The sequence below is a fragment of the Rhamphochromis longiceps genome, linkage group LG20 (assembly GCF_057381845.1).
Source record: "Rhamphochromis longiceps isolate RC_006_pf linkage group LG20, R_longiceps_female_GT1.1, whole genome shotgun sequence".
NCBI classification, from domain to species: domain Eukaryota; kingdom Metazoa; phylum Chordata; class Actinopteri; order Cichliformes; family Cichlidae; genus Rhamphochromis; species Rhamphochromis longiceps.
The window spans coordinates 8,684,821-8,828,999 of record NC_140576.1 but is presented as its reverse complement, the minus strand read 5'-3'; the positions used below and the strand labels follow the sequence as shown (position 1 = coordinate 8,828,999).

Here is a 144,179-nt window from a genome sequence, read left to right as displayed (position 1 = left end):
TTGCAATAAAGAAAACAAAGGGACTCCCTTTAAGGAAAGAGACTGACATGAGTGCAGCTTCCTTTTTCATTAAGAACACTGCTTTGTCACTTTATGTGAGTCAACACATTTCGCCGCTACCGATCATAGACGGCATTTAGATTACAGCTTCTTAATGACAATTAATGTGAGCAGGCTGTTCTGTTTTGCAGCTGCAGTTCTTGATACAAGCAGTGAAATGCGTGTACTGTTGCAATGTGGAGGAGGCACAAACTGATCAGGAGCATGCTCATCAGGTTTTTATTTTTTTGTGAGACATTTACTGGGCTTTACATGACAAGGTTTTTCTCCAGAATAAGTCGAATTCATGCTTATGTATTTTTTTCTGGTCCTGTTGCTCTTTGGCTATGCTGAAGGATTATAGGCATTCAAACAGTGTGGAGGTTACAGAGAATCCTTCACGTACAATAAGCTGATTGGCTTAAAAGTTGGCTTGAATGGGAAACTGAACCACTTTGGAGTTCATCGCAAAGTAGAAGAAGTGTAAAAAAAAAATTGTTATATCTTCACTCCGGGTTACTAGTATAACAATGATACTCGGACCACGACGTAACTTGCGGTATTTATTATAACGGAGCAACTTAACATGGAGCTAGCCCGAGCAACAGCCGAAAAGCATCATTTCCCCTAATGCATCGGGGCAAGCCCACTACGGATCCTGTTATAACCCAAAATACACAACATCTCCTCCCCTCTTACAAAGGATGTACTATGAAATAAACAGGTGATCTACTCACAAACTTCAGTCTTCACTGGCACATGACAGTAATAGCCTCACAAACATTTCACCTCTTATTAACTGTAAGGTTACAACACCAACTCTTTTAATTGCTATCTTGGGGAGTGAGGGTGGACTACCTCAACCTCCCCCATGACCCATGGGGATTATTCTGCCCCGTTCATTTGGGTCAGGTGCCATCTAATAACTCAGACGAACAGGAGGCCGCCGCTCTCTATTGGGGTATCGGCGGTCTGTGTGCTCTCTTGTGGAGCCTTTGTTCCTGACACCGAAGATGTCTCAGTCTCTCTTATAGTCTCCTTTACAGGTGGAACCACTGTTCCTGATGTGGTGGAGTTCTCTACTTGTGTGTGTGAAGGGGCTGACGAGTCGATGAGTGCATTTTCAAGATCTCCGCAAGACCCTTCTGCAGACACTGGTGCGGACCGGAGTAGCTGATCCACGTGTCTTCTCCAGACTCCATCGGCCACCTGAACTGTATATGAAACTGGACCAGTTTGAGCAATGACAGTTGCAGGAACCCACTTGTGTACTCCTCGGTAGTTCCTGGCCTGCACTGACTCGCCGGTGCTGAAGACTCTGCCCTTGACCTTTTGACCCCTGTACATGATTTGTTTCTCTTGTTGTTTTTGTACAGTGTCCTTCACAGTTGAGGGTTTCAAAAGATCAAAGGTAGTGCGCAGATCTCTTTTGAACATTGCGTTGGCAGGAGATGTCCTTGTGGTCGCATGTGGACTATTCCGGTAGTTAAGCAGAAACTTGTGCAGTCTCTGATGCAGTGTTCCTTGGCCTTGTGATGTTTTCAGTGCATGTTTCATTGTCTGAACAAACCTTTCTGCAAGACCATTCGTTGCAGGATGGTATGGAGCTGACGTAATGTGCTGCACTCCATTAGCCTGTAGGAAAGCCTCCATTTCCTGTGAAACCAGTTGAGGTCCATTGTCAGAGACTATCTGAGTAGGAGATCCAAACCTACTGCACATTTCTCCTAGAGCTTCTATGGTCTTTTCAGTGGTGGCTGATTTCATGATGGTCACTTCAGGCCATTTACTGTGTGCATCAACAGCTACAAGAAACATTTTGTCCTCGTATGGACCTGCAAAGTCAATGTGTACCCGATGCCATGGCTCCTGTGGGAACTCCCAGGGATGAAGAGGAGCAAGTGGTGGGTTGTTCTGGACCATCTGACACGAAGAGCAGTTCTTAGCAATCTCCTCGATCTGTTTGTCCATATTTGGCCACCAAAAATAGCTTCTCGCTATTTCCTTCATTCTCACTATTCCACTATGTCCTGCATGCAGTTGCTTCAACAGTTTTGGTCGCAGTGACATGGGAATGATGACTCTCCTCCCCCACAGCAAACATCCCGCCTGAACAGAAAGCTCCGCCCGCTTTCCCAGGAAAGCCTTCAGGTCTACACCCTTACTTGCAGGCAGACCCTTAATGATCCAGTCCAGCACTGCTGCCAACACAGGGTCATTTCTGGACGCCTTTTTCACCTGCACAGCCGAAACAGGTGCTGTCTCTACCTCCCTGAAGTAGAGGATCTCAACTGTGTCAGAGACGGGTTTTTTAACAGGAAGGGGTAACCTGGACAACCCATCTGCATTGCAATGAGACTCCGATTTGCGATACTTGATGTCATAAGAATGTCCTGACAATATCAACGCCCACCTCTGGAGACGTGAAGCAGCAAGAGATGGAATCCCTGTATAGGGTCCCAGGATGGTTGTGAGAGGCCTATGGTCAGTAAACAGTGTAAACTTCCTACCGTACAGGTACTGGTGGAATTTCCGAACACCGAATACAATGCTCAGCGCCTCTCGTTCCAGCTGAGCATAGTTGGACTCTGCTGTGTTTAATGTCCTTGATGCGAATGCAATTGGCCTTTCTTCGCCATTTGGGAGAATGTGGGAAATCACTGCCCCCACCCCATAGGGAGAAGCATCACAAGCAAGCTGAATTGGGAACTTGGGATTGAAGTGGGTTAGCACCTCAGATGCAGTCAGTGAATCCTTTGCCTTTTGAAAGGCGTCTTGGCCGCTTGCTGTCCACTCCCATGCTTCTTCCTTGCGTAGCAGGTTGTGCAGTGGTTTCAGGAGTGATGCCAAGTTGGGTATGAACCGTCCGTAGTAGTTCAACAGCCCTAAGAAAGACTTTAACTGACTGACATTTCGTGGTGGGGGTGCATCCACGATTGCTGTGATTTTCGAAGGTGCAGTGTGAAGTCCATTTGCATCAATCACGTGCCCTAGATATTCCACAGATGACTGGAAAAAGTCACATTTCTCCTTACGGACTCTCAATCCGTATTCCTTCAGCCTCTGAAGGGTCGCATCCAAGTTGCGCAGATGCTCTTCATCATCTGCTCCTGTACACAGGATATCATCCAGATAGCATTGCACACCAGGTAATCCGCTCAGGATTTGATCAATCGCTCGTTGAAACAATGCTGGAGCTGATGTGATGCCAAAAGGCAACCTGCAAAATCTGAAAAGTCCCTTATGTGTGTTAATAGTCAACATGTCACGTGACTGCTCTTCAACGTGCATTTGCAGGTAAGCTTGGTTGAGATCTATTTTGCTGAACTTTTGTCCTCCACTCAGACCAGCAAATAAGTCATCAATCAGTGGAAGGGGATACTGCTCTGCTGTTAATACAGGATTCACGGATACCTTGAAGTCTCCGCAGATCCGGATTCCGCCGTCCTTTTTGGGAACTGGAACGATGGGCGTGGCCCACTCGCTGGTCGTAACCGGCTCCAGAACACCATTCTTGACCAATGCGTCTAAATTAGACTCCACCTTGGGCCGAATGGCGTACGGCACAGGTCTAGCCTTCATAAAGACTGGCTTGGAGTCAGGCTTGAGATGCAGCTTCACTGTAATTTTTTTCATGCTGCCCAGCTCCTCACGAAAAACCTCCTGGTGTTTTCCCAGTATGGCCTGTAGCTGAGAGGAACCATGCAACAGCTTTCTCACCTCTTGCCAGTTGAGTCTGATTGTTTTTAGCCACACACGTCCCATTATAGCAGGGCAGTTCTTCTGCGTAACATACACAGGCAGCTTAGCAGTTTGGCCATTGTATTGAACAGTCACCTCTGCCATTCCTTTCATAGGCACTCGATGTCCAGTATATCCTTTAAATACTGTGTCGGAGGGTTTGAGTGGAAGGTGCTTCAGACATGTCCTATAGACATTATATGACACTAGTGATGCTTTTGACCCAGTGTCAATCTGCATTTTTACAACATGTCCCTCCAGTTTGGGCGTGACCCAAAAGCCGTCTGAGGTTTCGTCCACCTTCAGTATTCGCACAGTATTTATTGCAGACAACACTTCTTCATCTGAGGAGTCATTTGCTCTATCCTCATGAAGCTTAACTGTGTGAACATGTCTTTCTTTTTTGAATCTTGCAGTGCCTCTTTTATTCCCAGGCTTTGAGCCCTTATCCTTGCACCTTTTGTTCCTGCATGCCCGTGCTACATGACCTTTTTTTCCACAGTTGTTGCAATCCATTTCTTTGCACCAGCAATCACTAGCAAGGTGTCCTAACTTGCCACAGCGGAAGCATGGTCCCTGTGCATTTGCTTTACCATTGTCTAGTTTGTGTACTCTGTCTGTAGCATGTAGCGCATGGGCTTCTTTTGATGCCATTTCCATGGTCACACTGATATTAATTGCCTTCTCAAGAGTCAAATCACTTTCCGTGAGCAATTTCTTCTGTGCAGCTTCATTTCTTAAACCACACACGAGTCTGTCTCTTAATGTGTCATTTAAAACATCTTTAAACTCACAGTGTTCAGCTAATTTGCGTAACGATGCAACGAACATTGTGACAGACTCACCCTCTTCTTGGTTTCGCTTGTGAAACTTGAACCGTTCAGCGATCACGAGGGGCTTGGGCGAGAAGTGTTTGGTCAGTGTGTCCACGATCTCTGTGAAACTTTTACTGCCTGGCTTTGCTGGCTGTAGCAGGGTAAAAGTCTTTGGGCCTATCACACTCAAAAAAATGGGCACCAGTTTAGCATCCTGTATGTCGTTAGCCGCAACGAAATATCCAAAACGCTCCGTATATGAGCTCCATTGCTCCGTGCTTTCGTCGAAGGGACCGATAGGGCCAGTAACTCCAGCCATTACTCGGCTCCTGGTTGAATGGCACTCTTCCCCTCACAACTGTTCCTTTTCGTAACGTCTCTTTTATCCGTTTATGTTTTGGTTAACGTCACTTACGGAGTCTGCCTTCGTCATCCTGTCCGCTGTACATTCCTCCCCGTTTCGCTGAGAAAAAAAACAAAAAAAACCGGCATCTACCTTCGCACACCGGTAGCGTCGTCCTACCTCCGGCGCCGTCTAACACCAGGTTAGCGCGAGGCATCAGCAGGAAAAAAAAATGTAAAACTCCAAAGCGGACTGCAGCGTCGGTCCAGACGTCCTCGTCGCCACTTTTGTTATATCTTCACTCCGGGTTACTAGTATAACAATGATACTCGGACCACGACGTAACTTGCGGTATTTATTATAACGGAGCAACTTAACATGGAGCTAGCCCGAGCAACAGCCGAAAAGCATCATTTCCCCTAATGCATCGGGGCAAGCCCACTACGGATCCTGTTATAACCCAAAATACACAACAAAAATACCAAAGAAAGATTTTTTTTAAAAAGTCATGGCTTGCAAGTAGCGGCACCGGCTGCAGTAGACTGCAGAAACAATTTTCTCTACAGAGTGGGCTAAACTGACTGAATAATAAGACGACAGCATTAAAGGCTGGGTTACATATTTTAATACCACCTCCCCCAAGTAACGCAATCTTCAGATATCTGAGGAAAGGTATCTTGCACAAATAACAACTATGGCACATGCTACTGTGCACACTATCAAAGCACACTGACAACATAGAAAGGGTTTCTGTTTTTTTGTCCACACTAACATAAACGTTGCTCATTGTCTCGTGACTTTGTTGTCGTCCATAAAAATGTAGCTCAAGTTGAAGGAAAGGATCGGAGATCCACTGGGAGTGATCCAAACATAGCAGGAGCCACAAAGCGTTATAGCACACAGGTGTAGAGATCAGCTGGTGACCACCTGGAAACCCTTGGTCACCAGGGAAAAATGTATACTACCCTGCGGGTTGCAGACAGTTGCTGACTGTCGCTAGGTAAGGAGGGTGTTGCCGGGTGCGGCGGTAGTTTGCATGGAAGATGCCAAGTTGCGTGCAAACACTCACTAGCTAACCACAGAGTCATCTGAATGTTGAAAACATGCAACACAAACAATGAAAACCATTTACCTTTGAAGTAAAAGCCTTTACCACTGAAAGCAGTGCGATTCAAACTATGGGGCTTTCACTTCAGAGGCAACCAGTCTCTATTTGCAGTTTAAACAGTTTCTCCACCACTTAGCAAGTGTTTGTAGACTAGCTGGGTCTTACAACTATGAGCAACCAAAGCATGAGCATCATCTCATGGAAGATTTTGGTGCTGCTTTATCCTCATCTTTGCAACCACCTTCAGCAAGAGACAGCAAACAACCTACCGCAACTGCTGGCCAACCAGGTGGGAAAGACATTTTTCCCTAGTGACTGGTGGTTACTAGCAGCTCACAGACCCATCTCGAGGCCTGTGTGATTGGGGCTTTAATAACTGATTTAACAGCTGCCAACAACCACTAAAAACTGCTTGACATTGATTTGGGAAAGCTCATTTTTCTGCCGTGACTGCTGGTTGCCAGGCACTCACCAATTGGTCTATAGGCCCCTGTGACCGAGATCTATGGATATAATCTCAATAGGGGGCACATTTAAATCAGTTTTTCATTTTAAAGGCACAATAACAGACCTGTTTTGTACTTCACCTTGTACGTGGGACTTGAAGCTAGACGAGGCAGTGAGGATGTTTGAGAAATAGTAGATAAACTGTTGCAGCGGATGAAGCGATTAGCAGTAGTTGGAAAAATAGTTACTGGATGTTATAATAGATTTGAAAGCTAACCCGAACCACTTCCAAGAGTGCTTAATGAGCTTAATCTGCTACTTAAAGTAACACATGACTAATTTTACAATATTTAGGGCCCGAGCACTGAGAGTGCGAAGGCCCTATTGTATCGGCTCCGTTTCTTCTTCTTTTCCTTCTTCTTCCTCTTCTTCTTCTTCTTCCTCTTCATCATCATCATCATTCAGGCAAAACAAGGGCCTTTTTGAAGGCCTAAACATGCTCAAAAACTTATGAAATTATGCACACATGCCAGGTCTGGTGAAAAATTTTGTATTTTAATAGTTTTACATATGAGCACTGGGAAATGGCGCCACCTATGCGTTGTTAAATGCAGCCCTACGAACACATCGTGTGAGCTACATGTATGAAATCTGGCACAAATGTGTACCATGCCAAGACGAACAAAAAAGTCATTCAATTTAGAAGAGAAGGTTACATTTTGGCTCCAATTTTGCCATTTCATTGCCTCGAACTTTTGCGAACTCCTCCTTGGGTTTTGATTTCATAACCTTCATATTTGGTCAGTGTCAGCTAGTGTCAACTACACACTTGGGCCATGTTAAATTGCGGAACTTTTGAGTTTTTGGGATACGGTGAGGCTGTGGGGCCACGACGAATTTCGAAAAAAAAATTTATTGCCTCTCATTCTGTCATACATTGTCCGACCTGAACCAAAGACCACACGTATGATCAGGCTCCAGCCCTGAACAAATTTCAACTGCCACAATTGACATCAGGGAGAGTGCCACCTAGTGGGAACAGGAAATGTCATGTTTTACACTTTGGGGTACAGTATTGTGATGGGTGACATCTGCAACCTCAAATTTCTCCAGGAAAGCCTTAAGGACTTGGTCTTGTTTTACAGTGAAAACTGTGACTTTTCGCGAAAGGGTGTGACCCCAGCAGCATGGCGAACTTTGATGTCTCTCCATGAAGAAACAAATTAGTATAACTCAAAGAAATCCAGACTGATCAGTACGAAACTTTACAGGCATGATGTCAGACCCGCCCTGAACAGATTGATATGCCCATTGTCAGGAATAAGCACAGCGCCACCTAGTGGGAACAGGAAATGCCATGTCTTTCACTTTGATATACTGATTTTCACAGGTTCATCATGGCCACCTCAAAAGCGATGAATATCACCATCAGTCCCTCATGATGCTTCCGTGCAAAAATTTGTGACTTTAAACTGAACGGCGCACCCTGGTGGCAACGCGGTTCACCATGAAAGATGAAGTAGCTTTTGAGGGGCCTGGAAAGTTTAAAATGTCTTGAAATTTGGCCCACACCTCCAATGTGATGAAGGCTTTCTTGTTATGTGATTATTTTCATTGAACAGCGCAAAATGACTCCACAGCGCCCCCTACAAAACATCAGCCCCTGCTCTGTGTTTTATCTATGAGTCTGAAACCTGGTAAGCTTATAGAAGATATCAAGATGTACAAAAAAGTCTCTTGGAGCAATATCCCAAATCCAACAGGAAGTCAGCCATTTTAAAATTAATGTGTAATTTTGACGACATTTTCCCCTCTTTTCAGGCACCGTACTTTGACGAACTCCTCCAAAGGATTTCATCAGATTGACACGATCTCCAGTGCAGGGAATCTAAAGACCTTTGTGATGTTAAATTGCGAAGCTTTTTACGTTCAGGGAAACAGGGTGATCATGGCGGCACGTGGAGTTTCAATCACTCGCCAAAAAGCAGTAATCTGCTGTCACTCAAAAACACAACGTTCAATCTCTCCCAAAGGTCGCAGGCGCGATGAGACTCGAGCTCAGAAATGTTATTTATGCCATTTGTCAGTAATGGTTAGAGCGCCACCTAGTGGGACGACTATAATCATGATTGAATGAGATGAAATGTTGGCTGGTGGTTAAATGCATGAATTCCATCAATGTGACATCAGATCGGACGTGCTGGTTTTAGGTGTTGGGCGTGGCTCGACGCGCCGGGGGTGCGAGGGCCCTCATAACGCTGCTTGCAGCTTTAATTATTTTTATTATTCAGGAACAGGCTCATTTTTGTGTAATCCAGCTGTTCGTGAGATAATGAGAAAACTCAACGAAATCCCTTCAACTATTCCTTCATCTTAGCAAACTGTTGTGCGGCACATTCCCAGAGTTCCCAGCAGTAATCTATAAACAAGTTTTTGAGATGTCCTTATAACTGACAGGCAAACAACACTGTAAACATTAACTCGATGTCAGCGGCAAATATCAGGCACGCTGCTAAAGGGCATTTGGGGGATTTATGTTACTATTTTGCCTGAGCTCGTACACAGCTCTTCCGCCCACACAGCTGTCAGCACTTCTTGAGTCACTACTTCCTGGCTTCAACACATTAACGTGACTGAGCCGAGTTTTGTGGGTTGTAATATGTGACCTTCACTCAGTACCTTCAGACAGGATGTCCTGGAGGTCTGTTACTGCGCAGACAGTCCAGACTGTCAGGAGTGGCTCATAATCATATAGTTATCAGCAGAAATCGTCCTCAGCAAATGTTAAATAAATGGGAAGTAAGAGAAGTCTTTCCTCAGCTGTCCTCTAAATTTAATCTGCAAGAAAAGTGATGAACCACTCCTTTGTGTGTCTGCAGAGGTGAACACCTTCTCTCTTCACCTGCTGTTCGCTGCACTTTCAAAAAGTCAATTTTTCTAAAATTTATAAAGGCAGGCTCATTTTAAGATTGATGACCATAGATCTTTGAAATCTTATTAAGGATACTGAATGGATTTTGCAGGCCTCCGGGTCAGAAAACTTGCCTCCTATAAAACACCACATAAAAAAGTAAAACCTCTGGATCGAAGAAAATCCGGAAAAATCTCAAATTGTACATTTTATAACAGGAAACCCTTTTTTCCTCTAAAGGCAGACAAACTAATCAGCACTAAACTTCCTGTTGGTTATTTATGTATAAAATGCTGCCATTAACAGAAGCCAGATATGAACCACAGAGGATTTATGCTCCCTAATAAATATGAATATCCATTTTGCCTGGGCTTTTCAGCTTTTGCAAACATGTGTTGATATCTGCTGGTATTGGCATATTCTTCACACCTTCACGATGGTGTGAAAGGAATGTGTCAAAGACTCGGCCACTGCCATGTCAACGCATATGTAATTCCAGCTGACTTACTTTGTTACATTTTTTTCTTCTCCTAAAAATCAAAATTATGCAAAGAGTACATGCATTCCTAAGTTAAGTTACTATATGTTAAAGAGTATGGGACGCTAAATAGTGTAAAACTAATTGTTATCCAGTATCTACAGGACCAAATAAACATTAGATTTCTGACAAAATAGGCAGTAATAGCAGATATTTGTCACATTTTGTAATCATTGTGCCAAAATGTTACTTCCAATTTTATTTATTTGTATCTATTCCATTTAAGCAAACATCCCTGCTGTAGATCCTCAGTCATCAGATCATGGTCTGGATCCGGACTCAGACCACAGGAAACACACATTGCGTTGTAATTCATCCCATGTGACTGTACTTTGCCAATCAAATCATTTTTTCAGAGCACGTGTGAAAACAGAAGACTCAGCAAGCAGTCGAGATGTAGGGCTTCAAAGAAGTCAGGGAAAAGGCAGAGAGAAAAGAGGCGTACACGTGATAGGTAGTTAAGAAGGTTGCTGCTGTGATGCAGTGTTTAGCACTGTCACCTCACAGTAAGGTTCTGGGTTTGAATCCTGAGGCTGCACCGCCCTCTCCGCGTGGGCCTTTCTGTGGAGTTTGCCCATGTCTGTGTGGGTTCTCCGGTTTCCTGCCACAGTCCATACACATGAATGAGGTTTACTTTAATTGGTGATTCTAAATGAAGCGTAATTGTGAATGCAAATGGTTTTCTGTCTCTGTGTTACTGCTTCGACAGACCTGTCCAGGGTGCACTATGTCTCCCTCACCCTATGACAGCTATGATGGGCTCCAGCCTGCACAAGGACATTCCAGACCTTTCTTTTAGGACATTTTCTCTAACTAGACCTCCTTAAATTTTAATTGAACAGCCGTGTTGTAGATTGAGTGAGGTGCCTCAGCCATACTCTCTGTGGTAGCTGCTTGATTCTTTCTCTTCAGTTTTGCCAAGTCTTACTCTGTAGTACCCAGAATGCAGATGCTCTGCCTCCAAACATTTGATATGGTAATCCAAACTTCACACAAAAAATGTCCTGTTGGTTGAAACGGATGTTCTCCAGGCACTCTGGCTTCCTCCCACGGCCCAAAGACACAAAACGTTAGTTTAATTTAATTGGCGACCCTGAACTGGCCGCAAGAGTGAGGATGTGAGCAAGGATGGTTGTCTGTCTCTGAGAAGATTTCGACTGAGTTGTTTAAAGTTTTATCACAGATTTATGGCCCATAAATTTGTTATATAAGGTGAAAAATTTTGCCTCCGCTCAGTCCTGAGTAGTGTAAGCTTTCTTGCGCATCTCACTTTGTGTCCTGCACGGCATAGCTGAGCTTTTAATGAAGCTGAAATGCTGTTAAAAACAAAACATCGTGCAGCTATATATAGTACAGGTGAAATCTGGGGATTTGAATCAGCCTGCTCTGTCTCCAATCATATTATTGCAGAGAGGTGGCGTCATGCACGAACAAAGGTGACACCACAGGTACTTAAGTCTTCCATCGCTGCCCCCCCCATCCCGTCTTTCTTTTATCTCATCATCTTTACTTCTCGCCTGCAGTCATCTTCCCCGTCTGTTCATCTGCGCCGTTTCGCTCCTCATCACCTACTTTTTTGATCTCCCGTCAAATGATCTCTGAGACCGGTTTTATCCCCAGACCATCTTCCCTCCCGTCGATCTGTCAGTCTCGCCTTATTCCTGATTGTCTGCCTAGTATTTCACTCCCTCTCTCTCTCTATCTACCTCCTGTTCTTGTGCTCATCTGGCTGCCTTTTCTCACACCGTCTTTCTGTTTTGTCCTCTTGTCACCTTCCCACACGTTTCTCTTCTTTTTTGACCCTCCTCGTGTTTTCCTCGCCTTTCACCATCCTCTCCCTTTTCTCCCTCATCGTTTCTCCATTAAGCGACCGGTTTTGCTTTCGTCCGCTCCATTTAGCTGTGGCTCATCCTCTTCATCTGATGCAATTATATCAGATTTGATCTCCATTATGCCGTTTTACATTTTACATTTCTATTCAGAGATGACAGAAACTTGACTTCTTAACATAACCAGTGTGAAAGAAAGGCTACAAAGGCCGTTTATGGTCAATCTATTTTTAGGATTTCTGCCCAAACAACCAGCACTGTTGGAGAACATCATTGCTAATTTAATAAGTTGTTTTGAGGTGTATTAATCATTCCGTCTATTTTTTTAGCGTCTAATTCTTTCTCCTAATTCTCCCTTCTCTTTAATGTCACTCTTTCTTTACTTCTTATCTATAATTTCCTTATTGTCTTCTGTGATTAGCTTAGCAGTCTCTCCCTACTTCCATCAGGATGTTTTTTTCCTTTCAGGCTCTTTACCTCTTCGTCTTCTTTTTTCCCCCCTCACCATGTTTTTTTTCTCCTCGCTCTCTTACTCACTGACATTTCTCTCTCAGCGTCTCCTCCTTTCACTCTCTGAGTCTCTCTACCACCACTGGCTCTGCTTGCCTCCCCGCTCCTCGCACACACTTACGTGCGCACACCTTTACACACAGTCGCTCATTCATATTCCACCTGTGTCAGTCTCCTTGGAGTTGTCTGAGGGAATCAAATCCACCTTCAAAATTCATCTTTTTATTCTTTCTTATTCTCTCTCTGACTCAAGGTCTTATTCTTTTCTCTATTCTTCTCCTATGCCGCGCCTGCCGTGTGAGTAAATGTAATGATCTGTGCATATATATACACTTGAGATTTTTGTTGATTGCACACACGCGCACACACACACAAAAGCGCAACAGAAATAGTGTTTATAGAGCACCGTCATTTGCATTCACAATCACACTGAGCTGCTTATGTGACCATCTCACCAAACTAAAGGCAAGGACAGTGAAAAATCAAAGAGAAAAGCAGGATGGAAAAAAATCTGTCTTGTCGCTGTCGAGGACAGTCAAGGATGCTTTGAGCTTTAAAAGATAACAGCAGTGTTTTTTGATTGTTTGTGTCCTATTAAAAGGCGCTGTCACATATTACTTCTAGAAGCAAGAAAACAAAACTTAAAGTGGAGATAATATATGACTTGGAAAATGTTTTTTAACCTCACGGTGATAGTGAAGCATAACAACTGTCTCGGTCCATGGGTGATGCTTTTTGGTGCCATTATTCTTTTATAGGCCTCTTTTTCCTTTTACCCTCTGCAGTTACAAAAACGCATTTCCACGTTCAAAGCAGTAGTTAAGAGAAGTGTAATGAAAATGTCTCATTTTGTTTCATATCAACAATTTTTTGGTTATTGGTTGATTGATTTGTCACAATAAACCAAAACAGCTAAAAAGAATGAGCTGAGAATTATGATGCTTGATAAAGCTGCGGGTTTCTTAAATATGCAGATGTCAATTCTCTGTATGAGCCTTTGATTGTACTCTACACGGAGGAGGAAAATGTAGTTACTGTAGCCGATAACTACGGTTTTCTGTAGAGAAAGTTTGCTATTTGACACTTTTTTAAAGTGTTTTCAAGCAAAACTATGGTGCCACATGTCTCGCTTTCATTTAACTTGTTTTGCATAAAATTAGTGGGTGTATCACTGCTTTCTCCTGCTTTGTTTTCTTTGGTGCTTACCAGTTACAGCGTGACACCCAGCAGATTGTCTCAGATTTTAAAATGGAGCTGGGAAAGTGCCACATATGAGTCACCCCTTAAATCAGTGAGGACTAACACGCATCAAAGTTTTTGCATGCGGTAAGTATGAAAATTGTTAAAAATGCTTTAACAGTGTTAAGCATGGGACATAATGAACCTTTGGTTTGAGTGGATTAGCCTGAATAGCAAAGGCGCAACATCGCAGCAAACATGGTTGACCCTGACATCACTTCCTGGTAATGGCAAAACAGCAAAAAGTGACTCGTAGATGGACAAGCATTGGCTTTGGTCCCTTGCAGAATATCAACTACATTATTGCAACGAAGGAACCTAATGAGTCTGTCGTTGTTCTTTTAAAAAATAACTAATTGGGTTAGCAGGTGGTCGTTATGTATACATTTGTGGTCGGATCTTTAACTCTTCTTTTTTCAGGGTGCACACACCTTTAGTGACTTTACAAAACAAGGATTGGGTGCGTAAGTTTAATATGTATACATGCACTTTTATGCTATTTAATTTTATATGCATTTAAATTCTGTGTCATTTGGTGCTAGGTGAACACGGTGCCTCTCTTCTCTCTTAAACCCAACTCAATAGGGTTGAGGAATGCCCTCAAAAGCATCAAATCACAAGAATGTGAGTTTCAGTTACTTTTGAAGTGCAAGCTTGTTTTGCTTGTTATTTTCTCTATCAAGAAGGTTTTAGATTCCTTTTATTGCAATCCTTCAGTGAATAGTAAAAAGCAATCCTTGAACACAAACTTTCTCTTGCTAGAAAGTCTAACAGAGATGTTCAGGCGATGCTCGAGATGCACATTGAATTGACGTCTAGGTACGTCGTGGTATTTTTGACTGTGGCTACACGTCAAGAAAAAAATGCCAGCTAACAGTCATCCAACGTCAGAACATTAGCTCGGATATGGAACCACAAAGTCAAGCTTAGCCACAATCCCAGCAGATCAGTCTGTCTCTACCAGCGCTGATAGCTCAGCTGATACCCTGCTTTGAATCCACTTGCCCATCCTCACATACTGCAGGGCACAATATTTGAGTTAGAGTTGCTTTACATCAAGCTGCTTTGCAAACCACCTCCAGCCCAGTTCCTCCTTTACATCATTTGTCAGACTTAATTAATGTCATGCCAGTTGTCACTGATGCCTGTTCTATGATGTTATTGGGAGTCTGGCTGGTTCTCTCCCTGCTTCTGCCTTTCCACGTATGCACATGAAAGGGATGAACTCATAGTGCCAAATATCCCCTTTATGCGTAGTGTATCATATTTGATGGATACTGTTTTTGTGAGCTTTTAAGACTTCTACATCATCAGTGTGATGTTGATGTTCTGCCTGAAATATGTTAATAAATTGCACAACATGTTTTTAAGCAATAAAAAAGCGAGATGTTGCAAATAGGATAGAAATTAAAAGTCATATATGGAAATTAAAATGAATTCATTTTTTAAACAAATTTGTCAGATGCGTAAGTAAACTCTCCATTTTCATAAAATTTGACTTTAAATTTGGCTTTAAAGGATATAAATCACATCAAAATTGAGCTCCTCTGTGTTGTATTTCTTTATCGTTGCTCAGATATATATTGGATGCAGAGAGTGACACATTTTTCTGAGCAACTATACAGTTATGAGAAGGGCAGTTAATAACAATTGTATGTAGGATGGCAACTCTATACCCGGGCATTTGTTTGGGATTTATTTTTGCATTCACTGCTAGATAGAAAGGCTTGATGCTCTGAGCTCTCGTTCTGTGACTAACACACCACACCAGTTAAATTTACCACTATAGCGAGTCATTTTTACACCCCAAAGCTGATGTTTTCTGGAAAATATATTTGAAACAACTGCTTCACACCTTTCATCCAAGCTGAATGATGTGACAAAAAAATTACACAGAAGAAGCAGATTCCCAGTTTGTCTCAAATGTCTAAACCATTCCCGTCTAAACCAGTTCACGTCCTATATGAAATGCCAGACTGCCACATAACTATGTATAAACCTTGTAAAAATCCCTACATGGATCGAAGAATGTAAATAAACTTAGAAAAATTTGAAAATGAACTGAAATAACCAAAAGTGACCTGCGGCCATTGTATAGTCGCAAGCACTGAAACGTCAGCAGTCTATTTCCAACTCTGTTGTCCTTCCGTTTTTCAAAAACAACAACTCGATCCAGCGAGAGACCAGCCTAAGATAAAAACAACCATTACAGCCACAGCAGAGGAGGCTCAAGGAAAAAAAAAGCATTTAATGCATGCAATGAAAAAAACGTTACAGCAAGATGAAAACATTGCATCTCCTCTCGCATCCTCTGTGATCAAGCAGGATGCTTGCTTGATTAACCTGCTTTTATGTTCATTTTATTTAACCAATCATCTTCATACAGGAGCCATTAGGTTGATGTGCAGCAGCACCTTGCGTTTGCCTGTTTAATAAGTAATATCCATGACTCACCATGATCAAAACAAACGCAAAAGTGAGAACTACTTAATTGCGAATTCAGGCATATGTGAAAAAACGACAACAACAAACAAACCAGCATGCAGACCCGAGGTTTTTCTAGCGGAGGTGTGGTAGAGTGGTTTGGCTCTGATGCACACTTTTTGATGCTTTGCAATCGAATATATGAAAGAGGAGATCGGGCCATTTTCCCCATTGTTTAGCTGTTGCACGTCATTCGCTTCATTCGCTTATACATTCAGTCGTCTGAGCATGAATTGTGTTCCATCATTTCTGTCTCTCTCTGTCTGACAGGCTGGTCTCCCAGTGAGGAGGGAAATGAAGCGAGAGAAGGAGTGATGTGTAGAAATGAGTGAATAATCATTCACTGGGATCCAAAGATTATTGTGTATCGTAGGACAGAGTGTGTTGGGATGGCTGCTGAAGCGAACGGTGAATTTGTGTATGTGCCAAAGTCCTTTACGTGTTTATATGTGCTGTTACATGTTTCGCGTGTGACACTAGCAAAATGTGAGAGTGAGGAAGAAAGGAGGGGGGTTGTGCGTGTGGCTGCATACATCAACATTTGTCCACGTGTGTGTGTGTGTGTGTGTGTGTGTGTGCTGAACTGATGGTAAATAGAGATATTTACAGCATTTGTCTTCATGTGGTAACCATGACGACATCACAGTGGGAAAGGCTATCTGTCTCAATGCATTATGACATCAATGTTTAACCCTCAAAACAGCCACACATGTACACGCACATACACATTTGCTACAAACACGGCATTGAATACAGATGGTAAACACACACACCATGCATTTACATAAAAATGCACACATGATGCCAGTCTGCACGTGTAGTCCCCTTCAGCCTGAGTTAGAGACACACACACACACAGCCATGAAGCATGCACATTCAAGTGGAAGAAAACCTGTTAACACTCAGAGGAATGCTAGTGTCTGAAGTACACTGAAAGTGTATCATAGAGTGGTAATGCTGTATATGAGTGTGTGTGTGTTTTTGTGTGTTGTATTTATTTAAGTAGATGTGGTGTGGGGAATGTTTAATGTCAGCTCTCAGGTTTGGTTTGATTACAAAAAATGTTCAATTGATCTGCATCTGAATATATTCAGATTTCTGCTTATCATTTAACAGGCATGAAATGCAAACGTCTTTTTTTCATATTTGCTTTGTTAACCCCCCTCCCCCCGCATAAGTGTATCACATTTGATACATGAGCTCATCACCCATAAATAAATAATTTTTAATGGATTGTACGATACATTATTAAGCTATAAATTGCAAAAAAGAAGAAAAAGAAGCCAGATATAGCAAATACAATACAAATACAAAAAAATTAATTAAAAAAAAAAAGAAAGAAAGAAGAGGCTCAAGAGCTTTAAGGGGTTAATTTCATACACTAATGCTGAGATAAAGGAATAGTGTATTTGTCTTAATCACAAAATAGATACCAGTGGAATTTTCAGGGCATCTAATCTTTTCTCAGATGCTAAAATACTGAAAATTAAGGCTGCCTGTGTTATAAAGTCTTGGGATCAACAAAGTCACTAAGATTCATCTTCTTCAGGCAATAGCTACCTGTAGGAAATGTTATGCTAATCTGTCTAGTAATAATGTGGTATTTTGTGTAAAGTGATGGTCCACTGCACTAAATCACAAAATTATAGTGCTGATTTTTTAGGGCCTGATTTGATTAATTCTACTAATTCTTGGTCAAATATTGTTTACAGTCAGTGCATCTCAGTTTTTTCTTTTGCATTTGGAGTATAGTCTTTGTACCGACTGGTAGGAGAGGTGTGAGAAAGCTCTACAGAACACAGCATGGGAATTGCTTAGTCTAAGAGGTCAACAACCATTAAATACATTTACCTTGAATCAAGCACATTGTCCTAACCTTAACACCATAATGTTTAACAGTTAATACCCTCAACTTGAAGGATAACCACCCAACACTAGAAGTACCCACTGATGTTTTCTAGAGACCTTTGAAAGATAGACTCTCAGAAAAGATGTGTCTTACCCACTTTTTGTGTTCATGTATTTTAAAACACACACACACAAATAATTGAGCACATTATTCTCCAATCACGTTGCAATCTGTGTGCACCATTATTCTATTTTTAACTGTCATAAAATGATCATTGGTTTCTTTTGGTGTGAGAGCTGAGGCGAGGAAAGAAACAAAAGAAAAAGACAGGAAAGTCAGTCATTCGGTTAAAGACATTCAGCAAAATAATATTCAGGTCACAATTTCTAAAAATGTATTCAATAGAAAACAGTAACTAGCGCATCCTAATGTGAGACTTTCCCATCCCCTTATTGAAAGATAAAAATGATTTACTGATGTTTTCCCGCTTTATATAGATGTGTGTTAATCTTAGCAGAGTTGTGTTTTTTCTACTGATGATTTTTTTACAGTTAGAACTGCAGTAAATTATTTTAATTTACTCAGTTTTCATGCAACCTTTGGAAGCTTTCCATGCCACATCACCCTGTTTGAGTCTTTCTGTTGGAGCTATTTTATTTTTTCAAGAGGTGCAGTAGTGAAGGGAGTGGAGTCGGATGCTGGGGGTCTGGGAGGATTTGTGGCTCCCAGAGTGGAGGAAGAGAGGAGGTAGGTCTGTGGGCAGGCTGGGTTCTGGAGCAGGGTAAAGAGCATGGTGGTTCAACATTGCAAGTGACCAATCACATTGTTGTGACGTTATTCTTTTGCGCGCCAAGCCATTCGTGCATTTATGAAATTCCAATGTTGCAAGGACAATATCAATTCTGCTTACTGTTTATTAAAGGGTTACGGTTAGGGTTAGGGTCAGGGTCCGTTGATCGGCGGACAGAGGCGGTTTCACGCAGCTTTAGTACAGTTTTTTGTTTTACGCCGGTTTTTCCCGAAGTCGCAAAAATATGACGTCACAACATTCTGATTGGTCACTTGCAATGTTGATCCTGGAACAACATTTAGTATGATGATCTGGGAACAACACCAACACGAGGATATCAGATCAACCGAGAAATAAAAGCATTTCTGATCGTTTGATCTCAGTGACTAATTGAGCACAACCTTATTCTTATAGATAGGAATACTGGACAGAGCTATTAGTGCTATCGTTAGCTTTTTTAGTCCAGCACCAACATTCATTACAAACACTTCTGCAAGCCATACTTGCTTTTGCTTTTCCTCTGTAATATCTCCGCAATTTCAACCTGTTGGCAACACAGTCGGGAGCATTGTCACTGCTTTTTGTGAAATGTAGAAAATTGCTAAGTGAATTACAGTTAGACAAATCAAGTTTAGGAGGGAGGGGGGGAAAATGAATCGCAACACCTGATGTGAAAATATCTTTTGGCATGCTGTAAACATTTCAGGCTGATGATATCTAACAGCGTAAAAGAATCTGAGGGAGGGCTTTTCCCCTGATAATACACAGGTGAAGTCATTTTTCCAAACACTATCCATCTTGCTGTGTGTAAGAGAGAGAAAGAGACAGATTGTGTGAGATAGTGCAGGTGTGTGGGTGACGGAGACAAGAATTGGACAGCGAGATAGGGAATGAGAAAGTGAACAAGAGAGAAGGAGAAAAGAAAAAGAGAGGGAGAGAGAGTGAATCATTCCCTGAACAGACCACCTCGACAGCGTGATATCAGATGCATTATTTGATGATTGGATCGCTGGCTACAAAAGCTGATAGATCTCCGCCTGAAATTGATTTCTGTCTGGATGTGACTCACACACACACACACACACACATGCGCGTGCACACACACACAGAAGCTATGGGACTGAACGCCAGGAGAAACTAATTACCAGTTCACAGAGTGTCTAAGAAACCTGAACCTCAATGAAAACAAATGAAGGACTGGCAGGCTGGCAACTAGAGACAAAATAAATTGGGAAATTAATGTTCTATTATTGGAGTGAAAGCATGTGTGGGCTGGGATTTTCACAGAGTCTGATGATTTGCTCCTCTTTATCGTCACTTTTGATCCTTTTCAGAGGGCAGTTTTATTGAACTATGAAAATTAATACAGTTAACACTGTTACTGTACAGCAAGCTGTAAACAACACTGTGCAAATGATTATTCTGGCACTTCAGGCAGTGCGGGAACATTTTTTAACTCATTTAAGAGTTTCTTAACTTTAAACTCAATTGTGCCATCACTTTGATTTTCATTTTTACTTTAACAATATTTCTGAGTTATACAAGCTACAGCTTGTGCTACTTTTGCAGTAGTCGAAGCAAAACTTAGGCGTGGGAGGAGTTCCATGAGGCCGTGAAGCAAGGATTTCGGACAGCAGTGAAGTGAATCGGGAGAACCACCCTTGCTCATGCTGTATACAGTAGGGATGGAGTGCTACTGACCTCAGCTGAGGATAACGTCATGCAGTGGAAGGAATTCTTCGAGGGTCTCCTGAACCCCACTGACACATCCTCTGTGGAGGAAGCAGAGTCTGAAGACTAGTGGGAGGACTTATCCATAACTATGGCTGAGCTCACTGCAGGTAGTTAAAAAAACTTCAATAGCCAGGGCTCTGGTGTGGGGTGGACGGGGTGCCCCTGAGTCACTTAAGACTTTAATTGTTGTGAGGCTGTCCCGGATGATGTACCTCTGCAATATTGTGTTAACGTTGGGGTGACCACCTTTTTAGGACAGGAGGGTGTGTTCCACCTTCACAGGGAAAGTCAACACCGGAGTACTGGAGAGGAAATCCTCTCCATTAGTCAGACATCAGATCCAATAGAATAACGTCCTCATCTTGTTTTGGTTGTGGAACACAAGACCAGCTCTTTATCTTCTTGAGGGTATTTGAGGATGCATGAGAGTTTTCCAGACCAGACATCCCTTGTTGGAAGTTTTTTTTTAGAATATGGGGGATAGGGTCTGTTGTTGAGGACTATTCGATCCTTATCCAACTGAAGCGAGAACTTGGCAAGTACTGCTAACAATAACTCAGGTTATTACTGATTAAGTCATAATCAGTTACCTAGGTGCAGCCAAGATGCGGAGCTCGTTTAGGTCTCGAGTTCCTATCTCTGCCTTTCTTTACAGTACAATTAAAGAGTGCAGAGCTATGTGCATGTGTATATCTGCTTGTATATGTGTATGAGAAACTGTATATGCGGTGAGTAGGGTTTCTGAGCTGTTGAAAGAAAGGTCGGTTAAGCCAGAGTGGTGATAGGTGTGATTAGAGATGAAGATTTTGGTGGTGCCATCCGAATGTACATGTTACACATCAGTTGTGTTTTACTGGGTTCATCGAGCGATGACCTCCAGCATGCAATGGGGCGGTTTGCAGCTGAGTGTGAAACAACTGGGATGACAATTAGCACCTCCAAGTACGAGGCCAAGGCTCTCAGCAAAGGACGTGTCAATACGTGCGATGTCTGCAGAACTGCAGATGCTGTAGCTGAGTATGAAAGCAAGCCTTTCGATTTACTGATCAATTTATGTTCCTACCCAAATAAGATCTGAAATGAGCTTCCTTTTAAGTGTCTGGACTCTTCTTTAGAGACTGGTTAGAGAGCTCAGTCATCTGGGAAGGACTCAGAGTAGAGTTATTACTCTTCCACACTTAAAAAGAGGCTAGTAGAGCGAATTTGGTGCATCTGACTAGGTTGCCTCCTAGACACCTATGAGGTGTTTCAGGCATGTCCAACTGGGTGGAGTCCCTCAGGTAGAACCAGAAGAGCTGGAGGAGGTTGCTAGAAAGAGAGAAGTCTGGGCATTTTGTTTTTTACATAGCGTATTGTTGTACAAGTGTGTGCAACATGGGTACGTTACTGTCCAGCCTCATGCATGTGTGTGTGTTTGTGAATTACATCTGACAAAGTATATTAACAGAGATAATAACTGTAATGATGTATAAGCATGAAATATGGATATCATGCTGAAATTATATAACAGAAAAAATAGAGTTATGCTCACAGACGCTCTCTCCACCTGCCTGTTTTTATGCTGAGTGTGTTTTATATTCCAAAAAAAGAGAGAGAGAGCACACATGAATTTGATTAATAGTTTTTTTTTTTATTGGACAGAAGCCTCGCTCTGTAGCAGCTGGGATAGGCTGCAGTTTCACCCTATGACCCTGATCTGGACAAGTGGAAGAAGGCAATCCTGTGTTTATTAGTGACCCACTATTAGCAAAAGTCCCTTTAGGCCCTACGGCATTACATAGTGTGGCCATAGCACTACACCCCAGTGTTGCTGATGTTGCTTGGCCCCACACACAGGAGCTTTTCTGTTTAACAGGGATAATGGATACAAAATTAGTGCTCTAGATAAAGCCGAAAACCAATTTAGTGGGCTGTTGGTAATTAGAGAAGAAGTGAAAATGACTCCATCATTACCTTTTAGGATGACTGCCCTCTCCTTTAAGCCAAAATTTGCTAAAGTTCACTGGGCAAACTTTATAATAAAATTAATTATGAGGGGCTGCAGTTTGGATAAACCAAAGTTGAAAGTCTAACAGGAAGAAAATGGGACTCACTGTCCAATCTAGAAACAGCAGCTGTGCTGGAAGTTTGCAGGATTGGCAAAGGCTTATTTTCCCAATCAGGTAAGTTGTTTGACATTTTTGAGGTTAACTTTATGGTCACATCTCGTCGCTCATAGTTTGTAAGCAGTATGTGTTCAAATGTTTTCGTCTATAAAAGCAAAGCCATTGTTACACTTGACTGTGCAGACAGATCAAAGAAAATTAGTACATTTCTTTAATGATTTTAGTTCTAATGAAAAAGCTTGTACTTTATTAACTGAGCGCATTTTCAAAGAGCAGGATTAACAATCAGCGAAAAGGGTGATAAACTCAGTTTAGGTTCACCGCAGCATCTCTGCTCATGTATAGGAGTAACATTAGTGGTGGTCATGGTGATGCTGTTACTGGTAGTGCGTGCGTGTGTGTGTGTGTGTGATGGGTTGGGGGGTTACCTCTCTGTCAGAACACTTCTGTCACACTCGGTAATGATCAAAGCTCTCCCTGGGACCCCCTGCCGTACACACTCACACAACCAGTCAACTGGACAAAAATTGCTCAGCCATGCAGCCGACACTCCACACGGCTCATGCAGGATCTCACACACACACATGCACTCATACATGCACACATACATGCACGCATTCAGCTTCGCGTCTTTCATGCCTCCAATTTTTAACCTTTTTTTTCTTTACACTGCGCTGCGTAGGCTCCTTCGGTTTCCAGTTAAAAGCTCCATGTGTAATGTATCACCACTTGTTGTCTCCCTCTCCTCAGCGGCATGCACATCTCTCTGCTACACTTGATTTTTTTTTTCTTCTGCGTCTCGTGCTGCTTCACAGTGTCTTTCTTTAAATTCATTCCTACCACACTCACTTTGAGATTCACTGTTTGAGACTTTTTTGTTCAGCCTGTTTGCTTTCCTGTTCATTGAATTTCATCGATTCTGTCTCTCTAACTTGTGGGCTTTTCACTCCTTATTTGTATTAACTTCACTATTTTCATGCTTTTGACATCTTATAGATAATTCATGTTGTTACTTTGCTGCTTTTCTCTGCTGCGTTATACTCACACTTTTATTTCCTACTTTGTTTTGCATGTCTGCTTTAAACAAGCTATGTTATCACCTGCTAACACCCACTCTCCCTATACTATAGATGGTCTTATTGTACATATTTGGTCATTAAAACTGGAGAACTGCTCTAATCCCACAGTCACATAAATTTGCTAAAGTGATTTCTAATCTCACTCTGCACCTTCTCTCCTTTTGTCCTTACCTCCCTCCTTCAGTCTTGCTGGGCTCACTTAAACTTAAACTGCCTCTATTTTGTCAGTTGATTGCAACATCACCTAAAGACTGCACTCATGGACCTTAATCTCCACAATTACTAATTGCCCCTCCCTCTCCTCATCATGGTGAACCACCGCTTCACTTTTACGTCTCTTTTACTTTTTTAGGCAGAATGGGCATCCATCGCACCTCCCTTCACGTCCGCATCCCCCCTCCTCTGGGCCGGTGAAAGGCCGCAGAGCAGCAAGGCAGGAAATGGAGCAGAGCGACGCGACAGCCCAGCACGAGACTGGAACCAAACCCGCACGCGCAAGCACACACATCTGCACCGATGTGACAAAACCACCGAGAAGCCCCATTTGTTTTCTAACTCGTTGCCCCCGGAGATGCTTTCCTCGATTACTAACAACTGATTATTCCCCACATGTCTGTCATGCAGAGCCAGAAATGCTTTGAGTCCCACATGAGTAAATATTTTGACCTCTGACTGCACAAACTCTATTATCTTTGCACAAGCTACAAGCTTTTAAGTGTTAAACTTAAACTCCACTTGAAGTGAACCTAAACGATAGACTTGTCATCTGCTTGTTTTCGACTTGAGCGCAAGTCTTTTTCTAATTTTAGCATAATTATTTACTCAATTGACTAAAGTGTATGTATGCTTATATAGATGTGCTTCTGATGCATTAGGCAGTTGCACAATTGGCTGTTGTCAATCCGTGAGAGTGATTTGATAAATCAGTGGGTACAATCTAGACTGATAAATAATGAAATTACTTTTGCTTTTCTTGAGTTATTTAAACACGAGTTATAGAAAGTGTGTGGAAAATCAGGTTGTATGACGTGTAGCACGCAGTGGTAGTCTCCGTCACCTGCTCCTGACTTCTTAAAGTACTCTGAATGGTGATGTGAGGGTGCTGCCTGCACTGAGCAGGCAGGAAGGGGGGAGCCCGCATGATGCCTACTCCAGGCGAATTAAAGACTGTTTCATGTCGGATCTGACCTGTTATTTATGGTCAGCTTTTTTTTTTTTTTTTTACAAAGAAAACAATTTATAGATGGATGTAGCCACAGACTGTATACAAAAGATGGATGTAGCCACCTTGCCATCATCTTCTGGTTTTTAACTCCTCATTTTCGATACTCCTACCCATTGTGGGCACTGCCAGGTATGTTTTTGGAACCAAGATGTGGATGATTTGAGAATGTGGAGTCCTAAAACACACCAAAACTAAAGCACTTCTTTGCCTCGGGAGCAAAACATATTGCTCCAAAGTTCCAGCAACACCACAAACACAGGCTGTGTAGACTGAAGCAAATCCAGATGGGTAAGTTATTTAAAAACTAGAAGGTAATTCTGGCTGCTCCTTTATTTCCCAAGTGGTCACTCCAACTGTCACGGACCCAGCTCTGGAGGACTCGGGGTCCGTGAGCAGTTTTGACTGTTGATATTGTTGTTATTATTATTTTGGTGATGTGTGTGTTTTTCTGCACTGTGCTGTGTTAGTCTGTGTCCCACTCATATGTATAGGCAGGGTATGGGTGTGTATGTCTGCGGGTGTGGCTGGAGGATGGAGCTCAGCCACCTGCAGGCCTGAGGGGTGTGGCCCTGTGGAAGGACTGGCCACACCTGAAGTTCATGCCACACCTGTTGGTGATCAGGGCTCGTCGGGGGAGCTACTTAGGAGAGAGTTGGAGCTCCCACCGGCGCGGGATCATTAAGCTAAGACTCCAAGTCAGTGTGTAGCATTAGGAAGTGCGGATCGTGTGTGTGTGTGTGTGTGTGTGTGTGTGTGTGTGTGTGTGTGTGTGTGTGTGTGTGTGTGTGTGTGCGTGCGTGCGTGTGCGCGCGCGCGCGCGCGAGCGCGCGGGTTCAGTGTTTAACGGCTGCTTCTGTATTGTCCTGCAGGTGAAACGAGGGACCAGAAGGGCAGCACGCACAGGGTGTGCAGTAACACAACAGCGGGGAGCACGAGCACGAGCACAGACGTCGGAGGGAAGCACGCACACGGGGTCCGAGGGAGCATCGGGGAGTTATTGTGTTTACAGCTTTCCACTGTAAATAAAGAGCACTGTTTGCATCGCAGAGTCTGCGTTTTGGGTCCTCCTTTCCCCACATCCCCACGGTCTGCCCTCCAGACCGTGACACCAGCAGATTGATCTGCATGTTTGGTTTGGCACAGATTTACACCAGATGCCCTCCCTGATGTAACCCTCCTATTTATACAGACGTGGGGCATTCATAAACATCCTCTAAGAAATATAAAGATAAGGGATTAATAAATAGATATTCTTGAATTTACAGTATAGATGGGGTAAGGGGGATGTGTGTGACATTATTGTACATGACAAATCTAACAGTTGTGGCAGCAGTCAGGTGTCAGGTGGAGGGCTTACACAGGCTCTGCTGGAGGTGGAGATTCTTAATGGCAGGAAAGCTCTTGGTAATGATGCTCTCTGCCGCCTCTACCACACTCTGTAGTGATTTTCTGCTGCTGGCAACTCCCATATCAGACTATCATGCAGACCATCAACTGGCTCATTAGGAGTGCAATAGCTTGTGACCCTCCCCGACATTTTAAAATAAAGATCAGAGCTTTCAAATATTGTTAAGGAGGTATAAAAATTGGAATTTAGAAATTAATTTACATATGTATAATATATATTCTTAGCGAAGGCCTCTATTCTTCTATATGATCACCCTAAAGAACTTTATTTATATTGTTTTGAGCTGCGACACGCCTTACATCTGACACTCACAGTGTTTTAGAGGCTTCTCCATGCTGAATTTTGGGGAGAAGAATGCTGTGCAGGTACTAAGAGGATGAGCCTGGATTTTTTTACACAATAAAAATAGCCTGGTCTAAATGCACACAGGCTGTTTCTGTGTTGCTGGTTAAACAGGGGCAAATGTAAAAACATGGCACTATACTGCCTGGCATAAACTATCACCAAATAATGCACCAAAAACCTAAATTACGCTGAAAAACCCAGATCACTAACCTCAGTCACTCACAGATTATACTTTAGCTGGCTGGGGCTGACTATGCACTGTATCCAGAACAAAGCAGGCAGACAGTTAAAAAAAAAAAAAAGAAAGAAAAAGAAGGGCAGAGAGGATAAAAGAGCAAGTGAGAAACCCACAGAGGATGATTAAAAAAAAAAAAAAAAAAAAAAGCCTGCTAGTCATCGGCTCTGTGGAGCTGAAATCCCCACTCTCAGCTTTCTGGCTGGTGAACAAGCAGAGAGCCACAATGGCTAGCAGATTTCCCCGGATTTGGAGCACAAAGGGTGGGCAGTCGTCCACCCAATAACCCTCCATAACCCTCCCCACCATCACTCAGTCACATGCATCCCTCCTTGCATTGCCCCCCTCACTCCATCCACATGGCCGTTCATCCAATCTACTATCACTGGTCGCATTTCAGCTTGCAGAATCAGTGGCCGTCCGGCTGACACGGGGAAAACATGCATTAATGTATGTGCACACTCTCATCTGTGACATCTGTCACTGTCCTGCCAAGCAACAATGTCACAGCTGTAGTAATTGGAGTTTTGCTCCAGGCACACATGGTCACATGTCTTTGTGTTACTGTGGCTGTGAGGAAAATTACAGCAGTTTTATAGTTTCATTAATCCTACTCCTAATTCTGATTTTAGCCAAGTTGAGCTCAAGTTTTAAATCTCAACTGGGTTTAAATGACCAGAACTTTGCACGAGTGTCATCTGTATCAAATTTGAGGACCGTAGCACACTCTCACTAACCTTCCATTAACTATGAATATGTGTTTGTAAAGTTTTAAACTGCGAATTCAACTTCAGCCTTGTCGCTGGCTCATTAAAAGTTACCTGCTCTCACCACACATGGACCAGGCAGAGGAGAGCCTGTGACCCATTTCTAGTCCCCTCCCTTAGATTAAGAAACTCTTGGCTTCAGGTTTATAGCAGCCAGGTGTTTAGTGCTCTTGAGCTTGGCATAATCATTAGGTTGGTTTCAGACAATTTAACAATGAGACGATTAAGCTCAATTAATGACTAATGTCTAATGTCTCCGGCACTGTTATCTTCCAGCCTGAAACGAAGGTACGGAGACGGCAGCAGGTGGCTGAGTGGAGCACATCGATGGAGCGTCCGCTAAGCCAAGTACTGCTACCAACTGTGTGTGTGTATCTGCATTTCCATGAGAGTGTGTGAAAACCTGACTCTAATCACCAGGATTGTGCCACTTGTGTTAGCCATGACAGCGATAGTAATTGCAGCAACATTTGGCTGCGGTGGTAATAGAAGTGTGATGAGCAGCGGGCAGACTGTGGGACTGATCGCCTCTTCAGAAGCCGACTTTAATAAGACATCTTTAATAAGGCTGAGCAGAGTGTTTTTTTTTAAAAAGTAGTTTTGATCTTTGATTTTTCTTGTTTGAGTGAAAGTTGTGCATGAAAGAAGCAGAGAAGTACAAGGAGACTACAAAGCTGAGTTGTGAAGTGTATACAGTACAGACTCATCCATAGACTTACTTATTTACTTACTTTGAGCTTTAACTGATCATAAGGATGAGATGATGAACTACAAGCGTAACTGAAAAGAAACATTTACTGTTTAATTATTGATCAGATCTGATGTGCGAACCTCTGAGAATCCTTTGAGGAAAAGATGGCGAAACTCTTTGGAGAGATGGATGTCTGCAGTAGTTTGCTCTGTTTCCTGATATTGTGGCCTAGTCTATGTTAATGACAGGAAATGGAGTAGGTGTAATGCAGGGTGATTCCTGTGGTTTTGCATCTTTTAGCTCATTAACTAGAAGTCAGGTATTAACCACATCGCTGACAACAATTTCTCAAAGCACAGGTGCTGATCTACTTTGGAGGTAGTCATTTGTTTTAATTAATTTCATTACACTCTCAGAATCACAATCTGATGCCAACACACAGACACGTAGACCTGCACTGATACTAAACAACCTGCAGGAAGCCCCATTGCTTTTCTAACTTGACGTCCTCGGGGATGATTGAAGTTTTGTATAAACTAAAAGTGCTCAGAATACCTCCTCAGTAAATGTTTTGACCTCTCTTTGCACGCTCTGTGGCTGCAGAGTTTTTCCCGATTATAAATCTTCGATATTTTCAGGACTGCCTCCAACTTCTACAGGCTTGTCAGAGTTAAATTTAAAATTACTCAGCTTGAAGTGAAGCTGGACACTCAAAGGCACTCAAACTGAAATGTGCTCAGACTTGGGCATCAATCAAAGAAAACAGTAGGCTGCTAAGAACCCAAATTTTGATGTAAAGCATTTCAATGAATCTCAAACTTTTATGTCTAGCAAATGTGTTAATGCACATTCTTCTGTGGAGAGATTTTGGCTCTTCTAACTCCAGGTTCAGGTCGGCTTTGTGCGTGAAAGTCTTGATAATAGCAGCTTGAACAGCATAACAAAGCATTGTGAAGTTGCACTGAGAGTAATTTAGTGCCTTGATCTCCGTTTCATGGTCAGCTCTTGGTTTGCTAAGGTGGAATGTCATCAAATGTGCTACAAAAGGTTCCTTTATGCTTTTATACCACAGTAAGACTACAGAAAAGAGTGCTCGGAGGCCACTACATAACCAAAGTTATTGCGACCGTGTGTAGTGAACTTGTGATCTTGTTCCATTTGATAGGTCTGCAACTACCCACAGTCAGATGTCACCTTCAGACCAACTTTAAAACTGGATCAACTTATAAACTGGATAGAGCAAAGTCTGTTACCAGTCTGAACAAGGTCAAGGTGGTAATTGTGTCCAATCTGTCTGTCATTATATGGCGATTAATCAGTGGAAACCAAAAATTTGTTCTGAATCTTGAATCTTTGGATGTGTCAGCAGTTTTCAGTAAACTGAAATTCACATTTAACAGAAATCCACATGAACTACTTACATTCAAAGTCCATGCAGATGCTCACGGATTTGAAAAAGAAATTTAATCTAGAAACTGCTGAAGCCTTATTACAGTTACACCCCAGCTGCAAGGCCCTTTGCAACCCACTTTCACCCCCACTCCTCTTATTTATTTGATGTAATTGTGTCATATCTGTTGTCACTGATGCCCTGTGTGTTCTCCAGGGAGGGTCTTTCTTCTGCTCGCTGTCTTTAGCTTTTCGTATATGCAAGGAAATAACAGTTTTGCACTGACTGTAGTGGCTTTACTGAGCTGCACATAAATTCCCATCACTCTTTGTTGTTACAACTAACCGTTATCTTATTGCAGATCTAGATCATTCAGGACATCCATCCAGCATTCATTAGCTATTTCAGTCAGAACCACATTGGTGGACTGACGGACAGATATTGTCACCCCCTAGAGCGATGCCGCTGGGTTACAGAAAACGAGACAGGCTACATGTTCAGAGTGATGTCTCAAGGACATTTGGAAGTCTGTGGAAGTTGATTTTCTTGCCGTACTGAGCATTTAACCCAATATCTTTCTTTAATCAAAAATGTGATGTTACGTGTCAGTGAGATTAATTTCATGAGTCTTTGGACCCCCAAATCCTGATAAAACGTTTCAAAAAATGATTATTTTTTTTCCTGGGAATGACACAGCACAAGTTCGGGAAATGGTTCCACTGTGCAGTATTTCCTCACAGATTTTATATACATAATTTTCATGCAGTTCCAAACATTCTATCAATCCTAAACCCACAGGTTAACTTAGAAATGTCACACAATTTGTTATTACTGCAGTATTATCAATCAAAACGCCGAAGGGTAGAAGCTGTTTATGGACATTTTTTACAGTCAATCCCAACTTTCTTTTTTTACGGATGTTCTTTTCAAGGCTGTGTAAGCAGAGATGAGACTTCCTGGCATCTGATTCTCTGCTGTTGAGACAGCGACGAGAGGATCACCGGCTCAGCTGACCCACAAAAGGTTAAAAATCTGATTTTCTGCTCTCTTGTAAATGTAACCAATGACTCATACCCCACTGCCTTCAAAGCCGGCTCCCACTTCCAAACAGTTTCTGGGCAAATGACCAATGCTATCAAAGAAAAAAGCTTTGATTCCCATGGCATGTTTATTGATCATAACACTGCCTTTTGATATGTGCTGCTAGAAGGGGAGCTCTCCCCTGAATATCAATGAAGTCCCACTGACAGGCAGATAGAGTGGGAATATCATCAAGGGCCTATTCATATTTCATGTTTTTCTATTGCAGTTTATTCTCTTCTGTTGTGTTCAATTCTGCCTTGCACTATTCATTTTCTGTCCTGTTTCCCCCCCTCTATTACCTATTTCAGTCTTTTCTCACTTCTCCTCCTCTCCGCCTTACCTTCTTTTACCCCACTAATGTTTTGTGTATAATTACAGAGCACGCAGTCACGCAGAAGCACCCAGAGTTTGTGAGGAACATTAAAACCTAATTCTCCAAGTTCTTTTTTTTCTCTCTCCAAAGGATCAAAAGCCTAAAGCTGTGATCAAAGGATGCATCCTTTTATTTTTTCTTCACTGTGTTTTTTTCTTTGCATTATTCTGCTCTTCCACTAATGATCTTTTGCAACAGTAGATGTGAAAGTAATATATGAAAGCACGCAGCCTCACCACCTAAAGGTGTTTATTCTCAGTTCATAACCTCACCTGTTAGATAAGGGCATTGAGGGGAAGGTTAAAATAACACCATCTTAGTTAGCGTCTTCAAAATACACCCTTCTAATGAGGTGAGCAGACTCTCGCTAGGAAGACTTTTGCAGGACTACTTACCGAGAAAAATCTATACTCCATAAAATATTATTGTTCAACTCTGGTAAGACAAGAGGGTGTTTTCCTTTGCAGACGCTGAGAAACTGAAACTCTGAAATTCCCCAGTTGATGGCTTTGTGTTTGATCACAGCTGTAGAGCCCAGCTATGTTTTGTTGCTGCTTGTCGCATCATCTGCAAATGCATATTAACAATGAAACACAGCCCTCAGGCTAGTATAGTTGTTTTTTATGTTTTATGTTTCCTTCATGGATGTGTGTGTCCAACTTTTGTTTAGAGACATATACATGCAATATACATTATATTAGCAAAAATATTCACTCATCTATCCAAATCTTTGAATTCTGGAGTTCCAACTACTTCCGTGGCCTCAGGTGTATCAAATCGAGCAACTAGGCATGCAAAAAGAATGAGTCACTCTCAGGAGCTCAGTGAACTCCAGAGTGGTGCCATGATAGGATGCCACCAATTTCGTCACTTCTAAATATGCCAAAGTCAACTGTTAGTGGTATTATAACAAAGTGGAAGCGATTGGAAATGACAGCAAATCAGCCATGAAGTGGTTGAGTTGCTGACCATCACATACGTGAGTGGTTTTTAGTTTTGAGTGGAATGTCTCGGTAAATTTTAAGCAGATGTAAAATCATCTTTTGATTCAGTAATATAATTGATCAGCATTATGATTTGTTGGTAGTACTTTGGTTTGTGACCAAGTCCTGCATCATCCTCAGTTTCACTTGAGCATCCTCATGTTAGCACTGCTGCTAAACCCCAGAATTTTCACGTGTCTCCTTTAGATTTAGGCAGCTTGTGTTGTGATGTGTATCTGTGACCTACTTCCTGGGATTTTCCCTGTTTCTGTTTTTTTTTTCCGTCCCCCAGTCAGACTTATGTGCTGGTGTTGCTAACAACCCAGTCTGTTAGTGGAAAGGCTGCTCCGTCTTGGTTTCTATGACAAAATAATGCCCAGAAACTCACACAACACACACACACACACACACACACACACACACACACACACACACACACACACACACACACACACACACACACACACACACACACAAAGGACACTAGATGCCTCGACTACAAAGGAAAAATTTGAGGCTGTTTAAATACTTTGACTTTTCTTTACCGTCTAAAAATGAGAGATGGAGGAGACTCTTTTTCTTTGTCAACTGCTAAAAGTTTCTGTTGATACCATAAGATGATGCTTACCTAATGGTTAAAATTGTGCTTTTAGAGTTCCTTGCAAAAATCGTGAGTGACCCCTCTTTTCTTCTTCAGCGACAGTTCGCCAGACTTTATGAAGGTCTTTCAAATAATTTTTTATAAAATTAATTAAAGGCACAAACTAATGTTATGTGTACACATAAGAGGCAGCTCAATCAGTTTTAAATTGTGTCTTCAGGCACTTTGTTACTAACAGCCTATTACAAAATGTAGAATTTTTTCCTCATTTCTTTTGTTGAATCTATTTTAAAAAAAGCCAAACATAACGCAGTTTAACAAGCATAGAATTATATTTTTGCACCAAAAAAGTGATTCATAAAGAGCAATATCTCAGTGTGGTGTGCAGTGTGTCTTCAAAAAATTTGAGGACAAAGAAGAAGTGGCAGGTCCTGAGAGAAGCATCTAGCCCTTCAGTTGACCAATTATAGACTGTAAAACTTGTTAGAATTGAACAAACTCTGTTTTTGTCTTTGCACATGAGGGAGGGGTCAGGATCTTTGCACAGTACTGTATACTTGTTCTCTACCTGCTAACACTACCATGCATGCAGCAAGATGAATGAAATTAAAACCACGTCAGAAAAACTGTGACATCAGAACACATCCAAGCACAGGAATTTAATGGAAACACAGCTGTAATTATATTCACATGTACTTGTATCTTAGTGACGGAGCAGTTTTTGACAGCTTTACTTCCTGACTTTTTTCCTACCTTTTTTTCTTTGCTTTGGGCCTGGATTATGCATTTCATTTGTGACATATGCTGCTCTAAAGCTAGACGTGCAGTTTGTGATTGGTCACATGCAGCAAACATAGCCCTTTTTCACATGAATTCCCTCTTAGTTATTTCAGAAAACCTGAGTTGACTCATTGAGTTGATATCTACTGCCAAGAGCCATTGCAGTTATTAGGCTTAGTGAAGCCAGACAACAAAAAGATACCTGGGGTATCCTGAACTACAGGCCTTAGGACTTCAGCTGTGAAAGCTTAAATTAGTGATGCTGTGAATAGCCCGTAGCAAAACGGTAAATGTTATCACTACAAACTGCCTGTTTGACGCTACAAATGATCATAATGGACTCCCCTGAATATCAGTGGACTGTTATAGTCCCTCATCTCTTATCTCTGACGGTTTCTTCAATTTGCACTTGATCTATGAAGGGGCGACTGAGCTATTTGTTGTGATGAATCCAAGCAGAGGCCACTTTAAGGTGTCCATTACTGCTCTGAAAAGATGGTCAAAATGTGAGAGAAGTCTGTCTGTGGCCTTTCAGTGATACAGAATACACTCTTGGTGAAGCATGCATGAATATTTCTGAGCAGCTGTGAAGTTTAAAAAGCGTGCTCACCAATTCAGGTCTGCATACGTCTGAAGTTATCATTTTATTTGAGATAACGTTGGTATTTACACGGCTCCTTAAGATGCACGAACCAATGCAAGTGTTTGAGGTTTAAAATGAGAACTGGATAGTGACATCATTTGACATTTGGAGCTGACTGGTTGTCGTCAACAGGAGGAATCTGATTCTCCTGTCACACCTGCTTCCCCGGGTTTTTTTTTTTTTTACTCTGCTCCTTTTTCTCTGAGGATTTACTCTTTTGTAATTTCTCTGCTCTTTTTTTTTAAAGCTTTTAAGCTGAGAAAAGAAACGATTTCTAGCAAATGCCTGAATACCCGTCACTGTTTGTGGCGTAATCACGATAAAGATAAATGAGTGAAAAGCCAGATGAGTTGCCCTTTAACCTTAGTCCACCCCTTGTATAATCCACACCCCCCCCCCCCCCCCCCCACACACACACACACACACACACACACACGCCCGTGGATCAATAATACCATTTGCAATAATCCTGTTTGCTATAACCCTTCCTGGCGTGTTGGATAGATGGTTTACTATTTTAGGATCCTCGGAAGAAGCACGCAGCAGCCATTACTGCTGAATAGTCTGCCCATTGTGGCCATTGTGCAGCCCAAAATTGGTCTCATTATGGTTCACATCTACTTATGTGCAGAGTGTTTCACTGCAGATGGACACTTTCACACAATCTCGTATTTACTTCCACCAAAAACAACTGGTCTACCTGAATGCATGAGATTAGTTGCTTTTGATTCCTGCTTAACGTGTAATCAGGGCACATCTTTGGGGACATTTTCATGTTGTCATGTCTTTGTGCCAGATTATTAACCATTAAAGCAGACTTACTTCCATGTAATGCTATTTTTAAGAGACCTATATGTTTTCGTGTTTGGGGCACAGCAGGTCAAACGTACCGCCAATCTTCACATTTTCATCTGCGGGTGATTTTCCTGCTTGCTTCTTCTGCCCTGCTTAAAGGATTGTTGGCAGTCTTTGGACAGAAAAAAAGACTAACTCTCTGTGACACGTGGCGAGCCAACCCATAGACCCCTACGAGCAAGCCCTTGCTTCTTAGACTGCCATGTGGAAATTGGTATTTCTATGAAGTCTGTTTTTAAAGCCGCTGCAGTCTGTATTGTTATTTTAAAGATGCCGCCTTAAAAGAAACAACAGGTGTCTTTACTCCCACCAAAACACATCCTTGGTGTGTATCCTTGAGCTCTAGCAAAAGTGTGCATTTCTGGTCCTTTCCTCCTAAAGGCTTTGACACTTGCTTTGTTTACCTCAGAGCTTTCTAGCTCACAGTTGTCTTTCCCACCCTTCTCAGAGAACTGTTGCATGTCTTGATGTGTTACTGCTACGTTCAGGTCACTGTAATAGCATGGCGTCTTGCTGGTCTGCTTCACAGGTTACGGCTCCACAGCTATGAGAGGGTCAGAGCCTCCATGGGTTGACATTAATAATCACTCGACTGCTTGTGTCCAACTGGGCTAAATACTGCCCCTTTAGCTCTGTGGAACTTTTAGTGTCTTTCAGCTAGTTGTTTTGTTTTGGTTTAGGTCATGTTTTTGTGGATTTAGTTTTCAGGGTTGCCAAACTGCACTGCAGCGTTCCCATTTTTTAGACCAGCCTTCCTGGTAAATGAGATGGATGAAAGACGATGTTCCTCCCCATTTGCCGGATGTGCAACCAGCAACTGTTTGCAACGAGTCCACATTTTTAAAAAGTGATTAACTGTCAGTGTTGCACGCAGAGCTTATTTCCACTGCCGTCCAGTGGCCACAAACCCTATTCTAGAGCTCGTTTATTAAATGATACTGTATATATTAGCACGCTTTTAGCTGTCGGGCAGCTGTGCTGTGATCTATGTGCTTCAAAACATTTTCAAAGTGGTTTAAAAAGCGATTAAGTCATCTTTTCGTCTTGGGTATTCAACCAAAGCACAATATTCTGCCAGACAGTGTCCAAAAAAGTTTAAAAAATAAAAGGATTAGAGCTGCCTTGAACCGTGTGAACTTTACATGTGATTTTGATGGGGCAGGATCCCACCTGTCTGCTGGTGCAAGCATTTTAAAACTAACGCCACAACTTTCCAGATGTTACGTCAGCCATGTGCGCTCGTGTCACCGCTCCGTCTTCTTTATTACTCTACCCTTGTCTCCACTTTTCGCTTCTCCTTAACACGAGTTTATTGAACCTTAATAAAGCAGGCAGCCCAGAGCAAACCCATCTGACTTTAATGGCCTCAAGAGGAGCAAATGAGCCTTAACAGTGATTGTCCTTTTTAATTTCAGAATTAGGAAGGAATGCCATGGGGAGGGTGGTAATGTTTCTTTTTTACTTGCTCCTATTTTTTCTCACCTGTCCGACTGACTCCTCTCACCAGCTCCCATTTCGCTTTAATTTTTGATCTTATCTCTACTTCTTTTTTTCTTCTGTCCTCTTCTCATATCCTCTGCCACCTCTTTTGCTTCCTCACACCTTTTCCTTCATCTGTGACTATCCCTAACACCCCCAGCCCCTTCATTTGTTTCCTTCTTCTCCTTCTTTTCTTCCTTTACCTTCTCCTCTCTTTGCTTTTCTCTTGTGTCTTTCTTCATCTTCCTCCTTTTCTTCCTCCCATTGCGTACACTCATTTTCTCATCCATCCTGTCTTACCCTCCCTCTCTGAGGCACCCACCTTCACGTCCTACTCCCTCTTCCTCCTCCTCCTCCTCCTCCTCTGCCCGGCATGACGTGGGACCAGATCAAGGAACTGTGTTGCCGGGAGTAACAGGGATTGAGAGCGACGCGTTGGAATGCGACTCCAGCCGAGTCCCTGAGAACAGGAGGAGGAGGAGGAGGGAAGAGGTCGAGAGCAAGTATTTCTACTTTATCCCCGCACAGTGTTCCCCCAGTTCTTTTTTCTTTCTTTTTCGTTTCTTCTTGACCTTTATTGCCCTGTTTTTTTGTTTTTTATTCTCTAAATGTGTCTCGTCTGTAGACATACTAATTTTCTTCCCTTTCGCTTCCCACTTAATTTAAGGAAAGCAGGTGCCAAGGACTCCTTCTTTGCTGATCGGTCTCTCCCTGTCTGCTCAGTAATGTGTCTCTTCCCTCATCTTTTGCCTTACAGATAGATAGATATAGATATATAGATATAGATATATATAGATATAGATATATATAGATAGATAGAGATATATCTTCCATGTGAAGTCTGACTTTGGGGGGCTTGTGTTTATCAGGCGTCAGTTGGGCTGTACACTCATCTGTCTGTTTGTCTGGCTGTTCGCAGTGTAAATGGCAGTGAAAGAGGTAGAGGGAGAGAGAGAGGGCAAACACACGGAGATGCAAACCCACATATTCACACATTCTCTTGCTCCAGCACACACGCACGCACACACACACACTCTACTTTATCAGCAGAATGAAAGTGCTTTCTGGCAGTATTTGAATGAGACAGAAAAGAGCCCTATTCAGCCCCTCTGCCTGGCTTTTATTAACACTGCGCGTCACTGAGGCGACATAAGCCTCCCCTCCCTCGCACCCTCTCTGTTGCAGACAGACACACTCACACACACAGACATGCGCACACACACACACACATAAACAGAGGGAGGTCTCCTGTTCAGGTATGATGATGCCTCCTCCTCGCTTTCCCCCCACAATCCCTCTTTTTTTTGTTAGCTCCTCCTCACTTGTGGGCTTTTGTTACCTCACCCCCTCCTCCTACTACTGTCCTTTTCCACCACACCTCCCTCCCTCCCCTCTCACTCTCTCTCTCCCTGCTCTCTCTCCGTCTGTTTGCCTCTGCCGCTGAATGAAAATACGCACAGATGCGTAAAGGGGCGGTCAAACTCCACATATCCACCGGTGGCAGCGGCAGCATCACTGACCCTATCTCTTTGAGGACGAGAGGACGGGAGCAGGGAACAACTATTCTTTTGGACAATTCTTCAGGCCCTCGAAGAGAAGCCCAAGCGCGACCCCGGAGCCCACCTGTTTGAAGCCGGACACTGTTTGCTCGAATCACAGCTCAGAAGACGCCACAGCAGCAGCAGCAGCCCGAGAGGACACAGGGAACGCGGGTACTGAGTCAGAAGAAGAACCTGCAGGGTCCCGGCTCGGATGCACGGATGCTCGCTTCTTCATCTTCTTCTACCCCCCCACCTTCCCCTTTCTCCTCCTCCTCCTCCTCCCTCAAGCTGCTGTTGCTCGTCTGTGGCGATCCAGAAATAGCAGCAGCTTGTCTGGAGGTTGTATGAGAAAGCGTCTGAGATGTGGGGTTTATTTGCGGTAGTTATGTTTTCAGCTAAGAATTGCTTGTTTTGTGAATTTGTGTTTGTGTGTGTGTCTCTCCCTCTTGTCGCCTCTATTTTGAGTTTCCAGCTTTGATACCACTTAGTGTGCTGGAGTCGTACTAATTAGCGGCCTGATTGACAGCTCGGTAATTGGATTTATTTCATATCCGCTCCTTGAAGTTGCGAAGCCTCTTAAGGCACGAGAGGAATGGTTTCTGGGGCTTTATTTCTTTAGAAATCAATAATAACATACCTACTCCAGACTTGTAGGGATTTTTTTAAGAGGGAGAAGAAGGGATTCTAATTTTATTACAGTTTCTTGCCAAATTCTCAATCCTTTTGCTAAATCCTTCCTGGGGCTTAGGAGGATATATCAGACAGCAGATATTTCAGCATTAAAACATAAACTCCACCGTAAAAATATGTCTGTTACTGAGACAGATCTCAGTCTTACATGTGCTAGCAGACATTTGTTTATGGGGATAATCCAGAAATGACCATATGTGGTAGAAAAAGTGGGGGATTCAAAAACTATCAAGTAATACATTGTGTTAAGTGGACTTAAAAAGTACCAAGCTGCTTCAAAACCAAAAGTGTCCAAGCGGACAACAGGTGCTCAATGGAAGAAAATCTGCCCCCTTTATAACTTACTCAAAAAAAAAATCCACATGTAAGAAGCAGCACAGATTAGAGCGTGTGAAGAGAGATCATATGGAGAACGTATGCTCCAATTACATAACACCAAACGACCAAAATCTATTAGCAGGTGATGTCGATTTTTATGTTTTTAAACCTATATAAGTTAACAAGAAGGTAACTGCCTCATTTAATCAAAGAAAAAATTTCAAATGAACATGCATTGTAAGAATTTTCAAACACTTTCCTGTACTTGTGTTGCAAATTCACATGAATTGCCTTTGGGAAAGCTTTAAGGGGTGAAACGGATGTCCTTGTAATATATACATATATATGGATACATACAGGGTAAGGTAAAGCAAAGACCCCGTGTGGTTACTCAGAATCCAAAAAGAAGGTCTTTGCTTTCGAACATGGCGTTTACTACTACTACTACTGTTGTTATAAAAATCTTGTACACCATACACCGGGACAGCTCGCTCTGATCATCATCAATACAGATCCAGCTGCCGTGGAGACAACACCGTGGGCATAAAATAGCCCGTGTCCTTGCATTGTGGATGTCAGACCTGTTGCCACACCTCACCACCACTTGCCTTTGACGAGGCTTCATGTACTCCCCATCTGACTTGCAGGCTGTTTTCTGATTAGTCTCGGTGTGATCTTCAGCATACCTGGAGTGCCGTGCAGAGTCATCTCCTATAAGCTCGTTTTTCTCTCTTGGTTTCTGTGTCCTTCACCTGCTCTTATCCTTTTTCGAGTTTTTCTCGCTCAAGGGGGTTTCAATTGAATCTCTTTCCATCTATCATCCGACTCCATGCGTGTTTGTCAGTGTGTGTGTGTGTGTCCTTGTTCATAGAACTCAGTCTTCTCAATGCCCCGTGCATTGTATGGCTTTTTATTCCTATCTGACTGTACTTATGGTTCATATAGGGATGGAAGCCATGCACTGCGCTGGGAGCAAAGCGCGCACGACCATGGACTCCTGCCATGTCACCTCACCCATCCACATGCTAAAGACTATATGTATAAGCACACTCTTAGCCTAGCCTGCATGCTCACATATGCATGCACACATCCACATGATGGTCAAGGCAAAGCCTCTAACAGAAGTATGGACGCACACGCGCTCCACACATAAACACGCATTCATTTATGCGTATGCATGCAGTATGTATGCATATGTATGGTGTATGCAGTACCTATGGAAAGGGCCCCCTGGTTTCAGGAGGCTCATACTGCAGTGAGTCAGTCTGAAGCTGTCTGACTGTATCAGCTGACAGATGGCTCTCTGAAGTGAAACACACACACATCTGCCACAGAACCTCAATGGGATCGATACAGATCACAACGGGGCTAAATGAAAATTAAATTGAACTGAAATGAGCCAAATTGATTCAGAATCAAGAGGCAGAACTTGTTTCAGGGAAGTCACGCAGACCCCGGCGCAAAATAACAAGATGAAGAATGCGCTCAGGCATCGTCGTTTACCCACTTAAGTCTTTTCAGGGCTCCAGTGGGATAAAAAATCCCCCCAAAAAACAGCATCTTGCTCGGTGGAAGGCAGTGACACAGTTGACACAACCTCCCAAAAAACCACTGATATCTGCTTGTGTAAAGTTTTAGAAAATAACTGTGAGGAAATCCCTGTTCACAATACCTAGAATAACACAGTTTACTTCTGCTTCACATGACATGACACCGGCTTTTCTGCTTCTTATTTCTCTACCTTTCTGCCAAGGATTGTTTTTTTCTTTGCAAACAAGGTGATTTTGACAGACAGCTGAACGGGCCTGTTAATGGTCTCCTGTCCCTGGTGATCATGCAGAATCTGTTCAGCAATGTATTAAAGTCCAATCCAAATTCGTGACTGACTTTTTTCTGTTTTCTTTCCGGTTGTTGCTTCGTCTCAACACATGCTTCCGGGCACACTGGGGTCTGTGGGGGGAAAAAAATCCATTTATCAAGGGAAGACCATTTAAAAAGTTTTCATGAATCATATTTGGCTGCTTTTATTGAGTGGAGCTCAGAGTGGTTTGCATTACACAGTGGATAACAGTGTTTTTCATTTTTCAACCTCTCACTCTCATTCTCAGCACAACCACTGACTTCCACTGCTGACACCGCATGCTCAGTTACAGCCTCTTTGATAACACTGAACATCAGCCCTTTCAAACATGCTTAGCTACCACTAAATTAAATCAAACATGTACAGTAGCTAGAGGTTCTTCTGATACTGTGTCTCTACTGTAGTTTTTCTACTGTTGAACACACTGAACATGCTTCTGGCTAAATGCTTCCTTATATAACCTAAAAGAGATCACTGGCTGTTAAAAACGAGTATTAATATGAAACCTAACTACCAGGAGCATGTGGAGCTGACCTTTGTCGAAGTTGAAAACCTTATGGAAAGCACAACACCACCCCTTAGTGCCCAAAAGTGGTATTACACCTCCCTGAAACACCACATTTTATATATATATATATATATATATATATATATATATATATATATATATATATATATATATATATATATATATATTTAAATATATATATATATATTTAAATATATATATATTTAAATATATATATATATATATATATATATATATATATATATATATATATATATATATATTTAAATATATATATATATATATATATATATATATATTTAAATATATATATATATATATATATTTAAATATATATATATATATATATTTAAATATATATATATATATATATTTAAATATATATATATTTAAATATATATATATATATATATATATATATATATATATATATATATATATATATATATATATATATATATTTAAATATATATATATATATATAATGTATGTATATATATGTATAAGACCATAAAGCCATTTATAAACAAATGTTGGTGTCAGCCTACTTATAAATATCCAGGTGTTAACTTGTAATTATAGGGAGCTGAATTGGATCTATTTAGTGAAGAAGAAGAAGAAGAAGAAGAAGAAGAAGAAGAAGACAGGAGAGCGGATATGACGTCAAGGTCCGGCCTCCACAACAACCGGGTGCAGTTTCTTGTATTATGAAAACTCCTGAATGGCAGTGTTGGGTAACTGCTGTTTCCTCGCCCTTATACAACAGCATGTGGAGCTCTGAAGGACTACTGCTCGTCTAGCTCTGGATATTATTATTCAAAGAAAGTTCTTCCACTGACGGCAGCTAGCATGGCGAGGAGGAGAGAGTGCGCAAACACGGGGGGCGACACAAAGAAACTGAAGCAGGTGCTGAAAGCGAAGAGCTGCGGGGCAAAAACAAGAGCGAAGAAAAAAAATGCTGGTATGAAAAGTCGGAGTTGCCTAAAATGTGTGTCTGTCATTAAATAAATGGAACCTCTAGCCCCCAATAGTTAGGAAATTAAGTGAAGTACAGGGGAGGTTAGCTAAGCGGTCTGTGCACAGTGAGCCTGGGTTCATGAATAAACTTACACACGTTCATCTGAGGAAGAGTTTCACACAGATGACTAACATCAGCATTAGTTGTAGTAAATGAAAAATACTACTTCACAATATTATAAAATAATTGAAATGTAAAACACATCCTCTGTCATCCATTCCCTCTGACTGCTCTGAGAAGCAGTTTTTGTGCAGTTATAACGTGACAAAAATATAATTTATGTCACACATCAATGCAAAGCTTCGGTTTATTGGAGGCAATGCATAATATCGAGCTATTATGGCCATAACCATAAAGGCACTGTATGAGCATCCAGGTGCACTGCTTAAGGATGTGCATGGTTGCTGAAGTGGATCTGCTGGCCCGGATGCACATCTGTGCTCCACATACCAAAACACCAACCATATTTTGTGCATAGATGGTGTAAGTGTGTGTGTTAACTTCTTAATCCTGCTGGTTTATCTGCAGCTTCTCAGACGTGATCTCTGACGTGTATTTGAATAAGAGCATTATCTCTGTGGTGTATATAGTAGTGATAAACCAATTTTCAGATTTTAGGCTAATACAAGCATCTGGTTTAAAATAACCAATATTTTTTCTGGAATTTTTTTTTTTTTTTTTCATTTTTATTGTTGATTTTTCCTCCGTTGGATTAAAGAATCAAAAATTCATATAGATTTCTTTATTCTTCAGTGTTAGAGGCATTTAGGTCATCCATCTTATGTACTCATAGGCCAGTATCAGCACTTCCCTTCATGCTTTGCGGTAAATCATTCATAAACTGTAGTTTTCATTCAGATAAACAATGCTGTTGCACTTCCTACAGTGGCACAAAAATGATTCTCCAGACAATTAAGGCACTTTTGTCAATTTTCTGTAGCAAAAAAAGAAAGAAAAAACATCTTCATTCAGAAAATTGGCTCGCAATATAATACATTTTTAGGGTGGTTGTACTTCTGTTTTGTATTGACGTGTTTTCCTTTATTCTCAGTCAAGCACAGAGGCTTCAAAACATCTTTCAATCTGTTTTACCAGGTGAGGACATCAAAGATAAAGAGGAAAAGATAGAGAGGAAGGTCATCCCTAAGCCCCGCGCGCCCTCAAAGCGAGCAGCAGGAAATAAATTGTCTTCCCAATCTGACACCAGCTCTGCTGTCAATACCAGCAAATACTTTGAGTCACCCATTATGGAGGAGAATGATAGCGAAGATGACTTTGATATGGTGACCTCCCCACCACGGCTTAAGGTGAACACCAAGAAACCAGAGAAAGAAGAAGAAGAAGAAGAAGGGGAGGACAGTGAGGAGGAAGATGAGGATGATTGGGAAGAAGTGGAAGGTAAGTGTAAAATCCGTAACATTTGTAATAACACTTTGTTTTGTTTTGTTTTTTATTCCTATGCTAAGCAGGGAGTAATGGAAAACAAAGGAAATGAATAGTGTGTGTGTGTGTGTGTGTGTTAATCAGAGCTAGCTGAGCCGCTGGGTCCACTTGAGCCTCTAGAACCCGTCCTGCCCTCTGAGCCTGTGGAGATTGAGATCGAGACCCCAGAAGTCAGAAAGAGGTAAGTGAATATAGAATATGCACATGCTCAACATAAAATTCTAAACTTTTGAAAATAAAATAGCTCTTTAAAAAAAGAGTTGCAAAACAGACTTTTTTGTGATATTATTTCTTAAACAGTTGAGGTGTTAATCTGTAAAATGAAATGAACACAGGAAGACATCCAAAAGTCAATCAAAACAAATCAACCTCATTATTAAAACTCAGGAATCACTAGCATAATTTAAATAAAGTTTCATTGTGTTCATGCTCTGAGTTTAATTAGATTTTGTTTATATCAAAACAATCTGAATGTAGCTCCAGACATTGTTAGCTGATGTCTCCAAACTCCCGATCCTCTCATTATATTCAGGAAAACATTTTTGGGTCATGGAGTTTCATTCAAATGTACATTAGTATGAATTTTCTCCACAGGTGTCAGGAGAGGGACCTGTAATTGTGTGTTTATGTGATTAGTTTGTGGAAAATGCGTTATCTATGGGTGTGCAGTTAATGGTATATTTGTTTTAACCCAATAATCATGATTTCTGATTGGCCAGGCAAAAAAAGCAGGCGGAACTTGAGACGTATCTGAGGCGAATGGTGAACCGATATAAGAAGGACCTGCTGATAGACACCCACAAGGTGAAAACACGCTGTTTAGTTCTACCTTTCCTTTCATGGTGCTTCTCTAGCTCATCCCTGACGTTCCGAACCTTTGATTGGTCTCTTAGGTCCACCTCATGTGCCTGATTGCCAGCGCCATGTTCCGCAACAGGTTGTGCAGTGAACCAGACCTGCTGGCCATCACTCTGTCGCTGCTGCCTGTCCACTTCACCATGGCAGCTAAGCGCATCGACCAAAACTACCTCTCTGGGCTGCTTAAATGGTATGTACTTATAAATGTGAAGTTCCTGAAACTATTTTAATGCTAGAATGTGTAAAACTAAGAAATTTGTACAATAGGGACAATAGAGCTACTATTCAGAAGCCATCAGTCACTGGTAGCCTTCTATAATTATCGCCATATCTTATGATTCCATTTCCATCCATCCGGCTCTCTTCTTTCCCAGGTTTAGAGCAACATTTACCCTCAACTCCAGTCTTCCCTGTGAAGAGGTTCCGGACCCCCAGAGGCTCCTCGAGAGGCGACTGGCAAGCCTCTCAGCCAGAAACCACGAGGAGATGACTCACGTTAGTAGTTTGGCATGAAACCGGTCCATTTTCTATAAAACAGTGCCCCTAGTTCGACGTACAAATGAAAAATAAATAATTATGCACCTGTGTTTCCTGCAGCTGTTTCTCTTGGTCCTACGCTCTCTGCAGCTTTTCTGCCGATTGGTCCTTTCTTTGCAGCCGATTCCTTTCAAAGCCCCATCAGCCAAGGTACTGACAGTTTGTTGTTTTTCCTTTAAGAAGACACTGCGGTATAATTACAACAGTCACGTTTGGATAACTGCTGCAGTTTAATGTATAGAACACATTTTTTAAAGCCTTCTATTAAAAAATAAACCATTTTGCCAAAAGTATTCACTCACACATCCAAATCATTGAATTCAGGTGTTCCAGTCTCTCCCATGGCCACAGGTGTATAAAATCAAGCACCTAGGCATGCAGACTGCTTGTATAAACATTTGTGGAAGAATGGGTCGCTCTCAGGAGCTCAGTGAATTCCAGTGTGGTGCTGTGATATGATGCCAACTGTGCAACAAGTCCAGTCATGAAATGTACTTTCTACTAAATATTCCACAGGCGATTGTTAATCCCAGCTATGAACTCGCCTGTGAAGTGGTAAGCCTCATAAAATCACAGAGCTGGGTCGGTGGTTGCAGTTACTACACATCTCCAAACTTCATGTGGCCTTCAGATTAGCTCAAGAACACTGTGTAGAGAGCTTCAGTGAAGGAGTTTCCACAGCCAAGCGGTTTCATACAAGCCTTAATATCACCAAGTACAATGCAAAGTGTCGGGTGCAGTGGTGTAAAGCACGCCACCACTGGACTCTAGAACAATGGAAATGCATAAGTGCAAAGCAAGGTCAGCAAAGACATGGATGAGCAAGTTTGGTGTGGAGGAACTGGCCTGCACCGAGTCCTGACCTCAACCCAAAAGAAAACCTTTGAGATGAGTAAGGGCGGAGATTATGAGCCAGGCGTTCTCGTCCAACATCAGTGTCTGACCTCACAGATGTACTTCTGAAAAAATGGTCAAAAATATCCATAAACACTCCTAAACCTTGTGGAAAACCTTCCCAGAAGAGTTGAAGCTGTTGTAGCTGGAAAGAGTGGAAAAAACATCATATGGGATTTTACTCAAGTTCATATGCATGTGAAGGCAGACGAGCAAATACTTTTGCACTTTACCTAATACTTTAGCCTGTAAAAAATGAATAAACTGTAATATAAGTGAAAATACAAAAGGTACAGCCTAAGCTGTGGTGTCAGGTTCTTATTAAAAGGATACAGCCACCAATTTTATCACACTTACATATGCCTCTATATACAGTATTTCAACTCATTGCAGTATTGCATATGCAGTGGTGTCTGCCATTTGATTTTAAGGTTGTTCTGTTCTTACAAACATGCTGTTGGAAATATCTCATTTCTGCAGGCCAAAGGGGCTAGAACATCTGCTGGAGCCCCAGAAAAGAGCAACACAAGCAAGGAATCATCCAAGACAAACTCCCCTGAGCCAAAGATTTCTCCTGGCACCAAGAGACCAGCAGGAGGGAGAACGATCAAAGGAGATGTAGGAGGAAAGAAAGCAAAGAAGAAAGAAAAGGATGAGGAGGAAGAGAAAAAAGTTGTAGTATCAGGGGGGCAGAGACCAAAGAATTCAAAACGCCGCAGTGTTGCCTCAAAGGTCAGCTACAAGGAAGAGAGCAACAGCGAAGGGGAGGAGGATGGAGGGCTTAGTGACGAAGATGAGTTTCAAGCCACCAGTGAGGATGACAGTGAGGATTCAGAGAGTGGGGTTAAATCTAAAAAGGGGAATAAAGGGAAAGGGAAGGCCAAGGGCACACACAGCAGAAATACTGCAGCTCCAAAGAGAAGAAGCAGTGGAGGTAAAAAACAGGTAAAAGATGAGGAGGATGGAGACTTGGAAGAAGAAGAGGAAGAAGAAGGAGGAGAAGGAACAACGAGCAATGGAACAAAAAGGAGGAGTGGGGCAAAGAGAGAAGGCCCAGGTGCAGACGAGTGGTTAGAGGTGTATCTGGAGAAAACAGCTTCCTGGGTTTGCGTAGATGTGGATCACGGTGTTGGAGTTCCTCAACTCTGCTACCGGAATGCAACCACACCGGTGACATATGTGGTGTCTGTGGACGGGGACGGGTTTGTGAAAGACCTGGGAAAGAAGTATGACCCGACTTGGATGACATCATCCAGGAAGAGGCGGGTGGATGATGACTGGTGGGAGGAAACGCTTGAGCCATTCTTGGGACCCGAGGACGAGAAAGACATAAAGGAAGACAAGGAGGTGACTTCGATTTTTTTTTTTCGATTTTTTTTTTTTTTTTTTTTACTTTTCTGCACAATTCTTCTTACCAAAACCAGTGGCCACATCACATGTCCTGTATGCATCATATGGATTAGCAGGAAATGTTCAATGTACACGGGATTTTACTCTATTTTTAACATTGAATTCTTTCCTCCTAGTCAAGAAATTGCTGTGGCCCATCAGCTACTCCCATCGTTAACAATGCAAGAATGGCATGAAAGGAAACAATGTCTTGACCTACTTCAATTTCTTTCTTTGCTCTGCTCTCCCAGCTCCAGAAAACTCTTCTGAACAAACCCCTGCCAGTGTCTGTAGCGGAGTATAAGAACCACCCGCTGTATGCCTTAAAGAGACACCTGCTGAAATATGAGGCCATCTATCCTCCTACAGCCACTGTGCTGGGATACTGCAGAGGGGAGCCAGTATACTCTCGGTAACTAGTTAAACTTTCATCACAGATGCATTTTAGTTCAAGTATACCTCGAAATCCATCGCACATAATGCTTTTTATACTGTGCAGTCTGTGTTAACCTAGTTAGTTATGTCTTATCGCTAAACCAAAAAGCAAGGGAAAACTGGGATTTCAGTGTGAGAGGGGAAAAAAAGGACTGTCGTCATTCATGTCCTGTTTAAATCTTTATCCATCTCTAGGGACTGTGTGCACACCCTGCACTCCAGAGACACGTGGCTGAAAGAAGCAAGGACTGTCCGGTTAGGGGAGGAGCCATACAAGGCAAGCTCTTTTTTGTTTGCTTCTCTTCCCTTCCTCAAAAGGAGACATTTTGTGGTTAGTTTCTCTGTTACATCAGTTTGTTTTTAACTCAGTCACACTCTGACCTGAAGGCAGTTGTAGCTGAGCGGTGTTCATTAGCATGTTTCATGACTGAGGAGGAGAGTTTATCCTGGTAATGAAAACACAGTTTTTCTAAATGAACCAGCCCTGTGATCAAGCCTGCACTGAGTACTGCTACCACTTGAACCACTTTGGACTTTACCTTCCACATCTGCTCCAGCTGTTCTTTCAGCTCCTGGTACTTCTGTGTTTTCCCATGCCCCTTCTTCTTGATGTTCCTGCTTGCTGGGATTGCCACATCTGTCACAACTGTGGTCTTCTGCTTCTTGTCAATCACCACTATGTCAGGTTGGTTTACCACTAGCTGCTTGTCAATCTGGAACTCAAACCCCCACTGGACTTTATCCCTGTTATTCTCACACACCTTTGGTTGTGTATGTGGTACAGATGTTCCAGTACACTGTCCCAATCACTTGGATGTGCCTCCCATCTGTCAATGGGCCGTGCTTGTTACTCTTCCTTTTCCTCATCACCGTCTGTCTTCATCTGCCGGAGGTGTTCTTGTAGCAGCTCATCTCAGGGGCCATCTTCGTGATCTATTAGCCGATGCTCCATGGTTTATCCCAGATTGTGGGTCTGACAATAAGCCAGGGGTTCAAATCTCGATAAGGGCATGCATGCAGTAAGGGCCCCTAGCTAGGCCCGCCCAAGCCTACTTCAGAACATGAGCGAGAGATATAGAGCCAAAGCCATACCGGCTCAGACATTGCCCAGCTTAACAAGGTCCACATCAGGCATTTAGGAACCAGGACATACTGATGAGAAGTGGGCAACAGGAATAAAGCATACATGGACAAGGACTAATAATATGGAATTGATGGAATGCTACCAATATTGCCCCCAGATCTTAAACCTGACCCCATGAATAAACTGTTATTGCTAGAGATATATTTGTCTTGAAGAATGACTGATGTAATTATGAAATGATATAAGGTGTAAAATCTTGCAAACCTTTCCTTTCCTGTCATTGATGTTCTGCTGAGTGCAGATGTATTGAATTCTTCTTGTAGCACTGATGCTATTAAATCCTAGTTTGGCTTAATTGGATTAATTGGATCAATTGGATCAATGGCATCGTCAAGGTGACAGGAAGGGGGAATCATAACAGACTGAGGCTGCTGCATACTGAATAGACACACAGATAATGGAAACATGAAATGCTTTGGTGACTTTATGAACTCACAATATAAACACGTCTTTTCCTTTTTAGATGGTGAAGGGCTTCTCTAATCGTTCCCGTAAGGCCAGGATGACGTCTGAGCTGAAGGATGAGAATGACCTGGCTCTGTTTGGAGAATGGCAAACTGAAGAGTACCAGCCGCCGATAGCCGTGGATGGGAAGGTATGTATATGTGTGGGATTGAGCATCACATTCAGAAGATTAAGCGAAACAAAGTTTTATGAGCAACATAAGAACCAACAGGATAAAGCGTCAGTGTCATTGTGGTTTTGTATGTTTTCCTCAGGTCCCACGTAATGACTACGGTAATGTCTACCTGTTTAAACCCTGTATGTTGCCGGTGGGCTGTGTTCATATCAGGTTGCCCAACCTGCACCGCGTGGCCAGGAAACTGAACATTGACGCAGCGCCTGCAGTCACAGGTTTCGACTTCCATGGAGGATACTCGCACGCTGTGTAAGATGACTCTGAGGAGCCTTCGGTGGGGTGTAAACACAATTAAGCAGATGGATACGGTCATACAGGAGAATCTCAGGATGAACAACTGCACCGAGAGTTAGAATTTCACAATATTGAGGGACTTTCAAACAAAATCATGCATTTTTTGACCCGTGCACATCATTATTGATTCCTAGACAGACTCATTAAATCGTGATATTTTCTTAAAAAACAGTTTGTGTTTGTTTTCAAGTTTTAGTTGTGAAGGCAGATACTGATAACAGTATCTTCAAATTTCAATCACAACTGCGGGTTTTGTTTTGTTTTTTTTGAAAGCTTAATTAGTTGCTTTCCAAATTTATCTGTATTGTTTCCAGCGAGCTTATTTTCATCTCATTAGTTGGCTTTGGGTAAAATCCCTCTCTGTGAGCATTTGCATTGAATCATTTCAGTGTTTAAAATAAAAAGATCAAAATCAGGATGTTTTTACTCCTAAAGAAAGAAATGAAATAAATGCACTTGTTACAAACATGTCAAAGCTAAGGGGATATTTGCTCACCTGTGTGTGTTTCAGCACTGATGGCTACATTGCGTGTGAGGAGCACGAGGAGGTCCTCAGAGCTGCGTGGGTGGAAGAACAAGAGCTTCAGAAACAGAAGGAGAAAGAGGTGTGTTTTCTTTTATATCACTAATTTGACAATTATTGATTACAACCCTGTAAGATTACCAGATTATGTAGTTTAGGTGGGAACTTTAACACAAAGTATCAGCTGTTACTTTCAAGTAGAAACCTGTATGTGACAGGCTTAATTTTTTTTCTTTTCTTGCAACATCTAGAAAAAAGAGAAGAGGGCCATCTCCAACTGGACTCTGCTGGTCAAAGGACTCCTGATCAGAGAAAGGCTTAAAAAGCGTTACAACAAGAAGAACCAGGGATTGGGGAGCCTTGCTCATGGAGGTGACGCCGAAGGGTTTTCCTCAGATGAGGAGGCTGCTGAGGGTGAAAGTCCGGGAGCTAAGACGGCATCCGAGACTCTAGCAATGTCCTGGCCTCAGAACAGACAAGCAGAGGAGGATGGTGGAAATGCCAGCGGACTGAAGAAGAAGAAAGTAACAAAACGAGAGAAGAAGGGTCAAGAGCAACATTTATTCCCCTTTGAGAAAGTGTGATGTTGGAGACCACCTTCAGGTTTTTGTAAAGCAAAGATTGATTCCATTATGCTGTTAGAGAAGCACTTTCACTGACTTCTTGCAACATTTAGTTTGGAAGATGTTCACATCACTTCAAAGCAGGATGCTGCATGGGTCACTGAAATACCCTGGAGCCTTTGGAAGTAACGCTGGAAGGAAAGGAAAGGAAATACGGGAAGCGAGGAGAAGGTGACGACATAAAGCCTCACTGTTCATAGCTCCATTTTGGTGTACACTGTATTGTAAGATTTTTATGTGAGAACTTCATGGACATGGGGAAAAAAAACATGCATATGTACAGCAACAGTATAGGTTGTCATGGAGACTGTGGAAGTGTCCTTACATCTTCATGTGTATTAGGTGAGTATTGGGCACTGATATCAGGTTTAAATATTCAGTGCTTCAAACTTTGACCAGTACAGACAGGTTTGAACCTGCTGGGCACATTAATGTTGGCATTTAGAGCTTATGCTGACATGAATGGATAACTTGCGTGGCAATTAAACACAATACCTCCTGTGCTAACACTACAAATTATAATGAATGGTAAAAATAAGCACACAGCATCTGTGCTCCTGTCAGCTGCTGCTGTTTTATCACATTCATGTTAGCAGTTTTTTCCCCAACCTGCAGGTCTGACCAAATAAGAGCATAGCTTCTGTTACTGGCTCAATCTAAATGTTTTGGGGTTTTTTTACAAAGAAAGTCATTCCGCTTATTTACTTTTGTCAGCTGATTTTTTTTTAATACTCATGTTGGGTAAAGATCTGACAGAGCCATTGTAAGGAACCAACCACTGTGCACATTTAAGTTGATCTATGGATATAGACTCCTCATCTAACAAAGTATATGCAGACTATATGACAGTTTTTAATAAGTGTATAACTTGAAAATCACTAAAACTGTTCTTTCATTTTTGATTTATCTTTAGTGCTTCGTGTCCTCTTTGCCTGTTTAGCAGGAGGTTTGCTTATATCTCCTCTTCTCTTTGTCATTGTTTGCATTCAGTATTTCTTTTACACTCATTTCTTTTACATATTAGGCACCATTTTATAACTTTTGGCTGTATATTATTGTTTCCGACACTGAAAAAAAGACAGAAAGAAAATACCATCCATAAGTCAAAATTTCAAGTTCAAATTTTAGGATCATATTTTCTTCTAAATTTGAGTTGGTAAATAGAAATTTTGAGATGCCTGACTGTAAATTGTGAGATAATAACATAACAATGACAAATTGATGAAAAAACATTGATTACAGGGTTGTAATCAATGTTTTGTAATTGTTGGAAGATTTTCCGTACTACATGTCTTCAAACCATTTAAAAGTTGCCAATTGTTCTTGTATGAAATTTATTTTTGTAATAAATGTTTAAATATATTGAAATAAAAACAATGCTGTAGATTTCTTATAGATTATGCTATCTATACTTATTAATTGGACACTTTTAAAGATCATCAAGATTGCCCCATTAACCACCTTGAAATGGTGAGTAAACAAAGGTGTTACTAATGCCATATTAATTATGTTCTTGAAGGTTCAATTGTATTTAGGCACAGAGTCTTGATCACTGTGAACTGCCTGTGTTTACCTACAAAAGGACTGCCAGAAGAGGGCCTGACTTTGGCTTGCTTTTCTCTCAAATTTGGATTTTTCTAATTTTCTTATGAAAAGGTAATGATTGTTTTTAGGTAGACTGTAAGGCATTCCTTAAAAGTAAAGACAACATCAGTGTAAACTGCAGAGGTAAAATGTGTCATGTTGCAGCAGTAACAGCTCACTGAACATCAGCTCCATTAGAAGATCCATCTTCTAATTCCACCCTATTACCATACCATTTCCCTCTGGGGCTTAGCCCTCGACTTCTCTCAGGCACTGCTGAGAAGCACAGCAGAGGATAATGCATAGTTTATCAAGCCATCACTCCTATACTTTCATAGCAGAAGAACTGTAAGTCTAATGTTTCAGTCTAGCTGAAGAGCTGCATTAGACTGCCTGCAGTTACAGCTTTAGGAGGAATGGAAACAAAAGCAGGAGCAATTTAGAAATGCAGCTTTATGATGCCAGGATGCATTTGATACCAAAGACTATCAGTTACTGGCATGAAACGATCAAATTTCATAAAGTGACATTCGACAGCAGTGGAGGAAGTATTCGAATCCTAAACTACTCGGGTGCAAGTAAAAGCCTTCTTACAGTTACATAGATAAAAGCAACCCGTATATCATCGCCAGAGTACCACTAATAATAAAAAAAAAAGTTCTCCGTGTGGGAAAATATTTAATTAGGTTATTATTGATCGTGCATTAATGTAAAACAGGATTGTGCTGTATAGCTAACAGAGGCAATTTCTAGCTGCAACAAATGATAACTTGCATTATACATGAATCAGATTTTTAATAAATACTGAGAAATATCACAAGTACTCTGGTTGATAACAAGAGCAGTTGCCAGTTTTCTGTCAACCTGGCTCAATTACGAAGGTTGTATGTTGCACTGTGTGAGAGCTTTAATCTTGTAAGCATTTGTTAAACATGAAGTTTCCAAAAGTAACTATTTTTTAGATTACTGAACGGGCATAAGGAGACACAGTCCCAGACTATACAGTTACTTATGGAATCTTTATAACGTGGATGGGATTTAGGTGTCACGTTATAAGAGCAATATGCCGGGAGAGAATTTTCTATGTGTGTAAACCATCGACTGTATACAGTGGACATAGGCTACAATATCCTGAGAAATTTTAATTTAGAATTAATCCTCTTTTCAGCATGAAATCAATAAATCAATCTCTCTGCATAGTGAAGGTCAAATTATATTGATCAAAACATGCATTTAACCAGATGCATGTTTGGAACAAAACAAGGCAGATCTTTGGTGCTTGGATACTACCGGACAAAAGAAGTGCTGCATCTTTCTTTACAGAGAGAGAGAGAGCGCAAGGCTGCGAGAGCGAGAGAAACGCGGACGTGACGTCACTGTTAAGTACCCCTGTAACGGTCTATCTTCCGTCTACCAGCCAAGCAAAAGCGTGTAAATCGCTCTTGGGATTTCCTTACTCCAAACTCGCCTCTGGTTGTCACCGCGGGCTGACTTGACTCTGCACTAAGAGGTAAACCCCACCGACTTTAAACAGTGGAAATTCACGCAGCGGTTGTGTAAATGTGCCTCTTTGCTCCCGAGCTTCTCCAGAGGCCCTTGTTTACATCTCGATCCCCGGACTAGAGTGGATGAGAGGCGGAGGCACAGCGGGAGGGGAATGAGGAGGAGGGGTGGCTACCTGGCTAGCTCTTATGTTGTCAATTCTTGTTGGGGAATACATTAAAAGTGTTGCTTGAAAACTTTTGCAAGTGTGTTATGAAGGTGTTCAACAGTCGTAACTCGTCCGAGTCGTGGCTTTGCAATTGCGTGACTTCCTCTGCTCAACAGAAATACCAGTACGCTAGCCAGGGAGCTAATCCGGCTAACGGTAAGTTAGCCAGCTGTTGTGTGGATTTAACTTCAGAGGCGCTTTGAGCCGAAACGCTGAAGTCCAGGAACGACCGGGTGCTTATTTGCGTAATTTAATCTCGACTCTCCGCTACCCTCATCCTCCCACAAGACCTGTTATCAAACCTGTGCTGAGTCGCTGTAATACATTAGCCTAGCAAGATGTGTGTCACCCAGTTTGCTGCCTATTTTTATCCTGGATCGGGTGGAATGCGAGCGTTCGTCTGTCTGCCGGGGCCGACTGGCAGGCTTTCCCGGCTAACCTTGTTTTCTGTCCAGTGGCTATTTACAAAGTCACATTTTGAACACCGGTACCAGCAGTCGTCTTTGATCCCGTGTCTGTTGATCAAATCACATGTCGAAATAAGCCTACTAGAGGGGCCTTTGTGCTGTCACTGTTTTAGTTATCCTCAATGTATTTTCCGTTCAGAAGTGGGGGATTACTTTGTATTACACGGCGAAGACACACGTTTTCTCCATAAGTAAAAAAAACAAAAACCGCAAGCTTCTCGCCCATATTTTTAAAAAACGTAAAGTTCTGTGCAGCGTTGGTTTTAGAAAGTAAATGCAGTTTATATAAAGCATCTGTCTGTGTTAGACCCCAGCCGATATACTGGGGGTCCAATATTAGTGGCTAGAATTAGGTAGGAGTTATCTATGCGTATTGGTGTTTATAATATGGAAGCTTGTTTCCAGCACTGATAATGAAACTTTGGGGCATTGCTCCAAAATTTGTAGTTGTTCATATCAGTTCATACCAGAACTCGAAATTCTGATATGACCTGAAATGATGGCTTAGCTGTGCCTGGCCCAGTGGTGCAAACAAGCTTGCATATTTATGACTCATAAATGAAAATGTAAAAAGTAAAGAAGAGACTGATGAAACACCTTTCACCTCTGCTATGAGTGTTATCGTTGCATACTTTGACCACCCGAAGGGACTTGTTAACTTCACTGTTGGCAACACACATTTTTGGAAACACTAACATAAACAGCTGATGATGTTCAGCAGAGCTAAACGGAGAGTAAACGCATAGCTATACTGAACAGATGCTAATGAAACATCAGGAAACATCAGGAAAGTTCATCCTTGGGAAAGATGTGAGAAGCTGAGTCATGTAAGTGTAACTGAACTATGAACCCTTGAAGTTAGGGACCATGGATTTAATCCAGTCACAGCCATTCATCTTAACATCATTTTCCTTTTTTTTGTTTTCTAGCTTGTCAGCTATAACAAGATTTAATTTTCTCATTAGACCACATTTTCTTGTAAATGAACCAAATTTGGAAACTAGCAATTGGTCTTCCTGACTTGTTGTGAGGTATGAATCCATTTAAGTGTGTTATTGAGAAATTTTCACAAAAAGTCATTGCAGGCTCTCCTCAGTGTGTGAACCACCAGGTCCTCTGTTCAGAATGACTTTAATCACGAAGTCAACATTTCATCCACACATAACGAAGACAAATTAATACTAAAATCCACCATCTACCTTCCAGTTAAAGTGTATTTAATCACATCTCACAAAGACTGTTGCCAGCTTGATGCAGTTCACAACACTCTAGGAAAGTCAGTATTGTTAACGGTCAAAAGTAACGGTGGTCAAATTCATTTGACCCAGTATCGCTATCTCATCCATCTGTGTTCCCCAAGGAAGAAGACATGTGATTAGGTTATGTGGTTCATTAGTTCATTCCAGTTTACTTCAGTTTGTCATTAAACTTTGGCACAGGCATTTTTTCATTGTTTTTTTTTTTGTCTTTTATTTATTTAGTAACAATCATTTTAAATCAATTGGTTTGTTGGGGAAACATTTTAATCTGTGTTTTATTTATTTCCTTTTTATCAGAACACAATTTTCTAGAGATTATGGGACATTTGCTTTCTACCACATTGAGGATGATAACTGATCATTGTATTGTATTTTGACCTTGTGAGCCAATGTTCCAAGGTATTACTCAGAGATTCCTAGAAAAGATATCATGGTAGTAGATGTTTGACAGCGGTGAAAGCCCTGTTCAACCTTATCTGCAGCTTATAAGCTTTTATGTTTTCAAATATGATTTCTATTATTTTATGGTTCCTCCCTTTTTCTTTTTTCCCCCAACTAGAGTTTATTACTCAGGCTTTTTTTAATTTTATTTTTATCATTGTTTATCTGTCAATACATGTTTGTTTTGTTTGTTTGTTTTGTTTAATTTAGCTTTGCAGTATGTAATTTGTTTACAGAATTATGTAGTAATAAAAAAAAGAAGGGATTTATTTACAGTAGTCTGCAGAAATCAAGTTTATTTGTCAACACAGTCTGAACTCTCTTAGCCATGCTTTGTTGTAATTTCTTAAAGTAGTCTTCAGAAATAGTTCTCCAGGCTCCTTGAAGACATTCAAAGCTCTTCTTTGGATCTTGGATGCCTTTCATTTTGTTCTCTTGTGTCAAGATGATCCCACTGTTTCAGTAATGTTGAGGTTCGGGCTCTGGGGAGGCTGGTCCATGACTGACAGTGTTCCGCTGTGTATCAGATACTTTTCATCTGCCATTAATCGTTTTTTCGGCCTGCCACTTGTTCGTTGGTCCTCAAATTGTTTAATTTCCTCATGTTTTTGCCAATCTATGCCAGGTTTTTGGGTTATAGCATTTTGGGAATCACCTAGTTGGGGTAAAATATTATTTTTATGCCTGACAAACTGTGTTATCTTTAGCATTTTTTTTTTATAAGGAAACAAATTATGTGTTTTTGTGACAGGATGCTAGTATCAAAGTGCATGCAGGTACAATTAGTTTTTGCCAAGTTGTCTGTTATGTATAGACACAACACTGGTTCATATCCTGAGTTAGGCGCCTTCTTTAATGCTTGAATGATTTGTAGGTCAGTGTTAAGAAACTTAACAAACAAACAGAAAAATCTTCTGGAAATAGTCAAGCACAAGGACTGGGTTGAAAATAAGTGAAAAAGCAGCCAAAAAAACCCCACAAAACATTCTTTGAAAGATCTTCAGAAAACCTGGAGAACTATTGCTCGAGAGCACTTTAAACAATTACAAGAAAGTCCGGCTCCTTCAAATGAAAAAATAAAGAAATGATGGGTGGCTGAATGCTTTTGCACAGTACTATAGATTATTTACGTGCTCACTAGGGCAGGGCAATATGGGTAAAAATATTTATCACAATATATATTTGAAAATTTTCCATAGTGATATAATTGATGCGAGACAAATACTTTACAACTCCACAAATTTATTAGTGCAAAGAAAAAACCCCATCAATGTATTTTCACATAAACAAGCAGCTGTTTTTTTTTATGTGCATTAAAGCTATATAAACATTTAACAGTGCAAATGCAAATTCCTCACTGACAGTTTAACCAAAAGGCATTTCCAGTGGAAATTGGCCGACATATCCTGAGCATAACCATAATAGGGCTGGGTATCGTCACTGATTTCTACAATCGATTCGATTCCAATTCACAAGGTCCTGAATCGATTTGAATCGGGGAAATTGTGACTCAGACAGTCAGAAATATTATAATTCTGATCACACATCAGTACATTTCCATATTTTTTGTCTATAAAAAGAAAGCTGACACTTGCGAGACTTTATCAAAGGTGTGAGCATCACAGCAGATGCCTTTGTCAAAGTAACTGAGGATAAAACACAGAAATCCTGGCCTGGGATTTAATAGCAGATGACCTTAAAAATATTCTGCAGTAGATCAAAAATGAAAGAAAACCATTAATCAACATATGAACATTACCTGATTCTGCTGAAGTGAAGCAGAGCAAAGTTAGAGGTTTTATTAGAGACGCAGCTAAGCGTTTTGCAATTTTGCATAATTTTAAAAAATTTTAATTTGTTCAGCAGGCCTATTGAACAGCAGAAATGAGACTTTCTTGTCGGAAGTAAGTAAAAGGAAAAAAACAGCGTCCGACAGCGCTATAAACAATGGTAGACTTGTGCGAAATAAGCAAGCGAATAATGCAGAAAACAGATTTTTAGATGTGAAACTGTTCGTGAAGTACACTGAGAGAGACAACGAGCTCTGCATGAAGTGTGATTTTTTTTTTTTTTTTTTAATTTATTTTTTTTATCGTGGTGGAAGCAAAACAGGAAAAGTAAGAGGGAATTCATGATGATGTTTATGTGAAGCGTAGTTTGGATCTTCTTTTGCTGCTGGTTCAGTCAATATTGTTTGGAGAGAGATCAAACCTGTAGCTTCAGAATCTAGCGCAAAAAGGACCTAAACACAAAGCACGGACCCGCCGAAACATCAGAATCATTGAGCTGTCGGCTTTCAGCCCCGACCATGTCCGTGCCGTTGGGTGAGAAAGGCGACATCTCACTGATTCTGATCCGTCGGCGGGTCCGCGCTTTGTGTTTACATCTTTGTGCAGAGTCCGTGTACCTGCTCTCATTTACTGTTTTAGCTGTTTGGTGGTTGTTGAAATTTTGTGAGGTTTAACCTGAGGGCAAAATCGATTCAGGATTTTAATGAATCAATATCACGTTATCCAAATGGTAAAATGGCCTGTATTTGTATAGCGCTTTTACTAGTCGCTAAGGACCCCAAAGCGCTTTCCACAACCAGTCATCCACCCATTCACACACACACATTCACACACTGCAAGTGTCAGTGCCAGAATCGATTTTAATCGATAATCAAAACCCACCCCTAATGTATAATATCCACAAAACTTAGAGTCTATACACACACACACACAATGCGGTAATATTATGTTGAAGCAAAGTACATAGTACTCCGTGAGCCTCCTGACTACGGTAGCCGTAACGCTCCGACGACGCATCAAGCGGTGCGGCTTCGTAGTTTAGCAAAGTCGTACTAAAACATTTTTTGACAAATTTTTGAGTGCCGGGTACCACATAAAATAGGTTCGGTAATAACGACGGCCCGCTTGCATGCTCTACCAAAAAATGTGCTTTGTTGTGTATCTGACGGACGAAATCCAAACCAGTTCCACACCACTGAAGTTGCAGCATTTTTACAACCAATTCTGGTTCATCCGTTTCATTCAATGATCCGCTTTCGCTCTTCTCATTCTCCGTCGGCGCCATGCTTTTTCCACCATGTGCATATGAAAACAAAGGCACTGCGCATGCACGTTTTACCCATATTCTATCGCGATATTTCATTTTCTTATCGTTGCCTAACATTATACCGGCATTACCGTAAAATGTATGATATTGCCCAGCCCTAGTGCTCACTTCATTGTACGTGTTTACTTTGTTGAAATGGAGAAAATGGCATTAGAGACTCTCACCAAAGTAAGAAAGTCAACATTGAGTGGCTTAGTGCACATGTTGTGTCACTGTATTTTACCATGTGATAATGCAGGCATCGTCTCTAGATTTACTTATGTATTTATTGTCTTTCATGTACACAAATGGTGTTTGTAAATGAAACTTGAAGGGAGAGGGCAGGCGTGGACAAACGGCTTGTTTTGGATTAAGAAGCTAGAATTGCTCATTCTAACTCTCTCTCTTTTTTTTTCTTTCTTTTTTTTTTCCATTTTCCTTATTCAACTCTCTTTTTCCCCTTTTCTCCAGTCTTTTTCTCCTCAGATTATCCAAACAAACCTTCCAAATGAGTGACGGGGAGTGTGACTTCTTTTGCTTCTTCCGCTGCTGCTGAACGCGCTGTGTATGCGCTTCAGGCAGACAGGAAGGCACGGTGTCTCGTAGAGTGAAGTGGCACGAGAAAGTGGAAACAGGGCAGCGAGAAACGAGGAGGTGGCGCATCAGTCAAGCCATTTCAGCTCATTGGACGAGTAGGATCCGACAGGTAGGCGGGTAGTCTACCTGTCCGGGTTATCAAATCAGTCGACTGGATGTCTGTGGACATGAATAGCCAGGCGTCGGATAGCAACGAGGAAGACTTCGGGGTGAACTCAGAAGAGGAGGATGAGGATGATGGAGGAGAAGAGGAGGATCCGGGTGATATTGCAGGATACTACGACGGAGTGGCCAGTGACGTGGAGCAACAAGGCGCCGACTCCTTCGATCCAGAGGAGTACCAATTCACCTGTCTGACCTACAAAGAGAGCCAGCGGGTGCTGATGGAGGAGGTTAACACTGTGGCTGCCGCACTGAAGGTGAGTGGAGCTGCACTCTTCTCAAAAACATTGGTTTAGTGTGTGAAATCAAAATCTGAAAGGCAAAAGCAGGGTGCAAGTGTGTTTTGGTTGTTTTGTTTTTTTTTGTTCCCCCCCCCCCCAAGTTAGATAATTCAGTATGGGTCACCCTCATTTGTCATGCCTCATATGTCATGTTATTGAAAATATTACAAATCTAATTCTTTCTTGTTTACAAAGTTTCATAAGAAACAGTAAATCGCAGGTACAAAGTTATCATGGATCACCAACAAAATTGCAGTTGGGTAAATTTATCTAATGAACCAAATTATTATTTATTTATTTTTCAATTGGAGCAGAGACTATTGGAAAGGTGGATAAGAGAGAAACAGGAAATGTTGCAGAAGAGTCAAGGAAGGCATGCGGTGGCATGCAGTCTTGCATCCTTCCTCATGCATGCTTTACTCATGCAGCCCCCTTGGCTTTAAAAACAAAAGGAAAAAAAAGAAAAAGGCAGTGTTTCCAGTAGTTAGAATTCAGCTGATGCAGACTAGCTTGTGGTATGTGTTACCCGTGGGAAAACACACCTTAGAACAATGTTTCACATGTTCATGTGTGAAAATAGATGGCACAGCGTTTTTCAGGGGCCATTTACTCTGCTCCTAATGTCATTAAGATGTAGTTTTCAGCCAAAATCTTTCATGGCATGCATTTTTAATTTCTTTTTGCTATTTGGGCTGATTGGGGCCCGATGAATGTAAAAACAAAGACTTATAAGATTTTTATTTTTTTTATTTTTTTTTTTTTTACATGACTTTTGTTCTTGAGAAAAATTAGATCCACATATGAGGACATTCACTTTAAATTTCGATAGAACAGTGGCAGTATAATGTTCTCGTAAGTGGATGTCAGGCTCTTGTAGAGCAAAATTTAGTATTTTGGTCTAAATAACCCAAAATGTGATGTTCACATATGTGGACACCAGGTCCTAGGAGGTTAACTGCAAAAGACCTTTTTGAAAGTCTAGATCACAAAACTTGCTGTCAGAAGGTTCCAGGCAAACATAAAAAAAAAAAAAAAATCACCAATACCAGTCTTTTGAACTGATGGAATGTAAAGTAAAACATTTTGACAATGAGTGAAGGTTTGATTGTAGGAAAAAGGGCGACTAATTGAAAACATCTCCTCTGCTGTTAAGTGCAGGGATGGATTTGGGCGTGTGTTGCAACTAGAGGCAGTGGATTTACTTCAGTCGTATTTCAATAAATTCTTGAAGCAATTATTAGTATGTGTTTAAAAAAAAAAAAAAAGACAATGGCTTCAACTGCTCTTGTTGTAAAAATACTTCGAAGTCTAAAAGGGGCAGGGTTGCAGATCAAAAATCAGTGGAGAGACCTGAAAAGTGCAAGAATCATTCAGAAGGTGTTTGCAGTCAAAAACAGGCAGAAATTCCCTAAACAAGAAGTGAAAACATTTACAAACTGTGATACTTGTCAGTGGGATGCTATAAAGAACGGAGAACTTTGTAGCACTTTTGGTCTGGGCTGTAAATCTTTTTAAATCTGTAAAAGATTTTTTTTTAAAAATCTTTATCCCTTCAGGTCACCTGTTTTGGGTAACATTGCTAAGTCGACAGGTTGTTTTCCATCAACATGTTACTTTGCTCACAGTTCCACACAGTCAAATTTGACAGCTGCACAGCACAACTGCAGTCCCCTGTTAGCAGAGCTGAGGCATGTGTTTTTCTTGATGGCACTAGGTGAAATAAACAAGTATGTCTCAGTGCCTTTGCTGGAATAAGTCCTAAGGGGTACTTTAAGAGTTTAAAACACAAAGACAGTGTTACATTTAAGAAGACTTGGAGTGTCTTTTCTTTATTATAAAATTGTAATGGCATTTCTTTTATCGTAAGCTCAGCTCATCAAATCTCGACATTCACTACTTTGAACGAACTGTCTACTTTTGCCACTAAGTCGCTTGTTATGTAGCAGAGGTCTTACTAAGGAGGAAACCTTTGTAGGTCAGGACCTATAATGCAGTGTTTTGAACATCAGCCAAACTTGGATCTGAGTCATTTGTAGAATTACACACAGAACTCGAGTAGCAGTCTTTCAACAAAGGGAGTCACGCACCAATCGTTTAAGCAATCTTTTATTTCTTAGAATTGGACATGATCGAAGCAACATCTCAACATCTCTGCGTCCCTTCTTTTTCCCACAGGTTGTACCGTCAGTAGCAAAACTGATCCTAGTGCATTTCCACTGGCAGGTTTCACAGATATTGGACAGGTATGTCTCCACTGCTTCTCATCTTTGCAGAATTTCTTTTACACTGTCTGTTCTTCACATCCATTTCTCAAATTTATTTTCTGCCCTTGCACTTTCTTTTCTTCACTGTTTTTATCTCATCATCTTCCTGTGTAATATCACTCTGCAACTGCCCCCCCCCACACACATTTTTAGTTCGCTCTGACACTCTTTTCTTTTTCATTTTGTGTTGTTTAAACTGCACAGACTAGATGTTTGTTTTGTTTGTTTGTTTGTAGTTGTTGTTTTTTAAGCCCATCATTTTTTTTAACAACTTATGGCAGACGGTATCAAAAAAGTTAATAAACTTAAATTACAGTTACTTTTAGTACTCATTGATACTTAGTAACACATTCGACTTGATATCTCTTCAGGCATTTAACATCCACTTCTTTGTTGATCAACTTTAATGTGCTGTTGAGTTCCTCATTTGACCTCTGCTTTCCACAGATATAAGTCCAACTCGTCTCTGCTCTTGTCAGACGCTCTGGTCCAGCCCAGCAGCACGTGCAAATCAGTCACTGTGAGTGGGGTATAATCATTTGTTGTCACTGATTCAACTCTGTACTCATATCTGCATCAAAGTAACTGTGATTGTAATGCACCAGATAATCCACTTGTACTAACACAGCTGATCAGAGTACTCTGGCTTTATATTAATACGTGAAATTTTGTCTTTGTTAAATCTTTATTTAAAAAAATAACTTCTACTTACAATAAACTTCTTAGCTCAATGTATTTTTATTTTCTTTATTGTCTTTTAATGTGTATTTGTTGTTTTAAACGCACTATATTAATAAAAATGACCTTTGACTGCTCTTGTCAGAAACTTTGAGCTTACTAACAAGCTCTCTGGTTCATCAGGCTGATAATCTCGATTTCTGTTTCAGGCCCCTCAGTCCCTCCAGTGTGGTGTGTGTCTACAGGTCGTACGGAGAGACTCTCTGCTGGCACTGCCCTGCCAGCACTCCTTCTGTAAAGCATGCTGGGAGCAGCACTGCACCGTACTGGTCAAAGATGGCACGGGAGTGGGTGAGTACACAGCAAGCGTGTTTGTAAGCATCTCTCTAGTCATCAGAGCGGTTATTAGAGTGGGAGTGAGTCACAGTTTGTTTGATCAGAGCTCCCAAACGTCTGTTCAAGAATCTGTATGTCTGCACTTTGTATATTTATGCGCTGGTATGTGTATTTGTCCACTAAGGGTTTCATCACAGTTTCAGCCTCTGATCTGCCTTGCTTTACTGCCAAACCAGCGTAGTTTGCAGAGTGGTGTTTAATTTGCGCTACATCAGCCACCCAGCAATACCATGTTTACTAACAGAAAACACTGCAAATCCCGGATGTCCATATTTATTTGTGCTTCTGCACGTGTGGAAAATTAAAGAATGTCTTTGGACTTGGAAGATAAAGGTGGTGTAATGTGACCTTTTGATGATTTCCATCTGGTGTGGAGTTAAACAGGCAGACATGCTCCTGCAGAAGCCTCATTTATCAGTGTGTGTCTGTGAAAGAGTGTGCTTGTGTCAGCAGGATGGCAGATGGGTGTGTGGGTGTGTACATTGATCGTTTCTAAGTTTTTTTTTGAGCATTATACTGTAGACCTGTGCCAGATACCTTTCTTTTCCATGAGCGGTTACTGCTGCTCCTCACTGTTACTCACTCAGCAGACGAAAAAGAGAAACCAGTGTAGCCGCAGGACGAGAGGAAGACCTTACACTCTGACAAAAAGTTGGTAAATCTAGTTACAAACCTATGTTAGCAACAACTAGATGAAGTGAAGCCTGACGATCGCTCCTGTGACTGAGAGAGGTCAGACACCTAAGCTGAGATCCAAATGATCAGAATAGTCCAATATTTGGGTTCAGCTCTTGTACATTTTATGTGTGATAAAGTGCATAGTTTACCAGGCTCCCTGTAGCTGCATGTGTGTGGGAGTGCAAATGCTTTAGCAGTGAAATGTGTGAGGATGTTTGTGTGCACGTCCCTGTACTGCCTTTAACAGTCTCTCTGATAAAGTCAGTCCATGTAACCAAGTCCTTCTCAGTCTGATAAGTGTCTCTATGTCAGCTGCACTAAGGAAGGGTCTGTGGTGACAGATGACCCCAGTCTAGTTGTAGGTCAGTGTAACACAAGAAACCAGCTTACTTAGGCCAAACATGGCTGCAGTGGAACTTTTGGATGGCTGTAATTAAATTTAAAGAGTGGGTTTATTTGTACTATTAAGCACACAGAGGTGTTAGAAGTCACTGTCTACATCTTATTTGTCTCGCTGTCTGTGATTTAGGACTGTAATAAATGTGCATGTGTCTGTGTGTTCAGGTATCTCGTGTATGGCTCAGGACTGTTCCCTGCAGATGCCAGAAGACTTTGTCCTGCCACTGCTGCCAGGAGAGGAGCTCAAGGACAAATACAGACGCTACCTCTTCAGAGACTATGTCGAGGTCTGTGACAGTCTCTGTGTTTGCTCAGATACTGTGTCAAAGTCTGCATGTATAGTGAATGAGAAGCATCTGGAGAGGCAGTGAGAACTGAGTTGGCCTATTTGTGTTTGCTTTGAATCAGTGAATGTTGAATCAGTGAATGTTTGAATCAGTGAATCAGTGAATGGATTTAAAGATGGCGCCGTTGAGGTCGGCTGCCGTCACGACTGCTCCGACCACTTTTTCTTTGTCTTTGTTTTTTAAGTTAGTTTTCAGCGTTTCTAAATCGGCAAAATCACCACCATTGGGTACATTAGGTATGACAGTGACACTCTTGTTTCTATTGGTTTACAATGTACTCACAATTCGAAGTTTTTAACTCCGGATCCGAGCTGGCCGAGTGAGATCTTGAGGGAGAACAAAGGGAAGCGGCGGCGGCCTAGAGGGAAGCGAGCCGGCGTCAGGAACAGGCTGAGAGCTCGTGCACACCGCACACCTCTGCCTAGCATCCTGCTCGCCAACGTCCAGTCACTGGAGAACAAGCTTGACGACCTCAGGGCCAGGGTAAAGTTCCAGAGAGACATTCGGGACTGCAATCTCCTCTGCTTCACCGAGACATGGCTGAACCCAGCGGTGCCGGACCACGCCATCCAGCCGGCCGAGTTCTTCTCGGTTCACCGCATGGACAGGACACGGGACTCGGGGAAGTCAAGGGGAGGCGGCGTGTGTTTAATGGTGAACAACAACTGGTGCAACAGTGCGAACGTTGTTCCTCTCACACGCTCCTGCACACCAAATCTGGAACTACTGTCCATCATGTGTCGTCCTTTTTATCTACCTCGGGAATTTACATCGGTCATTATAAGTGCCGTTTATATTCCACCACAAGCAGACACGGTCACCGCCTTATGCGAGCTGCATGAGGCACTCACACAGCACCAGACACAACACCGGGACGCTGCGCTTATTGTGACGGGGGACTTTAATAGCGCCAACCTCAAACGCGCAGCGCCGAACTTTTATCAACACATCTCCTGCCCCACCAGGGGTGAAAGGACACTGGACCACTGCTACACTACGGTCAAGGACGGCTACAAGGCACAATCCCGCCCTCCGTTTGGCAAATCTGATCACGCCGCCATCTTCCTCATGCCAAAATACAAACAAAGGCTGAAACAGGAAGTTCCGGTTCAGAGGAAGGTTGCGCGCTGGACGGATCAATCGGTGGCCGCGTTACAGGACGCACTCGATGACGCAGACTGGGGCATGTTCAGAAACAGCTCCGACGATGACGTCAACGTGTTTACGGAAGCGGTTGTGGGATTCATCGGGAAACTAGCGGATGATACCGTGGAGACAAAGACTATCACAACGTTTCCCAACCAGAAGCCGTGGGTGGATAAAACCATCCGCGACGCTCTGAGATCCCGCACCGCTGCCTACAACACGGGACTCACGACGGGGGACATGGACCCGTACAAAGCCGCGTCATATAACGTGCGGAGGGCGGTGGAAGAGGCGAAGCAGCGCTACGGGAGGAAACTAGAGTCACAACTCCAACAGAGTGACTCTAGGAGCCTGTGGCGGGGACTAAGGACAATAACGGACTATAAAGCACCAACAACCGGTATGACGAACGCGGCCATGACTCTGGCAGACGAGCTGAACACTTTCTATGCTCACTTCGAGGCTGCAGCTAAGGACTCCAACAATGCTAGTGTTAGCGGCGCTAACGGCTGCAGACAGGAAGATACTGCCAGCACCGGAAACGTGCTCGTCATCTCCGAGCATGAAGTAAGGAGAGCCTTCAAGAGAGTGAACACCAGGAAAGCAGCAGGACCAGACGGCATCCCAGGTCGTATCCTAAGAGACTGCGCATACCAGCTAGCTCCTGTGTTCACTGAGATATTCAACATCTCTCTATCTCAGTCGGTGATCCCCACATGCTTCAAAGAGTCCATCATTGTTCCTGTCCCGAAGAAACCCCACCCTGCTTCTCTCAATGACTATCGCCCTGTAGCCCTCACCTCAGTAGTGATGAAGTGCTTTGAACGCCTGGTCAGAGACTTCATCATTTCTTCACTACCAGACACACTGGACCCACTACAGTTTGCTTACCGTCCAAATCGTTCCACAGACGATGCCATCTCTCATCTCCTCCACACATCACTCACTCACTTGGACACTAGAAGGGGGAATTATGTTAAAATGCTCTTCATAGACTACAGCTCTGCATTTAACACCATAATTCCCTCCACACTCACCACCAAGCTGGAGCATCTGGGACTCAGCTCATCTATGTGTCAGTGGATCTCCAACTTCCTAACTGGCAGACCACAGGCAGTAAGGATGGGCGGACATGTCTCAGCCTCCACCACTCTCAGCACTGGAGCCCCCCAGGGGTGTGTTCTGAGCCCCCTGCTGTACTCTTTGTACACATATGACTGTGTGGCCACTACCAGCTCCACCACCATCATCAAGTTTGCTGACGACACCGTCGTGGTGGGCCTGATCTCTGATAACAACGAGACGGCCTACCTGAAGGAGATTAGGAATCTGGAGAACTGGTGCCAGAGGAACAACCTCCTTCTAAACGTCAGTAAGACAAAGGAGCTGATAGTGGACTTCAGCACTAAGCAGGAGAGGAACTACCAGACCCCCGTCATCAACGAGTGCCCAGTGGAGAGAGTGGACAGCTTCAAATACCTCGGAGTTCACATCACGCAGGACCTGTCATGGTCCTGTCACATCAACACCGTGGTGAAAAAGGCCCGTCAGCGTCTCTACCACCTCAGACGCTTGAGAGACTTCCAACTGCCCTCCAAGGTGCTCAGGAACTTTTACTCCTGCACCATAGAGAGCATCCTGACGGGAAACATCTTAACCTGGTTCGGGAACAGCACCATGCAGGACAGACGAGCTCTACAGAGGGTTGTGCGGTCAGCTGAGCGCACCATCCGCTCCGAGCTCCCTGACCTGCACTCAATCTACAGCAGGCGGTGCTGGACCAAGGCCAGGAAGATCGTGAAGGATCTCAGCCATCCCAACAACAGACTGTTCTCTCTGTTGAGGTCAGGAAAGCGATTCCGCTCCCTGAAGACCAACACAGAGAGACTGAGGAGGAGCTTCTTCCCGCAGGCGATACGGTCTCTCAATCACACCACCACACAGTACTGACCCACACATACAGTTCTTACACACACACTGGACATTCTGGACATTGTTTCACTTCATTACTTAAATCACGCTGCTGTTATTGTGTATATGCTGCTGTTATTGTGTATATATTTATTTATATTTCTTCATACATTCTTATATAGTTCTATATTGTGTATTTTGTTGTACAGTTATTTTATTTTCAACTTTAATTTATATATTTTATCTTATTCTCCCAGTTAAATTTACCCTTCATTCTAATTTGTGTTGTACAGTTATTTCATTTTTAACCTTAATTTATATTTTATTCCTTCCTAGTTAAATTTACCCTTTTTAATTTTTCATATTTATTTCCTATCTTATTCATAGCCTTTTCCTTTTTTGTTTTCTTTAGGTCACGAGCAGTTGTCCAAGCATTTCACTACATATCGTACTGTGTATGACTGTGTACGTGACAAATAAAATTTGAATTTGAATTTGTTACACACACAGCGTGAAATCTGACTTCTTTCCTGTATATATGTCTGTCTCACCAACTAGGTATCTTTGTTAATGCCAATTCTTATATCTCAATCAGACAGTCATTTCCAGCAATCATTCCCTCAGATGATAAAGAAATACATCATCAGTTGAAATTAATTACCAAGGTTGTCTTATGTCAGATACTTGTGCCTACATTGAAGGTGAATTCATTAATTGTCTCTTTGTGCTTTCTGCAGAGTCACTTCCAATTGCAGCTGTGTCCAGGTGCAGACTGTCCCATGGTCATCAAAGTGCAGGAGCCACGGGCACGTAGAGTGCAGTGTAGCCGCTGCAGTGAAGTCTTCTGGTAAGTGACACATTGAAGTTACAGTAAGAATTTCACACAAAGTAGATTATTCATTTCTTTTGCTGTCTAATTAAAAGTCTCATTACTATACTGTTGTTTGTTTGTTTGGGAGGGGGGTGTTGTTGTTTTGGATTTTTTATTTTTTTTTATTTTTTTTGTGCTGGCTATAAATCCTGCTAAGTTAGTAGAATAACATGCTGCTAAAAATAAAAACAAGACAGATTACTATTATTTTCTCACAGATTTCACTGAAACTCTGAAACTTGATTTTAATTATGTTTTTATCGAGGCTCAAAACATTAAAAACTTGCACATTTACAGATATGCACAGAGCTAACAGTCTTTCATGAATTAGTAAATTGGATCATTGTTTCACATACAGAGGTTTAACTAAAAATTATCCTCCGAAGTTTTTCCCCTTATGTGACTTTTTTTAAAATTATTATTAAAATCTTTATTTTATGAATCCAAAAGCTATGGGGTGAATTATTTGCAGAATTTGTTACTTGTTCAGACTTTATGTGGTGGAATTATGTCGCTACTGTAATTGGTTCATATTGTTTTTCCTGAGAACTTTACTCAGTTTTAACTTCGGTCTGTTTTTTATGTCACTGTAATCAGTGAAGCTTATCACTGTCTTTGTTTGTTATCTTTTCCTCAGTTTCAAATGCCGTCAGATGTATCATGCACCCACAGACTGTGCAACAATTAGGAAATGGCTGACCAAATGTGCAGACGACTCAGAGACTGCAAACTACATCAGCGCCCACACTAAAGATGTAAGAACATCTGCATGTAAACACACTGATATGCGCATGTACTGTAACTGTTGCTTGCACACACTTGTGCGCCTGCACACCTACTTTCGTTTTGAACTCTCCGTTGGTCACAAATCTTGCACAGTTTGAAAATGTAATTTGTATAAACACTGCAGATTTTCAGCTCGGAGTAGGAAGTTAAGAGCTCTGTTTGTCTTCTAGTGTCCTAAGTGCAATATCTGCATTGAGAAGAATGGAGGGTGCAATCACATGGTGAGTCAGAGCTGAAATTCACACTTTCCCAGAACACAGGAAACACTAAAAATACATTCACATTCTGAGAGCTGCTGTCCTCAGCTCTAATCATTTGCCACTTGCGTGAATCATTCCAGAAAGATGTTACTTATTTGTGTTTGCTTTTCATTTATTAAAGTCTCTAAGCTGTATGTGTGACAGCATTGTGTTCATTAGTCTTGTGTGATCTGCCGAATGGCTTTGATTCACGGTCCTAGTGAATCTTAAATTGTGTTTTCAGGTTTCTGGTTCACTAATTTGACTTCCTCCTCTTTTTTTCTTTCTTTCTTTGTTTCAGCAATGCTCCAAGTGCAAACACGGTAAGTTGGCTGTCTCAAAATGTCACACCTCTTCTATGATTCAGAGGAGGATTCTGTGGAGCAATTTGCATCCATCTGGGATAATGATTGCATTTCCAAGAAATTTCCAGTCACGGCTTGCTACTATGTTCTTGAAAACAAAACGTTAGGAGCTGCGGTTTGGCGGACTAGCAGACACGGCTTCTTCTGAGCTACTCCAATTATCAGTTACACAAAAATGTGGTTAAATCAATCTGTCATTCATTGACATAACAATATATTATCACATCATCCTCTTTAGACTACTAGAAATAAGAACTGAAGTTATAATTATGGCTTTTTTTTCCTCTCTCTTTTTTTTTTTGGTTTACTTCTGTGTACTGTGAAGTCAACATGTGCTGTGGAGAGTCCATAAATCTGTTTTGTTTTTCCTCTTGTGAAAGACTTCTGCTGGATGTGTCTTGGAGACTGGAAGACCCATGGCAGTGAATACTACGAGTGCAGTCGCTACAAAGAAAATCCTGATATAGTCAACCAGAGCCAGCAGGCTCAGGCCAGAGAGGCCCTCAAGAAATATCTCTTCTACTTTGAGAGGGTAAGCTGTTTTTCCGTAGAAAGGCTCCAGGTTAAACAAACCTGACTTTTTATGTCCTGTTTCCAAACACTCTGATACAAACCTTTTTTTTTTTTTTTTTAAATTTCATTTTCTCTGAAGTTTTATTGGGTTGACAGCTTCTTACACTGTCAACAAACCTACAGTTTTAGACAAGAGGGAGCTTAACATTGTATAAAAGCTTTGTGGGACATTGGAAATTAAAAGATTCTGCACCCCATCTAAAGTGTCGTACTGCTAGAAACAAACTAATATTTAATTTTTTTCCCACCAGTGGGAGAATCACAACAAATCTCTGCAATTGGAAGCTCAGACATACCAGAGGATTCAGGAGAAGATCCAGGAGAGAGTAATGAACAATCTGGGAACCTGGATCGACTGGCAGTACCTGCATAACGCTGCAAAGCTACTGGCAAAGGTACTGTGGCTGCATGCATGCATGGGTAGTGAGTTACAGAGGTGGAAATGCAGAAATGGGGAAGCAGATGCACATAGGGGAAAAAAAATATCAACCGTGATCTATTTATTCATTTCCTTTGGGCTGAATCACAGTTACAATTAAGTTTGAGCTGCAAATAACTCAACATCTTTGATTAACTAGAATTCACAAACACACTGAGCATGTGGTCTCCCGGCATATCAGTGTAAATGTGCAAATACACTTTTAACACTGCACTGATCAACTGGTTCCTTTCTGCTTTTAAAGGATTTCAAAGTGAAAATCTGCTTTGTAACATGTCTATGAAAATGCCTCACATGCAACATATGTGCTGCTTGGGTTGAGTATATACAGATGGTGATAAAGTTTAACTTTGTGATGCTTAAAGTTTTTAAATCAAGGTTTTACAAATTTGAGTTTTTGTGTGCAAAGTAAAATAACTCAAGTAAGCCTGTGCAGTGTTGTGATTGCATGTTGTCTTGTTCCTAGTGTCGCTACACACTGCAGTATACCTACCCTTACGCCTATTACATGGAGTCGGGCCCGCGCAAGAAACTGGTGAGAAACAAGCTTCAATAAATGATCTAATATCAGCTGTGATTTCAGTGCCTTCCTTTTACTGTCCTACCACTGACTTTGTATGTGTTCAACAAATGTAATTGTGACTTCAGTCAGATTTCTCTTTGGGTGAGGGAAGTGATTCTTTTGACCTGACGTTTGTGTTCCTCCATGTGTCCTCTGTAGTTTGAGTACCAGCAGGCCCAACTGGAAGCAGAGATAGAAAACTTGTCGTGGAAGGTCGAGCGAGCCGACAGCTACGAGAGAGGAGGCGAGGGGGAGCTCAGCGCCAGTGACAGAGGGGTGAGAGAGTATACTAAACAATGGGAGGGAGGGGAAATGCATTAGGTGTGTAAGACAGGGAAAACTACAGGATGAGCCATGGGAATCTGTTGCTGGTTTCATTACATCCAAGTAATGACAGCACATGAAGCATGGTGGAGTATTTATTTGTTGTTGAGTTGATTCCCAAGTAAAATAGGTGACTTTTTGTTTTAGGCAAGTCCATGGCTCATTAATTTGATAAACAGTGGATCTCAGACACAAGGGAATAACTGATCCTACTGAGATCCATTAGATGGTTCAGTTCATTGATGAGTTTTGGATTTCAGTGTTTCATATGATTTTTATTGACAGAAAAGTATTGTTTTTTTTTAAATAATAGTGAGTGATTTCTTTTTCTTTTTTTTCTTTCTTTTTTTTTTTCTTTCTTTTTGCAGGATCTGGAAAATCAGATGCACATTGCTGAGCAGAGGCGACGCACGCTGCTGAAGGATTTCCACGACACCTGAAGCTCCATCGCGACTGCAAAGCACCAGCATCTTCCTCTTTACTTTCTTCCTTCCCTGCCTCCTAACCTTTACTTCCTTCCATGACCACGCCTCGGTGCAGTCATACTTTACCCCCTCCCTCCTTTTGCTTCACTGCACTCACTTGTTTGCTTCCATCTTTCCCTCCCCCTCACTTCCATAAGGCTGCAGGGCCACAGAGTGGCACGATTGTATCAGCCGTACCTCTTCATCATCCCCACCCCGTTTACAGGTTTTTGCCTCAAAGCATCACATTTACCGCGGTTACACTGGTTTCAGCATTTCAGATCTGATCATGTAGGTCAAAGCTCAGAGGTCTTCTGCCAGCTGCTTTGCTTTTTATTTGTCAGTAAACATAGAGACACTGGCACCAGCACCTGAAAGCAGAGTGAAGCCTTATGAAAAGAGAGCAGAGCTGCTTTTTGCAAAAACTTGCTGGTGACCTTTTGTGGCATAATCTCTAGTCAAACTGCCATGAATGGAGAAGCTTGTGTTCTGATAGAGATGAGGAAAAGCTGGGAAGAGGATTTTGTTTCTTTTATTTATTTTTTTCTTTAAGCAGAAGGTGCAGATGGGTGGTGTTACAGCGACCATAATGGCTAGATTCCACTTGATGGTAGTTGCACATGCGAAGCTGAAATTTAGTTTCCTCTCCAGATATTTTTTGGGGGAAGAAAACACTGAGTGTAGAAGTTCTGTTGTTGGGGTTTGTAGTGCATCATCTTCTCACTGTTGGAGAGTGATATCTTCAATGATGGGTGGCACAGCCCTCTCATATGATGCAAGAACCTGCATCATGCTGGAGGGAAGGTTTCATTTCTTTAACAAACACTTGTTTGAACATTCACTTCTTTAGATTCAGTCACTAGTTTTTTTAAAGTAAACACACCTTCCCTCCACTGTTTTGTCTTTTGCTCCAGCAACCGCTGCCAGCAAAGAGTCGTTATGGCCGAAGTAAAACTACCGAATCGGTCCCGTTCTGGTCTCCGCATTCTGATGCTGTCGCTCAGTTGTGCTCAGCTAATCTAGATCCAAGCCGGCGTGATCCCTTTCTATTGCAAATCTAGCATTAGCACCTCCGCTGATCAGATCATGAAGTTGTTATGAAGCTGTGAGTGTAATCTCTGCCATTTACACACACTACAGCACCTCCCACTGACATGGCATGCACACGCCCACACACTCACGCTCAAACACTCCGCTGCAGAAAACAAACTGTTAATTTTTCTCCTCGTCCCATCTCATGCTCTCCTCTTTCTTTTCCATCATCCCCCTATACTTTATTTTGCCCTCGTTTTCTCTTTTTCCTTTCCCTGCTGACATTGTTCACTTTTCTTCTGGAAAATGGCTCTTCATAGATAGATTGTTTTAAAAAAAATTGAAAAAAAAGAAAATACCAAAAAAAAGCTGTAATTTTCAACGGTTGTACATTAATACAGAAATAGAGTTACTGAGAGAGTTTTTAAACCGGATCCTGTCTCTTGTGTGTTAATTACAAACACCACTTCACACAGAATTTCACTTAAAGGTTTAAAGGACAAAAAATCAAGTTGTTTTGTTTTGTTGTTGTTTTTTTATTTTAAGGAATTTTAATTATTTTAGTTTTTTACTAAATGAAAGGAGAGTGATGCGGCGCTGATGCGGACGCTCCACCGGTCCGTCGTGGTGAAGAGGGAGCTGAGTGTAAAAGCGCAGCTCTCAATTTACCGGTCGATCTATGTCCCTGCCCTCACCTATGGCCACGAGCTGTGGGTAGTGACCGAAAGAACGAGATCGCAGATACAAGCGGCGGAAATGAGCTTCCTCCGAAGGGTGGCTGGCCTCTCCCTTAGAGATAGGGTGAGACGTTCGGCCATCCGGGAGGGGCTCAGAGTAGAGCCGCTGCTCCTCCACATCGAAAAGGAGCCAGCTGAGGTGGTTCGGGCATCTGACAAGGATGCCCCCTGGGCGCCTCCTGGGTGAGGTGTTCCAGGCATGTCCCACCGGGAGGAGGCCCCGGGGCAGACCCAGGACACGCTGGAGAGATTATATCTCTCGGCTGGCCTGGGAACGTCTTGGTATTCGCCCGGATAAGCTGGAGGAGGTGGCTGGGGAGAGGGAGGTCTGGGCCTCTTTGCTTAGGCTGCTGCCCCCGTGACCCGGCCCCAGATAAAGCGGAAGAAGATGGATGGATAAAGGAGAAAATATGATTGAGTTAATGATCCATCCTTAACAAGAAGTTGCACTCTGATTTCTAAAAACAAACAAATAAAACATCTGAAATGGATAAATACACTTTGTTTTTATAGACACTGCCAGCATATGGTGTCTTACTGGAAGAAGGCAACTGCCATCAGAGTGTACACTGCAAGCAAGACTTGTTTGTGGTCAGCCACAATGTTGATGTGTGGGGTACGTGTCAACAGTTCGATGAATCCAATCCACTGACCTTTTTACCTCATAGCTATCATCAAGGTTATTTGTGTTACAGTAGCACTCCTGTGGGCCTGGAACGTTTTAGTACCTGCTTCCAAAACAGTAGGAACCTCCTAGTCACTTGCTGCCTATTATATCTCACCCTGGGGTGACACAGCAACCAGGTAATGTTACCTCACCTGCCAGTGATTTCAGTGACATGATTGATCTATATAGGACTTAAGATCTAAATTTTTTTTTCCCTCACACTGTGCTGTCAATGTGAATTAGAGGAGTCTCGTACACAGCAGGGGATGGCTGTAACTCTGAAGGTAGAGGATAATCTGCTAACAGGAAGTTTTGATCGACTAATGGTGGTTCAATCCCTAGCTCCTCCAGTCTTCGTATCAAATATCTTGGGCAAGATCCTAACCCTAAGTTGCTCTCTGATGCATCCGTCAGAGTATTAATGTGTGTGAGAATGTTAGATAGAAAGCACTTAGGCATACAAAAAACAATGCTGATGAACGGGTGCATGAGGCGTGTTGTATGAAGCACTTTGAGTGCGCTCAGAGAGTAGAAAAGCGCTATATAAGAACAAGTCCATTTACCAGAGGTCATTCCTACACCTGCAGTGTGTCATTATTTTGTTTCCAACACAGTCATACCGGTAATAAAACAAAAAAAACAACAAAAACCTTTTTAAGGTTCAAAGGTTTTCTGTATTGGTATATTTAAAAAAAAAAAAAAAAAATTCTGATAAATGCAACCTCAGGTAAACTAATCTTCTAATTATTAGGAAAAATACAGAAGGTAAGAAGGAGTTTGGCGTCCCCAGGACATGGACACCTTGCAGTCATTGAGTCAACAATTGCCTCCTCTGTATACCAAAGTATTCTAGTGTAGGATGTGAGGTTAGACACACATCAGTGAGAATACAAAGTGCAGCAAACATTCAGTCCATTAACACAAAAACAAATAATGCTGCTAAACAAAAGCTTCAGCTGAGACTGTAGCAGGATCTTGTAACATGACTGATCACAAGCACAGCAGCTAATCTACAACAGACTGACTGACAAAATAATCAAGGTGCCTCATCCGAAGCCTCTTGACTGCACTGCTGTAGCTGGACCTACAGAGAGATATGCATGAACTAATGCTACCAACTCTCAATGAACTGAATCAACTCTGTAAAAAAAAGTAGGCCAAAATTCCTCCACAACAATGTGAGAGAGACTAATAAACCCATAAAGAGAATGAATGCTTCAAGTTTATGGCTGCCAAAGCTTCTATGAGCTACTGAATCCTAGCATGCACTCTTTCACACACTGCTGAAGTTGTTTTTAACTCAAACGATTTTATTTTTGTCCTGATACATAAAACTTGACAATTAAAAAATGTTTTGAAAGAGTCTTTCAATGAAGACATACACGTTTTGTTAATAAATATACATATAAACAGGATTAAAATGATATATTCACAATCACTGTAATTTTTCGGGCACTGCATTGTTGACACAGTGCAGAAACCCTACTCTGACATTATCAGATTGGCACCTTGTTAAGTGCAAGGCCCACAGCGTCTGCTACAGCCTAAAATAGATAAGTGTAGTAGTGGGCAAAGATGATATCCACTGCCCCACTGCTCTGCTTGACCTTGCATGTGTCCTGGTTTCATATTTACACAGTAACATAGCTTGTATAGGAGGAAGAGGGCACCCTCAAGTGTTTACTTGGAGCAGGCACATTTTTTTTTTTTTTTTTTTTTTTTTTTTTTTTTTTTTTTTGGCCTGTCCCGTTTGGCTCTTTTGCCATCAGAATTGTTGTCTAAAGGCAAAGAAAGATGCCCAACGGATTTACTTTACCAAACTGACCATCCCAGCCTTGCCGTAATGGTCCATTTGATTCACCTTTTATTGTTTATTTTATTTTCACTTACTGAATACGGGACAGACTTGACTGGGGGAAAGAAGGGGAGAAAGAAAGAGGGAAAGAGAAACAGCTGAGAAGAGGGACGGGGGAGAAGGGCAAAAGACAAAAACCAACAGAACGGGCAGAGAAAAAAAAATGCATATATCAATCACCTGGATCACCTGCTGAGAAAGAAAAAAGAAAGCAAGCAGAAGAGAACAAGAGTAATAGAATAAACAACATCACAATGATATATGGGAATATGACAGTAAATACTAAATGTTAAACATTATTGTGCAGCACATAAGATCAACAGAACACAGTGTGCTTTGAGGTAGGAGCCAAAAAGGGTGTAGTTTGTGGGTGTGATCACCCGTGTGTACACCTGTGAGCATGGACGCGCTTGTTTTTTGTTTTTTTAAAAGGTTCCTTCATGTAATAATCTGCTAGAGGGTGTGGGGGGGCCACAGCCCCGTCCTCCAGGGCGTGAAGCAGGTGTGGAGGAGATCAAAACTCCAGACATCCAGAGGCCCCCAGAACACAAGAGACCAAGGAAGACCAACAGAGGGGCAGCCGCGCCACTGTCCCAGAAAGAGCTGAGGAGAGTCCCAGATGAGGGCTCACTCAGCAGCTGCGGAGCAGAAGCCAGGGGGAGTTGCAGTGACGCGCCCGTGAGCTCCGCCGGCAGCCAGCTGCGCCTGAGTGACCGAGCCCCAGGCCGAGAGGCCGGGGGCACCCCACCTCCGAAGTGGCCCGAGCGAGCCCCAGGCTCCAGGCCCCGATAAGCGGCCGCCAAGGAGTGAGCCGGTGTGTACCTGGACGCCCATCCCCGGACACAAAGAACCACCAACGCACCGATGTCTGAGGGGGTCCGCCACTGGCAGGGGAAGTGGTGGTAGGGGGAGATAGGCCTCCAAACCTTGGAGGGCCTGAGATGTCCCCAGAGAGGTGGCGCCTGACACCCAACCTGACATATAGACACAGACATACAGGCACACACAGATACAAACATCCATTCCCACCCTCATGCTCTCATATGCACTTACTCCACACTCAACCAACGTGGAGACAGACATAAAGAGACGTTGTACACACGATCACACTCCCCAAGCGTACTCTACAAACCGGGTCTAGGTGCCCCCGCCCCTGGAGGGGGGAACTGCACCCAGACCCAGGTGGTGTTTCCCTTTTCCCTGCGGTGGGGGGAGGCAGACCGCCCCGACTCCGCAGCGGCAGGAAGGCTCCACACTCCAGACCGCAGTCGGACGGCCAACTCCTCCTCCTAGTCCTAGCCCCCCTGCTCCAGCAGGTCGCAGAGAACGGGGGTGAGAGAAGACTCCGAACCTCCCTCCACCCGCTCATTGTAATGTTGATGCATGTGTGTTCTAAGGTGCATTTAAAACCCAGGAGGGCTTGGAGCTACCTGCCAGAGAGCAGCAGGTAAGTGCATGGTCCCTCCTGCTAGCCCTCAATGTCTACGTGTATTTAAAATTGAGAGGTGGGCAACGATGCCAGGGGTGGGGTGTACACCCTGATGGTACTTTGGACTCCGTGTATCATGCCCACCCCCAAGATCCTATATGTATGTGTAATGAGAGTGTGAGTAATGTGAATGTCTAAGTTGTGGGATAAAATTGAGGCAGAGGCAGCCAGAAGGGGACAGAGGGGGGGGGGGGGGGTAGCCTCCTCTGCACCCTGGTGACATACCCCTACTCCAAGGCCCTGCATGTGTGGGTGGTTGTGGTGGAGCGGGAAGAGGGAGGCAGCTGGAGATGGGGAGGGAAGGAAGGGAGGGGCAGGTGACCCCTCCCTGGGGCCAGCTCCCCCGCTGACCCCAGTAGGCACCCCCATACTCCGCGACCCGCCAGGGAAAGGGGGCCCAGGCCCATCCAGACCGGGCCCAGTGCAGCAGCGCCGCCCGGCCCCACAGAGCCCGGGACAGTCCACCCAACCCCACCACAGAGAAAACTGCACCCACCCCACCATCCACTCATCTTCCAGACTACATAAGACAATAAACACCCAGGCTGAGATCTTCCTTGAAAGAGTCTTTCAATGAAGACATACACGTTTTGTTAATAAATATACATATAAACAGGATTAAAATGATATATTCACAATCACTGTAATTTTTCGGGCACTGCATTGTTGACACAGTGCAGAAACCCTACTCTGACATTATCAGATTGGCACCTTGTTAAGTGCAAGGCCCACAGCGTCTGCTACAGCCTAAAATAGATAAGTGTAGTAGTGGGCAAAGATGATATCCACTGCCCCACTGCTCTGCTTGACCTTGCATGTGTCCTGGTTTCATATTTACACAGTAACATAGCTTGTATAGGAGGAAGAGGGCACCCTCAAGTGTTTACTTGGAGCAGGCACATTTTTCACTTTACAACAGTGTGTGGGGCTGATGATTGAGCTCAGATTAGCTGAGATTCATTTAGCTTTATGAAATTCATCAATTTTGTCCACTATACCAGTGCAGCTTACAGTAAGATAAGAAGATTTGGAGATCAAGTTAATTTTAAAACCCCAGTCATTTATAGACTACTAACTGACCAGCAAGCTCGTTGTATGAGCTGTCAACTTGACGAATAAACTTACCAGATTAAAGAATACATTTTGTTACTATTGTAATAATTTAAAATATGTAACCACCATAGGTTACAACTTGTAGTCTAAGCATTTATTTTAACATGTCCTTCCTTAGCAACTCTTGTTGCCACCTGGAACTTTTAAAAGGTGCTCAGAATACCTGGGGACTCTTTTGGTTTGAACACCTTCGGGAAAAAAAAAGGTTGGGAAAGACGCTACCGCATTTAATGTGTCACTCGTTAACTTGTAAACTCCAGCCTTGTTAGACACCATTACATTTAAATAATATGAATTGAAATAATTATTTTCTGTTGGGATAACCTTGCCATACTGTTTCATCTCCCAGTGTACCCTGTAGGCAACAAACTAGAAACACAACAGAAATCAGTGCAGCTGGATTTAAGCAGCATTGGAGCCCTAAAAATGTCAGAAATCTGTGTGTTATCTTCAAAGGGTCTACAAGTCACCAGTATGAGAGTAAATACAACTTTGTATGAATACTGAAGAGGAGCTTCATTAAATTCTACAGCAATGAAATAATATATATGAGGGGGCGGATCTTCCGGATGTGACGGCAGTGTCGGAAACGCTGTCAGACGGGAGTGATGCACGTGCTGGAGTTAGCTGCAGAGAGAACATGAGCACTTGTCTGTTGAGGTTGAAGAGGCTCGAAAAAGCAGCGAATATCTCTCACGGTGCCGTTTTCTGGTCCTCTTCTTTTCATTAGCACATGCTCAGGCTGCTAAGAGGGCGCACGGAGGAGCCTGACGACGCACTGAAGGGTAACTGAACGAGGAGGAGAGCAGCTCGCGGCGCGAAAGAGGAAAGTTGTCGGTGTCTGAGCCGGTGCGGCTTGAGAGAGTGTTTTTGTGTTTCTGTATGCGCACCTCGGCAGCTTGTTAGGGTGATTTATTTACAGTCGAAGGCTGATAAGAGGACTGGTGAAGGCTGTTTGGACAGCATGGCGGACTACCTGATCAGCGGGCAAACCGGTTACGTCCCCGATGACGGGCTGACGGGACAGCAGCTGTTCAACGGAGGAGACGGACTCACATACAAGTAAGGACCTTATCTCTATACCTGTATCCCTGGTAAGCAGGCCAAGTTGGGCTACTTAAGTTTGTACGTAAGTGGTTCATGTTTCTCAAGACATTCTACTAATATTATGAAGCGAAAATCAGGGTGTTACTTAATTGTTGCATTTATTATCGTGTAATAGGTGCATTATTGCTAGGGCTTACTTTTAGCTCAACGGGGATAGCGCCCCCTCAAAAAAGAGAGGATCCTACATTTCCCAGAATGCAGTCAGTTTCAAGAACAAGAATTTGTTTTGTGTGCCTGTGTTTTGCGTTGTTAATGGTTTTATTTTTGTTTGTTTTGTTTTCAAGCAAATCTAGTGGCATTTAAATATGAACTCGCTGTTTAAATTTCGCGCCTTTTGAAAATCTGCCTTGTACGCAGGATTGAACGTTTCACGGTGAATCCACTGCCTCTGTGTAACTGTGCAGCTGTATGTATTAGCAGGGAAATCCCAGCAAAATTGTTCAGTGAGGTTTTGAAAGTCTCTATAAATTTTAATTGTTTTCACTTCATAAATCGGGCATTGTGCGTCAAAGGATCACTGGTGCCCTTCACAGCTAATAATACTGGACCAATCTGAGTTGAAGCCTATTGGAAATTAGAGGGGTGAACAGTCCTTCGGTGCACACACTTGCCCTAAATTTAGGCTCTGGCTCATGCAGTCCTGTGTTGTTAAGCTGGATCCTGTGGACCCTGGCTATATTTAGAACGTCGGCCCGGTAGTCCTCTGCACAACAAAACTGTTTATTCTTTAATGAAATTGCTTTTTACTCAGCAGGGAAAACTAAGAATCTGATTCACTGATTATCAAATCATCCACAAGATGACTCTGAAACTTTTCAGCTTTTTCTACCCCCCCCCCCCCCCCCCCCAAAAAAAAAAATCTGAATGTAATTATTTCTGACAACCAACCAGTGACCAAGCAATCCAAAATCCAATGATGAATTAAAACAATTTTTAAGCAATTAAAGATTTCAAAACTGTTATATAAACAAAATAAAAGGAAAGCAAACAAATTGTGTTTTAGTGTTTCTTCTTTTTTTTCTAAATGGGTAAGAAAATAAAGCTGTATCAGCGAATCCTTTGACCCACTGGAACCCCAGGTTTAATCGATTTTAAATGCTGTTCATGCATAATAAAGTGCTGTGGCTTAATGACACACATTTTCTCAGGTCGCATGGATGAACATGCTTTCATACCCTTAGTCTGTTTCTGGGCCTCTTTGCCTCTACTCTGCTCCATGTATGCAGTCTTGTGAACATGACACTCACTGATGATCCCCGTCCAAGAAATTCATGTTATGTCCAGTTTGCAGTTGCATAAGATGTGTTCTTTTCTCAAATGCCATAACTATTTCTGAGCTTAAAAATCACCTGCTCAATATTTAACCTGTCATGTTCACTATTTACAAAAAATACTTACAATTACAATTAGTGTATTATTCCTTTTAACTCTTGGAGTGAAGCCAGTTTAGTCAGACATCGGGGGTTAAAGTGTTTGACATCTCAAAGGAAGCTTCAGAACTGTAGGCTGAAAAGATCTAAACTTTCTTTTACTTTAACTGTTTTTGTTTCTCCCCCAGTGACTTCCTGATTCTGCCAGGCTACATTGACTTCACTGCTGATCAAGTGGTGAGTTGAGTCGACAGACGAATAATTGCCAACATGCAAAATCTGGTTAAAGCTGATGTTGTAGTATTATACTAATCCAAGCTGGATAATGTTCAGGGTGGGAGCATATGAGGTGAGAGTGAGGATTATGAGCTGTGTGCCTCCCATCTCTAATGTTATCTCACAGTGCTTCCATAAATTGCACAGTTTGTTTTCACTTTAAAGAGACTCTAACTTTTTCTAAATGGTGTCACTGTGACGTTCAGGGGATACCAACTAACTACAAAACTGGCAAACCGAGGTGGGGGCACACCTATCTAATGTTTACTAACTTTAGCCTTCATGAGCTGCTGGTCATACCAGACCAAGTAAGGTTGTAGCAGAGAAACGCCTGTGTTTATTGCTCTTGAATGTTGTGCTCTGAGAAATGTCACCAAAGGCTGCACCAGCATAAACCCATACAGCACCGTGGCTCACAAGGTTAAAGGCGTCGGGGGGGGGGCAGGAAATCTGATAGTGTGTTTGATTGAAATGACCATTTCTCTAAGGTGGTTAAGTTACTTCTACTTCTTTTTATCTTATTACTTCTACTTTTTGTCCTTCTCTCTGTAAACACAATAACTTGTAGAAGTATCGAATGAGTTCTTAGCAGAGGTGTAGAGTGGGGTCATGTTATTAGCTTAGTCATTGTCTTAATGATTTGTTGGTTGAAAATTGACAAAAAGCCTTATAACTTAGAAACTATGATTCTTACAAGTGTGGTGTGTATTCTTAACATATAGCAAGTACATTATAAAGATTTAAATTATGTCACATTTGTCCTTTGACTTCTCCTTCTAGGTCAATAGATTGATCTGAAGGTCTAGAGCTACATAAAATGACAGGCAACATTTTGTCGACTTGGGATATTTTTGAGTACAGTGATTCATTTTTTTGTAGAGTACAATAACAGGTTATAACTGTTTTAATACAAAACAATTAGAATACATGTGCAGCATTCCTGAATACATTTTTCTTTTTTAAGCAAAAACTCATGATCTAAAACTTTTAATTTGCTCTTTATTATTGAACAGTTAAACTAATTTTACCAAACCGTACAATGAATGTTACAGATGTACTATAGTCACATAAAAACACAATTATTCTCAAAAGTAGGTGAAGTATATTAAAATGGGTTTCAACAGTGCAAAAACCAAAAGCATGCACTTTGCACTTGTTTTTACTGTACTACACACTCCAGTACGTTGAAAAAGAACAAAGGAGAAAAATGAATACATAGAACACACAATTCTAGTCCCAAAGTAAATACTGGCTAGAGAGTGAGCTGCCTTGGTGGAGGTTTGCGCTCTTGGAGTCTGTCTTGTTCATCTTAGACTTAGTTCATGCAACATCATAACCACATTTGTGTCAGAGCTGCAGTTTCCTTTTGTTATTGACATAGAAAGCAACAGTCTGACCAAATATATGTGTAACTTGGTTAATATGCATCCTTTTTACAATGCACATTTAAACAGTAGCTCTGAACTATTTTCTTTTCTCTTTTTTTTCTTTTTTCTTTTTTCAGCTAGTTTTGGTGTGTTCATGTTTGGACTGGACTGTTGTAACGAAGGAATTTCTTCTATGGTGATTTTAGGTGGCTCAGCATGTTGAGATATGCTGTATAAGCATTCCTTATGTTCTTTTAGTTTTAGGGTGACTGATGCATTGCTCTTGCATTTCACTGAGCAAGCATTTACTAGGACTGTTAGAGTTTGGAGGCCTACGGTCAACATGACCCCACAAAACAGGTTTTTGGGCATAATTCAAGAGTTATGCACAAATGTCTATTAAAATAAAAGTAAGTAATGGACAATGTATTTCAAAAAGGATAAAAGTCACTTGCATCTCTCATGTGGCTTTAATTGAAACTGAGCATTTAGTCCACTTTGTCAAAAATAGTTTATCAGAAGATTAAAAAAAATATTGTCTGTCACCATGAGAACATGTTAAATTTACTCCACAGTCACTCAGATTAAAAACAGTATGTTGTGTCCTACTGACATATACTATTGAAGCATAGCTGTAAGTAGAAGTACTTCTCTCAGCTGGAAAACAGTCAGATGGTGGTGAAACACCTCAGACGACATGATTGTCCTGTAAGTTGAAAGAAATGTCAGTGCCATTCATAAATCTGTTTAGTTGCCTTTCTTCGCTCCAAATATTTAACTATCTAAACACACACAGTCTAAAAACTCTGTGTCACTCTAAAAACATGTCTAAAAACATGACATGTTTTGTGCTGGTATGTTGTAACAAACTGATACATAGTGTCAAGTGTTTTAATGTCCAAAAAAATGTGACGTTGTAATGTCACAGCCATTAAACTGAAACTGGTTAAATATTTCCACCTCTGCTTACCCCACTGTGTGAGGCTTGAAAGGTTAAACTGAGTGTTTCTGTGTATGTAGGACCTGACATCGGCGCTCACCAAACAAATCACCATGAAGACCCCCTTCGTCTCCTCTCCTATGGACACTGTCACTGAAGCCAACATGGCCATCGCTATGGCAGTGAGTATAACAACCAAAGGCATTTATTGTTCTGTCATCACATCTGGCCATCCTCAGGCACACACGCATGTGTTATCTCTTCTTGCAGCTAACAGGTGGTATAGGCTTCATTCACCACAACTGCACTCCAGAGTTCCAGGCTAATGAAGTTCGCAAAGTCAAGGTAGTGATTCTGTGTTCAGTCTGTCTCTTGTCTTTTTTATGCATGTTTATTTTCATCTTTCTTAACTTGTGTCTTTTTTGTGTGCATGTGTAGAGCAGTGTATTTGTCTGCTTCCCAGCTTATAGAGTATAGGCAATGATTCCTTTATGTTCCTTTCACCGCTCCTTTTTTTTTTTTTTTTTTTGCTCAATCTTTATTTTTCCACATCCCCATCCTGTTTTTTCCCCCTCTTCATTTCCTTCCTCCCCTTCCTTCTCCAGCGATATGAGCAGGGCTTCATCACAGATCCTGTGGTGATGAGCCCCAACGAGCAAGTAAGGGATGTCTTCCAGGCCAAGGCACGCCATGGGTTCTGTGGCATCCCTGTCACAGATAACGGCAAAATGGGCGGCAAGTTGGTGGGCATCATCTCATCCAGAGACATCGATTTTCTGAAGGTGGAGGACCACGACCTTCCACTGAGTGAGGTGGGCATGCAAAAAATTGGTTTGATCTTGAAATTTACATCTCAAAATGCTCTAGAGACACTTTCTTAGAAACCTTTGTAATATTTTTCTCACAGGTGATGACAAAGCGAGATGATCTGGTGGTTGCCCCCGCTGGGGTGACTCTGAAAGAAGCCAATGAAATCCTCCAGAGGAGTAAGAAAGGTGTGTAGGTTGTTTCGTGTAAGACCTGATAATATGATGATTAAGTTGGGCCAGTTGATCAGATTTTGTCCTTGATCATAATTTTGGCTTTCCACAATTGCGGGAACATGATTGACTGTTAATGTGAATGTGTGCCCTGCTGGTTGAACACAAAGCAGTCCCTAAATCACTGCCTGACGGTGTGCCAGCACATACCAGTCACAGCTGTTTCCTGCATGCTGCAGCTTAAAGTTTCCTGGATGTACTCTGAATGAGAAACAGTACAAAGACAGATAAACAACAGATATCAAACAGTCAAAACAAATAGCAAAAGTCTGGCACAGCAAAAGGCAAAGAGGTTGTTATTCTAAACAGATCTTCATCCATTGTTTGGAAATACTTTAGATTTAGTGCGATCTGCAAAGCAACAAACTAACTTCTTCAACCACCTGAAAACACTTCACTAACTGTAAGGGCTGGGCAATATCATACCGTTCACGGTAATACCGGTGTAATGTTGGGCAATGATAAGAAAATGAAATATCGCGATAGAATATGGGTAAAACGTGCATGCGCAGTGCCTTTGATTTCATACGCACATGGCGGAAAAAGCATGGCGGCGACGGAGAATGAGAAGGGCGAAAGCGGATCGTTGAATGAAACAGATGAACCAGAATTGGTTTGTAAAAATGCTGCAACTTCAGTGGTGTGGAATTGGTTTAGCTTTCATCCGTCAGATACACAACAAAGCACTATTTTTGGTAGAGCATGCTAGCAGGCTGTCGTTATTACTGTGGGTTTTTTTTGTTTTTGGGTTTTGTTTTTTGTTTTTAAAATACGGCACACTTAAAATCAATTCTTTGATTTTTGATTTTTTTTATTAGATTTTTTTTTTTTTTGCATTAATAAAGTTGTGGAGTTGTAAAGTATTTTGTCTAGTGTCAATTATATCGTCAGTTATATCGTTATCGCAAATTTTCACATGTATATGGTGATAAATAATTTTGGTCATATCGTCCTGCTCTACTAACTGTGGTAAAATGACTTCATGAAGGCAGAGGGGGGGGAAAATGCATTGTCTAAGCTAACACTGGATGATTCACGTTATCCAGTGTCAGTGCAGACATCCATAAAAGGTGAACCTGAGGAGTCCATCAGCACATCTATCCGGGTTACAAAGACTCACTGAAATCACCAATACAACTGCATTGTCTAGTCAGTGTAGGGGACAAAAGATATGTTATCCCCTCATGCAATTATTTTCTCAATGTGGGATAGAGCTGCACTGTAAACAAACTGTGGAAGGGGGAACAAATGGGATCTCACAGCCACTGTGTTCTGCTAGAGCTCCACCGATATATCAGCTGGCTGATAGATGAAATTGTAAAAACTAAAAAACAACTTTCCGCCATGTTAATGTTAATGTTGCACTGTTTGTCCACCAGAGGGCACTTTGTAACGTCCTTGTTGGGGGCACCTAAGAACAAGCTGATCTAAGCAGAATTTTGCAGAGTGTAAATGAGTAACCCATGACTTGTAGTGACAGTAAAACAAGACCATTGTTAAACTGCTTTGTCATTATTTTCTCAGTAAGGATAAACTATGATCATAACTACACATAATAATTGTTATGGGAATCAGTTTCATGTGTCTGAAAGGGGAAAAACAAAATCAGCCAATGTTGGATTTTTAAACCGCCAAATATAGAGTAGAAATATTGTTATTGCTCTTAAAAATCTTGTATCTGTTGGGCTCTCTTTGCTAAATTTTATTCACATATGTCATGCTGGTACAGTGAGTAGAATGAGACTATTTTGTCTTTAGGTGAGATGGATAAACGTCTTATTGTTTTGCAAAGATTTTTAATAGGAATATAATGCAGTGTAAAAGTGACAGCAGTATTCTGTTTTTTGTGTAAAGTTTATAAAATGATTTATTTTTCTTCCAAGAGATGCCATGACTTTAGTTGATGAGGATCAGTTTTATTTTTCTGTAATGATTTGTACATTAGTTGGAATGTAGCACAACACTGTTGTGTTGATGTTAAAGCAGTGCTCTGTTTACATTACAGTGCAATAAAAGTTTTTGGCGCAAAAATCCGAATAATCGTGATCATAATTTTGGCTATTATCACGAAGCCCTATGATGGGGAAAAATGTACCAAGGAACAGGGTAAGCTGCTTCTAAGTGCACAGCATGAGCATGCTTTCATGCCTTTGGTTCCTCCTGCAGGTAAATTGCCCATAGTGAATGAAGAGGGGTCCCTGGTATCCATCATCGCTCGCACAGACTTGAAGAAGAACAGAGACTTCCCCTTAGCTTCCAAAGATTCTCGGAAACAGCTGCTGTGTGGTGCAGCCATCGGCACACACGATGACGACAAGTACCGACTGGACCTGTTGGTGCAGAGCGGAGTGGATGCGGTTGTACTAGTAAGGACTTCTAATGTGCTTTTTAAAGGCATGGAATGTTTCAGGTGCAGAGTTTGGGGGTAAATTAAGTCGTGTTGAAACTGGGGACGGGGCTTAAACTGGGACCAATTTTTGGTTTTGTCATGCAAGTAAGAGACCTGCCTTGGTCCACTGACAAATATTTAACTAAAACCACTTAATGAAACAGTGTGCATAACCATGGAATCTGAAAAGAAAAAGCAGTCGCTTGGATGAAGGACAGAGTAGACCTGCCAATTATTGTTTAGAATACACAGTTTTTTGTTGTTAAGGGGTTATCTTCAATCTGGGTGAGTCTTCATGTCTTTGAATGGGAAGATCATGTTATGTTTCATCTCTCTACCTCCAGGACTCCTCTCAGGGCAACTCGATCTTCCAGATCAATATGATCAAATATATTAAAGAAAAGTACCCCAACCTGCAGGTCATCGGTGGCAATGGTAACTTCACTTTACACACACTAATATTTTCATATGTAAAGTATTCAGAGAAAGTATTTTCTAAAAAGAAAGTGTTCACTATAGAATGGATGCTGTTTTCTATGTATGCACTTGTCAGAATGGTCCATGATAAAGGCGTATCGTGCAAAGGGGGAGCGACACATCCTACATTTGTTCACAGCCAGTGGGCTTGAGTGTTGAACATTCATGTCTTTGATTGTATTTGCTGCTCATTGATCTGTTGCTTGTGGTGAAAATTACTGTTTGTTTGTTTTTTTTCCCTCCTCTGTGTCTCACCCGGTCTGTGGCAGTTGTGACTGCAGCTCAGGCCAAGAATCTGATTGATGCAGGAGTGGATGCACTGAGAGTGGGGATGGGCAGCGGCTCCATCTGCATCACGCAGGAAGGTGAGTGACTGAAGGCAAAACTGTACAGACAACAGGCACATCACTTCCTGCTTCCTTTTATAAAACGGCTCTAAACCAGTCTGAAGCCTTTGATCTGTATGGTGTAGCAGCTTCTGCTACAAAATGGCAGCAGTAAAGTTCTTCTGCAGCAATAAACAGTACTTAAAGTCTGCTTTGCTTGTTGAATCCTAAAGCACGGACCAAACCAAGAATGGAAACCTAAACTTTCACCCTGTGTAGTATATCGTATTGAAGGACAATTAATTCTGTATTTTTGTGTACTTTATGAGATTCCTGATGGAAACGTGAGCATTTCCAGTTGCTTAGTTTGACAATTTGTTGCATTCAGGGGTAACTGTTGTTGACAGTTCTGACCCTTTCTACTATCTGATGTCTGATCATCTTTGTACATCATAGGCTGTGAAACATTTATGCTGCAGCCTCATTTTATTATAGAAAATAACAATCAATTATTATGGTTTCTGCACTGATTACTCAAATTGGGCATAAAGCTGCAGTGCTAGTGGACTTTAAGTCATCCTTTGTGAACTTGTCCTCTAAGTTAGACAATGCGGTACATGATTATGGTTTTAAACTAATGTTCATTGAGATGTTTTATTTACACTGGGACATCTATTTAGTACTTAAGTTATGGTTCTGTGGAGCTGCTATTACTGTGTAGCAGGAGTTTGGGTTAGAAAGTTGAAGTTGTTGTTTTTTTGGGGGAATGGGGCCTAGTGGGTGGGGGTGAGAGGTACTCCTCAGTTTTTGTTTAGCTTTTTGTATTTGTTTTATTTTTCATTTATTTCTTTAATCATGATACTAAATCTAGCCTGCTTTTCATACACTCCTTTTTTATTGATTTGGTGAAGAGTATCAGCATCACCCCATTAGCATCACTTTTGTACTAAGACTGAGATTCTTTTACTTAAAACTTGTTACACGGCAGGCTTTCCCACTCTCACCTTTACTTTTCACTTTATCAGTAGAGCCTCTCTCAGCCACCTCTCAGAACGTCTTTGTAGTGGTGTAGTGCAATCCTGTGGCATAGTGCACAGGATTGCTATATATGCAGATGATTTATTATTATTATGTTACAAATCCAACGACTCACCTATCTGCTATTATGGAATCACTTTAAAATTTTGTCTCTTTCTCCCATAAACCTTGATACACAGGAGCTTAGACAAAACGGAGCTACCTTTCCGTCTAACTTTTTCTGGCTTTAAGTATTTAGGAGTGCATATCAAGTTTAATCCCTTGTTGTGATAACCCTGTTGTAATTGCCTCCGTGGAAATTTTTTTTTTAAATTTATTTATTTATTTTAAATTTGGTATCAATTCCAGTGCCACCTTAATTTTGTCTCTGCCTCTGCTCTGACCCCAATCTGTAATAATCAGCCCCCCTCTTCCTTTCATATATGTGCAAGAAAAGGAGTCAATGTTTTCATTATAATTTATTTATTTATTTGTTTATTTTTTTGGAAAGACAACAGTTTTCTCAGTTTTTAGTGATATGTCTTTTGTACAATTTGCCCTCATATTTATTCAGCTGTTTTCAAATAAGACACACTGCATCCTCTGCTTCCCCAGAGTTTCCATGTCAGCCCCCCAAGCATTTGTGGGAGGACTTATATGAGTTGAAGTCTCACAGTAAGGCTCTTATCTCATGAATATATACTTTCATTACTGCACTGGCCAATTACTCAACCAAAAAGATCACTTCCAGTTGAGAAAAGGAACTGGGTCTTAAATTTGGGGAAGATTACTTGGAAAAAGTAATTGATAGTATTCATACCTCATCCTCATGTGCAAGACTCTTCCTTACTTAGTTTAAGACAGTAAATACAGGGTGGGTGTCACATGGCCCTCTTCCTATTTGGGGGGGGGGGAGTTATATCCAAGATGGCCGACTTCTAAATGGCCACCATGGTCACCACCCATCTTGAGGAGTTTGCCCTCTCACATATACTAATGTGCCACAAACAGGACTTTAATATCACCAACCATTCCATGTTATTACGGTGTATCCATATAAATGGCCCACCCTGTAGATAGTCTTGATTTTGACAAATACAATCTAAAGTATATTCTGACAACCTCGACCTGTGCGGCAGATGTATTACCTCTCTGTGATTTAACTCGTCTGCCTTACACTTCAATCATACTGGACTTTTTGTTGGCACATCATAGAATTTAGTGTTCCTCGAAAGCTCTTCACCCTCCAGCTACATCACTTTGGCTGAAAGATCCAATTCAGACTCAGAGGGTATGCTAGTGAGGTTTTATAGATGCAGCAGCCTTTTATCATTTATTTTAATTCCTTGAAAACATTTGCACCTGGCTAATTTTGAGTATCACATTTTTATTTTATTTTTATTTTATTTTTAAATATTAGGTTAGACTTTGGGATGGGGATTGGTTTGGATAAGCTGTTTAATTTGGTTTCCACAAAAGCTTCACAATGTTAATGGCTTGAACTGTATTGATTTATACCTTTTTATTTGTTTTGTTTTTGTTGGGCCTGATATGTCAAACTAGATTAGATAAGAAAATTCTATAATTGGTATTTAAAAAAACAAACAAAACAAAAACGTACGAGCTGATCAGCAAACTCCAATGTAAAGAAATGCAAACTTTGTGTAAAACAAACAGCGGTGCTACAATGAAAATCTACAGTAAAGCTACAGAAGTTAAAAAGCGTACGAGTGCAGACTGACTGAACCTGGTATGTTTATAAGGCAGCTTGCAGAAGGCTGACAGCAGCTGTCCTACTTTATATGGCAGCAATACCTGCAACAACAGGGGTGCGTCTAAAGGGGGGTATGGGGTGTACTAGAGCATATTTATTTCAAGACTAAAGTGACGTTATACTGCAGATTTAGATTAATATAAAATATAAATTACGACTTAAATTGTACCAATATATATGAATACAAATGAAAGCTTTTTCTTAATATATATAGGCCACTAAGAATATACAAGCCACTAAAACTCTCAGCCACTGACCTGGCATTATTAGCTTGGACACTGAATTATAAGTAGTTGTTGTTATTATTGTTATTATTATTAACGTCACTCATCTGAAGGTCTGCTTTCTGCAGCAGAAAAAGTATCAAAGCACAGGGCCTCAGAAAATCTGAGAATTTTTATGTGCTCGTGTTTCTTCATTGCACACAGCACATGCTCCTATAGAGGCTTAAAGGTTAAACATACATACATACATACATATTGCTATGTTTCTAATGATTTATTTTTGTAAATAAATAATTACAAAATATTTTTGTTAATGAGACAACTACTTATTTGATTAATTGGTTGAATGATTGATAGAATATGGAGAATATAAAATAATTGCTAGCTGCAGCTCTAATCCTGACTGTTTGCCTTTTGGAAATGAGGAAAGCTTTTTGTTTAACCCTTTACAGCCGATCGGAGCGGGCACGCTCCATTTTGCGTAACTATTTTTAAATCCCGGTAGCTCTGCAACCACGTAAGCTAGCGCAATAATTTTTTTTGCATATGAAACCGGAGGAGTTGTACTTACATCTTATGCCATCAGCTTGTCCTAGGTCACAGTTTCCTCCCACATATAGCTTTGCAAAAACTGCATAAAAATCACTTGCAGCAACAAAAACATGATATTCCAGAAACACGCTTCGCCGATCCGATCAGCTGTTTGTAACACTTCCTACGTCCATCAGCGCGAACTATCACATGACCGCATGACCTGCCCGAAACCGGAAGTGACGTCATTTTGCGGAAATGTAGTTTTTTTACGATCGGGGCCTTATGAGCCTATACTTGTGTTTTAAAAAGTTATGTTTGAGTTTATGACTTTCTGTGTCGTCTCTGGGATGCTTAGGACTCATATTGCACTGCTGGAAATAGTTTATTTTGATGCATATGCTGTTATTTTGCAAATTTGCACTATAATATTTATTTTCGTTTTTCCTGCAGTGTATAAAAATTGGTGTATTTCAAAAATAAAACTATGAAGACACTCAAAATAAATTTCCTGTGGTGGGAAACTAGTTTGTGCAACTTTTTTGTATTTACAGTTTTGAGGGATGAGCCTCTTAAATTTCTCTAACTAGAAATATATGTTAAAAAAACAAAAACGATTTTCAATTTTTTTGTAGTTTATTGCACTTTTTTGCAATTTATGTAATTACTATGCACCTAATGCATACATATTATTAAAGTTTGGGCTATAATGGTTGTATTGATGTATAGCAACTTGAAATGCTCCCAAAAATGGCTCCACAGCATGTAAAAATATAATATAAGCTCTGGCGGACTTGGTTCTATGGTAGGCCTTAAAGGGTTAAACTCAGTTTAAATGTTATAACTGAATCAGTCTGTCACTTTTATGAGTTTTGTTTGTCTGCTGTAGTGAGGCTCTCTCTGTTCCTTGTTTCTGACTGCACTTGTCTCTATGTTGACTATGATTCTTGTGATATCATTAGGCATTTCTTGTTCATTTCCTTTTGCTTGTATTCTGTTTTGCTATCATCTTCATCTTGCCATCTTCTTACCTTCTGCCTTCCTTTCTGTCTGCCTCCTGTTCTCTCCCCTACTTCTCATCCTGGTACGTGCGTGCGTGCGTGCGTGCGTGCGTGTGTCAGCTCCCCTCAGTGTACCACCAGCTATAAAGCTCCACAGCCCCAAAACCCCAACCACTGTTACGGGATACTCCAGTAAGTTCCCCTGCTGGTGTGCACTAGGCTCGGTTTGGCTCCATCATCACAGTGTGTCTTCCCCCCCCCACCCCACCCACCCCCACAGCCTGCTGCATTAATTGGGGTACAGCTTTGCATCTGTAGGTGTACTAGAGTTTTAGAAGTTGGCCTTTGGGGTTTTGGGGTTTTTGCTTGTTCGTGTGTCCACACTAATTTGTCGATTATGCTGAGTAGGGATGGGTACTGGTATCCGATGCCATTATGGCACTGGTTCTGACATAAACGGTAATAACCAGACCGAAAAGCAGCGCACATTTCGGTGCTTTTTCTCTTCTTCCTGAGATGTCATACACTTTGGATTCTAGCCAATCATTTTATCTTTGCAAGCGCAGTAGGCGGGCCCAGGTACGTACGTTCTTTTAGAGCAGAGCTACAGATTAAAAATGCCCAAGGCGAAGCGGTCAACATCTGGCTGTACTTCACAGCAAAAGATGCAAACTCAGCAGCCTGCAACAAGTGCTTTAAGGTGATACCGTGCAAAGGAGGTAACACCTCGAATCTGATCAAACACCTGGCGACATAGCATTTTGTTAAAAGCCAAGAAATGCGCCATTTTTGATAGCTTGCTGCGAGACCTCACACCGTGCACATCTACTGCACGTGGGTTGCCTGTTATCGGACCCGGAGTTAGCAACATCCCCCAAAAACCCCAAGAGTCCTGGCCCCTAGCCCTGCCAGTGTAGCAGAAATGATGACGGATGATGATGGCAGCAGCCGTTATTCTCTGCGTGAGTAGCTTAATGTTGTCTGTGTGTAAACTAACCACGTTATTGAATTAATGCATGTAAGGTGAACTAGCAAACACCTTCGTAGTTACATGCGGCTGTCTTCTTGTTTGATGGCAGATACTCCCTTCACCCTGGCCAAAAAGGCTAAAATGACCAAAGAAAAAGTGGAAAACAGCTAAACACGAGAGGTCTTTGGACAGTTTGTTTTTTTTTTTTCCATTGAAAAAGTATGGTATCACTTCCAGCCAAGAGTGATACCATAAATCCTCTATAGCTGCAGAAAAGGCTAACATTGTTATCTTTTTTTACAAAAAAAACCAGCTGAACATGAGAGGTTTTTGAACCAATTTTGTGTTCTCCATTCTTTAAGCACCGGCACCGTTTCAAAAGTACCGGTTTGCTACTGGTATCGGATAAAACCTAAACGATACCCATCCCTAATGCTGAGTGAATGTTGCTCTTCTTCCACCCACTTTCCTGACCTTTTGATTTCTGTTTGAAGCCATCAGATTGAGACACAAATGTAAAGATACTATTGGTGAGATAGTGGCTGGGTTCAAAGGCCACTGCTTATTGTGTTAGGCGTCTCATCCATGTCTAACACACATTCCTAACATTGGAACAAAATAAAAAGCAGAGGATTACTAGATGGTGTGACTAGCTACCACAGGGTGTCTCTGTTCAGCACTTGTGGTCATGTTTGTGTGCTGGTTGGGACAGACTTTGCTTAAGGATATAAATGATAAGAATTAATCACCTTTGTCTACAATGTGGGGAAAGATGTTAAAGAAGTCGCTGCCACTGTTTTTGGCTGAAAATTAATCTGCACTCACCTGCTTTGTGGGTTCGTTTCTGCTTTGACCCTGCTTTTCATGAGTCAAAACAGAGTAGAATAGTAAAGATTTGTAGCTTGAACCTATTGAGCTTCACTGTTTTAGAGTACGGCCATTGCATATGATAACAGTTCCCTCTGAAACGTTTTTGTGTTTTTCACTGAATAGAAGCAGAGTAGAAAATAAATAGGGATCCAGTATTTCCCCACATAATCAGATTAAAGAACTGCCACTTTATTGAGCACTAGATTTTTACTCGTCTTGGTCTTAAGCTGGGGACATGAGTCCTTCCGCTCCGCAGCCTTGGTGAGCTTGGCAGTTTTTCTAGTTGTTCACCTGCTGGAGGCTGTGGTTTTGGTGGTTCTCCAGCTTGCAGCAGAAGCACTCTCTTCGCCAGCTGCAGTCCAAGATAGAGTCCGAGATCCTCTGTAGAGGGATGCAGCTGATTGATATCGAGGGCTGCAACAACGGCAACCCGGATAGATTGAACAACCAAAACCTGGTTGGCAGTAAATATACCTTGCTGGCCCACCCAACTAAAGTCTGTGTGGGGAAACACTGGAATCATTAGTGCTGGTAAGTACCTTGCAGTCCTGAGTTGGAAGGAAATGACGAGTTCAGCGGTTTAATAAAAGGAATTGGAATGTTGGGATATTTGTGTTTTGGCACTTTACTTCTGTTGCTTAATATTAGAGTAGTTGATCTTTTGAAAAATGGCTTTGAAATCCACTGAAGAGTCCTCTGCAGCTACAGGCAGCGTGTATTATGAGAGTTTGATTCTTAGAGCAGTGTGGTATTTCTCTGCTGATGTGACAAATTTAACTTCCTCATTTTCACATTTAACAAACATAACAGACATGTTCCCAGTTTGTCTGCTCATTCACTTTGTTTCTTTTTTCTAAACGTTGAACAGTTTGTCCTATTATTAGTCAGTGGAGATTTCTTTCCTCTTGCCTTCTCAAACTGTCAGACATATGAAAGAACAATGGCTAAATGATGGAAAAGCTGAATCTTCCAAACTGAGGCCAGTTCTTTAGCTAAATATGTTATACCGTGGTGTTATCGGCTGATTTTTAAGCAACTTCAACCACTTAAGCTTAAAGCTAGTTCTCCATACAACAAGTGAAGAGCAGGTGTAAAGTAAAAATGTTGGCCATCATCACACAGCCTCTGTCACTGAAGACAACATTCTGCGTTTTTAAATAACCGACTGAAGCAATCCCCTACATTGTTTACAGATTGAATTGAATTCAATTTGTTTTTTATTTTAATGACAAAATTACTTTTCATAAGGTTTTATCAGCCTGAGCTTGCTGCTAAAGGACACATTAGCAAGATGGCGCATACTGCTAGGTTTACTCACAATACATTAATGTGGATAGCTGAGTTGTGCTTGGTTTGGTGGTTTCAAGCTGCATAAGATTTTTTAAAAGGCTCATATTAGCTGAAACCTCAGGATCAAGCTTAGTCAAGACAAGTTGGTGCATCTGGCTCGAGTTGTGTATTTACAGTAGTACAGAGGTTCTTTACAGGGCACCTTTCTCAGTTGTACCTGTTTAATCCACCTTCATCTGTTTTTTCCTCCTCTCTCCTCGACAGTGCTGGCATGTGGCAGACCCCAAGCCACAGCTGTCTATAAGGTTTCAGAGTATGCCAGGCGTTTTGGCGTTCCGGTCATCGCTGACGGCGGCATCCAGACCGTTGGCCACACCGCAAAGGCCCTAGCACTTGGAGCATCCACAGGTATGGATTTGATCATCAGGTGAACATGCATTGAAGCCATGTCGAACGAGAAAGAAAAACTTGATTTTTATCTTCTTGTTTTATTACTGAAGAACTGATTAAAGAATTTTAAGATGCAACATAATAACTAGAGATGGCACGAAACCACTTTTTAATGTCCGATACCGGATATCATAAATTTGGATATCTGCCGATACCGATATGAATCCGATATAGCGTATTTTGTAATCAATAACGGATTTCTTTTTTTTTTTTTTTATAAATATCTTGCTGCATTTTGTATAAGTTCATACTCAAGTTTTAAAAAAAAACAAGAGACTGAAGCTATTCTGTTATACCTGTATGCAAAAAATACACTCCACCCAAAACATGTTATAGTTCAGCAACACTGATCAATCTAATAAATTTAAACCTACACCATCCTCCCTATTCTGGTATTTTAAAGAGTACTTGCCTACCTAACTAATAGGGTTGCCAACTCCCAGAAAAAATATTAGAGAACCACCCCCCGCCCCTTAATCGATGTAATCAACTTTAATTTAATGCAAGTGTAAAACAAATGCACAGAAATCACTTATTTTTCTACAATAATTAAATAGATTCAGCATCTTTCTTCAACAGAATTGCAGACTGCACAGATGGTACCTTCCCAAAGGAAAAAGTACTATAACTTACTAAAGTGTATATTAGACTTACTAGTTACTATATACAATAATGGATTTCTATACATTTAATCAGATGACCACTTTTGTTGTAAGATTCAGATAATTATTTATTCAAAGTTTTTAAATGACATAACAAAGAAAAATATTCTTTGTGCCCCTGGCCCCCGACAAAACTTTGCTAGACCCGCCCCTGCACAGTTACCAGCCGTCAGCTACGTAGGAAAGGATCCTGGTGTTATTTGTCTCTCAGAAACAGTTCATAACTTCCCTTCAACTCATTCATGTCACCTAAAAGGTAAACCTGTTTCTCCATCACCCTGCTCAGCTCTGATGATTTAGTAAGAACATCTCCTAGTTCCATCTTCATGTTTCCCTCTCACCACATATCCAAACCGATATCGTGACCAGGAGCTTTTACAGCCGTGGCTCCACCAAAACCTCAGCTGACACTAGAAAGTAATATTAAATACATTCTAACAGCAGCTTATCACGCTTAAACGTGCTGCTGTTGTTTATCCGCCGGTCTCCTCTTTCTAGCACAAAGTGGGCGATAAACAAACGAGAAAGAGTGGACTTGTGGCAGAAAAGCCGATCAGCTGATCATTGATCATTTTCATGCTTGAAGTAATAACAGGGGAGGGAGGGGAAGTGAATGAGAGAAGTAGTGTTGATTTTTTAATTCTAGCTGAAGTACGGGACAAATCGCTTCCTTTTCACCTCAGTATGGAACTCCGATCGCCAGTCCAGCTGTGGCTCAATATATCAGTTGTTAAGCTTAACGTGGAAATACTATGCAAACATTTAGGCATGAACTTACACACTTGCTTTACTTCTCTGGGATAGTTTTGGCCGAGATGAAATGCCGCGGTTAGGAAGCATGTAGCGAGGCTCCAAATACTCCACCAGACCGCCGACAGGTCTCGCAGACAACAGCCGCTCTGTCACGTGACACATACTGCTCCGATGCGCCGAGCTGGGTTACGCCAAGTAGCGCTTTTTGTGAGGTGACTTTGTGATACTTCGGATCGGATTACGTTTTTTATTTCTCTCCGATATCCGATCCAGTAATTTAGGTCAGTAACGGACCGATACGTAATATCGGATCGGTCTATCTCTAATACTAACTGCACCCTACAGTTAGTGAGACGGTAAAGTCTGACTGTGGAAAGAGCAAATTTAAAAAAAAAAAATCAATCACCTCATTGTTGTAATCTCGGCACAATTTTATCTTTGACTTTTTTTTTATATATATGATAGAGTTAAATGTTTCAGTAACTTTCTTTTTCTGTGTGTCCAGTGATGATGGGTTCTCTGCTGGCTGCTACTAGTGAAGCTCCTGGTGAATATTTCTTCTCTGATGGCATCAGGCTGAAGAAATACCGTGGCATGGGCTCCCTGGACGCCATGGACAAAAACCTGGGCTCCCAGACCAGATACTTCAGGTATCAGTAATACAACAAGGGGCTGTCCACCTTACACAGCCAGTCTGCCTGTCACGTTGTTGGGCCTTTCGTTGCCAGTTTTCCCCAGCAGACAACACTTCCTCATTTCATTTTCAGTGGTTTGCAGAACACAGCTGTTGTACTGCTATGTGGTGGTAAAGAATGATGAGCCTGCTAGAAAAGTATGGCGCTGGCATTTCACTTTAAAAAAAAAACAAAAAAAAAAAAAACCTTCATCTAATAGACAACCTCTAACGAGCTTACAAAGATGTTCACTGAACAAACTGGTCTAAACAGGCTGTTGAAGTTGATATGCTATCAGTGAGCAGTAGGTTGCCTAACAAGGGGTTCTCTCCACACTACTCACTCCTTTCTCCCTCCTCTCCCCTCCCAGTGAGAACGATAAGATTAAAGTCGCTCAGGGTGTTTCCGGAGCTGTGCAGGACAAAGGCTCCATCCACAAGTTTGTTCCTTACCTGCTCGCCGGCATTCAGCACTCCTGCCAGGACATCGGAGCTAAAAGCCTAACCCAACTCAGGTAAAAACAAACCTGTCAGAGTTAACGCTGCACTCTGAGAGAACTCAAACAGCCACACGAGAAGAAAAATGAATGTTTAAATACTCAGAAGCAAGCCAATAAAAAAAGTGATTAAATGTCCAGTGATATTTGAAGCATAAATCATGATCGATATGCAGTATGAATTTTACTGTCTAAATAAACACTTTCATTTGTACATCATACAGAAAGGTTTTTGAACTTTTTTTTTGGTTGCTTTTATCAGATAGCACAGCAGGGAGTAGACAGGGCAGCTGGGAGAGAGTGTGGGGGAAGATTGGGGACCAAAGTGGTGCCCAACAAATTTTTTTTTTTTTTTGCAGAAATGTTTTTGACGACAAATACATTGACAGTTATAGGGGGGGGAAAGGAATTCATTACGAAGTTTGAATCTGATGTACTTGACACATTTTGTAAATCACATTAGTGTGATGTGGCTGACCAAGTACAGTCAGGTGTATTACAAGTTCTATAGCTTGGCCATTATCTTGTATTTCACAGAAATTTGATGTCCAGCTTTATTCTTATTTCCTTAAGTTTTATATTGTACTTAATTTCTCACCATTTCTGCTGTCATCTAACAGCTGTTTTCTTTTTTCCTTCTCCAGAGCCATGATGTACTCTGGAGACCTGAAATTTGAAAAGAGAACAACATCAGCTCAGAAAGAAGGCGGAGTCCACAGCTTGCACAGGTACACACGCACACAGACATGGGTTTTCCTCAGTTTCATATTTCATGGTCTTCAAATTTCCTAGTTTCATGTCTTACCACAACCACACAAGCCTTCAGTTAAACTTCCTCTTTAGCGCCTGTAATCAGGCTACTGCTGTGTCTGTCTTAACAGGAAACCTCAGGGAGTATCGTGGATAAGTCGTGTGATCTTTTCTTCTCATACTCTTTCTCCCACAGTTACGAGAAACGTCTCTTTTAAGGAGAAGCTTGTCTTCTGATGGAGAATCCTTCCAACAGACATTATGCAAAAACACTACTTGCCAGATCATCTGATAGCTGTATTTGACGCACACCCACACTTCTCATTAGAGTAGTCTGTAAAGATCAACCTCTCTCAAACTCCACTCTTCCAGTGATCCATTAGTCTTGCTGCCGGTGTCATCTATGCATAGTCTGTTTTAAATGTGAAGGACTGAATTAAAGCATTTCAATAAGTGCACGGGTGATTGTGTCATGAAAATATCCAGTGCTTTTCATGTTGTTTCAAAGTATTTGAACCCTGCTGTGTCCATTTCAAGATGAAAAATGTCCAGTAATAAAGCATGTTTTTCATAAGTGGCTGTGGTCTGTTTTTGTTTAATTGAACAACTTTGCTAAAACTTTAAAGAATCCTTATCTAGTAACTTGTGCCCTGCATGTTCTCATGTTACCTGAGGGAAGAGAAAAGAAAAGGATGTGCTGCAGCTTGTAGATGAGAAACTGTCTGTTCTAAACCGACCATTTAGTTTCTGTTCATCTAATGTAGGGAAGCAGTGAAGCAGACCCATTCATTTCAACTTCGTTAGTAGCGAGAGCTGACGGCCATCTGTGTGCCAGTTTCTACACACTTTATATCATCATCCACTCAATTTACTCCATTTAAGTCAGACTTTAAAAACAGGCTTGTTTTAGATTAATTTCTAATTTTATGTTTGATAAAGAGGTCAAAGGGGTCTATACGAAATATTCTTTTTCAATCTGATTTGAAGAATTGTTTAAAATTTGTACATTAGCTGTACTTAGCTGACCTGAGTAGGTTGCACTGAAGAACTGGAACTAAACATCCAACTTCAAAACTTAATGTATCAAACAGTTAAAAGCCTTTCAAAGTAATTCTTTGCAGTTTGCATCGGGACAGAGAATATTAATCAATCTGTACATGCTGTAAAGTTAAGGAGAACACACACCAAAGCATCATGACATTTATTTTGGTTTCCAGTAGTCCTGTGTGATTCTGCAAATTCTGGTATCAATCTGATACCTATCAAATACAGGGCCAGTATTGCCAATATAAACACAGGTACTGATACTTCAACCTGTAAACACAGCTTATTTAGGGGAGAGCAGTGTGTCATAATTTAAGAAATCCTCAATTTGCAAATTCTGAACACATTTTAATGACCACTAAATCCTTTTAATAAAATAGTTTAACACAATTCAGTGAACTTAGTATCAGATCAATACTCTTTTCCATCTGTGCGGGTATAGTGTTAACATTTGGATGGATCTGCCCACCTAGAGTTTCCAGAGAAGCTCTGTTTGTTGCCACTCAGTCCAATCTTGCTTCGAGGACCGTGGTTTCCACCATCACATAGAAAGCCACCACCCTTTCTCCGCCTACCTCCACATCTTCCTATCTGCTGAAGGTCTCCAGAGAGCATCAGGTAATCCTCTGAATCTCCCGGACTTTCCAGGCTGAAATGCAGACTGTCTGATGGGAGTTGTCCGGTCACACTCTGTTGGTCACACCTGCCCTCGGTTCATCCATCATGTCGCACGCAGACGTTTGTAATTAACACACAGGAAAGAGTCAGTTTACATGCCTCAATTAGTACAATGGATAGATGAAGGTTTTACATGTGAAACCGAACCCCGATCTGTGAAATAAAGCCACCATTTGTACTTAAAGTCACTTCTGTGACTTCTACTACTTCGGGTGCAGTGGTTATGGCAGAGGCTGTTTTTTTTTTTTTTTGTTTAAGGTTTTCATTTGTTCCAAAATAATTGTAAAAATAGGCGATACAACTCCCACAATGGCTCCTTTAATGCTGAGTGACCGTCGTCGGGTACAAAGGCTCACTCTGGTTACAAGAAACCTTCAGATGAGAACACGTTTGAAAGGGTTAAGCTTATTTGTATGTTCATGTTACATCCTTTTCAGCAGCATTCTACCGACATTGTGAGACATACCCAAACCATACACAGATAAAACAATGGTTACGATATTACAATGCAATATTAAATTTTCCAAATTAACTGATTTTAGCCCATTTTAATAGTTACAATTAACACCACCTTTGTTGTCACTACTATTATGAGTATTAAGTCATTACTATGGCTACTCATAGCTGTAGAAAATTAATAATGCATTTTATGTAGTCTTTGGAATAAACAAATGGGTATACAGTTGACATGTTTAATGGTTACATACTGGTTAAACTATATATCATTTAAGTAAGGTAAGGAAATGAGTCACATAAAGAACTATATCTCTCATATATTGTGTTTCAGATTCTAATTATGACTGGGTTTTTTTAAAGTGACTGATTCATTTCCTTACCCTACTTTCAGTGTGAAAATGATATATAATATAATACACACTGCATTCTCTTGCAGTGGAAACAATTGAGTATAATTTCAATCAGATGTTGTTTTATTGTATAAAATTTGAAAAAAAAAAAAAAAACGGAGTCCAATAATTATTTTACAAATGATGTTTGATTATCTGTGCGTGGTGTTAAAACCTGATCTACAACAACAGTTCATGAGAACTTTGCACCTTTACTTATTTACGACACTCTTATGCCCTATTTGTTAACCCAAACAGGACTGAGTAGGTTTAAGTTGTGGAGATTTAACCATCCACCAAAACAAAGTGAAAGAGAATAACGTTTCTTGTGTAGGCTCACAGTATTAAAAAAAAAGGTAAAAAGTAGAATATCTTCTGGTCCTGGATAATCCAGATTTTTCCAGTTTTATTTTTTTTAAGCACCATAGAAGTGTTTTCACTGAAAAGAAAGTTAATTTGTTTGAAAGATATGAATCTGACTTTTTAAAAATTACATCAGCTACTAAAACCTACATGCACTTAAACTTGTATTTTTTAATCTGAATAATCTGATCCTTTATAAAATATAAAAATATGTTAATTTACAGTCACTACAGGAGAATGAAAATGAAAATAAATGTATTTAAGTCATAAAAACTGATCGTGTGTCACTTATATGTACTACAGACAATAAAACATTGTATAAAACATATGGCTGTTTCATGATAAATGAAAGCATTTGAATCAGTTAAAGTTTAAATACACTGAGGTTGTGCTTACTGTACAACAATTTTAAACAGAAAAGGCACATAAAAGTGAACTTTTACACCAATTGTGGGTGTTTTTTGTTTGCCTAGAATGCATTTTAAATAAAGAAAACCAGCTGCCGTCTCTGTGCGGAGGGCGAGAGGCGAGTTGGGGCAGTGGGAGTGGATAAAGGAAGGAAAGGAGGAGTTTTGCCCTCAGGAGAAGTGAAAGTGAAATGAATCTGTGGAGTATTTAAAGAGGAAGTTTGGAGTCCCAGAGCTGTTGGCAGACGGGACTGCAGAGGACGACGCAGGCAGCACTCAGACGCGCAGGTGAGCCGCTCGACATTTAGGTAAAAGCTTTTTAAATTTCAGCAACACTGAATCTAATGATGAGCCGTGTGTCTGACAGCTCCTTGTGTACACTCACTTTGCTTTCATTCTCTTGCTTGGCTTCTGAATGGCTCCACCTCTCTCTCTCCTTATTCAGTTTAACTTTAACTCTTTCCTCACATTCCTCCCACACACAGTTTGTTTAATTCTCCCACACACTGTAGAAGAGCTACAAAGTCGTCAGGTTTAAATCAGGGGTTTAAGCCGACAAGACAAACTGAAAGTATCTTTGAGCTGCTGCTGTTTTGTCTCCTTTGCGAGGCATCTTTCTTTCAGTGACTTCGTCTTTTGTTTTCCTGGATTAGCTGTTAATTACAGGGCAGAGTGAGGCATATTTCAGGCTTCACAGGAAGAGTCCCACGATGGAAATCTCTTCCTTAAAGTTTTCTCGTCTGCTCTCTTCTTCCTTTTTCTCGTTTCTATCAGCTCTTCCTTGTCAGACTGACCTCCCGCGCCCCCTCTGTTGTTTGCTTTCTTTTTCTTTCTGACAACTGATAACACAAAACTGGTTTTTCAAGCTAGAATACCTATATAGTCCTATTTATGACTGTAGTTACAGTAAGTGATGGGTCTATTTTCAATATCTGGATATATGGATATGGATTTAAAGCTGACAAGCTGAACCTCACGTTGTTTTTTTAACATATATGCTTTATTTGGGTCAAAACAAAAACGACTTTTTCCTCTTCTGACTCCTGCCTCTCAGGAAAGCCGTACAGTTGTTCTGCTACCTTTCCCCCTCAAGCAGACCAAACCTTTAAGGGGAGTATTTCTTTAAGACGCACTCTGGTTTAAGAGCGTTCAATCAGACAGCAACACAGTAAATTATCTAACTTAAAAGAACAGAAGACTTTACAAAAGCATCTATTATCAGTTCCAGAAACCAGTTTTGGTTAATAAGAGTTTTCTGTAAAAAGCAGTTTGTATCCCATAACTCTCGCTAACATCTTTGTCCATTTTATTACAAATTTAATGGTGAGCCTGTAATTTTTTTTAAGCTACTGTAATGAGCCAAGCTGCTGTGTGACTGGGAGGTGTGTCGTGTTTGGAGTGATAAACTAAATCTCCTTGCATCGGTCTGAATCTGTGTGGGACTTTTAAATCACCGAGTTAGACCTGAGTGGCTGGGTGATTTTAATGGTTGTTTTTATGTTACAGCATAAAGAACACTGGACTCTGATCGCCTTATAGGCTTAAATGTCTGCTTCTGCAGAAGCATAAACCAGCAGTTAGAGAGTCGGAATAAATGGCTGAAAATGATCAAACTTTATCAAAAAAAAAAAAAAAGAAAAAAAAGAAATGTATCACAAAGTGGGTTTTCACTTGTTCATTGATGAAATACATCTTTTTTTTCTTTAAATTGTTCACATTTCAGCCAAATAACTTAAAGTACATCAGGGTGGAGGTTACACAATTTCCATTCAGATCCACTGTGAACCACTGCAGGTCTGAGATCAGGTCGTGTCAGCGCCCAAAAACCAGAACAAAATGAGCCAGCGGAAGTTAGTGTTGCGACTGCCACTGAATCATCTAAACCCTCAGCTGCTCGCGCAGCCCAACAATGGAAACAAGCCACAATTCTCAATTTCAAATCACTAAAAAGCGCCTTACTCATTTGTCAGTGCAAAACAAACATGAAGTAATGCATCGAAAAGCTCACTCATGTTTTTCCGTTTCAGGTCGTCTGAGTTTGATTACTGCTCTCAAACATATCATGTAAATTCACCTACTTTCTGTTTCTAACTTGTTCTTTTTTTTCTTTTTATTTTAGCCGTGTTGACCTGAGGCCAGCCCTGCTGAAACCCTCTGTTTGTGGGTGGGATTGTAACGGAACCCATAATGCAGCTGTGATTCTGAGCCCCAGCTGGTTATGGGGTCCGTTTCCATCCCACGGCGCACAAGACATCCCCCGACCCATCAGCCCGGTGGGGCATCCTCCTTCCTTCCACACATCAGACATTACGCTTCAACACTGCAGGTCACCTTGAAATGTTTTTAAGACAGAATTCATGTCACGTCAGTTCAAAACTCTCACACGAAGAACAAAAACCATGTTTAAACAGTAAAAGCAAAACACCAGTGGCAGTAAAGAACGCTATAAAAGCATCTGGGGTAAAAATACCCAGCTGAGTCACTGAGAAAACCCATTTTGATAACAGCTACTGTCTCGCTGTTCACCATCACGGCCCACGCAGGGCAGACCTGTGGTTTTGTTTCTGTTGAATCAGTGAAGAAAGTGAAACTAACGCCTGTAAGGTCATGTGACACTCTGTCGCCGGTCTGCAAAAGTGGTTCGACTGATTACTGCAGAGGTGTTTTTCCTCAATGACACGTTTTCTCCCGGATTGCTGTGAGCAGGAAACGCAACCGGGAATTTCGTGTCAGCCAAGAATGACACCTGAAACAGCAACTGAGGAGGCAGCTGAAAATTATTTTTTACTTTCAATATTTAAAATGTGTGTAGTTGTTGTTTTTTTTTTAAAAAACTAATTGTATTGCTAAACAGGTATTTCTAATAAACCTCAAACTTTAAACTGACAGTTAAAGTTATTATTTTTCTTGCAGTGCCCATTGTGGCACGTTGCTTATGATGCGCTCTACCACCGACGGTTTCAGTGGTACATATGTACAGTAAATAACAGTGGTTTTTCTCGTCCTCTTGGTACTACTACCTGGTTTATGTATGACAACAATGCTTTCTCGGAAAGCTCGTGACAACCCATGTTGTCCTGTAAATGTCAAATCACATTACAAGCTTTTACCATTTCCTCCAAACACATCACAAAGCAGCAGCTGCAATTTGTTCTGCTTTTACAAATGAGTGTGGCCCACTGTTTCCACAAACCAGCACACAATATGTACACGTGTTCTTCTTAATATCCATTGTTGGGTAAGGCTGCTTAATCTATAAGAGTGAGGAAAAAACTGCCCTCAATTACACCAAACAGCATCACCTACAGAGGAGTACCTGTAATTCGACAGTTCCACAAGATCGCAGGAAATGACTGAGCAGCAGGTTCCGTGTTGAGTCCACACCTGCCATCACCGACCCTGTGAAAGAGGGTGAAACCTTTCAACAAGCAGAGCACATATTTGGCTTCATAAGAGATTCTGTTTTGGTCGGTTCAAAATAAAGACAAACATATTGGGATAAAGCTTCATACAAGTCTGTTAGACTTTTATTCTGCTATAACTTATTGTAGTATTTAACTGTGGATGATGACGTGATGTTTTTTGTTTTGTTCTTTCATGGCAGTTTTCTCATCTGGGTGGTTAGCCTGCTCTCTATCGTGCCGGTGTGTCCTCTTTGTTGATTGGACCTCACCTCATATTTCTATACAATTATTATACTATATTCTAAAATATTATTTCATCTTATTATACATCAGACTATCCTGATGATGTCTCAGCCAAAATATGCTTTCAATATTTGGTAAGAAAAATGAATGTTTCCCATCTGGTGCCTGTATTCTGTTTGTTTTCATATTTGTCAAGACCGGGCACGCGATACATGTTTAAGATCTGAAGCTGAGCGCACTCCTACTTTGTGTTACATTTCAGTGTTCACTCAAACATGTCTGGCCTGGATGGTGGAGGAATACACCCACCCGCGTGTCAGACACTAGACTAACTCAGCTATCTTTTATTTTCTGTTCACGCTGCAGGTATTAATCCACCAAATGCAGATTTTCAGACTCACACAACTCAGATCCCAGAAGCATGATGGTGAAGCTTAAAAGGTTCAAAAGCACTGAGAGTGAAGAGGAATGTAGATCAAACCACCCACATTTCTATAGAAAAGAATTTTTCAGAAAAGCCAAACATGCCTACTGCATTTTCATTCTTGCTTAGTCATTTGTAGACAAGATGAAAATCTGAGTTACACACAGCTACACAGAAGGTGAGAGCGCTCAGGGAAATTTAAAAGAAAAGAAAACACACAGCACTCTTTGACACAAAGAAAGCCACTCTATTTAGTCTTCCACAGTAGGCTGTGTTATCAAAAAGCAAAGGCAGAACCAGAAAGACCAGCTATTCATTTTCTACGTTTACTTTGCTAGTACGATAAAATTGAATTACAGTATGCATCTAAAAATATGTACTGGTTAACTAACGACTGAAATCAATTCACAGAAAACAAAAGTGTGAACATGACCTGGATCAGTAGTAGCTACAACTGAACAGAGTTGAGGTTAATTTGGGCTGAGGCACTGGACAAGTGGTGAACAAGTGCCATTCACACAAGAACGAGTCAGTCAGCAGCCTGAAGGAGCCAAAGGCAAAGGAAACTTGGACAGTAGTCTTTCACAAGTTTGAGGTGTCACGTCCTATTCTTTCATTCATGGCTATGAACTGGCTCATGAGACTGTTCTTCATTTCCCTCTCATGCTCCTTTAACCTCTGCAAACAGGCGTCCATCTCTCTGATCTGGGCATCCGTCGCCAACACTGATGTGGAGACTTCCTCCATCACCGTGTGCTGTAAAACAAAGACATTGCAGCATGCAATTAGAAGACAGTGACACCCTTTCATCTGTCTGCTCAAAGTGAAACTATGGCCACTGGTCTTACAGTCGACCATCCCTTCAAATCTACTCTGGTGAATAGAACAAACTCCAGCAATAAAACAGCCTCCTGATAAGGACAGAATATTGAATAAGTGATACTGATCCTTATGCAGATTTCCTACAGATTAGATAAAGAACTGGAGACCCAAATACTGGCCAGAGGTCAGTTTAAATGCATGCAGGAATCTGATGGCATTCTTTTAAAAGCTAGCTTATCTGACAGAGTGGATCCAACTGTGAAAATTTGTGTTCAAAGACAATGTGTGTGCAACAATGAAGCCCACCTACACCTAAATACTAAGAACATCCAAGGGCATGCCGATCAATTTCAGAAAGTCCTTTCCACTAAACCCCAACATCAAAAGTATATGGGATAATAATAAACACCTCTGCATGGTCTTTGCTGATAATTTGAAAACTGAAGAATAGCCATGAACGCTTGGGCTTTGTTGTAGGTTTTCAATGTGCACAGAAAAAATGATGTAGCTCCCACAGACCTCACTACCTGCTGTAAAAGGCTTGAGCTACTCTGTGGAGCCAGACCTGTATAGAGAATATAAACAGAGTAAAGTGTAACTGGACCAAAACCTCCTGTGCAGTAGTGTGTTTAAACCAGTCTATGTGATATCTGCACCTCACGACCAATTCACATACTATTTATACTATTTTAGTGATTTTTACTGGAATCTAAATGCACTGGTCTCCATAGAAGTTCAAACGTCAAACAAGCTTGTTGTTTCAGTGTGCTCAAGGCTACAAATAAAGACATTCAACAGAATGGTTCAGACATTTTTTAGAGTGCAGTTTAAAGTTTTTTTCCCCCCCATTCTTAAAAAATAAAAATTAACAATTCGGTTTAGAAGTACTGAACTTCGAGGACAGAAACTAAGTATTGACCCTGTTGCACTAGAATCGATCTGATACCGATACCAGCGCTTGATTGATAGCATCTAGCACCGCCCCTGCAAACTTGCAACAGAATCAAACTCACGGGGCTGATTGTGTGCACGTGTTCTGGTGGGCTGTACTGGTCCTCGTCGTCATCCACCTCCGCTGGGCCCAGGTGCTTGTTGAGCCCTCTGTCGTCCACTTCGTCCCTGACTGCACTTCGGTGCGGAGGTGGGCGTGGCGGGTGTAGGTGCTGGGGATGGCGCTTCACCGGGTTCCCCCCCCCCTGGGCATTTCGAAGATCACGTCGCTGTCTACGTATCAGCTAGACGACGCGCTCGGTCCCGCAGCGGGTCTTCTGCTCGTGGTACAGTGACCCGCGGACGACCCTCTCCGCCAGCAGCTGTTTATCCGCCGGTAAACCGCGGAGTTCTCGCCGTGCCCGCGATCAAGTTGCGGATCCTTAGCAGTCTTCGGATTTCGTTCTCCTGCCAGTTGTGCATCCTGGGGTTGCGTTCAATTACCCCAACAACACGTCTCAACTTACTAAAAAACAAAAACAAACAAACAAAAATCACACAAACACCGTTTTAAAAAGATGCATTTATTTATTTATTTAATCTTTGCACCCCGTGCGTCATACAGCTCCGCCGGAAGACGACGTGCAAATAGAGGATTATTTGTCTCCCACCCCCTCATCCCCCCTTTTAAACTCCTGATACCGTCATCCACGTCACGCCAGTCACTCTCAACCCTAGTAAACACACTAAAAACACCGATAAACAGCCAAAAATTGCGAAAACAAATAGTCATTTACAAATCTCACCTTCTAGCCAAGTTATCACAGATATGTAGTCTTATTCGTATTTAATGGATTCTATTATTGTTCTTTAATTTATGTTTAGTTTGCTGAGGGTGCTTCCTTATTTCATGTTTGTTTTTATCGTTAAAAAAAAAGGTTTGTTTTAGTTTCGGTTTAATTAGTTTCCCTCTTGGTTTAAGTCTAATTATTATTGTATGGAGGGCATGTGTCAGAGGCTAGAGTTAGGAAACTTAGTACAGGTATTAGAATAAAAACAACTTTTGGAAAGCGGTTCACTCAAATTGTGTCATAGTATTGTAGACATTCAGAGTCTCCAACAGTCTCTCAACACCTCATGACTCAAGTTTTAATACTTTATTTTTATACTAAACTAACAGATACTAAAACTAGGGATATTTTCTTCACAGCTTTACTTTATTTAATTATTGTAGTGCACAAAATTGCTTCAGTTAGTTTTAATTGCTCTCAAAAGTCATTTAAAAAATATTACACACAACAACACACAAACTAAAATATTTCTTCACATCTAGTTTAATTTACTTTTATTTAACTATAACATGTTCGCCTAATGGATTTTATGTTGCTAAGCAAAGGACATCCCAGTATCACATATTGTTTATGATATGTATTCTGATTGTGCTCTGACTCTGAATGAAAGAAGTCAAAGTCTAACTCTCCGTCTAAACAACACTGGAAAGGTTCAATAAAACCTAACAATGATGAGCACATATATCATCCAATCAGAGCAGGTCTGTCTGCAGGTGTATGGTAACACATGGCACACCTACTTGGTGTAAATAGTTGCATTTTAAGTTTAGGCATGTTATTTAATGTGCTTTTAAGGCAAGTCTTATGTTACAGCAATGCTTGGGCTAAAACAGGTTCGTGATAAAGTGAAGGGTTGTATTGTGTAATCCACTGTACTGTAGATGGACCTTTGTGAACCAATCGGTTAACAGATCAGGTACTGCCCCAAGGCAAAAAAGTAAATATAGGACAACAGGCTTGGACATCATGCAAATGCAGAACCAGATAACTTGACAGCCCCCCCCCCAAAAAAAATAAATAAATAAAATCAAGGCGGGAGCAGTATTACAGCACAGCTGCTGCAGTCGCTCTGCACTGCCTGGTTCCAAATCATTCCTTCAAAATAACAAACCTTCAGGATAAGGGAACGGAGTCTTTTCCTGAAATGATCCCTTCATTTCTCAGATTAGTTATGAGCTCTCGGTCAGTTATGAGTGACAGTGAGGGTTAAACTAACCAAGTGTGTGATTCAAGTCAGTAGTTTTTTCTTAGCTATACTCATCCTACAGAGGGCAGTCTTTGTCCCTGAGCCTACGGCTAATGTAGCCAGAGGTTAATAGAAGATGGGCTCATTTCCCTACTTTACATTTAAAAAGTCTTCTTTTGTTTGAACAAACTTTAAATGTTAGAGTTGCCTGTATCAGATGAGAGTGTCGAAGCTCTCTGCTGCAGCTTTAGAACATCAAGAACTATAAAGTGTTTGCCATATTTATCTGACCAGCAGCACTTAAGGGAGCCGGGATAAACAGAAGACACTTTTTTTTTTTACCTTATTTCAGTTCAGTGTGATTAATGCAGCCAGAGTGCTAGCCAAACACTAAACCATTAAGCTTCATTTTGTTTGTAGGACACAGGAAAACAAGACTTTGCACGTCTAACTGCACACCATCAGGACATCCAGACGTCAGCGCTATACTGACTCATCTCTTTCCTGTGAACCGAAGGTTGCTGCATGTTCACACGAGAGGTGTTAAGCCATGTAACACGAAGTCGTGTTTGTTGCTCACATTTACTAAATCCATTTTGTCTGTCATTTCTGGAGTGAAATCAAATTTCCAAGCGTAATGTGCAGTGCATTATCTGCCTCAACAGCAGCTCAGACAATTAAAGTTCCTTGAATATCACCTTAGTAGTTTATAATAAGAAGAAATGTGGACTGAGACACTTGACAGCTGTCAGACAGTCGGTGGTCTGATGAGGCAGAAAGTGCAGGGAACTAGGTAGCACTCCAAGATCTCATGATTTTTCTTGTAGTTTCATCAACTGATTATTTCAGTCACGGTTGTGAGCTGACATTATAAGGCATTTTCCTGTTATGGTCCATTGACCTCTGCAGATGGATGTCCTCCAGCACCTGTGTGCAGTTGCAGGAGGACTTTTCTCCAAGCTAGGTGACCGTCACTGACACTAGCTTCATCATTGTTGTTTTCCTTTTCTTTGTTCAAAATGCAGCGTGTCATTAATGGGACAATGACACATTTTCTGCAGTTCGTCTCTTTAAATCATAGAGATAATGGGATCTCCATGTCTTTAGGTCCATAATTTGTTTGACAGAGACAATTTTTGATAATTTTGCCTCTATACACCTATCAAAATGATCAAACATTACTTGGGCAAAATTACAAACTTTTAAATATAAGGGTTACTTTTTTAATACTTGGATGAAATTCCTTTGCAGTCAGTAACTGCCTGATGCCTGGAACCCACGAACATCACCGAATGCTGTGTTTTTTCCTTTGAGATATTCTGCCAGGCTTTTGCTGCAGCTGTCTTCAGCTGCTACTTGTTTGTGGTTCTCTCTGCACTCAGCTTTGTATTTAATAACTGAAAAGCTGCTCTGCTAGGTTGACAACCATTCATACTCACATTTACACCTACGGCTAATTTAGAATCACCAGTTCACCTAACCGCACTAACTGCATGTCTTTGAACTGCTGTAAGGACCTTCCTTTGTGCTACCCATAACTTTATTTACAATCTTTAAAAAAAAACATTTGCTTAGATGATCAATGTGAAAATTGCTGCATGTTTAGTTTCTACACACAAAGCTGTTTATGGTTGTATTAGCAAAACAAAAAAAAAAGTAAGCAATAAGAAAATGATCTAACTAAACTTCACCCCTGATGGAAGGATTTCATGATGTTGGGTTTCTAAGACCAGGGTCAACTTTTGAGTTGTGGGCTCACCTTATGATTGACCTTTCTCCCTCACTGGATAAGAGGTGGCGAGCTCAAACCCTAACAAAATTCCAGAGTCTCAGTACAGAGAGCAGTATGCACAAATTTTGGGGCACAACTACTGCAGTTATTTCACCTAACACTGGATGGCGCCATGCTGGTCCGACACGCGAATGTATGTCGTAGGAAAACACAAATTACATTTCACTAGTTCCGCAGAGAAAACAGGCAATGCAGCGCAACATCTGACATCAACCAGCGAGCAACCGTGCGGCTAGCGTAACCCAAAATCAGGCTCATCTTCGCCCGTCTCAACGCGAGCAGCGGGACGACGCCTTGACACAAGATATGAGGAGAGGGTGAATGAGCTGACTGGTAGAAAGCTCACCTGTTTGTGCTGTGGTGGTGGTGATGATGGAGAACATCGAGGAGCTCTCGCCCCTTCGCATCACCCCTACAGTCCGTGCTCTGAGCTCCGCGCTGCGGGGGAAGCGTGAAGATGTCCACGGTTCCAGCCGTGTAAACGGTGACAGGGTATTCCCTGAACCAGAGAAGCTTTGGTTTAAGGAGAGCAGCGCTAAAAATCTACGAAACAGGGACTTCTTGTCGCCGACCACGATGCTTAACACGCTGTACGCCGACGGACAGGTTGGTTTGACTGATACCTGTTGGATATATTAGCCTCTGCGTGACTCCATGCTGTTTTATGTTATTTCAACATAGCGCTAAATAGTATCTAAGCCGCTCAATGCGCTTTCTGAACACGCTTCTTAAATCTAGTCAAACCGGACGCTGTCACCAGACAGCGGGAATACCGCTGCTTAAACACATTGAAGTTCCGATAAACAGCTCTTCATTTTATTCTTCCGCTAAGCGGTGTAGTTCCTCGGCACTAGTGTGTTTATGTTAGTGCTAGTTCGTTTCGCGCAGTAATACAGTGATATTAAAAACGAATAAAGGTGTTTTCAGCTGTTTCGAACGTGACTCGACCAATAGGAGCGAGGGACCGAACTGTCTGCTTTAAAGTGCTCAGGTGATTCCGACTGCCCGTGAATGCCACACGGAGTCATAAATAACACCTAAATTCACAAAACAGTAGGTACATCTGAATGATACTAAGAGGGCCTGGTACCGTGGATTGATCAGGTTGCTGACTTTGCTCCAACATCATCATCGACCAGGCACTAACAGCCAGCAGTAATTATTAACCCATGACTGACACATACAATATAGGTCAGATAGACAGAAAGGCCAAGCTGGCTGTGCTGCAACTTGCGTTACACAGAGCACAAAAAGACCCCGTTTAAAGCTTGTTCTCTTCAGCCATAAAATATGACAATGCAAAGATTAAAAAAGAAACACATTAGTACATATTTGTTTATATCCTTGTGCATGTGTTATGTTCCACAATGCACTCGTTTTGTTTACAGTGTAGAGATGCACTGGCATTGATTTCTAAAGCAGACTCCATTATCTAATGTTTTTTTCAATTCAATTCAATTCTTTATTTATTTGTCACATGTAGTTATAACTAGTACAACACACAGTGAAATGTTTTTTCCGGCTAAAAAGTACTCCCCCCCCCCCCCCGACTGTGCATCTTACTAAACTTATAATAAAAAAAAATATCTATATAAAAGTATAAAAATGTATAATATCGTGTAAAATATTACGCTGTAATAGTTAAGAGCTATAGTGTACGTATTTACATAAATACAGATGTAAATGATAAAATAAAAATAAAAATAAGAATAAAACTCAAAAGAAAATTATATACTGTGTATGGAATTGTCCATCATGTTGTCCGATTTGTGTTTTGATTGAGGAGTCTCACTGTTTGTGGGTAAAAACTCCTCCTGAACCTTTCAGTTCTTGTTTTCAGGCTACAGAGGCGTTTCCCTGACCTCAGTGGCCTGAACAGTTTGTAAGCGGGATGGCTGGAGTCGTTAGTGATCCTGATGGCCCGGGATCTGCACCTTTCAGCGTAGATGTCCTGCAGTGTTGGTAAAGATGTTCCCATAGTGCGTTCAGCTGTGCGCACGACCCTCTGCAGGGCTTTCTGTTGCTGTACTGTGCAGTTCCCGTACCACACCGTGATGTTATTACACAGGATGCTCTCAATGACCCCGGTGTAGAATCTCCTCTGGATGTTCTTGGAGATCTTAAACCTCTTTAAACGCCTCAGATGATAGAGGCGCTGTCTGCCTTTGCTGATGAGGAAGTCCGTATGTGTGTTCCAATTAAGGTCCTCGTTGATATAAACACCGAGGTATTTCCACTGAGACATACTGAGAATGGTGTGCATTTTTTTTTATTTGCAAAAATGTGTGTAGAACAAATAAAACATGAAGCACTTTTCAAAACAATGTTACAAAGTGCTTAGCAATAATAAAAGCAACAAATATGAGAAGTTGGAGTTAAGCATGACTACAGTGGGAATTTAAAAACAATTAAAAATTGAAAAGATTAAGGAAAAACAAACATTTATACACATTTGGGTCTTAAAAATGAAAAAGATTCCGCATTAGCAGTTATAGAAAGCGGATGATAAACATGTGCTTTAAGAGATTTAAAAGAGGTTACAAAATTAGCCTGGATGAGATGCTCAGGCAGGGAAATCCAAAGTTGTGAGACCTGGACTGCAAAGCCTCGATCTTTAGTGACTAAACAAGCTTTACAGACTACTAACAAGAATATGCTTTGTTAGTGGGCAGCAGCCATACTCATTTAAAATAACATCTCATAGATATAGGCAGGGGACAGACTATGTAGGGGTTTAAAGTCCAGGAATAAAATGTTAAAATTAATTTTTAAAGCTAACAGGTAGCCAAAGAATGATTGCAAGGACTGGTGCCTGTCAGCAGGATTTTGAATTAATTGATTTTTGATATCTGTCTAAGCTGAATGAAGAAGGATTGCATGACATTAGACTCAAATTAGAGGTCAGAGTCATAAAATACCCCCCAAGTTGCAAACCTCTTTGCAAATATTCTTTAATACAATGCTAATGCTAGGGGAGGATTGTGTGATTACAACTGCGTGAATGTGTCATGTATCAGACAACCATTAATACTTATAAAAACAATAAAAACGCCCTTCATACATTATACTTTTCTTATTGCTTGTATGTGACATCCTATATCTATTTTTACATCCTCCCAGGTCCCTCCAGCAGTGATGTCCAGAGTGCTGTCCCTTCGTGGTAGTGGGGTTCTCCCTGTGGCTGGTGGGGAGGTGATGGGTGAAGGTCTAAGGGTACGGGTGGATCGGGCTGCCACATTCAGGGCCGTTCTGGCGGGTGGAGCTGCAGAGTACCTGAAGCCCTTGAGTCAGAGGCAGGGCTGTGTGGTGCTCAACTGCCCTGCACTGCACCCTAAGTCCAACACACCCAGTCCTGACACAATGAGTTTAGGCCAGCTGAGGACTGTTCTTCTGGCTGACCACATGGGGGCACTGCTGAGAAGACAGGGGTGAGTCTGGTTTAATGGACCTGGACCTTGTAAACCTTGACAGAAATGTCGGGCTTTTAAAGTCCTCTTGGTTTTAATTTTTCTCTCATTCAAAATGAATTAATAACACAGTCATCATAACACTGGAAAATTCCCTAAATTAACTGCTTCCCAAATGTGACAATTAGCTGATTTTTCTCTTTTTTGCATTAGTGGACATTTGAAAGATTTTACCATTGGCTTCTTGATAATCTATAGACTAATCAATTAACCATCAATGGATGCAACTGTTAATTAATCCCTTTCCCTGTCTTAGATATGCCGTGTCCTTCTGCCCAACACTTCCTGAAGACAGCGACATCATCAGTTTCCTCCGAGCTCTGGGAATCGATTGGCCGACAGCCCCGGGTAATTGGACGAATGAAGAGCGGGAGGAGAAGATTCAGGACTCGCTAGAGAAGTCTCAATACAGAGAGAGGGAAATGGAGAGAGGCAGGAGAGCTAGCGGAGGGGGAGGGAGGAAAGCAGAGGAGGGAGAGAACGAAGGAGCACTCAGGATCAACCTGAAGCAAGTTTTTCAAGAGGAGGGGCTGCCGGGATACGACCCCAGCCTTGGCACCTGCACGGGTGAGTCTGAGTGCTTTCCCCCATTGTTCCCTTGCTTACCACAGGCCTTCATTTACACCTCATCATGAAGAATGATCAGTTTATCCAAATCTAGGACAAATATTTTTCATCAGTTGTTGCTTTTTGTGTCAAGGTCTAGAAATCTCTATATCTCATCTTCCTGCTTGTCCAAAAAAAAAAATTAAAATGAAACTGGCAGTTTTCTCTTTACTGAAGCTAATTGCAGTCCACTCAAATAAATCAAGCTCTGTTTTATTTTTATCTGAGGATTTGTGCCAGAATTGCTTCTTGCTGAGCCAGTGACTTCAAACTTCATGTTTCCAGTTTGGTTGCCAGGAGGCTCCGGCAAGCTTCTCACCTGGCCAAGAATAACTTGCGGCACTCATAATTATAACATTCCCGTTTAATTAGTGAGCTTAGAAGACTGTTTTATGTTTACGTTAAGCTAAGCCAACTTTCTCCTGTGTGTGTGTGTGTGTGTGTCTGAGGGGTACCTACTTATTCCAAGAAAGCCAGCAAGCTTAGTTCCCAAAGTAATAAAACTGCATTGATGCAGCTTAGCTTAGATAAAAGATGAGTGAGATAACAGAGATTTCATATCAGAATCAGAATCAGAAAGGGTTTTATTGCCAAATGTTGAGCGGGTTTACAACATTAGGAAATTGCTGCGGTGCTTCAGTGCAAACATACTGTTATAAATACTGTTATAAATTAAGCTTAAATAGACATGAAAATAAAAATGAGAATAAGAATTAAAAGTGCTAAGTAGATAGATAGATATATACATGATATATACATGAGTGCAGGTGGTGATCAGTGCCAAACATGGAATGATGCAGTGAACACAGCGTAGGGTCATGTGTTAGTGGTGGGAACAGTCATACGGTTATTGTTCATGTGTCCAACAGCAGAGGGGAAGAAACTGTTCTTATGGCGAGAGGTTCTGGTGCGAATGGACTGAGGGGAGCAGGGGAGCAGGTCAAACAGACTGTGTCCAGGGTATATTGTATAATAACAGCTGACAAATTGTTGTCCTGTTTTAGTTAACAGAGACGGCGTTTCCCAATTGGCACAACTGGACCTATCCACAGCTGACTGCACAGTGAGACAAACACACTCCATGTCTTTGTTTTTAATATAAAATTATTAATAAAAAACAAAATAAAACGGGCAGACAAAGCACTGATTTTAATTTTGTCACTGCCTCTTTCATAGGCAGCCATGGTAACAGCGTTACATGTGACTTCCTGTCAAGATGAGTTCCGCCAGCAGCAGATAGCAATGCTGTGGAGAGCCAGCGGAGCCAAACACACACAGGTAGCTGCACACACACACACACACACACACTGCAGTGATGAAGGGTTCCTATTTTTACCTGTTCTGCTTTCTGTTTCTGCAGAGGCATCTTGTTTGTGGGCCTGTGAAGACTCCTGGTTCACACCTGACTGCTGCACAGTACTTGCAGTAAGACACATCAGTTCCTCTGTCTGTGCTGCCTCTTTTTTTTTTTTTTTTTTTTTATCCTTTGTCCTCTCTCATCCTTTTTGTGACATACTCATGTCATTTCTGTTACTCCTCCACACACCCTGCCCAGATCCCCACCAGATGTGTTTGTTTTCACCAATAACACTCTTACCATCATCTTCCCTGCACCGTAACGTTGCAGATGTGATGAATAAGACGCTGTTGATGTTTTTCTTCGTCTGCGTGTAATTGTGGTGTATTTTTAGCTCGGTTCCCTGTATTAATGAGCCTTCTATTCTTCCTTCTCTCCTCCAGGTTGAGAAGAGGTCAGATGAAAGAGGCCTCCGAGATGAAGTATGGAGATCAAGTAGAAGGTGTGTGTGTTTATGCGCATTCTCATTGTACAGTCTATATGACTGTAAGTAAACTGAATTAACTGAAGACAAGTGCTTCCTCCTCTTGAAGGTCAGACGTGGGAGGACATCATCAAGGTCATGACCTCTGCTACAGTCAGATTCGAGCTGCTGTCGACTGTCCACACTAGTCCTGTGAGTCATCAGTACAGCACTGTTCCCTTTCAAGCAGCCATGCTCTAACGCGCTAAGTCAGACTGACTGACAGCCATATGTTTAGGTGACGCTGGACGTCAAGAGGGAAGGCGGTGTGTCGACCAAGGGGCCCAGAGGAGGAGTGTTTGTGATGTATAACTGCGCCCGATTGCACACTCTGTTCGACAGCTACGAGAGAGGAGTGGAGAAAGGTGAGAGCTGTGCTTTTCTGTAAATAAATGTTCCCGTAATTCAGATCATTGTGGCCAATGATTGCAGTCTTCCTTTAACCTCACCCAGTCTGAAGAGAAAGAGAGACTTATTAAAAGCCAGAACGAGTTTTATTTATAGTTCAGCGGGACTGTGATGTTTTGTTGCATAAATAAATCAGAAATCGATATTGCTCAGTGGGTGGATAATGTTGCATGTGGAGCATTTTATTTCTGTCACAGTTATAAGAAAGCAAGGTTAGCTGCTTTAGGGTGGTATCCAAGGACATGCAAAACACAAAATGTTGTTATGAATATTAAGAAGCCAGAACAAAACAGAACAAAAACGATCATAAAAAATAATAGCAAAGAAAAAAAAGCAAGTCAGACAAAAAAGTGCTTTACACACGTGTGTCAATCAGATCTTAAAATCCATGAGAAACCAAGATATGAGTGATGTCATCTGATAAATCTGGAAAATCCAGCTCAAAGCTTAGGTAGGGCTAAGCTTTGAGCTGGATCAAATTGTGCTGGAATTGTTTCTATTCTGCATGTGAACTCCATGTTAAGATGTGGTTTGAAAAAAGGGAACAACAATGATGATTTTCAGGTGTGTTGCTGAAGAAGAAGGTGGGTCAGCTGTTCTAAGGGGTGACACCTTGGCAACACAGTGGTTCTGGGCCCATCTCAAGAGTTTGGCTTCCTGGTTGAATAAAGGTTAAAAACAAACTAGCAGGGAATAAGGATGCTGACATTGGATGATTTGAAGTGCCATCATTTTAAACAGAATTTTATATGTGGCCTAAAACTGATCCTTGTGGTACACCAAAGGTAATATGAGTTTTAGATGAAGAGTAAATGCCTGTGATGACTGGGAGAGTTATTTCTAAAAGATGAGAATAAACCTAAATAAGTGCACAGTCCTTGATATGCAGGGTCCAAAAGAATGAAAGCTTTCATCCACAGCTAAATGAAGGGATACTTGGCTTATTGCTTGGTCTCTTGGGTTCAATCAATATGTCTATAATGTTGAACATGTAATGTAAAATCTATCACAATGTTTCTACATTTAGTTTTCCTGACTCTTTATCTGCAGGTCTTTACCCAGAAATCCCAGAGGACTCCCAGCTGGACTTCTCTGCTCTGAAAGAAGAGGTGCCACTTTAGTGTCTTCTATGATATGCTGTTCTCTACAATTTGATTATATTTCTTAATTTTAATTATATTAGAAACTGTAACTTCTAAATTTTAGTAATGCAGTGTTAATCCTACAGCGCTACCATGTGACTGTGTTTTAACTGACAGGGTGAATGGCTTCTCCTGTTCAATTACCTCATTCCATTCTCGGAGCTGCTTGAACAATCGGGACAGGCTCTGGATAGCGAAGGGGGTGGAGCCAGAGTGAACATAAAAACTGAACAGGTAAGAGCAATAACAGAAAAGGTGGATACGTCCGCTGTTGCAGATGTTTATATAACTCATACACATGTTTGTGTTCCTCAGATCTGTAAATTTCTCGTGTCGCTCAGTAAAGACTTTAGCTCCTACTACAACCGGGTCCACGTACTGGGGGTAAGGATGTACTCATATATGTATGTGTGTACTTACAGAGGGGACTGTGTACAAATTAACTGGATTATATTATACATATTGTCCCACAAGAAGTAGATTTTATATTTGTCTGTATACATACACTTAATCATTTTCTGAATTATATATTACCACAGCAAATATGCTTACAGTAGGGTTTTCTGATTATGTGTGAATGCTGCAAAATCTATTTGCTTATGCGTTTATGTGATTTTTCTTGTGTGTTTGTGTGTTCCCTTTCTTCTTATACACTACATTTAAATATAGTTGTGGTCAGAAGATTGCATAGACTCATTCGTTAATGCAGACCTTCCCAAAGTGTGGGAAGGTCTGCAAAGCAGGAGATGAAGCTGAATAGCTGAATATGTTTCCAAACCAACTTCATTCTAAGCCAAAAACTAGAAAATATAGTGAAGCATATCTTCCCTTTGGCTTCACCTGCACAAGTGCCGAGGTAGGTCTTCCCTGCAGAATTGGTTTTCCCTTTGTTAGGAGCAGCTGGGCTGTTCAAATCACGGACAAACAATTTTCTTGATTTTTAGTTCACAAACACTTGTTGTAATGACTAACTAGGGGTGACATTTTGGAGATGTTAGCTCTTTATACAGTAAGGTTACAGCGGGATACAAATAATATCAGGCTGATCCTGCCAAAATTTGTTTCCCCGGTTCAAATCACGGACAAACAGTATCCCACAGTTGTTCATGTTTTTAAACCCATTTTGCACAGAGAGGCATTTTTTTTGAAAAATGTATTGATAGCAATGTTGAATATTATTACACAGGAAAAAACAACTACACATAAAATAATCCCACCGTGACGCCTCTGCCTTTCTAAACGGAGGGACAGTAACTGTGTGTGTATATGTAAGCGTGTAAAATCTGCAGATGGTCAGATTAACAGTATTTTGTCTCTATCTGCTATTTTGCATTTCATCTCATGTAAACAATAACGTGGTGCACAGCCTGACATGAAAAAAGGCACATACCTTTGACGTTGCGTGACGAACTCTGTATTCCTCGTCCACACAGAAGCGCAAAAAAGGAGTTTTAAAAAATCTCCGTTTTCGGTGATTCGAAACGCCGTTTACGTGTGGACGAAACAGCTGCGTTTTCAAAAATAACCGTGTAGGTGTGGACGTAGCGTAAAAGAGTTAGTAGTTTATTTTCTTACTACCTGTAATTTATTGCAGATTACTGTTATTTGCTTAATTGTTTACTAAATGTCTGAGGTGTGAAATAAACCGCAATGGAGCAAAATATGGGTGTGTGTGGTTGGAGGATGTGTTTGTGCATGCGTGCGTGCGTGAGTGTGCGTGGGGTGGGGGGGCGAAAATGTTTGTTGTAAAACAAAGAGGGGCCTAGCAAAAAAACTTTGGGAACCACTGCGTTAATGCATGAACATCCTAGTACTTTGAGGCTTTTAATGATTTTTTTTTTTAACTGGTCTTTTTCCAGGGTGGAATAATTAATTTTCTGTAATTGTGTGGAGGATTAGAGAAAATCCAAGATAAATTCAAACTTATGTACCCTGTTCCTGTTTTCTTTTAAGTCATTAAAGATCTATGCTGTGCATTCATTACACTCTGGAAAAAGAACACGTCAAAGAAAGCCTGAAATTACCATGATATTCATGCCCATGATGAGCCACCTCTGACCACATCTGTAACAGACAGAAAAGAACTGAAGTTTATTTTGAAGCCAGCAGTTGTTTTATTGTTATTTTTGTTCCTCTGTATTTTCACTCCCTCACATACCCTTGCTATATTCTCAGTCTTTCTTCTTGTCTGTCTTGCTTGCAGGAGCCACTGCCTCATCTCTTCAACCAAATGTTTTGTCGTTTGTATCTGCTGAGAGCATTGAGAGAGCTCTACCACAGCGCTCTGGACACCCTTAACCTTCCCCCCATCAGGCAACTATAGCCCCGACATAATTCACCCACCCTTCACTGTTGGCTCTACCTCCCTGCCTTCCCTACGCACACACCACATCCATGTGTATTGTGTGTGTCTAGCTGATACCTTTTTTGGCAATATTAAAACAAATTATGACATTTCACTTGCCCACTGTCCCGCTTCTGCATTTCCCTGTCAGTGTATTGTGACATATTCTAACTGTCTGGTTATTTTTACAGCATACAAGCTGCTTGTATGCTGTAAAAGAAATATTTTGACATTTGGGTTGCTGCTTATTTGCTTTCTTACTGACTGATGAGAAATTCTTCCTTGTCTCAAGCTGTGTGCTTTTGTACTATCTCTTCACACACTTACAAATACAGCTACAGAAGTGCTGCATAATTACCTGTCAACATTTCAGTTGTGTCAGTCTTCTGTACATAGAAAAAGGGGCGATGCCACTAACCAGCAGTCATTTACAGTGATGGCATGCCAATTGCTAGCTAGCCAGCAGCGGCAGCTTTTTTTCTGAGTGACATGGTTTGCTGTTTCTTGGAGTATATGCCTGTTACAGTGTCATGTTTACTATTAGAAATTTTGGCAATATATGTGCGGTCAGAAGATTGCAAAATATAGCTGCTAGCAGTTCATGTTCTTTAACATAAAATGCATAACTTGCCGTTTTTGATTTAAGACTTAGCCAGTTAAATTCACTTTACAATACACACTACACTACACTAAACAAGTACTTAAGGTATATAGTATACTACACTATGATATACATAATATGCTACGCAAGACATATTGCTTGGCACCCTTTGGATGTATAGAAATTGGAAGATACTACAGCTAGTTAGCTTTCCTCAGCTAGTTAGTTAGCTAATTATCTTAACGCAACAAGTGAGAAAAGAGCGAGTCTGGCTCTAAATCAAGATAACAAAGTCCACCTATGAATTTTTAAAGTGTTCTAATTGGAACATTATAACCTGTTTGTTTCAGTACAAAAACTTGGCATTAAACTCAGTATTTGGAAGGGGTTGGATGGTTTCCTGGAAACCTCCAGTTGCCTGGAGACACGAGTAAGCTACTGGTGATATTAGTCTGTTGGGGTTTTTTTTTTTTGTTTGTTTGTTGTTTATTTTAACTCTCAATGAGAAAGCAAGTAAGCACATTTCCCATAATGTCAGAATGTTTCTTTTAATTTTGGCTTTGTTACTACATGATGGAGAAAATGTCTTTCCCTTAAGCACAGCAGGCGTCAGGATCTAAATTAGATTGGCAGAGCTGGTATGCCCTTTTGAATTTGCTAACCATAAATTAAATGTATTTGTCCTTTTCACATAACAATCCCCAAATCTGAACTAGCCTGTAGCTTTAATTTATATTTGGTGCCAAGTTATAATTAAGGTGTTTGTCTCAACTGATCTGTATTAAGACTTGCCTTATTACTTATTACCCATCTACTCACTGTCACCAACAACAGTTAAATCCTCTTTAGAACACATGTAACTGTTTAGTCACTGCCTAAAGGAAGAAAATCAACTTTTATGAGTCTTCTCCAAATGTTAAATGCCCCCATTCATGGAAATCTACCACCTTGTATTTATCAACACTTAGAAATATTTATTGTCATAAAAAATAGAGAGAAATGTACAGAATATATATTCTTCATCTGAGTCTTAATCACTGTGTTCACATGATTATTATCCTGCTTGACAAATCACAGATGTTACTATGAAACAGCTGTTTCGGACAGTTATGGACAAACGTAATGCATCGTGTCACAATCTTAGGACATGCATGAAATGGCATGATAACAATATGTATGACTTTTATGCCAAAAATGCTATTTGTAAATTTTGGGAGTGAAATGATAAGGATCTAACATTGATCGTTCAGTTTTTATTGTTTGTGACCAACAAATGTGCCATAGCATTTTTTTTTTAATTCTATGATAGTACAGTCCAGTGTTATTGATCACAAATATCTGACAGATTTACTTTTCACTGCATGAAATGTTGTTTGACCCTGTAAATGTATGATTTAAAAAAGCAAACTTTTTCCGTTAGTTTATTTTCTTTAGAAAAGGGAATGAGACGTTTACAATGTGTTGTTTTTATTTTAGTAGCTGTCCTGTTAGCTGCTGCTGTAATTACCACAGTATTAAAGCAGAGGATCTGCAGAGAGACTGTCATGTTTTCCTCTTACACTCTACACTACTGCACTGCAACCATGTCTAAACAGAACGATGCTGACTTACATTAGCTTTATTTTTCTCTTGCTGCCATGTTTGCTGCCTCAGGCCCTAACACCTGACCTCGGTCACCCATCCTTCATTCTGTTCTCCGTCTTTTATGCCGACTCCCTCCTTATAGGCCCTGTTTGTTATTTTATTCAGGGCTATATTATACAGTGTAGTCGCACAAATAGTCCAAGGACTTTGACAATATTTTTCCCCATAAAAAAATTGACACGAAGTCTTGTTGACTGCAAACCAGACAGCTATAAAGATGACTGCAGAATTGTCAGGAATGCAGTCAAACACTAACTTCATCTGTTGAACCTTTTGATCATACCAAGTGAAATTCCATCTGGAGACCTTGCTTTGCATTTGCTGCATGCATTATTTACAGCCGAGCTCCTACTAATTCCCCTCTAATGAAAATCTCTGCACCTCTGCCCCGTAAGTGTATTTGTCCATCTGAATGTAAATAACGCTGCCAAACTCTCGCCTACACACATCTGTGCACCCGCAGTTTGTGTGTGTTTTTCCCCTTCTGCAGACTTAAAAATAAGCATGACAGACTCTCTCACTGTATGTTTGTCTTGAGCTTCAGTGTCTGACAGATGGTGATACTGATACTGATGTTTTATACATAAATCCTCTCGTGCTCTGCTCCCCGCTGCCCTTGGATTCAACAATAACTCGCTCACTGCACAGATATGTACACTTCACTGTATGCTGCTAACAGTGATCCTTCACTGATACAACCCCGCTAGTGTCATGTGTAATTTGTCTTTTTCCCTTGTGTAGACCCCCTCTCCCTTTTGCTGATCATTTATTTCCTCATTTATAGAAGAAAAGCGTTCGTTAACTCTGACTCAAGCCAAACTTATGGTTTTACTTGCTTTTATGAAATAGTTATTGAGTCTGCAGTGCTCCAGGAAAAATAAGACACCATCTTGATATTTTATAAGGCCCGTGCTTTGTTGATACCTTGCGACTTTAACCCCGCGCCTTCTTATATATCTCTGCTGTCGATGTATAGCTGTATACCTGTGTACTGTAAATGACACACAACTCTCATCCTTGTTTTGCTCAGTAAACTGGTTTGAAAAACTGGAGCATTCAGTCATTTTTAATTCTATACAGATGCAGATGTGTGATTGTGACTTTATGAAACACGATACAGTTGGAGAAATGTGCAATGGATGTGTGAGTTTGAAAGAAATAAACAGACTCTAATTGTTATGGTAGTTTCATTTTTAATGCAGAGAGACAGAATATGAACCAAAAATCCATGGGAAAAAAATGTCATTGAGTGAAAGATGTATTAGATCCCACCCAGCTTGAATTTTGGCTCCCACAGATTGGTTCTGTGCCCATGTGGCAAACATTGGACAAGAGCCTCCTTCCCACAGCCAGAACACTGGAGATGGGTTACGGATCGGATGGGTCTTCCAGCATGACAATGACCTAAAACATGCCGCCATCTGTAAGACAAGTATCTGTGCTTCTACTTACGTAAAGAGTGCGTGCACTTTCGCCAGCTCAGGCTATGAAAACTGAAATAACTACACGGGGTTAGGGACTATCTAGTGGCTGCAGGAGCGGTCATCACATGGCCTCTATGTGGACTCGAATCAGGAAATTTGAAGGTCACATCCGATTTTCTGTGCAATCGCACGCTGGCCTGCAACTCAATTAAACTGTTGCTTGGCTGGAAATGCCTCACCCAAAATAATTTGTTTGTCTACTCACACACATGTGCATGCACACTGCACACTGCACATTCTTGCTATTAGTTTTCCTTCTCACTGTTAAATGTAGTCATGACTTTAAAAGCTGTGGTGCTTACACGTGTGGGAGCAATAGATTATTAATGACTGCATCTGTTGTATTTTTGTTTTTTGTTTTTTTTTAAAAACATGCTTTCACAGTGAAACAAAGAGTGGGGGATGTGAGTTAGTAGATATAATAGCTGCATGATTAAAATAAATATCTGTAAAAAGAAGTGATGGTGATGGCTTGGATAATTGGTCTTGTTTTAATTAATGGAGGGAGCACCGACAAATCGGTTTAGCGCATTAATGATAATGCCATTAGTGGAGAATTTCACTATTGGCTTAGGTCAGCAATTAGCGTGTAGCTTAGATAAGAGCCCATGCGGTCAATTATGGGAAATTCCATGGAGATAAGTGAGCATTAATACAAAAATTCCACCACATAAATGATTCCTGATCATCTCATCTTAACAACAGATTAACGAAATAATTATAATGATCAGATAAACTTAAAATTAATTTCATCAGTTTACAACCTTTTGGATATTGAGTTGAAAGCTAACATGTTGTTAAAAGAAGCTATAAATATGTTTCGTTCCCAGTGTTATTTGCAACATATTGCTGGAACTTAAAATCGAATGAGTTAATGATTTAAAAAAACAAACAAATTTTCCGGCTTTAACACGTAATTTGTTGAATCATTATTATTAAGGGTCTGCAAATTATTCTGGATAGCTGATTTTCGGGCGTCGAGGTTATATTCACATCTTTTTATTAGTAGCTTTACAGGCAGAACGCTGTTTCTTAAGGGTAAAAATCATTTACTTGGTTTATGGATTTTTCCAGTGACAAGATATCTTCTACCTCCTGTTACTGTCAGCTTTTTCCACTATTACTCCCAAGACAGTATAGGGACAGCGAGTGATGGTCAAAGCCCTCGCAGTGGCGATGCGTCTTCCTGTCGAGGCACAGCACAAAACAACTGAGTGACTTTCACAAAAAGCCACAGCGTTTATCATTCTGAGGTGCTGAGCCATTTAAAGCCTCACAGAGTACACGATCTCATCCACAAAAAAGTTGCTATAAACGCGTGATATTTGCAGCCATAAATGATGAGCGCCTGCCAATAAATGCGAGCCAACGGAGCAATTTAATGATGTGCTTCCTACTTTCCATAAACTGTCTGTAAACTCCTGTAATGAGCCGTTGTCAGCGCTATCTGTCATAGATGACATAGTTCAGTCACAGTCAGCAGCAAGCACGTAGCCGCTGTATTACACTTGTCTGGGAAAATTCCCAGAAAAGTGTGAATTTAGACAGTCCAGGAAAACTGCTACAAGTACGAGACAAGGCCGAACGCTAATACTGAGCAGTTGGGATCTTTACGCAAAGGAGGGAGATGGACTTTGGCTGAGACCTGTAGGAGTAGAGGGAATTACAGTAATGCAAATATGATGGGGTGAAAGCATGGGTGACTTTTTAAAGGTCCTCTTGGTAATTTGAAAGTATTTTGTTAATGTGTAAGGATCACACTCAGGTTTCCAGTGAATGTAGGAAGATAGATTTTCTTCAGGGCTGATTACAAAGACCTCAGATTGACTCATATGACATCTGTGAAGGCACCGTTAATGGCAAATAATATGTTCAGGATTTTGAGGAATATGCTGCCATTCATGCAATTGAAACCTCTTGTTTTTAACTGAGGAGGCGATTCAGCACAGCGGCTGAGACAGTCCTGTCAGATCATTTGTTTTTTAACTGATCGATGCCACAAAAATAAAATGAGAATATGAAAGATTTCACATTCAGCATTTGATGTGCTCTGCATTTAACATGCATCCCACATGCTTACAACACATTTTGTCCTATGTAGCTGTGTAAAATATTTTACAATCATGAAACTTTTCCAATGTAGGCGTAAAAACGTTCAAGTTTAGGTTGAATTTGGTTTAAACACAAAACGCTATCAGTGTATTCGGCACTTCTTCAGCGAGCCTCGTGTGATTTAGTAAAAGTGGATTTAGGACTTGGAATTGAGTTTGATTTCCAAAAGTGTGAACCTGATCAGGATTCAAGCCCGCAAGACTTGCAGCTCAAATGAAAATGGATTTTCTTATCCATCCAATAGATCTATGATAGAAATGATACAAAACTTTTTTATGCTTATATTCTGCACGCTTTGCTGTTATGCAAAAATGTATACTAAACTACATTTAATAGTTTTGCTCAATTGTTATTTTCCCTGTTATGTTGCATCCATGCAAATACCAACACACACACACACACACACACACACACACACACACACACACACACACACACACACACACACACACACACACACACACACACACACACACACACACACACTTCTCTGGCTCATGCAGTGGGGGACAGGTGGGTTTAAGTCTCAAAGGGAGTATGTTTAGGGCTGCTGTGTGTATTTGCACTTGTATGAGTCATTGGATGAAGACGTCAGCAGAATCATCTGCTCCCGAGGTCTGTTCTGTGCTTAGCAAGTGCAACAACACAGCTGTTTCCAGACCTCTTTGCTTGCTCTTGTTGCATATTTATGCACTGATTCTATTAAAGATGGCTGCACTCAACTGCATTTTTCTTCTTTTATTTCTTATGTTATTTCTTATTATGCATTAAAGATATTAAATTTGTTTTATACATACATGGATATACCATAAACTACGTTTATGTTGCATGCACACTCTGTTTTTGGTCGCGACCTCACACACACCCCATATCCCCTAACAGTCAACATAGGTCAAACTGGCATTAAGTTATGAAGATTAAGTAATTAAACTGTCGTACACCATTTTGACCAGGTGGTGGCGGTGTTCAGACAGTTTTAACTGAACCAAGGTAGACACACACACACACAGAAAACCTAGAAGATGATGTTAGTCACTTCCATCAGTGTTAACTGAGAATATAGTTTCACTGCATAATATGCGTAACATGTACTTCATATGCATTTTTTGTGTCAAAAGGACTACTGTTGATTCGTTTTGAGAAATCATAAATTACACATTTTGTGAGGTGTCTCTAGCAAAATGGGAAGAAAAGCCAGAGAAGCAGCTGAATGTGCATTGTTCATTTTATTGCGCTCAGCTCTCAAGGCAGGAGAAATTGCTGGCTTTCCGATTTCAACATCTGTTATTGTATACCCACAAACCCTCCAGTTTTAGGGTGATTTCCTTATTCTGTTACATCATTAGTTTTAATTAGCTACATCTGTCTTAAAAGAGCACAAACAACCCTTCTTTTTAAGATCCTTTTGTTGGGAGTGCATCACAGTTCAGTCGAGTTGCATTGAAGATGGTATAAATCAAAAGTCCTGCTACAACATGAATTGAGCTGCTTGCGTTAAAATGTGTGTAATTTAACAAGCGGTGGGAGGCATACAGAGCATAAATCTTTTCAAGCTTGGCGCACACTTCGCTGGGTAAGAGTGAGAGTGCCAAGCCATTTAAATATTACATTTACTTTTGCCGGCCTCCCTCCTTTTTTTTTATTGTTTTGGGTTTTTGGTTCCATCTAAATTTTGGATGGTTCTTCCCTGAACAAACACAGACAGCTAAAACTCCAGTGAGCCAGAGAAGCTTGTTGGAACACCTTCATACTGAGCACAAGATGAGTCACAATTAATACTTTTTTTGTTTTTTGCAGTGTAGACGGGGCAGGTCCAGGAGCCTTTATCCTTTTCATCTCCCTTGCCACCAATCAGAAACTCCCCTTTACAAGACCCCCGCTTGCTTGTCAATCACTCCCCTCGGGCAATAGGTTGGAGCGAGACAAAAGAGAAAGTAGAGAGAAAGGGAATGGGAATTGTGTGTGCGTGTATGTGTGTGTGTGTGTGTGTGTGTGTGTGTGTGTGTGTGTGTGTGTGTGTGTGTGTGTGTGTGTGTGTGTGTGAAAAGTGGTTGGAAAACACAGCGATGGGTTGAGAGAGTGGGGCATGTAGCGTAATCGCTGAAAGCGGATCCACTGTCTTGAAGAGAGATGAATGAATGGGGTCAGGGACGCCCCTGAGAATAAAGAGGTAGAGGAAGGGAAAAGATTGGAGGTGGGAAAGAGGGAGGGAAAAAAAGAGGGATAAACAGAAGGTGGGATAGAGGAAATGCACGAGCTGGAAATGGACTGAGGGTGACGGGAGTGAGGGATTAAATAAGAATAAGACATGGGGGGAAACATGGAAATGAGGAGAGAAACTCTGTTGCAAGACAGAATGTAAAAGCTGGCAGGGAAGTAGAAGATAAAAAAGGGAAGAGTGAGAGAGCAAGTGTAAGTGGGTGGATAATCAAATACACAGAGGAAGCAGATTTCCAAAAAAGGAGGGAAAGAAGAGAGGACGGGTGGTATGATGGGAAGTGTTTGGAAAAAGTTTGGGAAGAAGGAAAAACGAAAGAGAGAGAAGATGGATGAAAGTATTGAAGAAAACCAGCAGGTAGATTAACAGAGGGAGACCGTGGTCCAATCCTAATTCCCCTCTGGCCCTACCGCTGGGCTCTGCCCCTCGCTTTTAATGCTGCTGTGGCGTTTAGCATATCGCATTTCTTCTCTACGCTCCATTTAGAAGGCTAGAGGACCAGTACTCGTTAATGACGTCTCATGATGGGCCTGGCTTTAATAATGAGATTTCACAAGGCAAATTTGGCTGCAGACCTCTCAGAACCCATCCCAAGATCAAACCGTGCTGCTGTAAGTGCTTTAACTACATCCTCCGTTTCCCGTGCATGTGTATCCAGTACTGTGCACACGGCAGCAAGTGAGACACAAGATAAAAGAAAGAACTGCGTGTACTAAAGTGCACGCACTCTGATCTCAACCTGCAGCCAACAGGCAGCAGATTTATCTCCCCTCTGCTCCCACGAGGAGACACGCAGTTGGGAGCGCCGCCCGCCTCGTCAAGGTTTGTGAAACATTCACGTCGACAGATTTAATGCACTCCTCGAGACTGAACGCAGCTCATATCTTTTTTGGCGTAGAAGCTAAGGCGCTCTATTTTGAGTGCCTCCATCCTCTGTAAGCCAAAGAGTTCCTTATTGACTCAGCAGGAAAGCTTAGAGAGAGAGATGGGAGGGGGGGTTGTGGGTAGCTTGGTGCAGTTAGTCAGGCAGGTGGTCAACTGCTACTGGGTTTGGCCGGACCACACACCTCACATGATAAATTGTTTTCCACCTTGAGCCAAAGACAAAAATGAATAAAACCATGAAAATGAACAAAATGAAGATTTAGGAGATTGAAACTCTTTTCTTGTACTTTTATATTTCCATCCATCAAATATTATTAATGTGAAAAGAACTCCCTAACTTTTACAGTGGTTTACATTATGACTGGTTCTTGATCTTTTGTACTTTTGGATTGTTTTATAGGAGCAGTGTTACCTTTAAATTGATGGGGAGTTCTCACGGATTTTCAGGTATTTACTCTGCCTTTGTTTCGGGATTTAAACCATGAAGCAGTGCACATTCGGTGAGGTGATGAGTTCAGTACAACAGAAGGGCAGTGGATGAGAGATCAGCACATGTTAATTATTGACTGCCATATTGTAAAAAGTGCCCACTCTAAATAATCATTTGTGTCAGAAAGATAATCACCCTAATTAACTCTCTCAGTTATGAATCTGTATGAATGTGTTCCTATTTTAAATATTTAACTGTTATACATTTGACGTACTGTCATGTGTGCAGCTTTTGATTTTGCTGCAGGCTGGCAGCAAAGCGCTGGAGCACTGAGTTCGAGGAGTGCTGCGTAACACACAGACCTCCTGCATGCTCTAATAACCCTTTCAAAAGGACAAATTTGAGGCCTAGCACACACAGAATCAGCGGAAACAGCTCTGCACTTAAACTGATTTGGTAGAAGGATGACAGAGGGACTGATGGGAAGCTGTAGAGATCCCTGTGGGTGCTGGTGTGGCTAAATCTTTCCACAGCAGAGACTCAGCACTCGACAGGATTCAACATGTGGAGCGCTTTCTGAACCTCGGCCCCTCCAGTCAATTTCCAAAACAGTCGCAAATGTGCATGTCAAGTGCAGCAGCAGCGGTGTGAGCGACAGGCATGAGATTGGTGGTTGTTGTGGGGAGGGGTGGGGGGTCATGTCAAGAATGGAGGAGGGGAGACAGGGTTGTAGAGGCAGGGACTTTGTTCTTCAGTAATTGAATAAATTGAGAATTGAATTAAATTAAATCATACAAATTAGCATTCTGGCTATACCAAATTGCTATGAACTGTGGCTGCTTGCCTAGGGCTATGGCTCATGACAGGGGCTGGGTGCCAGCACTGGTAGCGATGACTGGCCCTTGGGAGAAATTATTCTGCAGTAGTTTGTTCCATTAAAGGCATCAATAGGCAAAGGAATAGCCTGTCATGCATTCATTATAGGTTTAAAGAGGGTCAACGGAAAAATCCACTTCATAAGATTTGCAGAATACCCCACAGAGCTGTGCTGTCATATTTACACAGATAAGAGTAAAGTGCTTGGAAAAAGAAATATTACTTTTACTTTGGTAAAAGAAAAAGGTCTGACCCTCAGATTTAAACAGTGAGGGCTTTCCAGAGAGGCCATTTGGCTCTGATGTCTAGCAATCATATGGAGCAGAACTCCATCATAAAAGCAATTTCCGCTTGATAGTCATAAATATAGACCAGAATCCAACGAAGGCAGGAGGACAGGTTGCATTTTGAGTAGTCGCCTGACTTTTCTACAATTCCTGTTAATTTCTCATTAAACATAACAAGTTTGTTGTACTGAAGCAAATATCTGATATTCAACATGTTCTCAGAGATTCATTTAAAAATATGAATAGATGATAATTAAATTCCTTTTTCTGCCCTCACCTCAGCTCGCTGATTCTGCTGGATTGGTTCCTATTAAAATTTCGTTTTTTCACCCAAGTTTCTCCAAGTGATAAGTCGTAGAAGACTGCTGAGGGTCTTTATGCATTACCACATAAAATTATTTTGGAGAGATTCTGGTGCATTTGTGCAATCTAAATAACGTTAATTTGAGCTGAACTGAAATAAGTTGAGTAAAGATACTAAAAGAACCCAACGTTCACATTTTGGCCACACCTTGCTAGCACTGGGTTGGACCCTCTTTTAATGCCTTCAGCAAGTTGTTGGAAAACATTGTTCTGAGTTTTTGGTCCATTTTGACTTGATAACATCACAAAGCTGCTGCAGATTTGTTGGCTACACTTCCATGATGTGAATATCCTGTTCCACCACATCCCAAAGGTGCTCCATTGGGCTGAGATCCAGTGAATGTGGAGGCCATTTGAGTACAGTGAACATTTTCACGTTCAAGAAACTAGTGTGAGCTTTGTGCCACGGTGTGCTATCCTGCTGGAAGCAACCACCATGGGCATAAACAGATGGACGTGATCAGCAAACAATATTCAGGTAGGCTGTGGTGTTTCAATGAATGTACAAGTGGGCCCAAAGTGCAACAAGAAAATATCCCCCACCCCATTACACCACCAGGAGAGTGGTGGTGTAATGGGGTGTTTATAGAGCAGCTGTGCCATCTAAAGCTGTTAACTGGGTTAGAGTCTGACCTGTGTGACATCATCATCCATAGCTGCCATCCTCAATAGGAAATACTTGGCGCAGGACAGATTTGTCTCCTTTTTAGCCTTCACGACATGCAGGGCACACGTCAGTGCTAGTATGGAGATGGAGTTGTGTGTGCAGAATAAATGATGCTGAGTTCGTGTATCGATGTTCAATCAACCAGTGAGAGAACCACATGCTCAAAATGTAGGTTATCTTGACTTTAAAAGTACACCTGAGTGGACCTGTCTGCGTTTTTACTTACTTTAATATCCTGACACTATGATATTACGTGCTACACTAATCTCATCACGCAGGACGGAGACAACAAAGAGTTTTAATGTCGCTGCTGCGTCTAGCTTCTTCTGCACAAAATTCTGAGCAGTTCTTAACTTTTAATTTATCACAATTTACCCCATCAGTGGAGCGACTGCAACACACTTTCCTTTGTTAATTTACTAGGACAGGAACTTATTTTCTTCTGTAATTTCAGCTCTTTATCATGTGATAAATATCTCTCTCTTTGTTTTTTTAAACAATTGGACAGCTCACAGTATAAAGCGTAAAATGTGTCGACCATGGTGTCTGTGTGTTTAGGGCATCAGTTAACTGGATCCCTCCCTCCCACAGCGGAGATGGTCAGATTTAATCTGATAAACTCTTGATACAACCAGCTGTCAGACCAGACTCGACCTGTCTATGACCCAATCTCCCCACCTGCCCTTCCTCCCTTCCTTTCTCTCTACCCCTCTTCCTCGTCTCTCATCTCCACTTAATGGCTCAATATCTCCCCTCTGTACCCAGACCTGTTCACTGTGACAGATAAGCGAACCCATCAAAGTTTAGCTACATGAACATGGATGCACCCATACACACACATTAGGTCAGAGTACTGGTCACGTAGCATTCATTGTCCATCTTAGTCTCTAATCCAGCATCTGAGAATCTTCCTCAGTAAACATTTCTTTACCAACGAAGAGGAAACACAAACACGACGACACACCAAGAACATGTATTGGGTTTTTTTTCTTCTTTCTGTGGTAGTTTAGCAGATGTTCTGATAAAATATCTACATGGGGATTACAGGTGATTCAGTGTCTTGCTTCAGGACAAATTTCAGATGATTGCAACCCCTAACCCTAAAAAAGTGAGTTTGTGACTTGTTCCAAGATAAGAAACTGTGTTTTTCCTTTGTATCTCAGTCCGTCAGAATGGACAACCCTGAACAGCCCTCCCCATCTCTCCCCCACCCCCCTCCTTTTTTTCAAGCCTTATCTGCGGTTAGTCAGAAAGAAGCAGACTAACTAACTCACTAAAGGAAAAACACAGTAAGCTACACAGCTGTCTGGATTGTAAGTAATGCTTTTAATATTTCTACTGAGTTTACTCCACACACTCAGATGCAGAAGCTTCCAAGTGCCAATGCAAAACTACAGACATCTGTTTTCCACACCAAGGAGCTCATTTAGAGAAGCTGGGCACATGAAAACATGAAGTCTGATTCTAAACAACAAGGGAGAAGCATCACTGAAATCAGTGACTCAGTTAAAAAAACAAAAAACAGAAGAGGTCATTTCAGGGAAATTTGGGGCAACTTATTTAAAAATTCACTACTTTTATTGGACGTCCTTGACTTTGAAATACCATTTAGCCTAGAATTACATGCCATTAAGCTATGAAATTGCATTTAGCCTATTTTTTTTCTCAGTGTCCCAACTCATCTTCAATTTGTCTCTTCAGTTCCTTTGATTATGATGTGTCTCTAGAACTGAACATCTAAGCTTCCTGCCAGCTAACGCGTGCTCACTGGCACGCATGTATGCTAATGAACACGGTTTTCCAGCTCCTATTCCCTCACATACAACACGCACACTAACTCTATCAAAGAGTATATCCAGCTTTAGCAATTTGGGAACTAACAGTGGGGAGTCGAGGGGTGTGCACGAGTATGTAATGAAGTCCCATCGAGCTTAAAGTGCTCTGCAGTTTGTTTTTGTGTGTGCGTGTGTGAATGCATGGAAGGCTTCAGAAACCTGGCCTGAAACAGTGCGATACAACAGTTCTCACTAGGCTTCTACACACTCACACACATGCACACAGACTTCACTCCAGTATCCACTTTCAGACTGCTCTCAATAGGACAGAGTTACTGTGTCCAGCATAATTAATAAGATCCAGCCAGGTAAGAAAGTAGACTTTATTTACACACATACTGAGTAAGATGATTATCGTTATTGGTGAAGTGTTTAAGGGTATTTGGATTAATTGAGAGTGCGAAAGATTCAAAGGTTAAGTAATTAAAGGTTATGGCTGTACTATGGTGCAGTTCAGTTTGCTAAAAATAATTTTTGGTAAAATATTTAATTTAAATAGCAGTTTTGGTTAAAATAGTAATATTGTATCACATTAGTCAGTAAAAAAAATCGAACAGAAACCTCTTTGTAACTTGAGAAATAATCAGTGGCTGCACTGAAATTTTTGTTGCCGTTGTGGACTGACTGATTAAAGGTTTAACAAATAATGTCATTAATTTATAAATGCAGACATGTTGCAATCAGTCAGAGTCAGTCTGCACTGATGATGTATTGAACTTTGGTTATATATATACAAAGCAAGCAGAGGGTACCTGCGTTACTTTGGTGTTAGTTTGTTGTGGAATTTTTGCATTTCTGCTGCAAAGCCATGAACTCGGACTGTCAGTAGTTAATATCAGTTTCTGTGTATAGAGATGACAACAGATTAGCAGTTTATCACAGTTAATCACTATATTGTCACAAACAGATTACATGTAATTGCCAACTTGACCCGAGTGAACTGTACAGAGACAACAGACCCTTTCCCTCTTATTGCCATTACATATTGCTATCACTGTCTTAACAAAGTCCTTTTAAAAGTGGCAACTGTGAGTCATCACAGTCACCAGACCCCATCTTTGAAGAAACCATTGCAATTGCAATAATTTTGGTCACAGTGTGGTCTCAACCACTGTTTTCTCCAGTGTGAGCATAGCAACAGCTGGTTTAGATTTATTGTCGATGCAGTGGGGGCGATCGTGGCGGAAGAGTTGGGTGGTCGCCTTGTAATCGGAAGGTTGCCGGTTTGAGCCCTGGCTTGGACAGTCTCGGTCGTTGTGTCCTTGGGCAAGACACTTCACCCGTTGCCTACTGGTGGTGGTCAGAGGGCCCGGTGGCGCCAGTGTTCGGCAGCCTCGCCTCTGTCAGTGCGCCCCAGGGCGGCTGTGGCTACAATGCAGCTTGCCATCACCAGTGTGTGAATGGGTGAATGGGTGGATGACTGGATGTGTAAAGCACTTTGGGGTCCTTAGGGACTAGTAAAGCGCTATTCAAGTACAGGCCATTTACCAGTGAAAGTGAATTGTACAAGAAAATCTCATTAAAGTTTAAACCAGATTTTACCAGGGAAGTTGAAGAGATCCCTGGTTCATTTACATTTTTATCAGCTCTATTGAATAATTACAGTTCAATTAACCACAAAGAATCGATTTTTTATTTATTTAAACTAACTCCTGAGATCAGAGCACAAACAATCAGTCCAGAAACCTTGTGCATGCATGCCTGTGAACCCAATTTCTCCCCAAACTTGCCATGTAAACGGCATTTCTCGTTTCTTATTAGATGCAACCAGAGGGGAAAATAGTGTGAGTAATAAATAACAACAGAACAGCAAAAACCCATTTCCTTTGTGTTGACCTAATAAAATCAAATCAGGTGTAGATATCATTTCGACAGGTGAATGAAAAATGAAGATCCGGAGTCACAGAGTCAGTGAGACCTCTTGTAAATGTGTACTGTGTTTTGTTAGGACAGGACTTCCTCAAGTCTTGGCCACATCACTCAGGAACAGCAGGAGAGCAACTCTAACAGCAGGGTGGAGGCAAGTCGGTGCTAGATTTGATGTCCTGACAATTTGACTGGCAGGTTCAGCATGGACTCAGCTTGAACGCGCCTTGTTTTATTTAATGGACTTCTGCCCTCTTTTCTCTCACACACACTTGAGCATACAAACACTGTTATCATCTGGTGATATTTTTTTTAGTTTAACATCAGATAATCCTGTAAATCCTCTTCACAGGAAAACAGATTAAAATGGTTTGTCAGTACACGCAACACAAAAACAGCAAATCTGCAGATGGAGCTGCTCGCCGTTTGCTGTATTTTACTGTGTAAATCATTTCTGGCTTCACTAATCAACCAATCAACAAAAGGTTTCAGGTCTAATGGACACTGTTATCATTGACGCATGTAAAACGGTCTCCACACACCTTCCTCTGGCTTCTATTACAGCCCAACTAATGTCTGAAGATTTATTGAGGGCATAGAGTAATTTCCTCTTTTGGACTGGGGCACAGGGATCTGATTACACCTGCCACAGATCATACGCAGCCATTTACACAGAGCTGTCTCTTAAGTGTGAATCAAACTGTAAACACTTTGTCATATGTTCAGCCACTTATAGCAAGCAGTGAGGCACACGGGGCTCTTTACTGGAAAAAACACGCGCAGATTCTCTACAGTCACCTAGTTTCTGCAGTTATTTATAGGACAGCTGACCGCTGGCTACGTGTATGTAGGCCATATAGAAAAATCAGCAGCAGGATAGTACAAGTAATCAGTTAAGCCCGTATGATTTAAACAATGTTAACATTTGTATCATTGGTAAATCTCTGTGACACACACACACACACACACACACACACACACACACACACACACACACACACACACACACACACACACACGTTTTCATATCTCAGCCAGGACATGTAATTGGCATAATGCCTTTCACTAGCTGCTTACCCTAACCATAACCTAATTACAACCCTGACACAAAACCACATTTTGGGTCTCAAAATGCTTTCAAACTCCTGGAGACGGGCATTTTGTCCCCATAAGTGACAGTTGGTCCCCGCAAAAATAGTAGCATGCTAATTTTCTGTCCTCTCAAAGATGTCTAAACATGTACACACACAGAAATCACCCATGTCAAGGATATCTGTCCTGTCCTGATTCGTGAACATAGATGCACTCACAGGTGTTGCCTTGCACAGCAACTGTGTTCAGATGATCATTGGACCTCCTCAAATCACCTTCCTAAAACACAAGGATACGTGCCAGCCATAGCTGGACTGGCCATCGGGCATACCGGGCATTTGCCCAGTGGGCCAATGGTGATTTTTCGTTTTTATGGGCCGACGTCTTTTTGTTTGTTTGTTTTTTTGTAACGGTATAAACAATGAAAGGTGGTGGATTGGCCAATTGGTCATGATCGACTCTGGGCAGGACCAATTACAGCCGATGAGGTCGAACTTTAAAGTTCCGTATTTAGGTGTAAAGAAACGCGAATTGTCCCGAACTTCAGCAAAAATTTACGCTGCAGCTGCCTCTTCTTCTCTCATTCTCTCTCCCTCCATCTCCTGTTGCTACTTCAATCATGAAACTGATCAATGATCAGCTGATCGGCTTTGCTGTCCTAAGTCCCGTCTCGTTTGTTTATCGTGGCGCTAAACAACAGCAGCACGTTTAAGCTTGATAACATGTTGTTATAATTTATTTAATATTACTTTCTAGTATCAACTACAACCCTGTGGGTTCAGTGGCGAGCCAATCCCAAGAGAGTGACTGTAGACGGACCAGAGTGTGGCCAGCAGTGGGATCCATCTTCAGCGAACCTCAGGACTATAACTACATTCCTTGACACAGATAAGACTAACACTTTAAAAATCTACCCGGGTAGTGTTAGAACCAGTGGACAGAAACACACACAAGGAGCTCTTTAATTGAAACTCTCTGGAGAATTTCCTTAAAGAGGATGTTTGGTTTTGATTTTATTTTTGAGCCCTTTAATGTGCGTTCGTGCACTGTAGGACGCCGGCTTTAGAGAGGCAGGGTTTGTAAAATTTACAACTTTCAATACAGTTTCTATTCAAATCACATCTTATCTATAATTGTGTGGTTCCTTCTCTGCTGATCCTTTCAAGGCTCCATAGTCTTACCTAGAACTTTCTGATACTAGTCCAAAGTTGTCGAGACAATAATTTAATGCGTATCTCATATTATTTAATTGTAATACCTGTTACACTTTTCAGCTTAAAAAAAAAAAAAAGACAATGCAAACTCAAAATGTCAGGAAAAAAACACTGGACTTTTATAATGTGACCATAAGACTGCTCTTTCAATAACTCCTCCTGCTAAGAAAAGAGTAAGACAAGGACTGTCGGAAACCTCTAAAACAGAAGTGGTCTGTAAGCTGCAGACAGTCAACTATGACTCTGTGACAGCCGTAGCGTAAAAGCAGATGAGTGCACTGCAAGGAAGCAAGACGTTCATCCTTGCTCAAGAAATAGCTGATCAAAGTGGATTGTCATATGCCATTTGAGTTGTCATAATTTGGTTGAATTAACTAAAATTGTGCTGAATTGCTGGACCAAATGATGGCAAGGATATTGTTACCAAGACAACCCTCTGTTATGGAGATAACCAGAGAGGTGGTAAGGCTCTTTAACTCTGACACTGAGATGATAGATGGTAAATTCCAGGTAAATGAGTCCACTTTACACCCGTATTTTTTCTTTTTTTGAGGAAAGCTCCCTTTTTGCATGAAAACCTCAATTATTTCTCTGAAAGGTTTTACAGTAACACAGCAATCTTTGGAGTCTCACCAAAGTCCTGTTGAATACACTTATCTTAAGTTGCTGTGTGTGGTAATGGGGCTAAAATGTAAATGTGGAAATGTAAATGCACTGTGATGCCTTGCAGTCTAGGGATACCTATAAAGAATACATGATGAGCCGTTCCCCAACTCTTGTTGAATACTTGTTTCTGTTCTGCTCTAATGCATGTCTCAAGGCCTAACCATGCCCACTCATCCAGTGATCATGTTAAAAAGTGAAGTTTATTCCTTGTATATCCCTATGGGGGGGGGGGGCTGCTGTTCTGCCATAATAAGAACACTGCTATTGGCTTCAATTATACTGTCAAGTGAATGATTGGAATATTCTATATGTAAGTGGTCTACTGTAAAAAAGTATAATGGGATGTCTATTACTGTGTCTTTTATTTTCAAAATTGGAAGCCGCTAATGCTGAATTGGTGGTTCATAAGTGCTCTGCTGAATGGCAGCTTGTCTTTGGAGAAAGAGACTTCTCACTGAGCTGTGAAGGTAAGCTATTAGAGGGCATTTAAAGGACCATAAAACTTTAAAGATAAATATTTCACATGGAAAACATGAAAAGCTGATAAAGCAAGGTTGTGTGATTTAAGTCATGGTTTATCCCACTAATTTAGACCGACCCCCCCCCCCCCCCCCCCCCCCCCCTTTAGTCTTTATTAGCAGACAGAATGGCATTCAGTAAATGGCCCAGGGCAGAACTGGGCCCAAAAGTGATCTCTGATATTTAAACTGTTGCAAATGACGTGTCAAATATATATATAGAGAGAGATGTGTTTTCTGTGTTTTTCTGTGTTTTTCTAAGACATTGCAACAAATCACAGTTCTATAAAGAAATCTGAAATGGACAAAAAGGATTGGATAGAGTGGCTGAGTAGTTTCTTTATTCACTATATAACATCTTATATAAATCTAGGTGACCACAGTCTATTTTCCAAATTTATTAGACATAAAAAACCACAGAAACAACATCAGATCTGCAGCCTTCTGAAACATGCGTCACCTGCTTAGCCAAGTGAGTTGGGCTTCACCACCACAAGCTCACCTTGATTTAGTGTGTATATTCTATGTGCTGACATCGTACAGCTTTTACATTCAATCATATGTGCGTGTCTGTGTATAAGAGCCTTTGTTTTTTTCACACAGGCTCTTCTCCATATCAGCATCCATTTTGGCTTTCCAAGCATATGTGATTAGCAGTTGCTGCTCGGTGGCCAAAAAATTGGCAGATACATGAAAGTCAGCACAGGGCCAGCATAGACCCTTTGATGATAACATTTCCATAAATCATCACTGCTGACAAAGCACAACTTAGACTCACTGATGTTACACCAAGTTTAAAGGCAGCGAGAGCAGTATTGGAAAAAAAAAAAATACAAAGATCATGTAGTCAACTATTTTTGTAACCTTAAATGTTGTAATCCTATTACTCATGAGGAGTAACTTCCCAATTCTTTACAGCTAAAAATACATATTCCTGCAGCTGGAGTAAATAGTGATCGAATCCAGTCCGGTGCAATACCACCTACTGCTCTGTATCTAACCATGAGAGCAAAAATAAATTGCTAAAAGTGTAGTTAGCTCTTTCCCCTGTGCACGACTGTAATCCTGTTGCAGGTAATCAAGAGCCTAACTTTCCAATACTGTGATGTAATAAGACACAGCTCTCCCTCTTGGATTCACTATTGATCCAATTTTGTGTGATTTCCATCTGAGCTCTGGCTGCAGACCGACTCGGCTGATGCCAAACAGACAGCCTGGGTGATGGAAACAGAGCCAGGGCTGCACAAAGCTAAGCTTATCTGAATATGTATGATATTTGACTCAAGTCCAGACTGAAACAAATTGAAATTGAATGGAATCCAGTGATGAGTGGTACTTAGACTCAGATTACAGATCTAGTTTAGAGGTTGATTACCAGTTTGGTTGTCTGATGTGAGTGTCTCTCTCTCTCTGTGAGTGTCTCTCTCTCTCTCTGAGTGCAGGAGGGATGTGAAGCAATGCTGGGTGAAATCAGGAGCGAGTAAAGCAGTAAGGAAATTATCCACCAATCCAAAAGGGGATATGTGTTAGAGAGAGGATTTCCTGTGATCTGCAGTTTTAAATAAATTGAGAGAAAATCAGAACAGTCTTAAGAAAGCTTTTGTGGACTATTGTTCCATAAATGACCAGTGAAATGCAGAAACCATATCTATTTTGTGTGCTTTAAAGGGAGGAGATGGAACAGAGAATAAAATAAAACGAAATGAAATAAAATAACTAATGGTTATATATTGCTGTTGTAGATTATAATAGGTATATATTATATTTCTAATACAGTTGTAACTATTGATTGTTAATTTTCA

General features: G+C 41.3%; 5 protein-coding genes across 5 annotated transcripts; 4 read left to right on the top strand and 1 right to left on the bottom strand.

The window, feature by feature from the left end:
• Positions 1-42,026: 42,026 nt before the first annotated feature.
• Positions 42,027-52,533, top strand: xpc (xeroderma pigmentosum, complementation group C). The gene is made up of 14 exons (XM_085394280.1): positions 42,027-42,319; positions 43,472-43,774; positions 43,904-44,000; positions 44,539-44,623; positions 44,713-44,867; positions 45,052-45,172; positions 45,275-45,364; positions 46,589-47,455; positions 47,749-47,909; positions 48,128-48,209; positions 49,540-49,671; positions 49,796-49,965; positions 50,522-50,615; positions 50,785-52,533. The coding sequence occupies exons 1-14, from the start codon at positions 42,208-42,210 to the stop codon at positions 51,115-51,117; spliced, it is 2,802 nt and encodes a 933-aa protein (XP_085250406.1). The 5' UTR covers positions 42,027-42,207; the 3' UTR covers positions 51,118-52,533.
• Positions 52,534-54,092: 1,559 nt separating this feature from the next.
• Positions 54,093-74,662, top strand: arih2 (ariadne homolog 2 (Drosophila)). Its single transcript, XM_085393675.1, has 15 exons — positions 54,093-54,250; positions 60,186-60,730; positions 62,930-62,997; positions 63,466-63,538; positions 63,906-64,047; positions 65,335-65,456; positions 69,311-69,420; positions 70,082-70,199; positions 70,401-70,451; positions 70,771-70,792; positions 71,215-71,366; positions 71,659-71,802; positions 72,313-72,381; positions 72,568-72,684; positions 73,101-74,662. Exons 2-15 carry the CDS (start codon positions 60,467-60,469, stop codon positions 73,170-73,172), a joined length of 1,524 nt encoding a protein of 507 aa, XP_085249801.1. The 5' UTR covers positions 54,093-54,250; positions 60,186-60,466; the 3' UTR covers positions 73,173-74,662.
• Positions 74,663-80,667: 6,005 nt separating this feature from the next.
• impdh2 (IMP (inosine 5'-monophosphate) dehydrogenase 2) lies at positions 80,668-101,417 on the top strand. The gene is made up of 14 exons (XM_085393075.1): positions 80,668-81,151; positions 82,755-82,803; positions 85,230-85,331; positions 85,420-85,494; positions 85,755-85,961; positions 86,057-86,144; positions 88,356-88,555; positions 88,923-89,013; positions 89,325-89,420; positions 97,323-97,466; positions 99,429-99,573; positions 99,968-100,111; positions 100,738-100,821; positions 101,040-101,417. The coding sequence occupies exons 1-14, from the start codon at positions 81,054-81,056 to the stop codon at positions 101,059-101,061; spliced, it is 1,545 nt and encodes a 514-aa protein (XP_085249201.1). The 5' UTR covers positions 80,668-81,053; the 3' UTR covers positions 101,062-101,417.
• Positions 101,418-106,905: 5,488 nt separating this feature from the next.
• LOC146644917 (uncharacterized) lies at positions 106,906-113,860 on the bottom strand. The gene is made up of 4 exons (XM_085394246.1): positions 113,800-113,860; positions 110,394-110,529; positions 110,087-110,308; positions 106,906-109,007 (listed from the first exon to the last, which is right to left on the bottom strand). Exons 2-4 carry the CDS (start codon positions 110,484-110,486, stop codon positions 108,834-108,836), a joined length of 489 nt encoding a protein of 162 aa, XP_085250372.1. The 5' UTR covers positions 110,487-110,529; positions 113,800-113,860; the 3' UTR covers positions 106,906-108,833.
• Positions 113,861-113,995: 135 nt separating this feature from the next.
• Positions 113,996-124,316, top strand: dalrd3 (DALR anticodon binding domain containing 3). The gene is made up of 13 exons (XM_085393944.1): positions 113,996-114,438; positions 116,953-117,260; positions 117,556-117,866; positions 118,910-118,968; positions 119,082-119,183; positions 119,266-119,330; positions 119,646-119,704; positions 119,796-119,878; positions 119,964-120,090; positions 121,184-121,242; positions 121,393-121,509; positions 121,591-121,659; positions 123,479-124,316. The coding sequence occupies exons 1-13, from the start codon at positions 114,202-114,204 to the stop codon at positions 123,596-123,598; spliced, it is 1,716 nt and encodes a 571-aa protein (XP_085250070.1). The 5' UTR covers positions 113,996-114,201; the 3' UTR covers positions 123,599-124,316.
• Positions 124,317-144,179: the final 19,863 nt, after the last annotated feature.

Excerpts from the sequence above, each read along its gene's own strand:
- impdh2 (XM_085393075.1), top strand. The coding sequence starts at position 81,054 with ATGGCGGACTACCTGATCAGCGGGCAAACCGGTTACGTCCCCGATGAC. Across the intron at positions 81,152-82,754 it reads GGAGACGGACTCACATACAA|TGACTTCCTGATTCTGCCAG; the intron begins GTAAGGACCTTA and ends TTTCTCCCCCAG. Across the intron at positions 85,495-85,754 it reads ATGAAGTTCGCAAAGTCAAG|CGATATGAGCAGGGCTTCAT; the intron begins GTAGTGATTCTG and ends TTCCTTCTCCAG.
- dalrd3 (XM_085393944.1), top strand. The coding sequence starts at position 114,202 with ATGATGGAGAACATCGAGGAGCTCTCGCCCCTTCGCATCACCCCTACA. Across the intron at positions 117,261-117,555 it reads GCACTGCTGAGAAGACAGGG|ATATGCCGTGTCCTTCTGCC; the intron begins GTGAGTCTGGTT and ends TCCCTGTCTTAG. Across the intron at positions 119,331-119,645 it reads ACTGCTGCACAGTACTTGCA|GTTGAGAAGAGGTCAGATGA; the intron begins GTAAGACACATC and ends TCTCTCCTCCAG.
- xpc (XM_085394280.1), top strand. The coding sequence starts at position 42,208 with ATGGCGAGGAGGAGAGAGTGCGCAAACACGGGGGGCGACACAAAGAAA. Across the intron at positions 43,775-43,903 it reads TGATTGGGAAGAAGTGGAAG|AGCTAGCTGAGCCGCTGGGT; the intron begins GTAAGTGTAAAA and ends TGTGTTAATCAG. Across the intron at positions 49,672-49,795 it reads CGATAGCCGTGGATGGGAAG|GTCCCACGTAATGACTACGG; the intron begins GTATGTATATGT and ends TGTTTTCCTCAG.
- arih2 (XM_085393675.1), top strand. The coding sequence starts at position 60,467 with ATGTCTGTGGACATGAATAGCCAGGCGTCGGATAGCAACGAGGAAGAC. Across the intron at positions 65,457-69,310 it reads TCTTCAGAGACTATGTCGAG|AGTCACTTCCAATTGCAGCT; the intron begins GTCTGTGACAGT and ends TGCTTTCTGCAG. Across the intron at positions 70,793-71,214 it reads ATGCTCCAAGTGCAAACACG|ACTTCTGCTGGATGTGTCTT; the intron begins GTAAGTTGGCTG and ends CTCTTGTGAAAG.
- LOC146644917 (XM_085394246.1), bottom strand. The coding sequence starts at position 110,486 with ATGCACAACTGGCAGGAGAACGAAATCCGAAGACTGCTAAGGATCCGC. Across the intron at positions 110,309-110,393 it reads CTCCGCGGTTTACCGGCGGA|CTGATACGTAGACAGCGACG; the intron begins TAAACAGCTGCT and ends CGCGTCGTCTAG. Across the intron at positions 109,008-110,086 it reads ACGTGCACACAATCAGCCCC|CACACGGTGATGGAGGAAGT; the intron begins GTGAGTTTGATT and ends TTTGTTTTACAG.